The sequence below is a fragment of the Pelobates fuscus genome, chromosome 3 (assembly GCF_036172605.1).
Source record: "Pelobates fuscus isolate aPelFus1 chromosome 3, aPelFus1.pri, whole genome shotgun sequence".
In the NCBI taxonomy this organism is placed as follows: Eukaryota; Metazoa; Chordata; class Amphibia; order Anura; family Pelobatidae; genus Pelobates; species Pelobates fuscus.
The window spans coordinates 421,722,683-421,836,958 of record NC_086319.1 but is presented as its reverse complement, the minus strand read 5'-3'; the positions used below and the strand labels follow the sequence as shown (position 1 = coordinate 421,836,958).

At 43.6% G+C, this 114,276-nt stretch overlaps 1 protein-coding gene across 4 annotated transcripts; it reads left to right on the top strand.

The window, feature by feature from the left end:
* Nucleotides 1-3,956: 3,956 nt before the first annotated feature.
* Nucleotides 3,957-99,629, top strand: TFR2 (transferrin receptor 2). Of its 4 annotated transcripts, none has more exons than XM_063449795.1 (19): nucleotides 3,957-4,124; nucleotides 18,921-18,969; nucleotides 27,832-28,012; nucleotides 39,660-39,852; nucleotides 40,563-40,703; nucleotides 44,020-44,128; nucleotides 45,999-46,121; nucleotides 46,249-46,329; nucleotides 60,345-60,484; nucleotides 62,023-62,198; nucleotides 62,285-62,404; nucleotides 62,771-62,853; nucleotides 76,412-76,475; nucleotides 77,550-77,617; nucleotides 82,665-82,741; nucleotides 84,005-84,089; nucleotides 96,931-97,158; nucleotides 97,300-97,440; nucleotides 98,378-99,629. In XM_063449795.1, the coding sequence occupies exons 2-19, from the start codon at nucleotides 18,937-18,939 to the stop codon at nucleotides 98,609-98,611; spliced, it is 2,277 nt and encodes a 758-aa protein (XP_063305865.1). In that variant the 5' UTR covers nucleotides 3,957-4,124; nucleotides 18,921-18,936; the 3' UTR covers nucleotides 98,612-99,629. The 4 variants fall into 4 exon arrangements, with proteins under 4 accessions (XP_063305865.1, XP_063305866.1, XP_063305864.1 ...); XM_063449796.1 differs by lacking the exon at nucleotides 3,957-4,124 and adding an exon at nucleotides 9,489-9,519; XM_063449794.1 differs by lacking the exon at nucleotides 3,957-4,124 and adding an exon at nucleotides 9,618-9,660.
* The last annotated feature ends 14,647 nt before the right edge of the window (nucleotides 99,630-114,276 follow it).

The following is a 114,276-nucleotide window of genomic DNA, read 5'->3' as shown; positions in this document are numbered from 1 at the left end:
TCTCTGTCTGCTATCCACCCTGGACCTGTGACCAGGCTCCAGGGTCCAGTGGATGATCTCTCTTCCTTCTGCAGAGCAAAGCAGGATCAGGAACAAGAGCTCTTACAAGAGCTCAGTAGCAAAGGGAGTATGCAGAGCATAGCAATCCCTGAAGTGATTATAGCTGTTCCCTACAAACATTAGTCGAGGCTGCGAGTTAGAGGGACAAGTCATTCTGTTTATTGGCACCCAAAGGGCTTTCTTTTATGCAGGTTTCCCTTAGATAGGACCACCCACAGGGTGTTATAAAACAACCAATCATACACGTATATTACAGACAACACTCCCAGCAATTACATACAAAATCCTCCCCTATGCCTGTGATATAAATATGGTACACAATGGTTTAACATAATTATCACAAGCAGGAAAAATACAGTTTTTACACATACACTGTAACTTTAAAACCATACATCCAATCTTATATCATACATATTATTAATCAGCACAATTTAACCCCTTAAGGACCGCTGACGGTTCAGGACCGTCAGCGGCAAAACGTGCGTTTGGACCGCTGACGGTCCTGAACCGTCATAACGGTTTTGGGCAACTTACCTGATCGCCGTCGGTCCCACGGCGGCGATCAGCTCTCCTCCCGGTCCAGGGGGACTGCCTGTCTGCCCGGGCAGTCCCCCCTCGGCAGATCAGGACCCCACGGCCATGTGATCACTCGATCACATGACCGCAATAGGGGTCTTTGTATCTGCCTGCAGGGGGACTGTCTGTGCTGACAGGCAGTCTCCCTGCAAGTGAAAAATCATTAAATAAAGTAAAAAAAAAAAAACAATCAGTGTAAAAAATAATAATATGTGTATATATATATATGCTATATATACATGTATTATATCTATATATACCTATATATAATATATGTATATATATCATATATATAATGTCACACTAAGTGTATTTTTATATTTATATATACGTATATTAATATAAAAATACACTTATATTTAAATTACACACGAATATATACAATATATATAATAACTATATATATGGTATATATATATTATTATAAAATACAAATAATATGTTAATAAAAATAAATAACAAAAAATAAAAATAATTTTTAATAATTAAAAAAAAATTATATATATATATTCAATTTTATTCTAACAGTATTTTGATATTGATATATATATATTTATATCAAAATACACTTAGAATGTAATGATATATATATCTATGTATAAATAAATAAATAAAAATAATACGAAATATACATATGTCCACATACAAAATTACATTAATAATTTCATAAATATACACGTAGACGTCAAATATATAAATATGTATATATATTAAAATTCTACGTGCATATTTATGTAATATTTTTACCTAATTAAGTAATTTTAATGATTGCAATTTGAGGGACCTGCCTGCCAACCCAGGCCAAAAGTCCAGATAATTTAATTTGCTAGCACTGTGCTTAACCCTGTAACTTTCTATGACACCCTAAATCCTGTACATGGGGGTACTGTTTTACTCGGGAGACTTCGCTGAACACAAATATTAGTGTTTCAAAACAGTAAAACATATCACAGCGATGATATTGTCAGTGAAAGTGAAGTTTTTTGCATTTTTCACACACAAACAGCTCTTTCACTGAGGATATTATTGCTGTGATATATTTTACTGTTCTGATACACTAATATTTGTGTTCAGCGAAGTCTCCTGAGTATAACAGTACCCCACATGTAGAGGTTTTATAGTGTTTGTGAAAGTTACAGGGTCAAATATAAGGCTTGATTTTACTTTTTTTTTTTTTATTGAAATTTGTCAGATTGGTTAGGTTGCCTTTGAGAGCGTATGGTAGCCAAGGAATGAGAATTAGCCCCATGATGGCATACCATTTGCAAAAGAAGACAACCCAAGGTATTGCAAATGGGGTATGTTCAGCCTTTTTTAGTAGCCACTTAGTCACAAACACCGGCCAAAGTTAGCGTTTTTTGCATTTTTAACACACAAACAAATATAAATGCTAACTTTGGCCAGTGTTTGTGACTAGGTGGCTACTAAAAAAGACTGGACATACCCCATTTTAAATACCCTGGGTTGTCTACTTTAAAAAATATGTACATGTTAGGTGTGTTTCGGGGATTTATGACAGATAACGGTGTAACAATGTCACTATTGATACATTTAAAATATATATATATTGAAACAGCAATTTCCTACTTGTATTTATAGGCCTATAACTTGCAAAAAAAAGCAATAAAGCATGTAAACACTGGGTGTTTTTAAACTCGGGACAAAATTTTGAATCTATTTAGCAGTTTTTTTCATTAGCTTTTGTAGATAAGTAAAAGATTTTTCAAGTAAAAGTCCAAAAACATGTTTTGTTTTTTTTTCACCATATTTTATTATTTTTTTTAAATACAATATATGACATAATATAAATACTGGTATGTAAAGAAAGCCCTTCTTGTCGTGAAAAAAACAATATATAACTTGTATGGGAACCGTAAATGAGAGAGCGGAAAATTACAGCTAAACACAAACACCACAAAAGTGTTAAAACTGCTCTGGTCCTTAACGTACAAACATCGCAAAAACAGGCCGGTCCTGAAGGGGTTAAACATAAACATAACTAAAAATCACACAAATCCCTCCAGTGGATAAAAAGTTAGACGGAAGTCCTTTATGACCGACCGCAAGCACATTTTCCTGCCCAAAACAGTTCCATGGATTTGGCTACACATACCGCTGACCTTGTTCGAATAAACAAAGATGGCCGCCGCCACCACGTGTTCGTTTGCACAAACAGCGGCCACCCAGCGCTCGGCAATTAACCTGCAGTAGCCTCACAGCCTGGGAGATAAATTGCCTGCACACTTCCACTTCTGGGTGGCTGTCTGTGTGGTACTTGGTTCAGTAAGCCCCATTTACTGAACCAAGTGGGAGAAAGCCAGGAACATAGTGTATTAAAGGTTTGGGGACACCGTCTTAAAGGGGCATTGTTCAACAAAGTCACAATATGTCCCCAGACGGTTCTTAAAGGGCCATACACACCCAATAAAAGTCCATAAGTTTTCAGGGGCACAATCTCCCAGGGGCCATAGTCATGAGGAAGGAGGCTGGCAAATAGGCTTCTCCACAACCCAGGGAAGCAGGGCAATTTGTCATTTAAAGGGCCAGTTACAAATGGCAGTTTTTAACACTTACTGCTGTTGCTATCTCCGAAAACCTGCCGGTAAGCACTGGCCTGCATGTGGGCTCAGTAGGGTTGCCACCTGACCTGTATTTTACTGCCATAGCTGGTATTTGAGGCCGCATGCCAGTAAATGCCAGTATTTTTCTCAGTATAAACTGAGATTAGATGCAATACCGGCGCTGGCCAGCAGGTGGCGCTGTGTGTGTGGAGAGAGGCAGGGATAGGAAGCTACATCATCTCCCTCCCTGCCTCTCTCTACTAGCTGATCCGTGGGGGAGCAGCTACACAGCACAGAGAGTCTGGGAGACATGGAGACACTAGTGGGTACTGGGGGACACCACTAGTGTGTATATATATATATAGGAAGAGACAAATAAACCACAATAGTGTACACCGTAATATGGAGTGCAAAACACAGTAAAAAAGATAACATGCATAAGAGCAAAATGCGATTTGCTCAATACAAAACGCCTAGGTGGTATTATCCCCACCAAGGATATAGCCCAAAAGCTTCAGCAGCAGCAGTAACATGTCCAAAGAAAAAGTACTTTAATGTTAAAAAAACAATGTGGCGAAGTGACCTCGCCACTGGTTTTTGGAGGGGCTGTTTGCCAGCTTCCTACCCTGTGACTATGGCCCTGTAGTGAACTGGGGGTTAAAGATATCTGTTTCTGCCTCTTGGACTTCTAACTGGAACAGATTTGAACTTTCGAAGTGGCACTTCGGCTACAGTTGAAGTGTCGAAGTGGCCTCCATTCGACATTTGAACACTTGACGGCGGCCATCTTATTTGGTCGAACGTGTTCAGCTGTGTTTTGTCGTCGAGTTCATGGAACTCAAATCGGACACGCGACGGCACGAACACCGCTGAACAGTTACCTTCCAGGGAACTTCGACTATTTAAACGGGACTCGAAAGGCGTTCGGTGAGTCGAAGCCCAGCAACAAGGGACACACATTGACTATGCTCATTCACCATTACGTTCAGTAATTCGAACAGTACTTCGACGGTTTGAAATAGACCGGCTGCAGAGCCTAATTCTCTGGAACTGTTTTGGGCTTGAAACCATGCGTGCGGTCAGTCAAAAAGAGACTTCAAGGAATTTCCTGAACCCCTGCTCTGATCTGGGTGATTTTTGGATGTTCATTGTGATGTGACTTTTATGGGGATATGTTTTGGGGTACTTATTAGACTTTGTAAAAATATGTTTTTTCTGCCTGGAGATAAATAAGTTAATGCATTATCTGCCTTAATTATCTCCCAGGTAGAGGGGAGGGATTGTAAGTGTGTTATGGGAGTGTCGTACAGTTAATTACTGTTCTTATGGGTTTATTCCCTTTGTGTCCCTGTGCTCAACAAGGTCCACCTGGGTGTCACCCTTGTTGGGAAACTTGTATAAAAGACCAGTGTGCCTCCATTAAAATTGAGTTCCTGTTTTACCCTCAACATAGAGTTTCATCTCATGGGTGGGGGAAAAGTCTGTATCTTCCCTGGGGATTGCTATATCACTATACTCCCCTGGGATTATAATCACTAGCTCTTTTAAGAGCTGTTCCTGCTTCGCTCTCTGGAGAAGGAGAGGTTCACCCACTGGAAGCTGGATCCTGGTCTTGGGTCCAGGGTGGGTGGAGGACAGCGAGTTCCCAGTCAAGCTGTAACGCTGGACGTGGGGACTGCAGTGTTGATGGTGTCAGGTGGAGTGCTTGGAGTCCTAGTGGAGCACTAGGAGCATCGACTGACGGAGGTACCCAGTCGGTATATAGCGCCATCATATTCCGTAGCGCTGTAGTAGATAAAAAAATATGAAAATACACTTAACGCATTTTACCTAAAACATAGGCTGTTTCAAAAGTGTTAAAAGTGTGTGTCAAAAGTGTGGGTGGAGATTGTGTCTTTGGGGTGGAGAGAGGTTCTACGTAGTGTCTGTGGGGTGGACAGAGGTTCTCTGTAGTGTATGCAGGTGGAGACAGGTTCTATGTAGTATCTGTGGGTAGGAGACAGTTCATATGTAGTATCTGTGGTTCTGTGTTGTGTCTGTGGGGTGGAAAGAGGTTCTATGTAGCATCTGTGGGGTGGAGAGAGGTTATCTGTAGTGTATGTAGGTGGAGACAGGTTCTACGTAGTATCTGTGGGGTGGAGAGATATTTATGTAGTATCTGTGGCATGGAGAGAGGTTCTATGTTGTGTCTGTGGGGTGGCGACAGGTTCTATGTAGTGTCTGTGGGGTGGAGAGAGGTTCTATGTAATATCTGTGGGATGGAGACAGGTTCTATGTAGTATCTGTGGGTTGGAGAGAGATTCTATGTAGCATCTGTGGGGTGGAGAGAGGTTATCTGTAGTGTATGTAGGTGGAGACAGGTTCTATGTAGTATCTGTGGAGTGGAAAGAGGTTCGATGTAGCATCTGTGGGGTGGAGAGAGGTTATCTGTAGTATCTGTGGGTTGGAGAGAGATTCTATGTAGTATCTGTGGGGTGCAGAGAGGTTCTATACCGAAACAGGTGTTGAAAAATTGATGGTACTGAATCAGCAATATTGTCAGCTAGCACAAGTGATGTTATATATTGTTTGTATGTAAAAAAAAACAAAGAATGAATGTCTGAAAAATAGGCTAGCTTATTCAAAAAACAAACAGTCATTTGATAAGCAAATAGATGCTATAAATTCTCAATAATCAGTAGAGCGCACCCCGTGGTGACGAATTTCAGGATGGGCTTGTTTCTTATTGGGGATTCACGTGGGATTTAGGCTGAGGCTGTGCTCAGGACTGTCCCGTCCCTCCGGAGGCCCTGGCATACAAGAATTTTGTGCAGGTTTATATTGAAGGACATGCCCACCATTACACCACATCCCCAATGTTGCTGCGTACAAGCAATATGACAACATCCAGCTATGGTGGCTCCTAAGCTCCAACTACTGTGTGTTATGCCCCCAGCGTCATCACACGCCGACGTGATGACGTTAACATGCTTCAACAAACTTCATACTCATCATGTATATACAAAAGGGATCCAGCAAACATCAATAAATGTTATAGACAATGCATACTCGTCACTTTTAAACAAATGGGAACTACCCAACACATAAAAATGACAGATTATTATTAAGGTGATATATTGACCATGAATGAAGATAAAATACCACATTCTGAATATGTCCACATGAAAAATTAGCAAAAAAGTGTAGCAAAGATCTGTTACACATAGATTAAATCAAATGGAAAGTAGACCAAAGTTATACTGTAATGCACTGAAAACAATGTGTAAGTAAAGTCATTGTCTTACTAATAGATACACAGTACTACAAGGAGGGCAGGTAAATCTTTCTGGAGATGAACTCATAAAAAAGCCAAACTGAAATATAATGGGAAAAATGTTTTAAAAAATTACAATAAAATCACGGGCAAAAGTATTAATAAAGAATTATAATTAATAAATAAGATGTGAACATTATTGGCATTAAAATGTGTGAAGGGTGAAAAAAATGGTTCCATAGGGGAATAAAAAAAATAAACAAAAAATGAATGATACCCTGTTCGTTGTAAAATAATGGTTACTTAACAGTGATGCTGGGGTGTATGTGGGGGAACCTTGATATTGTCCCGGCGGTGCAACACAAGTGGTCAAAAGTATGAAGAAGGTGGCAAAACCAAGTGAGAGGCTTGCACCAAAGATGATCAAGGTGTCACTGTATATGGGAGGAAAAAATACGTGACTAAATAAGATATTCAGGTCATATAAGAAAACATCAAAGTATTAAAGTTTGAGGGATCTATGTACCTTCCCTGCATGCCCCCACCGATGCACTAGCTAAGGGACCAACATTTACTTCCAGTATAAGTATTGTGGTTAGAGGAAGTGTTTAAGGTCATAATCCTCTTTCAGCCCCATTAAAGGTAAAGTCTCCAAGGTGTTGATCCACTTGTACTCCTTTTGTAACAGAAGCCTTTATACCTTAAAGTGGGGACTCTATGACCTGGCACCTTAACAGATTCATACTGTGTCCATAGAGTCTAAAGTGTCTTGGTACCGGTGCCTCTCTGCAGTGCTGCCCTTATCCCCCTCTTGTGTTCTGCGGTACGTTCCTTAACAGGTCTAATAGTCCTCCCATCATTGACCATACCACGGGGACACTTCAATATGTGTACCAGGTAGTTCACATTATTACACTGTAAGCGCATGTTGACCAGGGCTCCCTGTTTGTCTGCTGGCTTAATCACAATTGTTTTGTCATTTTTCAGAATTTTAATGATAGCCCAATCTTCCATAGAAAAGATTGTAAATAGAAAAGTATATATCTGTCTTAATTTACATACATCTCTCTTGACAGAGCATGCAGTCAGGGGAAGAGCCAGCCATCAGGGAAGTATTCACCACTATGGGGAAGAGCCAGCAGTCAGAGGCAGAGCCAGCCAGTAGTCAGGGGCAGAGCCAACCAGCAGTCTGGGAAATATCCAGCACTCATGGGAAAAGCCAGCCATCACTGGAGGGAGACAGCTCATTGGAGTATGAGCATGCAGTCAGGGGAAGAGTCAGAAGTCAGGGAAGTACCCACCACTCAGGGAAAGAGCCAGCAGTAAGGGGAAAGAGCCAGCAGTAAGGGGAAAGAGCCAGCAGTAAGGGGAAAGAGCCAGCAGTAAGGGGAAAGAGCCAGAAATAAAGGGAAGGAGCCAGCAGTAAGGGGAAGGAGCCAGCAGTAAGGGGAAGGAGCCAGCAGTAAGCGGAAGGAGCCAGCTGTAAGAGGAAGGAGCCAGCAGTAAGAGGAAGGAGCCAGCAGTAAGAGGAAGGAGCCAGCAGTAAGGGGAAGGAGCCAGCAGTAAGGGGAAGGAGCCAGCAGTAAGGGGAAGGAGCCAGCAGTAAGGGGAAGGAGCCAGCAGTAAGGGGAAAGAGCCAGTAGTAAGGGGAAGGAGCCAGCAGTAAGGGGAAGGAGCCAGCAGTAAGGGGAAAGAGCCAGCAGTAAGGGGAAGGAGCCAGCAGTAAGGGGAAAGAGCCAGTAGTAAGAGGAAGGAGCCAGCAGTAAGGGGAAGGAGCCAGCAGTAAGAGGAAGGAGCCAGCAGTAAGGGGAAGGAGCCAGCAGTAAGAGGAAGGAGCCAGCAGTAAGGGGAAGGAGCCAGCAGTAAGGGGAAGGAGCCAGCAGTAAGGGGAAATAGCCAGCAGTAAGGGGAAATAGCCAGCAGTAAGGGGAAGGAGCCAGCAGTAAGGGGAAATAGCCAGTAGTAAGCAGTAAAGGGAAGGAGCCAGCAGTAAGGGGAAGGAGCCAGCAGTAAGGGGAAGGAGCCAGCAGTAAGGGGAAGGAGCCAGCAGTAAGGGGAAATAGCCAGCAGTAAGGGGAAGGAGCCAGCAGTAAGGGGAAATAGCCAGCAGTAAGGGGAAGGAGCCAGCAGTAAGGGGAAGGAGCCAGCAGTAAGAGGAAGGAGCCAGCAGTAAGGGGAAGGAGCCAGCAGTAAGGGGAAGGAGCCAGCAGTAAGGGGAAGGAGCCAGCAGTAAGGGGAAATAGCCAGCAGTAAGGGGAAGGAGCCAGCAGTAAGGGGAAATAGCCAGTAGTAAGCAGTAAAGGGAAGGAGCCAGCAGTAAGGGGAAGGAGCCAGCAGTAAGGGGAAGGAGCCAGCAGTAAGAGGAAGGAGCCAGCAGTAAAGGGAAGGAGCCAGCAGTAAGAGGAAGGAGCCAGCAGTAAGAGGAAGGAGCCAGCAGTAAGAGGAAGGAGCCAGCAGTAAGAGGAAGGAGCCAGCAGTAAGAGGAAGGAGCCAGCAGTAAGAGGAAGGAGCCAGCAGTAAGGGGAAGGAGCCAGCAGTAAGGGGAAGGAGCCAGCAGTAAGAGGAAGGAGCCAGCAGTAAGAGGAAGGAGCCAGCAGTAAGGGGAAAGAGCCAGCAGTAAGAGGAAGGAGCCAGCAGTAAGGGGAAGGAGCCAGCAGTAAGAGGAAGGAGCCAGCAGTAAGAGGAAGGAGCCAGCAGTAAGGGGAAAGAGCCAGTAGTAAGAGGAAGGAGCCAGCAGTAAGGGAAAGGAGCCAGCAGTAAGAGGAAGGAGCCAGCAGTAAGGGGAAGGAGCCAGCAGTAAAGGGAAGGAGCCAGCAGTAAGGGGAAGGAGCCAGCAGTAAGGGGAAAGAGCCAGCAGTAAGGGGAAAGAGCCAGCAGTAAGGGGAAAGAGCCAGTAGTAAGCAGTAAAGGGAAGGAGCCAGCAGTAAAGGGAAGGAGCCAGCAGTAAGGGGAAGGAGCCAGCAGTAAAGGGAAAGAGTCAGAGACTTTGTATCAAATTATGAAAGTTACTGGAAACGGCATGCAAAATGTCATGAAACTGACCAGAATCAGCTGTAATTGGCTGTCAGGGTGTGTGTCATTGTGTTTACACTGTCTCTCTACACTGTGCTTGTGTAATTGTCTCTGCAAAGCTGGACTTTGATTTATTTGAATACTGTTCCAGCTATTTTCAGTATTTTATTTTACATTTGAAGGCTAGTGCGCAGCAAGGTGAGTTTCTGTGTATTGGTGTGGATGTGTGTTTACGTGTGTGACCTGATGTATATTTGCAAGCATTCTTTTACCAGAGATTGTGAATCTGGGGAGTGACTTTCTTCCCCGTAAGTGAGCGTCAAAGCTTCTATAAAACAGACATTACAGGCATGTTAGTTACCGGTGAATGTCCCAGTTTTATTGCCCACTCTACATGCAAACAGACAGAGACATGTAGACGCACAAATACACTATATGGACAAAAGTATGTGGACACAACCTAATCATCACCCGTATCTAGGATCATTTGACTTCCCATTCGAGAACTGTGGGCATTAATATGGAGTTACCCCCATGCCAGCCCTGTGAAATCTCCATTCCTCTGGAAAGAAGTTTCACAAGATTTCGGATTGAATCTGTGAAACTTTGTGGTCATTCAGCCTAAAGAGCATTTGTGAGGTCAGGCCCTTAAGTTGGATGAAAGGTCTGACTCACAATCTGCGTTCCGATTCATCCCAAAGGAGTTCGATGGGGTTGAAGTCAGAGCTCTGTTCCCCAAACTTGACACAAAGTTGAAAGCACCAAGTGTCTAAGTGTATCCTGAAACATTAAGATAACCCTTTACTGAAACCAAGAGGCCCAGCAAAACCCTAAAAAACAGACCATTATCCCTCCTACACCCTACGTTACACTAGTTACATTTCAGTAGGTAGCATTCTTCCATCAGACTGCCAGGGAGTGAAGCATGATTTATCATTGTAGATAACACAGTGGCAGTACGTTTTACAACACTCCAGCCTAAGCTTGACATTGCACATGTTGATATGCGGTTTGTGAACGGCTGCTTGGCCATGGAAGCCCACCTCATGAAGTTCCCGCCACACAGTTCTAATGCAGATGTTGCTTCCAGCGCAGAGTAAAAAAAAGGGAATTGGGGGCACATCCGGAACATACATTTTGCAGGAATGGTGTTGGCGTAGAGACTACAATTCATACATAGAGACTAAGGGAACAGCACACATAAAAATACAGTTTCAGATTTTACAAGGCTACTTATAATCACCTATCTCAGCAAACAAATATGGTAGTTCAGTTCCACCATATGGCCGTATTGTGTTAAGCCCACCACTACTGGCCCTCATATATCACCTCTTGTGCCAGGGGTTAGTTACACACATGGCACATGTGACTTTGACAGCCCAGAACAGTTCCAAAATGTATGTCTATCGTCAGCCCTCTCTGCCTCCCCACTCCCTCCTTCCACTCATGTGCTGTGAGATAGCAAAATGGTCCAATCACAGGCTTCTCCATGCGCAGTCAGTGATTGGACCATGCCAGGGCTGCTGTGATCTCAGATGGAGGAGGGAGATCAGCGCCAGGTGCTTCAACCGGCACTTGATTTCAGGTCAATTATAAAAACCTTTTTTCACTGTTTAAGGCTTATCATGGCTAATGGAAAATAATGGTTTTCTAGGACAGCTAGTCTGTCTGATTATTGTTTGGGGTTTTAAGGTTTGTGTTCTCCATAGTATCACTTGATCAAGGGGGTATTTATTCCACCAGATTTTGTTTGCCAGAGATAACTTAAGAAGAGAAATGAGTTGGGTGATTTTTCTAAATCTGCTATTTTGTCCAGAATTCATATTAGTTTTCATATTAGCACAATTCTCTGATCAGTTGTCCAAACTTTGAAGTATTGACGTGTATCCTGCCGTGACACACACTTACACTCATATCTCTTTATATTCCTCATTATGAAAGATAAAACCTGTGTATAATATTTATGGCTATCTGTATATGTGCCCATGTTATTAGTATGGCCATCTCCACAGCCACCCATTGATGCAATAATGTAGTCACCGTACACTGCGTGTTGGGAGGAGATAAGAGAACGGATATATTCCAGGAATCGGCAGCGTATCACTGTCTGTGTGTAGCCTCTCCCATCCAGTCTGTCTGTCAGTCACACCGTTATCTACCAACATATGGTACCACATGTGTACTCACTATCACTATACAGTGTGGCAAACACGGCCTCTGTCGTGAAGGGAGCACTTTTCAATGTGTATTTTAAGGATTTCTTTGACGACGTGTGAAATGGCAGATTGCAGATTATGAGTCTCTGGTATAAAATTTACATTATCTCTCTCCTTGGAAGGTTTTCAGTCTCCCTTCCAGGCGGCTAAGTGTTTTATGTACAATTTGCAAATTATGGAGCAAATTATGTGAGCTGCTAAAACTGCTGGTTTGGAGAGAATGACGTGACCTAAAATCGTCAGCTCTCGTACGGTTTACATTGCGCAGTTTAGCGAACAAACCCTTGGCCTGCAGCCAACACTTTATCAATATCTACTTGACCTACTGTCAGTAGCGTTTTTGATCTTAAAGTAATATATCAATGTTAAAATCCAAAACACGTTTTTGCGCATGGTTAAGCATGCAATAAATTAATCCACAGATTAAACACAGGGCAAGTGGTAACACAGATTAAATACATCTCAAATGAAAGCACGGATTAAACATACATTGAGTGACACCACAAATTAAACACACGTTAAATTATACCACAGATTAATTACGTTAGGCTATACCCAGCACCGGACTGGCCCACTGGGATACTGCAAAATTTCCAGGGGGGTCTAATAAGACACATGGAGGGGCTAATAAGACACATGGAGGGGCTGAGGGAGCTAATGAGACACATGGAGGTCTGGGGGGATGGATTGAGACACATGGATGTCTGGGGGGGGGGATGGATTTAGAAGCATGGAGGGGTGGCGGGGGTAATGATACACATGTAGAGCTGCAGGGGAGGAAAAAAAAGACACGGAGGGATCTGGGGAGAAAGAGACAGAGGGGCCCGGAAAGGGGAACAGGAGACACAAAGAGGGGCTGGGATGGGGAGAATTAGACACACAGAAGTGCTGCAGCCTGGGAAAGAGACTAACAGAAGGGCTGGGGAAGGAGAGAAAGAGACAAAGGGACTGGGGCTAAGAGACACATGAAAGGGGCTTGGGGGAGAAAGACACAAACAAAATGCATCTTCACTTGTGTCTCCTGCTCTTCCTGTAATTTAGAGTCGACCGGTGAGAGATACTTTGTATTAAAGGGACACTATAGTCACCAGAACTTCTACAGTTTAAAGTAGTGGCTCTGAAATCTATAGCCTGTCCCTGTATGCTGAGCACTGTAAATGCTACCTTTTCAGAGAAAATGCAGTGTTGGTTAATTAGCTATTGTTTGCAAATAAGCATAGGCCTACCCAGGTGTTAAACATTCCTAGTGGGTGGTGCTTTTAGAGTTATATAAGGGTTGTTGTCATTAGCTTGGCTAATATAGCTTGGTTGCTACATCTAAGTGCTGCTTCAAAGTGTGTTGTGACGGACAGCCTGGCACCCTGACCGGGTGCCTCTGCCAATCGATGCTCCTAGTGCTCACCGAGGACTCCAAGCACTCCACTAGACACCATCAGCACCGTAGACCCCACAAACCGCCGCAACTAGGTTGGGTTCTCACCATCCTCCACCAACCCTGCACCGAAGACCAGGATCCAGCTTCCAGTGGGTGAACCTCTCCTACTCCAGAGAGTATAGCAGGAACAGCTCCTAGTTGTATGGCTAGTGATTATAATCCAAGGGAGTATAATGAGTATAGCAATCCCCAGAGTGCATATAGCTGTTCCCTCCACACATGAGACAAGGCTCTATGTTGAGGGTGAAGAGGAACTGATTTTATTGGTGCCACACTTGGCCTTTTATGACAATCCCCATGCAAGGGGTACTCCCACCTGGACCTGATGGAAGACTGAATTACAAAGTCACAGGCCAACAGTGTTAAAATACATGACACTCCCATACATAAACAGATAATCCCTCCTCTGGGCCTGGGAAAGAATTGGATCAGGAACTGTACTAATCTAATCCAATTATCTCCAAGTACAGAAAAAAAACACTTTTCCCCAAACATTCCCAAAGTACCCCAAAAACACACAAAACCTCACAGGGGTTCAGGAATTTCCTAGAAGTCAAGATGGCCGCCACCTCCTGGTTGTCCATAGGAATTCTGGCCACCCAGACGAACAATTAGAACACTGCTGTGAGAACCGTGCCAAGTTGTTAATAGGTATTAACAAGCTCCAGGGTGGTCTACTTTTTAAAGTTTTTTTGCCAGGTCTATTGCAGGGGCCATAGTCCTGGGGCAAGAGGCTGGCGAGCAGGCCCCTACAAGAATCAGTGGCGAGGTTATGTTTGCCACATGTGTGATTGGAGATATTCTGGAGGTAATCTGAGGTATATAGGAGGACAAAAAAAAAAGTTAAGATTTGTTTGATTTCAATTATTTACCTCATTAAAATGGCAGACTTAGTTCAGTGTAATAGTTGTTATGCATTTGTTTCACGTTCCACTTTTTGAAGATTTGGATGCGATCTAATCTGTAGACAGTTCTCTATATTGCACAGTCTGTTGTTCTAAATAATTCATTTTCAGCACTTTCAGACAGGCTCAGGCACCAACTGTAGTGGTGTTGTGGAGACAGACTCAGGCACCAAGTGTAGTGGTATTGTGGAGACAGGCTTGGAGACTATGGTGAGGCCTAATAGAAAGCAGTGGTTGTTGGGGGATTGTATCATAAGAGGTGTGGAGATGGACAATGGTGGTCTCCCGGAGCTACTGCTCACAGAGACAGGAGACGTATTTGTAATATTGTTAAGCGAGCAAAGCAGGAAGGGGAATTTGATGTACTTGTCCATCTAGGGACAAATGACTTGGCTTGCAATGAGGTTTCAGAGGTAAAGGAAGTTTTTTGTGTTTTTGCCAATGATATACGGCAGGTTGATTCCACACTGTCATTCTCTGAAGTTCTGCCTGTGCATAACACAGATGAGAAAGGTTTGCATCTTTCTCAAAAGGGAACAATTGTTCTCAGTGAGCAGTTCAGAGGTTTTGCTGGGATGTATTTAAACTAGGAGGGGTGAGGGGGTGGGGGGGGGGGGGGGAGGGCAAAAGGGTGATAAAACAACAATCCAGTTGCTCGCTGGGGTGGTCTCGGTTCGGGAACCGAACAAAATAATGAACCAAACTGGAATGAAAAAAATGAAGGAAAGGGACCTCAGTTAGGAAAAAGGACAAATGAGTAATTTGTTACATGTGAGTTTACAGAGGAAGAGGTTCTAGTTCAACTGTCAAAAGTAAAGACAAATAAGTCAATGGGACCTGATGGAATACAACCAAAGTTATTAAAAGAGCTTAGTGGTGTACTAGCAAAACCATTAACATATTTATTTAACCAATCATTGTTAACAGGAGTAGTCCCAGAAGATTGGAAGTTGTCGAATGTTGTGCCCATTCACAAGAAAGGTAATAGGGAGGAGTCGGGCAACTATAGGCCAGTAAGCCTTACTTCAGTAGTGGGGAAAGTGATGGAAACCATGTGAAAGGATAGGATTGTTGAACATCTACAAACACATGGATTTCAAGATCAGAGACAACATGGGTTTACTTCAGGGAGATCATGACAAACTAATCTTATTGATTTTTTTGATTGGGTAACTAAAATTATAGATCAGGGTGGTGCAGTAGACATTGCTTACCTAGATTTCAGTAAGGCTTTTGACACTGTTGCACATGGAAGGCTTATCAATAAACTGCAATCTTTAAGTTTGGATTCCAATATTGTTGAATAGGTAAGGCAGTGGCTGAGTGACAGCAGGCAACAGAGGGTTGTAGTCAATGGAGTATATTCGAAGCTTGGGCTTGTCACCAGTGGGGTACCTCAGGGACCTGTACTTGGACCCATTCTCTTTAATATTTTTATTAGTGATATTGCAGAAGGTCTTGATGGTAAGGTATGTCTTTTTGCGGATGATACTAAGATATGTAACAGGGTTGATGTTCCAGGAGGGATAAGCCAAATGGCAAATGATTTAGGTAAACTAGAAAAATGGTCAGAGTTGTGGCAGCTGACATTTAATGTGGATCAGTGCAAGATAATGCATCTTGGATGTAAAAACACAAGCAGGGCCGGACTATATATATATTGCTTTTTCTAATATAAAATATTGGTCCTTTCAGAGTAAAACGTTTAATTAGACAGTAAGCCTACTCACATGCAGACACAGACAATCTCTATGACACACACAAGCTCATTGATACACAACCTCATAGACAAACAATCTCACTGATATACATAAGCTCATTGACATAAAAGCACAAGTTCACTCACTAGCAGGCACACACACACACACATGCAAGCAAGCCCACTCACTAGCAGACACACACACACACACACACACACACACACATGCAAGCAAGCCCACTCACTAGCAGACACACACACACACACACACACACACACACATGCAAGCAAGCCCACTCACTAGCAGGCACACACACACACATGCAAGCAAGCCCACTCACTAGCAGGCGCACACACACACACACACACACACACAGCTTATTGTAGTGGTTCTGGTGTCTATAGCCTGTCCCTGAAGGTTTTTCAATGTAAACACTGACTTTTCAGAGAAAAGGCAGTGTTTACATTGCTTCCTAGTGACAGACACTCAGACGGTCACTAGAGGTGCTTCCTGTGTCAGTGCGGATTGGCTGAGATCATCAAGCTTGATGATCTCAGTCATAGAGGCAGGACCAGTCGTGGGGAGACCAGCACGATGTGGGGGGAAAAAAAAGGTGAGTAAAAACACTATTTTTAAAAACACACACAGACACACACACATACCATGACAGACACACACATACCATGACAGACACACACACACCATGACACAGACAGACACATACCATGAGAGACACACACACACACACACACCATGACACAGACAGACCGTGACACAGACAGAAACACACACCATGACACAGAAAGACACACACACCATGACACAGACACACACACACATACACTCACACTGAGACACATAATTGCTACCTGTGTGCAGACAGCTGTCTGTGCTGGCGGCCACAGGGGGAGCTCTTCTGGCAGCCGCAGGGGGAGCTGGCTCTGATGGTGGCCGCAGGGGGAGCTGGCTGTGCTGTCTCTGCTCCCCAGTGCGCAGCTTAATGAGACCAGGGCAGGAATATTATGTCATCTTACGGCCCCGGACTTTTTAGTTATACCATGCATTAAACACACATTCAGTTATACCATGTATTAAACACACATTCAGTTATACCATGCATTTAGTTATACCATGCATGTCCATGGAGGATTTCGGTGGTGGGGGTCAGTGAAGGGTTTCAGTGGAGGGTGTCCGTGGGATATTTTGGTGGTGGGTGTCAGTGAAGGGTGTCCGTGGGTGATTTCGGTGTTGGGGGTTAGTGAAGGGTGTCTGTGGAAGGTTTTAATGGAGGGTGTCCGTGGATGATTTCGGTGGTGGGGGTCAGTGAAGGGTTTCAGTGGAGGGTGTCTGTGGGGGATTTTAGTGGTGGGTGCCTGTGGAAGGTTTTACTGGAGGGTGTCAGTGGAGGGTGTCCGTGGAGGATTTCGATGGTGGGGGTTAGTGAAGGGTTTCAGTGGAGGGTGTCCGTGGGGGATTTTGGTGGTGGGTGTCAGTGAAGGGTGTCCGTGGGTGATTTCGGTGTTGGGGGTTAGTGAAGGGTGTCTGTGGAAGGTTTTAATGGAGGGTGTCCGTGGTGGATTTCGGTGGTGGGGGTCAGTGAAGGGTTTCAGTGGAGGGTGTCCGTGGGGGATTTTGGTGGTGGGTGTCAGTGAAGGGTGTCCGTGGGTGATTTCGGTGTTGGGGGTTAGTGAAGGGTGTCTGTGGAAGGTTTTAATGGAGGGTGTCCGTGGAGGATTTCGGTGGTGGGGGTCAGTGAAGGGTTTCAGTGGAGGGTGTCTGTGGGGGATTTTGGTGGTGGGTGTCAGTGAAGGGTTTCTGTGGGTGATTTCGGTGTTGGGGGTTAGTGATGGGTGTCTGTGGAAGGTTTTAATGGAGGGTGTCCGTGGGGGATTTTGGTGGTGGGTGTCAGTGAAGGGTTTCTGTGGGTGATTTCGGTGTTGGGGGTTAGTGAAGGGTGTCTGTGGAAGGTTTTAATGGAGGGTGTCCGTGGAGGATTTCGGTGGTGGGGGTCAGTGAAGGGTTTCAGTGGAGGGTGTCCGTGGTGGATTTCGGTGGTGGGGGTCAGTGAAGGGTTTCAGTGGAGGGTGTCCGTGGAGGATTTTAGTGGTGGGTGCCTGTGGAAGGTTTCAGTGGAGGGTGTCCGTGGGGGATTTTGGTGGTGGGTGTCAGTGAAGGGTGTCTGTGGGTGATTTCGGTGTTGGGGGTTAGTGAAGGGTGTCTGTGGAAGGTTTTAATGGAGGGTGTCCGTGGTGGATTTCGGTGGTGGGGGTCAGTGAAGGGTTTCAGTGGAGGGTGTCCGTGGGGGATTTTAGTGGTGGGTGCCTGTGGAAGGTTTCAGTAGTAGGTGCATACATGTCTGCCTAACAAGTTGAACGTTTAACTACTGTATATTAATCTGGGTTATAACATTTAAAACTGTGACATTTCAGTTAAATAATGACATAACATTAGTATATTAACAATATATTTCATGGACAGTGACGTGTATCCGTATAGATAGTACACAGAATCACTATATATTTTAGGGGAATGTTATTCAGTCAATATACACCGTCCCTGCTCCACTAGACCTCCCGCCCCAGTCTTCACACCTCATCACGAAGGCAAATCATTTAAAATATGAGCTTCTTTCCGTCACTCTCCCTCCGCACAGCTTATTAAAGGAACAGTATAGGGTCAGGAACACAAACATGGAAATGGCTTGCCCCCCCCCCCCCAAGTTAATAAAAATCAATGCATCTCTATGAGGAAAATTCAGCATCTCCATGCAGAGCGTGGGGACGCAGAACGGCAGTGCTGCCTACTATGCAGCACTGAGGCTGGAATCACCTCAGGTGTCCGTAGAGGCAATGTAAACACTGCATTTTCTCTGAGCTGTAGTTGTTCTGGTGAATATAGTGTCCCTTTAACCTTTTTTACTTCCTCCTCCTGCCCCGTCTAACAATTAAACATCATTTACCCTTCATTTTACCGTACTGCCCCTAGGACGTTGGCTGGATTGAGCAGGGCCCAACATGTCTAATTGTTTGTTAGTACAGCATTTCAGAATTTTCCTGTAAATACCAATAATAAGTATTTCTGATAGCCAGTATCACTATGCATTGCCGAGCAGTTCTGGGCTGTACAGTAGGGTGCTGTAATGGGTGTGCCGGGGTGGGGGTTAGTAACTGGATTAATAGATAATTCATGCCTCTCTCTGCAGATTGCCAGAACGAGCCATGGATAAAGTCAGAGGATTATTCAGAGATGTGGTGAGTTTAATAAGTCCTACATTTCTACTAAGTATTCTAATACAACTCGACTCTTCATCCTTCCCAAGTCCATTATCTACTCCTTTACTCAGTACATAACAACTATAGGCAACCTCCTGCACAGGTGTAATGGACTACATCTCCCATAATACTCGTACAACCATAACGCTGGGGAAGTATCTAGGGATATGTAGTCCACATCATTAGAAATGTCGAAGACTGCCTAACCCTGATATAATATATCTCTCCCAACCTCCCTCTATATACAAACTAGATACTGTTTCCCTCCCTCCCTCTATATACAAACTAGATACTGTATCCCTCCCTCCCTCTATATACAAACTAGATACTGTATCCCTCCCTCTATATACAAACTAGATACTGTATCCCTCCCTCCCTCCCTCTATATACAAACTAGATACTGTATCCCTCCCTCTATATACAAACTAGATACTGTATCCCTCCCTCCCTCTATATACAAACTAGATACTGTATCCCTCCCTCCCTCTATATACAAACTAGATACTGTATCCCTCCCACCCTCTATATACAAACTAGATACTGTATCCCTCCCTCCCTCCCTCTATATACAAACTAGATACTGTATCCCTCCCTCTATATACAAACTAGATACTGTATCCCTCCCTCCCTCTATATACAAACTAGATACTGTATCCCTCCCTCCCTCTATATACAAACTAGATACTGTATCCCTCCCACCCTCTATATACAAACTAGATACTGTATCCCTCCCTCTATATACAAACTAGATACTGTATCCCTCCCTCTATATACAAACTAGATACTGTATCCCTCCCTCTATATCCAAACTAGACACTGTATCCCTCCCTCTATATACAAACTAGATACTGTATCCCTCCCTCTATATCCAAACTAGATACTGTATCTCTCCCTCCCTCTATATACAAACTAGATACTGTATCCCTCCCTCTATATACAAACTAGATACTGTATCCCTCCCTCTATATACAAACTAGATACTGTATCCCTCCCTCTATATACAAACTAGATACTGTATCCCTCCCTCTATATACAAACTAGATACTGTATCCCTCCCTCTATATACAAACTAGACACTGTATCCCTCCCTCTATATACAAACTAGATACTGTATCCCTCCCTCCCTCTATATACAAACTAGATACTGTATCCCTCCCTCCCTCTATATACAAACTAGATACTGTATCCCTCCCTCTATATACAAACTAGATACTGTATCCCTCCCTCCCTCTACATACAAACTAGATACTGTATCCCTCCCTCCCTCTATATACAAACTAGATACTGTATCCCTCCCTCTATATACAAACTAGATACTGTATCCCTCCCTCTATATACAAACTAGATACTGTATCCCTCCCTCCCTCCCTCTATATACAAACTAGATACTGTATCCCTCCCTCTATATACAAACTAGATACTGTATCCCTCCCTCCCTCTATATACAAACTAGATACTGTATCCCTCCCTCCCTCTATATACAAACTAGATACTGTATCCCTCCCACCCTCTATATACAAACTAGATACTGTATCCCTCCCACCCTCTATATACAAACTAGATACTGTATCCCTCCCTCTATATACAAACTAGATACTGTATCCCTCCCTCTATATACAAACTAGATACTGTATCCCTCCCTCTATATCCAAACTAGACACTGTATCCCTCCCTCTATATACAAACTAGATACTGTATCCCTCCCTCTATATCCAAACTAGATACTGTATCTCTCCCTCCCTCTATATACAAACTAGATACTGTATCCCTCCCTCTATATACAAACTAGATACTGTATCCCTCCCTCTATATACAAACTAGATACTGTATCCCTCCCTCTATATACAAACTAGATACTGTATCCCTCCCTCTATATACAAACTAGATACTGTATCCCTCCCTCCCTCTATATACAAACTAGATACTGTATCCCTCCCTCTATATCCAAACTAGACACTGTATCCCTCCCTCTATATACAAACTAGATACTGTATCCCTCCCTCCCTCTATATACAAACTAGATACTGTATCCCTCCCTCCCTCTATATACAAACTAGATACTGTATCCCTCCCTCTATATACAAACTAGATACTGTATCCCTCCCTCTATATACAAACTAGATACTGTATCCCTCCCTCCCTCCCTCCCTCTATATACAAACTAGATACTGCATCCCTCCCTCTATATACAAACTAGATACTGTATCCCTTCCTCTATATACAAACTAGATACTGTATTCCTCCCACCCTCTATATACAAACTGAGGAGTACGTCTGACTATATTTATACTATATTATATATGATTTATTGTATATTTGGAACTGTGTACGTCTGACTATATTATATAGGATTTATTGTATATTTGGAACTGTGTACGTCTGACTATATTTATACTATATTATATAGGATTTATTGTATATTTGGAACTGTGTACGTCTGACTATATTTATACTATATTATATAGGATTTATTGTATATTTGGGGCGGAGTACGTCTGACTATATTTATACTATATTATATATGATTTATTGTATATTTGGAACTGTGTACGTCTGACTATATTTATACTATATTATATAGGATTTATTGTATATTTGGAACTGTGTACGTCTGACTATATTTATACTATATTATATAGGATTTATTGTATATTTGGGGCGGTGTACGTCTGACTATATTTATACTATATTATATATGATTTATTGTATATTTGGGGCTGTGTACGTCTGACTATATTTATAGTATATTATATAGGATTTATTGTATATTTGGAACTGTGTACGTCTGACTATATTTATACTATATTATATAGGATTTATTGTATATTTGGAACTGTGTACGTCTGACTATATTTATACTATATTATATAGGATTTATTGTATATTTGGAACTGTGTACGTCTGACTATATTTATACTATATTATATAGGATTTATTGTATATTTGGGGCGGTGTACGTCTGACTATATTTATACTATATTATATAGGATTTATTGTATATTTGGGGCGGTGTACGTCTGACTATATTTATACTATATTATATAGGATTTATTGTATATTTGGGGCGGTGTACGTCTGACTATATTTATACTATATTATATAGGATTTATTGTATATTTGGGGCGGAGTACGTCTGACTATATTTATACTATATTATATATGATTTATTGTATATTTGGAACTGTGTACGTCTGACTATATTTATACTATATTATATAGGATTTATTGTATATTTGGAACTGTGTACGTCTGACTATATTTATACTATCTTATATAGGATTTATTGTATATTTGGGACTGTGTACGTCTGACTATATTATATATGATTCATTGTATATTTGGGACTGTGTATGTCTGACTATAGTTATACTATATTATATAGGATTTATTTTATATTTGGAACTGTGTACGTATGACTATATTATATAGGATTTTTTGTATATTTGGGACTGTGTACGCCTGACTATATTTATACTATATTATATAGGATTGTGTGAAGTGTTCTTGCCTCCACCAGTAGTCTACAACTGGAGTGGGCGGAGTAACTGTTATTATTTATTTATATAGCACATTTAATTGCAACGTTGTTGCCCAAAGTGCTTCACAGTTACATTAAAACATACAGTTATAAAAACATTAGCAGGTGTAAAAGGCTTTGTCTATGACATCACTTGCTGCTGCAGCCTGGCACAGGTCAGAGTATTTTTGCGGTTGCCCTCTTCAAACGGTCATATTTTAAAAACTATGAATCCTACAGTGAAGAGCTTTATATTGTGAGAATCACAAGACCCAGACCTACATTTTGATGTATAGTATGTCTCTGAGATATTAACAATGAAGGCACAGTCGCAGCTTAGAAATTGCCCTTCAAATTTGAGCTTTGCAGAGTGGAGTTTCAATGAATGTCAATGGACTGCGTGAGTTGCAAACAAATGGTCATATTGTGAAAACTATCAGGACTATGGCCGCAACTATTTATTCTCTCACTCATGAAGTTTTGGTCACAGCGGCAGCACCTTTCATACAAAAGTAGGTCTCGGGAGTGCCCCCTATCCTCTCTCTGTTCATATTATATTTGGAATCCAGACCAGATTCCTTAGGGGCTAAGCACCCCGACCAGGCCCCCCCAGCTTCAGAGTCTCCTTTAGAGATGGCCCCAGGTGTGTATATATAGGAGGAGTTTATCAATAGTCAGTTCACTTTTATTATTTTTTCCAGCTAGCACAGTCATTTGCAATAGTGAGTATACCCATTTTAGCACAAACACATTAACTATTTAGTTGTAACACTGTTTGTTTTTAATTGCTTTCATCACTTATGTTTGTATACTCACTCTGCTCTTACCAGTATTTAATTTAACACCTTTATTTTTAACACTATTACTATTTATTTGCCCCCCACATTTTAGTGTAGGACCCACCAATAATGGGGTACTTTGAAAGTAGTGGTGGGCTTAACAACATAAGGCCATTTGGTGGAACCAAATCCCCATATTTATCCTTAGATAGGCATTTTAGTAGCCTTCTTTGTTCTCTTTGTAGTCTGAGTGCGCCGCAACTATTTATTCTCTCATTCATTAATTAATTAACAGAACATCTCTCCTGCCTGCAGAATTAGCCATATGCAAATCTACCGGAATATGCAAATTAGCAATCCTTCCTTTTCCGGTAGTGCATACAGCAGTTGCTAGATCCTTGCAACCAACAGGTGGCGCTGTACAGGCTCCACAGCCAAATCCACCTAGAACACACTAACATTTAACCCCAAACAACCACATCACACACACACACAATGGACACAGGGTGACTTAAACATAGGAATAGTCCAGGGTCCTACATAAAATGCCTGTAATGATTTTACCTGGAGGTGGGAGTCCAAAGTGGTGAGTTAAGGCACACCCTTGCTGTTTAGCACGAACTGAGGAGACTCTAGGAAGATATCTCCAAGGTTGTGAAACAATGCACTGGGGCTTTGAAGGAAAAGTACTCCTGGATACACAGAACAGACAAGGGAATTCCAATAGAGTAGTCAGGTACGGTTCCAATGGTCGGGGCAGGCGGAAATGAGGCAAATACGGTAAACAGTTCTGAAGGTCAAAGCAGGAGTCAGATGAACTAAACAGTTTCCAAGACAGGAACAAAACAGTCTGGCCAGGATGAAGGGGCAAGGCAGGGCTTATAAAGGTAGTTAACAAGCTACTTAATCAGGAACCACGAGCAGGTACAAAGTAGTCCAGGCTTAGAGATGCAGATACCATGGCATTAGAAATGAACTAGAATAAACCTGAGAAGTGGCAATTAGGTAAGTTCACTGACTGGGATGTAGAAGACCCAGGTTCAATCCCAGCAGAAGAGATGCACATGCCTGGCAGTCTACTTGGTGTGGCGAAACCTCGCCGCTGGTTTTTGGAGGGGCCTGTTTGCCAGCCTCCTGCCCTGCGACTATGGCCCTGGGATGTATTACCCTTTAAGGAACTGGGTTGGGGCTTATGGACTTATATTATACTGTTACTGACCCTTTAAGAACTGTATTTGGACATAATGGATTTTTATAATGCTGTTTCCTTTAATTACTTTGGAGCAGTGTTGCAACTTTAAATTGGCACTTTGGATACAGCCGAAGTGGCCGCCATTCTACAAATGAACACGTGGCGGCGGCCATCTTTGTTAATTCGAACGAGGACAGCAGTATGTGTAGCCAAATCCATGGAACTGAAATCGGCTACACATTTCAACGAACACCGCTGACCCTTACCTTCTCCTGCACTGAGTGTTCAGCCACAGAGACACATGAACGCACGTTCGAATGGGACTTAGTCATTTTTTCAGTGTGAAATTGACCGACCGCACAGCCCAAATCTATGGACCTGTTTTGGGCAGGAAAATGTGCTTGCGGTCAGTCATGAAGGACTTCCAGCTAACTTTTAAACCCCTGGATGGAATTGATTGAATTTTGGATATGTTTGTAAGTAAAGTGTGCTGAGTTCGAATATGTAATGTATGAATATTGGATGTATAGTTTTAGAGTTATGAAAGTTGGGTAAAAAGTATGTTTTAAACTATACGGATAATTGTGTTACCGCTCAGGCTAAGGGGATGGAATCTGTGGGATTGGCTAATGTATAATTGTCATGGGAGAATTGCATAAAAGCAGTGTGTGTCATTAAAGTTCTTCTTCATCCTCAATCTAGAGTCCTGTCTCTTATTGGGGGAATTGCTATATCACTACAAGGGATTGCTATGCTCCGCATGCTCCCTTGGATAATCACTTCTAAGCTCTTTTAAGAGCTTGTTCCTGTCTTGCTCTCGGAAGGAGTCTACGGTGGTTATGGTGTCGGCTGGAGTGCTTGGAGCCCTCTGTAAGCGCTAGGAGCATCCTTCAACGGAGGTACCCAGTCGGGGTGCCAGGTGGTCCGTTACACTTGGTACGGTGTGAACCGTGACAATGTCCTTATGAAACCCCAGGATACGGTGACTACCATCACACTGAGCAGAGCCGGTCTTAGGGCTGTGTGGCCGCACATGGCACGATGGAGCAGGGGGTGAGCTCACACATGGCCGGCCGGCCGGCCGGGATTAAAAAATAAAAGAAAATTTGTGTAGCTTATTGTGCAGTGGGGGTGGAGCTAAAAGTGCCAGGTAACTGCTGCAGGGGAAGCAGGAAGGAGTCCCTGCTTCCCCAACAAACAGACTGCAGGAGCTGCACTGCTTCCACTCCTCCATAATGAACAGAGGTAACTATGTGTGATTGTCAGTATGTGTGTGTGTGTTTATCTACCTGTAACTGTGTATGTGACTATCTGCTTCCGACTATGTGCATGTGGTGGATTTGACAGTGTGTATATATAACTGCGTGCACATAACCTGCAAAAATATACACCTGCATTCACACATAGGTTTAAATGCATATTTTTATCTGAATTAAATACCCATCACACACAGCCAATAAACCCAGCACAAATATCACACACTGTTAATACACCCATTTCAAATATCAACATAAACATTACATCATACATGGATGAGGGTAGTGCGAGGCGCTGTGAAGATTTTTCGCACAGGGCGCCTAAAGGCCTAAGGTCAGCCCTGACACTGAGTGCATGTAGAGCTGCACTATAGCTTGCCGTACATGTGATGTCAGCTGTACTGAGCGCATGTAGAGCTGCACTATAGCTTGCCGTACATGTGATGTCAGCTGTACGGAGCGCATGTAGAGCTGCACTATAGCTTGCCGTACATGTGATATCAGCCTTACGGAGCGCATGTAGAGCTGCACTATAGCTTGCCGTACATGTGATATCAGCCGTACGGAGCGCATGTAGAGCTGCACTAGAGCTTGCCGTACATGTGATATCAGCCGTACGGAGCGCATGTAGAGCTGCACTAGAGCTTGCCGTACATGTGATATCAGCCGTACGGAGCGCATGTAGAGCTGCACTATAGCTTGCCGTACATGTGATATCAGCCTTACGGAGCGCATGTAGAGCTGCACTATAGCTTGCCGTACATGTGATATCAGCCGTACGGAGCGCATGTAGAGCTGCACTATAGCTTGCCGTACATGTGATATCAGCCGTACGGAGCGCATGTAGAGCTGCACTAGAGCTTGCCGTACATGTGATATCAGCCGTACGGAGCGCATGTAGAGCTGCACTATAGCTTGCCGTACATGTGATATCAGCCGTACGGAGCGCATGTAGAGCTGCACTATAGCTTGCCGTACATGTGATATCAGCCGTACGGAGCGCATGTAGAGCTGCACTATAGCTTGCCGTACATGTGATATCAGCCGTACGGAGCGCATGTAGAGCTGCACTATAGCTTGCCGTACATGTGATATCAGCCGTACGGAGCGCATGTAGAGCTGCACTATAGCTTGCCGTACATGTGATATCAGCCGTACGGAGCGCATGTAGAGCTGCACTATAGCTTGCCGTACATGTGATATCAGCCGTACGGAGCGCATGTAGAGCTGCACTATAGCTTGCCGTACATGTGATATCAGCCGTACGGAGCGCATGTAGAGCTGCACTATAGCTTACCGTACATGTGATATCAGCCGTACGGAGCGCATGTAGAGCTGCACTATAGCTTGCCGTACATGTGATATCAGCCGTACGGAGCGCATGTAGAGCTGCACTATAGCTTGCCGTACATGTGATATCAGCCGTACGGAGCGCATGTAGAGCTGCACAATGTGCTTTACTCAGAACATCTTAATGATCATTTCTCCCTGTCTTCCCACTGGAACCTTTTTGTCCTATGACTCGGGATAGTGTTATTATCAGAGCTGTGCTAAAGAAATTAAAAAGAAACTGTCACTTCTCTGGAATTAACAAAATGGAATAAACAATGAAAATCAGCTTGTGTTAACGTTTTACATGAATTGCTCTGCTTTCTTTTAAATATATATGAATGATTTATCAAATGACATCACAATCCAGAATAAAACATTGTGAGTAAAGATGTGATATAGAAATATTTTGTATGTCTCCTCCTATCTGTATGCTCTCTGCCTGCTGACTGACAGGTGGAAAGGGTGGAGTTAATGACAATGATTGACAGGGAGCTAAGATGGAGGAGTCCAGTTACAGGACAAAGATGATATTACCCCTATTTATCCTGTAACTGGGCTCATCCATCTTAGCTCCCTGTCAATCATTATATATTTTTTTATTTTTCCCTCCTCACAAATATGTATTTGTGAAAAGGGGTAAGTAAACATGATATGAAAGATCCTGAGAAGTGGCAGTATCCCTTTAAATTCTGTGGATTAAAGATGTACTTTTAGAATATTGGTGTGGCTATTGCTTTAAGTGACATACTTGTATCACACCTCCAGGTGACCTCCACAAATTCGTTCTCCATCTATCATGGAGTGGAGGACCAGGAAAGCGCAGAGCTTCAGCTGGAGGACAAGCACGACGAGCCACAAGCATTGCACCCACAGAGAGGTTCCTGTCTATCTTCAATCACTCCGCTCTATCAAAAAATCCTGCTCGCCATCATTGTGGCAGTTGCTGGTAAGTGTATATAATCCAGTCAACGTCTGTCTACATCACAGGATGTTCCCAACCTTCCTCAGTATCAGATTAATTGTAAAAGAGATAACTACATAGTTTGAGTTGTGAGAAATCTTGAAAATGGTTTTGATAAAGCTGAGAAGATTGATAGATGTTGTAGCTTTCCACTGAGAGTCCCATTGATGTTATAGTCACAGTTATTAAAGCGGCACTGTCATGCCGAACTTACCTTTCCTCAATCTCTTCCTCTTCTCCCCCTCTCTCGGGATCTGTTATTCTTTTCTTCCTGTCTTCTTTAGTTTTCTTTAAAATCATAAGACAAAGTAGGGACTCTTTGCCTTATGGAGGATTCCTCCGCTTGACCAGCTCTGACCAGCGTAGGAGCAAAGTGTGCTTCATTTCCGCTGGTCAGAGCAATTTTCCCATGATCCCTAGCGTTCCTCCCTGTTCCCACAATGCTTCCTGTCAGTATTGCCGAACGTCCTGTCACTTAGACAGAACGCCGGCAAAACTGCCGAATTGCATCCTAACAGAATGAGAAGAGTTTCTCCATTGGTGTTAGGATGCAATTCGGTACTTTGATCGTATCGGAATTTCATTCAAATGAATGAAACTCCGATCCTATTCATTGCCAAGGCTGCATCTTGCAGCCGCTTAGTAGATAACTCCCTAATTCCCACGATATCAGGGAGCTATCTACTAAAAGGCTGAAAGACCTGAATTGGTCTTTCAGCCAACTTTACTAATACTAAGTAAAGATGACTTAGTATTAGTAAATAATATGCCCCTACTTGCTATATCGCGAGTAGGGGCATGTCTAGTAAACCTGTGGCTGCTCACTGTAAAAAAAAAAAAACAACTAATAAACACTTCCCCCCCCCCCCCCCCCCCCCCCCCCCCGCGCGGGGGTTAAAGATGGGGGGGACCTACTGTCCCCCCTGGCCCCCACCCCTGCGCGGTGGGTGGGCGCCCTAATAAAACAATAAGGGGGGGGACCTACTGTCCTCCCCCCCCTGGCCCCCACCCCTGCGTGGTGGGTGGGGGCCCTAATAAAACAATAAGGGGGGGGACCTACTGTCCTCCCCCCCCGGCCCCCACCCCTGAGCGGTGGGTGGGGGCCCTAATAAAACGATAAGGGGGGGCCTATTGTCCTTTCCCCCCCCCTGCCCCCCCCCTGCGCGGTGGGTGGGGGCCCTAATAAAACAATGAGGGGGGGGGACCTACTGTCCTCCCCCCCCCGGCCCCCACCCCTGAGCGGTGGGTGGGGGCCCTAATAAAACAATAAGGGGGGGGACCTATTGTCCTCCCCCCCCTGGCCCCCACCCCTGCGCAGTGGGTGGGGGCCCTAATAAAACAATAAGGGGGGGGGACCTACTGTCCTCCCCCCCTGGCCCCCACCCCTGAGCGTTGGGTGGGGGCCCTAATAAAACAATAAGGGGGGGGGACCTACTGTCCTCCCCCCGGCCCCCACCCCTGAGCGGTGGGTGGGGGCCCTAATAAAACAATAAGGGGGGGGACCTACTGTCCTCCCCCCGGCCCCCACCCCTGCGCGGTGGGTGGGGGCCCTAAATGAACCCCCCCCCCCATCAAGGTGACTAGGGGTCCCAAGCCCCTAGTCACCTCCCCCCACCCAAAAATTCTATCCCCTACCTACCCCCCTCACCCTAAAAATAGTGAGGGGGGAATAAAAGGCCAAATAAAAATCCATCATACCCGTCGCACTTAAAAAAAAAAAAAAAAAAAAAAAAACGAGCGCAAAAAAAAATTAATCCATCTTCACCCATGGAGGGCACGCCGCGTACTGAGCTCCGCAGGGCGGGTCAAGGCTTACAAAGCCTTGCCCCGCCCTGCAATTAGGCTTAGAACACAATGATTGGTTGGTTTAAGCCAATCAGAGTGCTCTGTGTCATTTTACACAGCGTGGGAAAATTCAAAAGAACTTTCCCACGCTTGTAAAATGACACAGAGCACTGTGATTGGATGGATTTCAAACCATTCAATCACAGTGCTCTGTGTCATTTTACACAGCGTGGGAAAATTCAAAAGAACTTTCCCACGCTTGTAAAATGACACAGAGCACTGTGATTGGATGGATTTCAAACCATTCAATCACAGTGCTCTGTGTCATTTTACACAGCGTGGGAAAATTCAAAAGAACTTTCCCACGCTTGTAAAATGACACAGAGCACTGTGATTGGATGGATTTCAAACCATTCAATCACAGTGCTCTGTGTCATTTTACACAGCGTGGGAAAGTTCTTTGGAATTTTCCCACGCTTGTAAAATGACACAGAGCTCTGCTCCCTGACGCTTCTATAGTTACATATTACAAGGAGGGAGCTGCATGCCGGTAGCTCCCTCCTTGTAATAAACTGAACGAACAAACGAACACTGATACTCAGTGTTAGTTTGTTCTTCTGATTTTTTCTATTCATTCATTCGTCTGTCTGATGAATGAATGAATAGATGAAATTCCCGTTCGCATGTCCAGGTGTTTCACTGGGCATGTGCGGGAATCTCACAGTCTGTGTAGTGTGGGTAGATGACGTGTCCCACAGGGACTTCACCTACCCACACAAAGATGGCGGCGCCCTGAATATAGATCGGGGCAGAAGATAAAGAATTAAAAAGAGGTAATCTGGGGGGCTTAGGGGCATTTGGGGGTGACTAGGGGGTCGATTGGATGTAGTGGGGGCGGGAGGGGGGTTAAAAAAAAAAACGGGATTCGGCATGACAGTGCCGCTTTAAGCACATTGCTGACTGTGACACACCAGCCCGTCACTTGTTAAACTTTTTAGATTTTGTTTTATCCTCAATCGCTCGGTTACCGAACAAAGTCCCGTTTTCCCTTTTTTTTTGCAGTGCATATATAAAAAATACAAATAGGCCTGCCACGCCCCAACAGCTAAGGCAAGCACATCTACAATAGCAGTAAAATAGACATGTGGCATTGTGAGAGTACATCACTGGTGTTATGTTTTGGTATATTCAGGTTAGTCATATATGTCTGCATCCAGACCACCACCTGGTGGTACCCTGAATAAACCAGTCTATTCCCAGCAGTATGTCTTGGCTAATGTCTGGGGGTAAAATCTATATCACATCTGGTGGCAGCGGTGGGATAGTTCTTTTCTCCAAGAGTGGATACACAGCTGGAGATAGCTGCGAGTCGACAGATGGAGAGCAGCTACAACTAGCTAAAGAGGTCCACACTGAAAGACTTGCCAGAAAGTCAGGGACAAAGCATCAATAATCAACCCAAGAAAGTCCTGATAGCAGAGCTCATGGAGCTGCACAGAGCCAACCCTACCTCCGAGACAGCTTTCCCGAATTTGGAAGAGACCGAACAGATGCGGGACGTTCGGCTTCGTTTAGCGTTGTTCGGGCCGAACCCCCTTGCCGAAGTGATCCTAAAAGTATTGGCCGATGCAGAGGCTCAAGCCAAGTGGCATTACCAGCTACGACTAGCTGAAATCCAGCATTTGGGAAAACCTGTAGCTGAGAGCATGTCCCCACAGCCAGAACGGAAAAAGATAGCCTTCACAACATTTTAAAGTGTCCAGGAGACTGACGATGAAATCGATGGGTACCTCGACTATTTTGAGCAGCAGTGTGCCCTACATAAAATACCAGAAGATGACTGGGTCCCAATTCTTGCTGGGAAACTCTCAGGAACAGCTGCTAAAGCTTTTTGGGCTATACCGGATGGAGAGATTTATAACTATGACAGAGTAAAAGAAGCCCTACTAACATGCTATGCAGTCACCCCTGAGGCCTACCACAGAAGGTTCAGGGAATTGAGAAAAAAACAAACCTACTGTCTCCACCGGGCTGCCTCGCACTGGGTATCCGGATGTCAAGCTGTGTTGATCGAGGATATATTACAACTCATACTGTTTAAACAATTTTATAATGTGATTAACCCTGACCTCCTAGAATGGATGTGAGACAGACGACGCCTCACCCTGCCTGAAGCTGCTTGATTGGTTGACTAGTATACGGACACCAGGAAAACCGAACAACCCCTGCAAGATTCATGCCCTGAACAGAAGCTGTTTCTACTGGACCACCGACATAACCATGGAATACCTACCGTGGACCACCAAGACACCAGGCTCCACCAATCAAGACCAGGCCCCGATGTGTCAAGTGCCAGCAAGTGTGGCACGTAAGGAGCAACTGTCCCCTAGAACCTTCGCGACCATCCTGGAACTGTCCTAGCCCTTCTGCACCCAGGGCTGCAGCTCACTGCCTGGAGACCGAAAGATCATAATCCTGGAATACTTCTCCCAATATACCGGAGGGGTCCTGTTTTTTTTTTACATGAGGCGTGTAACGGACCGTTTCAGCATATGAGGGGTTAAAATCCGTTTAGGCGATAATCCCCTTTTCTCAGAAAGGCACAGCTACTGCAGAACATCAGAACTCACGAACTGGATATAGTTGAATAAGGTAGCACTCCAGCTGGAACCTCACAAATAGCTGCTAGCAGATGAATAGGAAAAGCAGACATCAGCTTACACTCCTAGCAGTCAAATCTCCAACAGCATACAGTGAATCCCCCCAAGAACGAGACAAGGCTCCGTGTTGAAGGTCAAGCAGTGGTCTGAGGTGCTGGGCACCCAGCCTGGTTTTTATTACATGAGTACACATACAGGCCACACCCAGGGGGAGGCATAAAATAACCAATAACATAGATGTTACCTCCCACACATCCCCTCTCCTTAGTGTGACACTTAATCCCATTATGTGTACAGTTCAAAATATACTTTTACACAACTTTCATAACTTTAAAACCATACATCACATTCACATAAAAATACATATCCACAATCAATCCATTCAGGGGAACAACATATTAAAAAATGGCATGAATCAGACCAGGGGTTCAAAAGTTAATAAAATTATCTTTTATTCCCCCTGGCTCAAACAGTAAAAGTAAAACATCCCCACAATGCATCCTGGCTTCCTCCCTTCTGCCCTGGAGATAATTGGAGAAGAAATCTAATTATCCAGGACTAGAGGCAGACTCCATTAACCACATGGTTGCAAAACAACATAAAACTCTTTAAAATACATAAAGTCATATTTTATACATTAAACACAGACATTTAACATATCCCCAGATAGCTCAGGTCTGCATGCACATTATTAGGTGAATGGCACGCAGACCACACAAATAAAGTTTAATTGCCATGGAGCCAAAGTCTTTCCCATAGTCTTTCATTATATGAATAGGCTCCATGGCATAGCTATCTGGGGGGTATCACTGCTCACACAGGGCAAGTACCGAATGGCCCCACTGTATTTAAAGGGCCAGAATGAGTGACATACACTCTGTTAGGGCCGAATACTGTTTGTAAAGGGCCCAATCTCCCAGGGCCATAGTCCAAAGGCAGCAGGTGGGCAACCAGGCTCCTCCAATACAATGTGGCGAGATTGGTTTCGTCACATCTCTCCCCCTTTCCAAAAAGACTAACAGGGTACCTGACCTCCTGCCGGTCAGTGCCCTTGTTAGTCCAGCAACCCACCCATAAAGCAAAAAAAACAGTACAGCCCACCCACAATAAATAGTTACTACACCTGGGTAGAGGAGAAGTTTGTCCATGTCCAGGTGCCTCACCACGGCTGTGTAGGGGACTGGTAGGCTGCCTTGGTGGGTTGCTGAGTGGGCAGAGACCAGCGGTACTCTGTCCTGGTGCCAGCACTACCACCGGAGTAGTCTGGTTGGAGCCTGGTTGCTGGAGACGGACTGTCTCCCCCTTAGTTGCATAGCTTTGCTGCTGAGTGGGGAGACCGGTTGTCTCCCCCTTGGATACACAGCTCTGTCGTGGTGGGGTAGGACCGACCGTCCCTACCCCCTGTGTGGTGAGTGCAGAGACCACGGTCCCATCTGCACCGGTGGGGGGTTTACAGTCTCCCCCTGGTATATTAAGCTGCCGCTGGGGAGAGGGGGTAACAGGCTCCTCTCCCACTAGAACACTCTGCCGCTGGGGAAAGGAGACTGGGCTCTCTATTCCCTGCACATTACGGATCCGCCGCTGGGGAGAGGTGGTAGCAAGCTCCTCTCCCATACATACTTTCCACCTTTGTGGAGGGAGACCGACTGTCTCTCCTCCCAATACAGTGTCCTGCTGCTGGGGAAAGGAGACTGGGCTCTCTATTCCCTGCTGGACACTCTGCCGCTGGGGAAAGGAGACTGGGCTCTCTATTCCCTGCATATCAATGATCCGCCGCTGGGGAGAGGTGGTAGCAAGCTCCTCTCCCATACATACTTCCATCATCTGTGGAGGGAGACCGACTGTCTCTTCTCCCAATACAGTGTCCTGCTGCTGGGGAAAGGAGACTGGGCTCTCTATTCCCTGCTGGACACTCTGCCGCTGGGGAAAGGAGACTGTGCTCTCTATTCCCAAAAAATCACGCTGCTGCTGGGGGGTAGGACCAACTACCTCTGCCCCCTGTAACTCAGCCTGCCGCTGGGGAGGGAGGACGCTGCTCTCCTCTCCCTGCACTTCACACTGCCTTCCCGGCATATCACTCTGCTGCTGGGGGGTAGGACCAACTACCTCTGCCCCCTGTAACTCAGCCTGCCGCTGGGGAGGGAGGACGCTGCTCTCCTCTCCCTGCACTTCACACTGCCTTCCCGGCATATCACTCTGCTGCTGGGGGGTAGGACCAACTACCTCTGCCCCCTGTAACTCAGCCTGCCGCTGGGGAATGGAGACTGGGCTCCCAATTCCCTGCAGGACCGGTGGAGAGACCTCGGTCCCATCTCTACCGGCCACCTGGGGTTCTTCCCAGTAAATCTCTACAATATCTTCCCAGCGGAAGGGGTCTGGATCTGGGTCTGTCACCTTATTGTCCTGCTGAGCCTTCCCAATGAAGTGGAAGAGATCTTGGTAGTTTTGCTCCAGTTCCCACTCCAGGGTTGCTAGGTGAGCCAGGTCTTGCTCTACCTCATGGGGGTCATCCCACTCATGCCTAGCCTCCCTCTCATAGAAAATGTCCTGCAGTCTGGTTTGCGCAGGGCTCCCGAAGCCAGGCTCTGCAAAGGACTCCCATAACAAGCCAGGACCATCAAACTCCTCTCCCTCTGGCTTGTCATGTTCGGCTGTCCAGGGTATATACTGTGCCATATACCACCAGAGCGCCTGGTAGGCATCCTCCAGCCATAGCTCCTGCCATACCCGGTGCTCTAGTTCCTTCACCCATTCCTCCAGGGGCTGCTCTCCCAGGAAGGGCATCCGCAGGGTCACTTGCTTCTGCAACCGCTGCTCTTCACTGGGGAGACTCTCACCCCGCTGGTATTGTACATTATCCAGGGCCTGGTACCAGATGCCTTTCCTTATTGCATCCCGGTCATCCATGTCACCCTTATTGTACTCCACTGCTGGTTCCATCCTGGTGCTGTCAGGGTCGCTGTACTCAGACATGCGTTGTCCTCAAATTGTAAATCCAAAGAAATGGTGTTCTGTAGCTGTCCTTCTGGCTGTAGGAACGATCCCGCCGCTTGCCACCAATTGTAACGGACCGTTTCAGCATATGAGGGGTTAAAATCCGTTTAGGCGATAATCCCCTTTTCTCAGAAAGGCACAGCTACTGCAGAACATCAGAACTCACGAACTGGATATAGTTGAATAAGGTAGCACTCCAGCTGGAACCTCACAAATAGCTGCTAGCAGATGAATAGGAAAAGCAGACATCAGCTTACACTCCTAGCAGTCAAATCTCCAACAGCATACAGTGAATCCCCCCAAGAACGAGACAAGGCTCCGTGTTGAAGGTCAAGCAGTGGTCTGAGGTGCTGGGCACCCAGCCTGGTTTTTATTACATGAGTACACATACAGGCCACACCCAGGGGGAGGCATAAAATAACCAATAACATAGATGTTACCTCCCACACATCCCCTCTCCTTAGTGTGACACTTAATCCCATTATGTGTACAGTTCAAAATATACTTTTACACAACTTTCATAACTTTAAAACCATACATCACATTCACATAAAAATACATATCCACAATCAATCCATTCAGGGGAACAACATATTAAAAAATGGCATGAATCAGACCAGGGGTTCAAAAGTTAATAAAATTATCTTTTATTCCCCCTGGCTCAAACAGTAAAAGTAAAACATCCCCACAATGCATCCTGGCTTCCTCCCTTCTGCCCTGGAGATAATTGGAGAAGAAATCTAATTATCCAGGACTAGAGGCAGACTCCATTAACCACATGGTTGCAAAACAACATAAAACTCTTTAAAATACATAAAGTCATATTTTATACATTAAACACAGACATTTAACATATCCCCAGATAGCTCAGGTCTGCATGCACATTATTAGGTGAATGGCACGCAGACCACACAAATAAAGTTTAATTGCCATGGAGCCAAAGTCTTTCCCATAGTCTTTCATTATATGAATAGGCTCCATGGCATAGCTATCTGGGGGGTATCACTGCTCACACAGGGCAAGTACCGAATGGCCCCACTGTATTTAAAGGGCCAGAATGAGTGACATACACTCTGTTAGGGCCGAATACTGTTTGTAAAGGGCCCAATCTCCCAGGGCCATAGTCCAAAGGCAGCAGGTGGGCAACCAGGCTCCTCCAATACAATGTGGCGAGATTGGTTTCGTCACAAGGCGGATCCAGGCCAAGGAGCTACCATGGAGAACCGACAGCAACATCAGCAACTAGTTCTAATGAACGGTCAGACGTCTCACAGGCTTCGAGATACAGGAGCTACCTTGACGTTGATGCAGCGACAACATACTGGAAAACCCTTGGCTGTTTGGGTAGCCAGCAGAGCTATCTACAGGCTCCCCACCAACCAAGTTCATCTTGACTGGGGAGCTGGATCTAGCATAATAAACGTGGGGATGATGAAGGACTTACCGGCTGAGGTCCTGCTTGGCAGTGATTTAGGACCTCTTACCTCAGCTCATGTTGCCAGGAACCCTGCAGAAGCTCATCCAGTCACTGCCCGGACTGCAGAGACTGTCTCACGTCCTGAGGAGCTCCAGGTAAGAGACGATTCCCTGACCACGACAGTAGAAATGGCCAAGTTGTCTTGGGATAGCTCAGAGGAGTTCAGGAGGAAAGTGTGAGAGGACCCCATGCTGCAGAAGTATAGAACCCGGGCAGACACAGAACAGAGGAGGCTAGAAAGGGAAATATTTACCTGGGATCAGAACAGGCTATATCGAGTAACAGAGACCCATAGTAAAGGGACAGCCTCATCACAGAAACCAGCTTGTAGTCCCCAGAATATACAAGCTGGAGCTTCTGCAGATCTGGCGTACCCCGGACCTCTTATAGCGTGACCCAGAACTTTTTCTGGCCGGGGATCTCCCAAGACGTCCAACAGTACTGCCAGACATGTGATGTTTGCCAATAGGTAGGAAAAAACTGAGACCGCCCCAAAGCTCAGCTACAAGCTTTGCCGATCATTGAGGAGACATTCAGCCGGGTAGCGGTAGATATTATAGGACCCCTAGCGAAGCCTAGTCCCTCCGGTAAGAAGTATATCCTTACTCTAGTGGACTATGCCTCCCGTTATCCGGAAGCGGTCGCACTGACCAATATCCACGCTGAGACAGTAGCAGATGCCCTGGTACGAATCACCGATCAGCTGTGTAAAGTATGTGGGATAAAACCCATCCCCTTTCCACCCCAGACAAACTGTCTCTGTGACCGGTTCAATGGGACGCTCAAGCAAATGTTGCAAACATTTTTCACCGCTTGCCGAGACTGGGAACGATTCCTACCGCACCTCTTATTTGCTTATCGGGAGGTAATGCAGAAATCCACTGGGTTTTCTCCCTTTGAACTATTATATGGGAGAAGAGTACGAGGTCCCCTCGACCTCATCAGAGAATATTGGGAAGGGGAGACCAAATGGGAGGGGACTCAAATCATGCCCTATGTGCTGGAACTCTGGGACTGCATGGAACAGTTGGCTAAGATGGTAAAAGAGAACCTTCAAGCATCCCAGTGGCAACAGAAAGTATGGTATGATAGGGGTACCAGACAGCATAGTTTACGTCTTGGACAACAGATCTTGGTTTTAAAACCGGTTCGACACGATAAATTACAGGCAGCATGGCAGGGTCCCTACAAGGTGCTCGAGCAAATCTGCAATGTAGTAGAGTAGCCAGCTGTGCAGACGAGAAGGTAAAATGCTATTGTAGTTTGGATGTCCATACCCCCTTGTTCATCTGAATGACTGGTGTGCGATCCCTGTGACAGACCCTCTGTCCCTGATTTTTGCAACTGAGAAAAACTGTTAGTTTAAACCATTCATCTAAAATGAATGGACCTGTTATTATGCTAAGAGCCGTTCGTATCATAAATTTTCTGTCGAATGACCGACCACCCAGAACACGAGTGTGGCCCCCATTAACCTCCTTGACCCGATTAACACCTCTAAAACCACAAACACCTCAACGTTCTAATTGATCAACAGGGTGGTCGGCGTTCGTCTGTATGAACACGTGGCGGTGGCCATTTTGTTTAGCCGAACACGCTCAGCGGTGTTTGGTTGTCGAACGCGTGGAACTATTTCCGGCTACACTTTCCACGAACACCGCTGAAACTTCTACTTTCCATGCGTTCGACTAAAACCATATGAACGGAGTACTATTTCTGGAGCCTAAACTCACGAACAGGGCGTATCTAATGACAGTAGGCACGAACGGATCGCAAATTTATTTGAAGGGAAAGATAGAGCGATCGCACAGCCTGAATCTGTGGAACTGCTTTGGGTCGGTCAAATAAGACTTTCAGCTAACTTCTGAACCACTGGACCAATTCATCTGATTTTGGATATGTTTGTTCCCTGATTATGCTGGTTCAGAAAATGTAACTTTTATTGGAATTGCATGTATAGTTTTGAAGTTACAAAAAGGATATTTTTTTGCTTGGAGATAATTGAGTTGATACAGCAATTAACTCAATTATCTCCCAAGCAAAGGGGAGGAATTTACAGTAATGAATGGGAGTGTGTAACTGTGTGATTGTACGCTATTGGTTGTATTTTCAGTGCCCAACAAGGTCCACGTGGGTGGTAACCTTGTGGGGAAAACTTGTATAAAAGAAAGGCTTGTGTGCTCATTAAAACAGTTCTACTTCACCCTCAATCTAGAGTCTTGTCTCTTATTGGGGGAAACTGCTCTACAGCTATAACACTAGCTCTTTTAAGAGCTTCTCAACTTGGATGACTGCTGGATGCTGAGAATACCCCTCGCTCATCGGGAGAAGGACACCCTCTAGCTCACCGGGGTAACCGCTACAATCCCCCTTTTTATACCTCTATAATCACTGAAGTCAGCGCTGATGGAGATCCTAAGAGGGGGGGAAAGAACATCCTTAGCGGCGAGACTCGTATCCTTAGCCGAGATGTGAGCTTTGTCTGGGTTTGCCCAAAACATTCATCAGTTACTGGGGTGTCAGGAAAAATCCAAACCAAAAAAAAACAGTTTGTCTAATGATGTCAGTTTGTTATCTGTGGGGGTGATACCATACAATAATACTATATATACATCCAATACAAAGCCTGTCCTGTTACAATAACACCACATATACATCCAATACAAAGCCCGGCATGTTAGGTAAATTCCTTTTTATTTTTACATGTTTTGCACAGCCTTCATCCTTGGCATTCTGGTCACATATGGATCCTGCACCAGATGTAGGAAAAATGGACCGGAACCCGTAGCTGACGATTACAATTCTGAATATCAACAAGACGACTACAACAACATCCTGCACTGGACAGACCTAAGGAGCCTGTTCAACGACAACTATAAGGAAGACGAACAGATGGAGGATACGTTAAGGTGACAAATAAAGACACAATGACACAGACAGAGGTCACTATGAGTCTTTCCCTCCCCCTGCACACAGTGACACAGGGGGCGCTCTGAGTCTGTCTGTCCCTCCCCCTGCAGGGTGACACAGACAGGGAGAGCAATGGGTCTGTCCCTCCCCCTGCAGGATGACACAGTGACACAAACAAGGAGAGCTATGATCTGTCCTTTCCCCGCAGAGTGACACAGACAGGCGCTATGAGTCTTCCCCCCCCCCCCGCAGAGTGACACAGACAGGGGGCGCTATGAGTCTTCTCCCCCCCCCCCCCCCCCCGCAGGGTGACACAGACAGGGAGAGCAAAGGGTCTGTCCCTCCCCCTGCAGGGTGACACAGTGACACAGACAGGGGGCGCTATGAATCTGTCCCGCCCCCTGCAGGGTGACACAGTGACACAGACAGGAGGCACTATGAGTCTGGCCCTCTCCCTGCAAGGTAACACAGTGACACGGACGGGGGGCACTATGAGTCTGTCCCTCCCCCTGCAAGGTAACACAGTGACACGGACGGGGGGCGCTATGAGTCTGTCCCTCCCCCTGCAAGGTAACACAGTGACACGGACGGGGGGCGCTATGAATCTGTCCCTCCCCCTGCAAGATGACACAGTGACACAAACAGGGGATGCTGTGAATCTGTCAATTGATATGGTAATATTGATAAACTAATATCATTTATTCCATAGGAAAGTGAGTAAAGCGTCTCATCCTGCTGGGTCAAATGAAAATAAAGAACTTGCTGATTATATTCTACAAAGCTTTAAGAGTTATGGACTGGATCACACGTGGCTAGACACGCACTTTGTGGAACTGCACTATCCAAACAGGTAGAACATTGCTCCCCTTTTCCCTTCCCTGTGGATCTGTTCCTATTTCTTGGCATTTTTCAGCCAATTTCCTTCAGTCCTGCATTCCACGTTTACAATTTAGATTGTTCACCTACTGTCATCTCTGCGTTGCCTGCACTCCTTTTCATACCATGCCCCCTTCCTACTCATGACCCCTCCTCCCATTTTATGCCCCCTTCTTATTCCCCCCTTCCTACTCAATGCCCCCTCCCAATCATTACCCTCTCCTCCCATTCCATGCCCCCCTCCTCCCAATCATTGCCCCCTTCTTCCCATTCCATGCATCTAATCTCCCTACTCCTTGATTTTTTTTTACATTTCTACTCCTTTCTTTTTTCTGTCAATCCTTTTAATTTTTCCTTCTAATCTACCTATTTCATTTCCCACATTCTCCTTTATCTTTCCTTTCTTCCTAAACAGTCCTTTCCTTCTTCCCTTTAATTAATATCCCTTCCTTCCATGTTGGATTTCCCATTTCCCCTTCCATGCATTTATCTTCGCCTGTCATTTGATTTCCTGCATTTAAACCACCCTTACCTCCGCTAATACCTTCCTTCAGCCACTCAGGAACCACTTAGAATAGCGAGAGATCCATTTCCCCCCCAGTAACTGGACGAGACACAGCTCTAGGAGTACAACACAATTGTATTGAGTAACACACGGCTTTTATGCATAGCCCAATGCAAGGGGTCTTCGACACACACAAATAGGGGTCGTATCCCAGGATGCTCTACACCAGGGAGCTTAAGCATGGGAACGGGGGGGGGGGGGGGGGGTCGATATCCCTTTGTCTCCCAAATATGGAAAGCCTGCCACTTAGGCGAGGGGTCTCCCACACAGGATGACAGGGGGTTCTTCATCCCAGAAGCCTTTGTGCCTGGGAGCCAAGGTGCAGGAAAAGAGACCATCCCTTTGTCTCTCAGGCACAGGAAAGCCAGCCTAAATAGCCAGTGCTCGCGAGGTTCCTGTGCTGAAACCTGCAAGGGAAGAGTCTCCTTTTAGGGTACAAATTCTCCCCCTGGTTGGCGTTCATCTACACAAAATAGCGGCCACCCACGGGAGCACTCGTTAATTACTTCCCTTGCGGTTTCACACTTATGTTGCCACTGCAAACGTTGCGGTTTCGCACTTATGTCTGTCTGCTCTCTTTTTCCTCAAAGCTTCTGGAAAGACTTGTCTTTACCCGTATGTCACACTTCCTCAATTCCAACTCTCTCTTTGACTGCTCTTATCAAAGTTACTAACGACCTAATCGCAGCTAAATCAAAAGGCCACTACTCCATACTAATTCTTCTTGATCTCTCTGCTACTTTTGACACCGTTGACCATGTTCTCCTTCTTCAAACTCCATGACTCTGTCCTCTCGTGGTTTTCCTCTTATGTCTCCCAACGCTCATTCAGTGTCTCCTTTTCTAATAATACCTCCTCCCCTCGTCCTGTCTCGGTCCCATTCTATTTTCTCTTTATACTGCCTCTCTTATCAGCTCATTTGGACTCCATTACCACATGTACACTGATGACACCCAGATATATCTCTCCTGCCGTCCTGCAACGTGTCACTGCTTGCCTTTCTTCCATCTCTGACTGAATGTTTTCCCGCTTTCTGAAACTCAATCTCTCGAAAACTGAGCTCCTTGTCTTTCCTCCTCCTAATACTGATCCTCCTCTTTTGCTCTCCCTTCAAGTTAGTGGTATCCACATAAGTCCATCCTTTCAAGCATGCTGTCTTGGCGTCATACTTGGTTCTGGGCCTCACCTTTGAGCCTCACATCCGGTATGTTGCCAAATCCTGTAGATTCTATCTTAAAATCATAGCCCGTATCCACCCCTTTCTTACACAAGATGCTACTAAGGAGCTTGTCCATGTTCTAGTAATTTCCTGCATGGATTATTGTAACCCTCTCCTAATTGGTCTTCCCAAAAGCCGTATTGCCCCACAGTCTGTAGGAATGCTGCCACCAGACTGATTTTCCTCTCTAGTCGGTCCTCTCACAGTCCTTACATTGGCTTCCTGTATCCTATAAGAGTCAATTCAAAGTGTAAACCCATACCTATAAAGCACTGAACAATTCTAGCCCCTCTTATATCTCTTCACAGATCCATAGGTATGCCCCTTCTCGGTCTCTCCACTCTGCCCGTGACCTTCTCCTGTCCGCTGCTCGCACCCGTACTGCCAACTCACGCTTGCAGCACTTCACTTCTCCCTTCCTATGGAATAGTCTGCCTACCGCCATCAGACTCTCCCCTAGTCTTCAATCAATTAAGAAGTGCCTCTTTAGGAAAGCTTACGGCCTCCCAGAGTAACCTCTACCTCACATTCCTGTCTCTTACTCTCTCCTTCACTCCCAGCTTATTTGATTGCTATTTTCTGTCCTAATGTGTTTTATACCCCACCTTCTATAGACTGTAAGCTTGTTTGAGCAGGGTCCTCTTCAACCTATCGTTTCTGTAAGTTTTTCTTGTAATTGTCATAATTATAGTTAGATTTCCCCCCCCCCCCCCCCTTTCATAATATTGTAGAGCGCACCATATTTTCCCTCTATGGTTTTAAACAGGTATGATCACCATCGAGTGATTTCTATCTTAGAGTCAAGCTTGACCTGCTCGACAAACTGTTCTTGAGGCTATAAAATGACACATGTTTAAATTTCAACTTGTATCTCCTAGATGTCATTTTATTGAATAGTTAATCAAGGTTAGATTTTAAACATAATTAGGCTGGATTCCTTTGAGTCTAAAAAATGCTGTGTACATCCAGAAATAGCCTTCAGTGTATGCACCAGTCCCTGGAATCTATAAGGTGTCTGTAGTGCCAATCTGCTTCTGTATTGAACAGTCCCGATAGATGCCATTTTTAAAATATTGTGGTGGAGACAATTATGCCAGAAATCCCTGGCCAGAATAGCAAGGACTTTGAAATGAGTGTCCCCTAGATGATTAATGTACTTTACTGCAGAGATATTTCCATGCTCAGTAGTATGGAGCTCTGGGAGCATTTCGGGGGTGGCCCTGTCACCAGGTCACATGATGTTTTAACCTGTGTTGTTCAATATTGCCAACAATGTTTTCTTTGCTGCTGAGGGAATTAAAGAAAGAGTGCAGCAATAATACAAGCCTTCATGTCTTAATAAAATTTGAAGCAAACGGTCTTTGTCAAAAATGTAATTTCGCCTTACTACAGATGTACAGAGCATCACGCCCGTTAGCCCTGCCGATCATTTCTCCTTCCCCGTACTTGATTCCAGCAAGTTCTTCATACATTTCACTAATTCTGACTCCCTCTGTCTGCTTCCAGTAATGTCGCTAATTCTGTGACAATCATTGACCAAAATAAAACCGTGGAGGAATTTCGAACTGAGGATCCTGATGTCTATTGTCCATACAGCGCAACGGGGAAAGTAGTGGTCAGTATCTGCCTCACTGTACATCCCGAAAGCCAAATCAGCAATCACAATGTGTGTAGACAGATACATAAACAGACAGACTAACAGATGAAGAACGAAAGCACATTGGCTTTCTAGAACGAGATTCAAAAAGCACCAACATCAAAAGAAGATATAAAGATGTATTAACTTTACTAATGTTTTATAATAAAACCCAACGCATACTGACTTCATATAACAGAATCCAACACTGACTGACTTTATATAATGAGAACCCAACGCATATTGACTTTATATAACAGAACCCAACGCATACTGACTTTATATACTGTAACAGAATCCAAGGCATAAATAACAGTATACAGATTTAATATAATAAGAATCCAATGCATATTGACTTTACATAATGAGAATGTGGCGGACCGCCTGGCACCCCGACTGGGTGCCTCCGCCAATTGATGCTGCTTAGTAATCCTTGAGTACCATAAGCACCGGACACCATAACCACCGTAGTCCCCACTTCCAGCATTACAGCTTGGTTGGGGTCTCGCTGTCCTCCACCCACCCATTTTCCAGTGGGTATACCTTTCCTTGTCCAGAGAGTAGAGCAGGGTGCTCGTACAAGAGCAAGTGATTTTAACGCAGGGGAGTATAGTGATATAGCAATCAGCAAAGTAGATACAACATCCCGTCATAGCCCCGATCAAAAGTTTCCCAGATCGGTTCAGGGGTTCGGGATTTCCATGGAGGTCATAATTTGAGAGTTCCATGAAATCAGGCTGTACGGTCGGTCTCTTTCAGGAGTTCACAGTACAGTCAAAGTACCTAATGTAGCGGTTCGTGGGTACGCTCAGTCTATGTCGCTCATTCGGGAGCTCCCACCGAACGTCGCTCTTCTCCTACAAAGCCAGAACATATGTAGAGATGGAAGTCCCAGCAGTGTTCGCGCAGTCAGTGTCCGATTATAGTTCCATGCACTCGATGACCAAACACCGCTATATGTGGTCGCAGCTAAAGATGGCCGCCGCCATGTGTTTGCACATACAAACGACGACCACCCAGCCGATCACCCATTAAGTTGCGTTTTAGAGGTGTTAATAGGGGTAATGAGCTGCACACTCCACTTACGAGTGGTCCAACAGTAACCGAACAGAATAAGTACAATCCAGTAAGCCCCATATCCCAAACCATATAAGTCTAAAGGCACGAACAAAGCCTTTCCACAGTCCAGAACCAAGGTCTAATACATGGGCCATAGTCCTGGGGCAAGAGGCTTTATATAACAGAATCCAACGAATACTGACTTTACATGATGAGAACCCAATGCATGCTGACTTTATATAACAGAATCCATCACGTGCCGACGTTCTATAATGAGAACCCCATGCATTCTGACTTTATATAACAGAACCCAACACATGCAAACGTTATGTAATGAGAACCCAACGCATAGTGACTTTATTTAATGAGAACCCAACGCATACTGACTTTATATAATGAGAACCCAACACATATTGACTTTTTATAATAGAAACCAATGCATACTGGCTTTATATAACAGAATCCAACGCATACTGACTCTATATAAACAGAGCCTAAAGCATACTGACTTTATATACTGAGAACCCAACACATACTGACTGTAAATAATGAGAACCCAACACATACTGACTTTATATAACAGAATCCAACGCATAGTGACTTTATGTAACAGAACCAAATGATTATAGACTTTATATAATAGAACACAATGATTTTAGACTCTATATAGTTAAAACTGAATAGTTGAGAATCTAGCATGTATAGGGGACTGATACGGAGTGAGGGGAGGGCTAGAATACCATAATCAGGACACATGTCCTTGACAATATCTGTCTCTCTCTGTCCCCAGTCAGGCTTGGTGTATGCAAATTATGGCCGTGACAAGGATTTTGCACATCTGACGTCCCAGAGTGTAAATACGACTGGCCAGCTGGTCATCGTACGGACCGGATTTATCAGCTTTGCGGAAAAGGTGAGACTTTGTGACATGTCAGCACTGGTTTTACTTATTTTGAATCCTTTTACAGGATTCAACCTGGAGCCATAAGAGTATTGAATTGATTATCGATGGGTTTTTTACACAATATGTTTGTCTCCAGGTGTATAATGCACAGTCTGCAGGAGCCCTGGGAGTCTTAATATATCCAGACACAGACGAAGATATAGCTGTATACGGACATGTGAGTACCCCCTGCACTACCACAGTACTTCATACCGTCACCGAGTATCACCTACTAACTCTGCACTACCAGACACCTGCAGAGTATCACCTACTAACCCCTACACTACCAGACACATGCAGAGTATCACCTACTAACCCCTCCATTACCAGACACCTGCAGAGTATCACCTACTAACCCCTCCATTACCAGACACCTGAAGAGTATCTCCCGATTAACCCCCTACATTACCAGATATCTGCAGAATATCCCCTATTAACCCCAACATTGCCAGACACCTGCAGAGTATCTCCCTATTAACCCAAACATTACCAGACACCTGCAGAGCATCACCTACTAACACCTGCATTACCAGAGCTGTGGAGAGAATCCACTTACCCCACACTATAAATTACACCATTCTCTCCCAAACTAATATTGTGTTATATTTATCTCCTGTGTGATAACGTTGTCACTAACTCAAATATTACTTAAATCGCTCAGTTTTGTTCTACAAAACTCAGTTTAATTTCCTTGCCATTTGTAACGGAACCTTCCGTTAATGGACGCTTCCTATCTTGCTCCGAGGACCACAAGCACCGCACTGGACACCACAACCACTGCATACTCCACAACCGCCGTAGCTTAACTGGAGCCTCGACGTCTTCCGTCCACCCTGGATCAGCTTCTGTCCTCCAGGACCGTGTGGGGAAAACCTTTCCTCCAGGAGAGCGTATCCGGAACAAGCTCTTAAAAGACCTGAGTGATTCAAGCTCAGGGAAGTATGCAGAGCATAGCAATCCCCAGTGTGATATAGCAGCTCCCTCAAATAACGAGACAAGGCTACGTATTGAGGGTCAAACAGGATCTGTTTTACTTGGCACCAAAGGGCCTTCTTTTATGCAGGTTTTCCCTACATAGGACCACCCACAGGGTTTTACAGAACAACCAATAACACACGTACATTACAGAAAACACTCCCAGCAATTCTACACAAAATCCTCCACTCTGCCTGTGATATAATTATGGTACACAATGGGTTAACATAATTATCACAAGCAGGAAAAATACAGTTTTTATACATGTACTATAACTTTAAAAATATACGTCCAATCTTCATAAAAATTACATATTCAGAATCAGCACACTTTAAGCATAAACATTCTCAAAAATCCATCCAGACAAATCCATCCAGTAGATAAAGTTAGGTGGGAGTCCTTCATGACCGACCGCAAGCACATTTTCCTGCCCAAAACGGTTCCATAGATTTGGGCTGTGCAGTCGGTCTATTTTACACAGAAAAATTACTAAGTCCCATTCGAATCCACGAACAGGGCCGTTCATGCATTTAGCTTAGTATAGCAATGAGTTCAAACTGCCGAACGGGACTTAGTCTCTGCAGCTGAAAACGAAGTGTAGGAGAAGGTAAGGGTCAGCGGTGTTCGTTGAAATGTGTAGCCGACTTCAGTTCCATGGACTTGGCTACACATAGCGCTGACCTCGTTCGAATATACAAAGATGGCCGCCATCACGTGTTCGTTTGTCGAATGGCAGCCACTTTGGCTGCATCCAAAATGCCAATTTAAAGCTGCAGAACTGCTCCAATACAATTTATAGGGGCAGCAAGAGTCTTTTAAATTCCAATCTGCTAAAATAGTCTTTAACAGGCAATATCTTCCAGGGGCCATAGTCTTAAAGGGGCATTGTTCACCAAAGTCACAATGTCACAAACCCACAGACGGTTCTTAAAGGGCCATACACAGTCCAATAAAAGTCCATAAGCCCAAATGCTGGTTTAAGAGGGTACAATCTCCCAGGGGCCATAGTCGCAGGGGAGGAGGCAGGCAAGCAGGCCTCTCCAGGACAAAGTGGCGAAGGGCACTTTGTCACACCATTCTCATTCACTGTGTGAGGAGGATCCACTGTGAGGATATTTATGGGGTGATAAATATTAAAAATAATCATAAAAATTATCAATTTAATTTAATAAATTTTATTATATAAAATTTATATCTTGGCACTGTTTCCCTGATTAATGATTTTAAAGCTGAGAATTACCCACTGTTTTAATTCTCATAGATCCTAGAGTAAGTTTCATTAGAAAACTCAGGCTGGAACTGCCGCAGAGACGTACTAGGAATGGCAGATGGATTACTGTAGGATCTGGTAGACTTGGAGTTGTGGATAAAAGGCATATTGCACAGTCTGTTGCTCCACATAATTCATTTTCAGCACTTTCAGAGTGTAATGGTGTTATGTAGACATTCTCAGTCACCAAGTGTGGTGGTGTTGTGGAGACAGGCTCAGGCACTGAGGGGAGTGGTGTTGTGGAGACAGGCTCAGGCACTGAGGGGAGTGGTGTTGTGGAGACAGGCTCAGGCACTGAGGGGAGTGGTGTTGTGGAGACAGGCTCAGGCACTGAGGGGAGTGGTGTTGTGGAGACAGGCTCAGGCACTGAGGGGAGTGGTGTTGTGGAGACAGGCTCAGGCACTGAGGGGAGTGGTGTTGTGGAGACAGGCTCAGGCACTGAGGGGAGTGGTGTTGTGGAGACAGGCTCAGGCACTGAGGGGAGTGGTGTTGTGGAGACAGGCTCAGGCACTGAGGGGAGTGGTGTTGTGGAGACAGGCTCAGGCACTGAGGGGAGTGGTGTTGTGGAGACAGGCTCAGGCACTGAGGGGAGTGGTGTTGTGGAGACAGGCTTGAAGACTATGGTGAGGCCTAATAGAAAGCATTTGGACAATGGTGGTCTTGTGAGATGTCTTCCCGGAGCTACTGCTCACAGAGACAGGAGACGTATTTGTAATATTGTTAAGCGAGCAAAGCAGGAAGGGGAATTGGATGTACTTGTCCATCTAGGGACAAATGACTTGGCTTGCAATGAGGTTTCAGAGGTTAAGGAAGTTTTTAGTGTTTTTGCCAATATACGGCAGGTTGGTGGGGGGGAGGGGGGAGGAGGTTTAGCGCTATATGTGGAAGATAGCATAAAAGTTAGTGAGGCGAACATAGAGTCCGTTTGGGTTACGTTAGAATTTGGTAATCACACAGTAACTCGTGTAGGTGTGATTTTATAGGCCCCCAGGACAAATAGAAGAGTTAGATAATCTACTAGTTGAGGAAATGACAATGAAGGGGGAAGTTATCATCATGGGTGACTTTAATCTTCCTGATGTGACTTGGAAAACCAAAATAGCTGCTTGTGCCAGGAGCACACATATTCTAAACTCCCTACTAGGATTGTCTCTAAAACAAGTTGTTGAGGAGCCAACTCGTAAAGAGGATGTAACGGACACCTTCCGTTAATGGACGCTTCCTAGCTTGCGCCGAGGACCGCAAGCACCGCACCGGACACCGGACACAACTGCCGTAGCTTAACTGGAGCCGCGCCGTCTTCGGTCCACACTGGAATCAGCTTCTGTCCTCCAGGAATGTGTGGGGAAGACCTCTCCTCCAGGAGAGCGTATCAGGAACAAGAGCTAAGTGATTTAAGCTCAGGGGAGTATGCAGAGCATAGCAATCCCCAGTGTGATTATAGCAGCATCCTCCAATAACGAGACAAAGCTACGTTTTGAGGGATCGAGAAGAACTGTCTAAAACTTTATTTTACTTGGGACTAGCCCATATGGTCATTACATTAACACTGCTGTGAAAAATCAATAATGCGGCATAAACATAAAAGCTATAGGCACTGTGATTTATAAAGGTTTCTCCCGGGAGCTCCCCAGGTATATCAGGTTTTGAGTCCCGCTGTGAAAATAGAGGAAGGGAACATGGTATTACGGTGGGTTAAACTTAGGTTTATCTGGGCGCAAGGTGTGGGCACCGAGGGTGCACTGCTGGGGTACCGTGGTACCTGTACTCAGTCCTGGGGTCATCCGATGCCATGCTGGGGTACTCTGCATCCCTGCCCCAAGATTCCCGCTACGGAACCATGGTGCCTTCCTGGGTAGCGGCCCGCATACATGTGTAAGTTGCGAGGCAGGATTCTAGGGCCGGCCCGGTCTGGTTGTGGCAGGTTAGTCGCTGCGGTTACTGCCGTTTTCATGCTGGGATGCTTGGTTATGTTTCGATGAGCAGCGTAGGAGCGTCGTGAGCGGGGTCGTGTGGTCCGCCATTTTCGGGCCCTCTTCACCTTGGGTAGCTTGGGTCTGCCAGTGGATCGCGGAGGTGCCTGGTAAGGTAGGTGTTCATTCTTATCTTGTGCCTGAGCCTGTTGTTGCCTGGATTCCAGTTTTTCCCAGAAGGCTGTGAACAGGTTATTCAGTTTAGCTTCGAAGTCCCAGCTTGTGTGAGAGCACGTGGCGTCCGCCATTTTTGGCTTCTCTCCGGCTGGATGACACCCATTTGTTGCCTGTTCATGTTGCTTGTGGAGCAGAGTTGCCTCCCTGGAGTGGACCGGGATAACCCCCACCAGTCCCTGGGGGGGGGGGGAGAGGTATACTGTCGCTGTGTTTGTGCTGCTGTCGTCGGGACGAGAAGAGCGGCCGCCTCTCCCCATCTCCGCCGTTCTCAGGCTCCCAAAGTCGGAATCGCTCAAATCGAGTATGAGGAGGTACACCAGCTCTCCCCCGTTTTAGGTAGAGCAGTTTGGTGTGTGTTCAAGCTGTGTGATTTGATTTGAGTCGGGAAATCTGCCGAGATGAGCGGGAGCCCTGCAGACACACAACCGTTCGTCTTGCAGGTCAGGCTCCGCCCCACAATGGCATATTTTTAAAGGTGTGGGGGAGACAAGATTTAACAGAAAATATCTCACGTGCCTGCAGAATTAGCAATATGCAAATCTACCCGAATATGCAAATGAACCAGTCGTGCTATTCAGGTAGTGCATTTTGCTGTTGCTACCAACAGAGGGCACTAGACAAGCTCCATAGCCAAATCCACCTAGTTGGTAGCAAACCTCAGCAGTACAGGAGAGCAGGCAATACATTTTACAGTACACACATACACTATAAACAATTACATTACACACACCCTGCACCTATAATGGGTACAGGGTGACTAAAACTTAAAGAGAAATAAAGGAACCTACATAAACAGTCTGTCTGAAGGTATAATAGGGGCTTTAAAGTCAAATACATCAAAGAGTCATAGTCACAGGGGAGGAGGCTGGCAAGCAGGCCTCTCCAGGACCAAGTGGCGAAGGGCACTTCGTCACAGAGGCCATACTAGATTTAGTGTTAACAAATGGAGATTTGGTATCAGATATTACTGTAGGTGAAAGTTTAGGATCCAGTGATCATCAGTCAGTGTGGTTTAATATAAGAACAGTGACTGAGTCACACCACACAAAAACAAAAGTTTTAGACTTTAAAATAACAGACTTTTCTAAAATTAGAATATTTGTAAAGGAGTCATTATCAGACTGGAACAATTTAAATGGAGTCCAAGAGAAATGGGATTATTTAAAAGTTGCACTGCTGAAGGCAACAGAAAATTGCATTAGGCTTGTCCGTAAAAGCAAAACATTCAAGAAACCACTGTGGTACTCAGCAGAAAATACAAAATAGTGAAAATACAAAAAGTTAGTATTTAGTAATTATAAAAAAAACCAGAGTGAGGAAGACAGAATGATCTATAAGATTAGGCAGAAAGGGGCTAAGCAAGTTATAAGAGCTTCCAAATCACACACAGAAGAGAAAATAGCACAGTCAGTAAAAAAGGGGGACAAAACATTTTTAGATACATAAATGAGAAAAGGAAAGTAAAACAAGGATTAGTTAGATTAAAAACAAAAGAAGGAAAGTATGTAGAAGAGGATAAAGGTCTAGCTGACTGCCTCAATGAATATTTTTGTTCAGTATTTACAGATGAAAATGAGTTTACAGAGGAAGAGGTACTATTTAACTGTCAAAAGTAAAGACAAATAAGTCAATGGGACCTGATGGAATACACCCAAAGTTATTAAAAGAGATTAGTCGTGTACTAGCAAAACCATTAACAGATTTATTTAACCAATCATTGTTAACAGGAGTATTCCCAGAAGATTGGAAGTTAGCGAATGTTGTGCCCATTCACAAGAAAGGTAATAGGGAGGAGTCGGGCAACTATAGGCCAGTAAGCCTTACTTCAGTAGTGGGGAAAGTGATGGAAACCATGTTAAAGGATAGGATTGTTGAACATCTAAAAACACATGGATTTTAAGGGGACATAGTCTTAAATTAGGCAAAGGTTTAAAAATAATATCAGGAAGAATTACTTTACTGAGAGGGTAGTGGATGCATGGAATAGGCTTCCAGCTGAAGTGGTAGAGGTTAACACAGTAATGGAGTTTAAGCATGCGTGGGATAGGCATAAGGCTATCCTAACTATAAGATAAGGCCAGGGACTAATGAAAGTATTTAGAAAATTGGGCAAACTAGATGGGCAGAATGGTTCTTATGTGCCGTCACATTCTAGGTTTCTATGTTTCTATAATTTTATCTCACACATTAATCACAAATTAGTTATAAAAATTTATTGTGACAAAAAATAATAATAATAATTTGTAACATGCATGATAATATCAGTGAATATTTAGGTATAATATAAGTATACAATATGGCAGTGGTTTAACACAATTACAGACCGCTAAGCAGCAACAGTTATATCAACATGTATGCAGTTTTCAACAAGATTTACGACAGGACACTTTACTTTGAAGTCAATTTAACACAGAACACAGCAGCATAGGGTAAAGCAATAAAAACTTTGGCTGACAGTCAAATCACACTGAATTAACTCATACACTGCTAGCTACAATCCTCATAGGCAAGATATCCTATTATTGCAATGACAAATACAATATTTCTCATACTAGATCATTTGACCATTCCTATGTCCATCCAATAAGTAGAATTCTAATCAGATTTTACGTTTGCCGAATTTTAACTTTCCTAATTAAGATTCACTATTTCTAAATTACGTAAGCTGCACAATTGCCTGGTATTCTATTTTTAAAGTTAAAGTAATATAGAGTTCATTGGTCCACCTGCAGGAATGGAATTCTGAATTTTATATAGTATTAATGAATCATGACTCCTTAATGTTTGTAATCACCAGCTTTTATCCAAGTATATTCTGCCTTTTAGTAAAATCAATTAATTTAATAAAACTAAATAAACCAGCATAATTACCAGTTATGTTGTTGAATTTCTATCTCAGGCTTGGAGATGTATCCTAGGAATTTTGGATGCAAGTATGATTTATAGAGAATTGTATGAAAATAGAAAAGTTTTCAAAGTTCTGAAGTTGTGTTAGTTGGAAAAGATACAAAGAATTAGCCGTGTCCAGCTTTGGCTTCAGATGTCAGATCTTAGATTCTCAAAGAGAATGTGTCTAAAGAGTATGAGTGAGTCTGAGTCTGAGTTTTGAGAGTCTGAGTGTAAGAGTCTCAGTGTTTGAGAGTCTGAGTTTTGAGTCTCTTAGTGTTTGAGAGTACCCCTCTTTCCTTTGTCCTTAATTTTTAAAGGAGAAGTTCTCTATACGTTACTAGTTGATAGGACCAATAGAGAACTGTGGGCATGTCTTCCCTACAGACTATCATCTTGATTTTGGTCAGTAGATGGCGCAATTACATTACAGATAATTCTTGTCACGGGGTCCATTTACCTTCTTTGTATAATGGGTTTACTGAATTTCGTGAGGCGTTTGACGTAAACTTGGTTATCTTTTATGGTTACCTATTCGTCAAAGACATGTCACTTCAAAGCATTTTCTTTGGGTTTTTCCAGTCTGGCTTTGCTGTCATAAAATTAGAATTTGACATCTGTAGCCTTAATTTCACCCTTCCTTACAATAGAACTTTGTAAGATTCCGTTAGTTTTTAAAAAGTAAAATTAATTACTTAGTGTTTTCTGTGTGAATATATATATATATTATATATATATATATATATGGGAAGGCATTGCGGGAGGGGATGATCAGGCCTTTATAAACTCAAACCTACCTCCATATTGGGCTGACGTTGACTGGTGCACGTCTGGTTCTGGTTTCTCCAGTAAAAAATTCCCACGTGGCTCCTCCAGGCCTAGTGACAGCTAGGATACCGTCCAGGCGGCCCAACAGGCCCTCTCACCATGCTTCACCAAGCAACTACAGGAACACGTTAGCCCCAAGCCTCGCCGAACTTCAGGGCCACTCGTACCAACTTCCGGGTCGGCTAGCAGGCCCCCGGCAACAGTGAATACACGAACGCGGTTAAACTACCGAACGGGGGACGCATACACACGAACGCTATTACATGCTAACACATAAACTAACTCTAAACGTACCAATAGGCATGAACGCTCATTAGGCACGAAAGTGGAAATTCGAACCTTACCTCAGTTACCTGACACACACTTTCCTCCTCGGTACAAATACAAGCTTCCATTCGACTAAAACAGAGGTACTACTCAATACAAATATACACCAACACCGCCATCTACTGTCCAAAAAAGCTAACTACATGTAAATCATAACTGAGGATTTAATGCAGTGGTAATTATTATTGTTTTACTGGCAAACAATGGATGCAATACGGCGGGGGGGGGGGGGGAATTTAAGGATTCTGTTAACCCCTTAAGGACCAAACTTCTGGAATAAAAGGGAATCATGACATGTCACACATGTCATGTGTCCTTAAGGGGTTAAAGGACTACTACAGGCACCCAGACCACATCAGCTCAATGAAGTGGTCTGGGTGCCAGGTCCATCTAGGGTTAACCCTGCAGCTGTAAACATAGAGTTTCAGAGAAATTAGGGTTAATCCAGCCACTAAAGGCGCTTCCACGCTTCTCACTGTGCTTTTTACAGTGAGAAGATGCCAGCGTCCATAGGAAAGCATTGAGAATGCTTTCCTATAGAATAACCGAATGCGCGCGCGGCTCTTGCCGCGCATGTGCATTCGGCGGAAGAGGGATGAGAGTCCCCAGCGCCGACGGAGCCCGGAGCTGGAGAAAGGCAAGTCTTTAATCCCTTCCTCCCCCTAGAGCCCGGCGGGAGGGGGGCACCTATTAACACTATAGTGCAGGAATACAAGTTTGTTTTCCTGGCACTATAGTGGTCCTTTAAGGTTACATTGTTTTAAAGAAATAAATGAAATACACTTTGATTATCTTTTGGTATAGTCATATAGTAAAGTATGTAAGTTTGGTATAAAGTTAAACTGAATAAGGTCAAACATTCACACCAATACTCTCTCAAATCCCATCCTGTCACATTGCTATTTCTGGCATACACAGTATGTTGTCATGGGCAGATTAACTGTTGTTTTAGTTATTTGTTACATAAGGGTTGTTGGTGTTGGTTACTTCCAATACATTCGTAGCAGGTTTACAACACTGCCAGAATTATCAGCACACTTTACGTTCCAAGTAAACACTCTCATCTTAGCTTCTCATTTAACTTCGCTTTTATTACCTTAAATTTCTGTCTTCTCTAACATCACTACTCCCTTATCCGCCTCCGTGCTATCTAAATTCATATTAGGCCAACACGGGCCTATGTATAAGGCAATTACCTGCCAACAATACAGTCTTATTACAGGTTTACATTTCACATACAATATAAAGTTTATCATTATTATAATTTTAAATATGACAAGCAGTATTGGGTTTTATCTTGTGTGTTAAATATATACATGACACCGGATTCATTCTAGTAATTTAATCTAAATCTGCCTTTTTACAACAGGATTACCCCAGTCAGCTACTTTTATTAACCCCAAATTGTGTCGCAAACGTATTTGCGTTGTCACTACACAGACTACACTTTTACAATAGACAAGGTACTCCCTCCTGCTTTGATAAAGTGTTTCAATCAAGACCTTAGGAGGTCACCCATAGTTCACTGTCATAAAGTCCAATATCACTCTACACTATCACACCAATCAGGTACGCAAAACCCTTTAGTCTCGGGACGTCAAGAGGCGTGACTCTTTATACGCGACCCACGCATGGTCTACCCTACGTAGACATTCTACCATTTTTATCAATTCATGTTTTCACGCTCACTTACATTCTTTCTCTACGTTTTCAGTCTATAGGGAATCGACTTCACTCACGTGAGCTGCTATACGGGTATAGAAGTACCCCACTTGTTCTCCCTAGAGACATTAACTCGACCACCTCCTCACTAACAATCAGGAGTCTTGTCAGGAGACTCACATGGTCAGCAGGGACACAACACTATCACTTTTATCATGAATACGTACTGCGGAACCATAACACAGCAACTGATGCCCTCTCTCGTTCTAACCGCAACAGCACATTCAGGGTTTGCAGCCATTTTTGGCGACAAATTGTTCAGAGAGAAATGGCCTATAGAAACAACTCTGCCATCATTTAACAGTACTTCTGCCCTGTTCTAAATATACCCAATAGTGGCAGCTCTAGTGTGGGGCCACCGGTGGAAAGGAAAGACCATAAAATGCCTCACTGATAACACAGCAGAGTGCAATATCATTAACAAAGGCAGGTCCTCTTCCCTGACAATAGTCTAGTTAGGAGGCTCACATGGTTAGCAGCAACACAACATTTCCACCTGATCCACATACCGGGCAAGCACAACACAGCAGTCGATGCCCTTTCTCATTGCAATCTACATGTTTTCTTTCAAGAACATTCTACAGCTAAGAAAATCCCAAACAGATCACCGCTATTCCAGGAATTTTTTATATGATTCCTATGCAAAATCTGCACACATGAGACGAGACTCTATGTTGAGGGTGAAGAGGAACTGATTTTAATGGTGCCACAGTTGGCCTTATATGACAATCCCCATGCAACGGGTACGCCCACAGGGACCTCATGGTAGAATGATTTTCAACGTCACAGACCAATAACAATAAGGTTACAAGGCACGATACTCCCACACACAGCACACATCCCCTCCCCTCTGCCTGCGAGATAATTGAGTCAGATACTGTATTAACTAAATTATCTCCAGGCAGAAAAAAACACATATGATTATAAAACCCCCAAAACACATAATATCCCGATAAATGTTACATCCCCTGATAGCCCTGATCTGGGCTGGGTGACCAACATATCCAAAAATCACCCAGATCAGTTTAGGAATTCTAATGAAGTCACATTGTGACCGACTGCACTCATGGTCCCTTGCCCAAAACAGTTCAGAGAATCAGGCTGTGTGGTCGGTCTATTTCGGGAATTTAAAATAAAGTCCAAAATACTGAACGTAGCCATTCGTGAGTAAAGTCAGTGTATGGCTCTTGTTCGTGAGTTTATTGTGAGGAGATCAATCTCGCCACATTGCATTGGAGGAGTCTGGTTGCCCGCCTGTTGCCTCTGGACTATGACCCCATGTTAAAAAGCTTGATTTTCCCCTGCAAAGACACGAAAGCCGGGTCATTCGGTGCTTGCCCTGTTTGAGCGGTGATACCCCAGATAGCTATGCCATGGAGCCCATTTGTATAATGAAAGACTATGGGAAAAACTTTGACTCCATTGTATTTAAACTGTATGTGTGTGATCAGAGCTCCATTCAGTAATAATGTGTGCTCAGATCTGAGCTATCTGGGGGTATGTACCTGTTTTATGCAATGGCTGCACAGTTATATATTTTTATGTATTTTTATGTATTTTGTCTTTTGCTGCCATGTGTTCAATGGAGTTTTGCCTCTGTCCTTGGAGATAATTGGATTACTTCCCAATTATCTCCAGGATAGAATACTCTGTGGAACTGGTTTTGGGCAGAAAAGCCATGCTTCATTTGGTCACAAAGGACTACGATCTCTTTTGAACCAATGGACCAATTTGGATGATTTAGAAATATGCAGATTCTGAAAATGTAAGTTTTATGTGAATGTGATGCATACTTTTAAAGTTATGAATAATGTGGAAAAACTGTATTTCTCTGCCTGTTCTAATTACATTACCCATTGTGTAAGGTAATTGTATCACAGGCAGAGGGGAGGATTTTGTGTGGGAGTGTCTGAGTGTATTGTACATGTTTATTGGTTGTTTTCCAAAACCCTGTGGGTGGTATTAATGTGTATATAAGAACAATAAACCCACAGCTCTGGCTGACCACTGCTTGACCCTCAACACTGAGCTCTGTCTCGTCTTTGGGGGGGATTTACTGTATGCTGTTAGAGACTGATTGCCAGGAGTGTAAGCTGATTTTCTGTTTTTCCTGTTCGTCTGCTAGCAGCTATTAGTGAGGTTCCAGTTCGGGAGTTGGAGTGCTATTTTGTATCCAGTTTGGGAGTTTGGTGTTCTGCAGTAGCTGTGCCTGTATCTCTGGAAGGGGAAGATCTACTAAACGGTGGTTTAACCCCTTTATGCCTGGGGGTGCCGTTACATTTATTCTTACCGAACGTCGTTCAAATAGCTGAACATCCGTGGAAGGTAAATAGTTAGCGGTGTTCGTGCCGTCGAGTGTTCAATTTGAGTTCCATGCACTCGACGACCAAACACCGCTCATTGTGTTTGCGGCTTAAGATGGTCACCGTCACGTGTTCGAATGCCGCTTCGGGAGTTCGAAGTGTTGCCATATAAGTCACAAAAGGCACGAACAGTGGTTTTAACCAAGGTTTATCACAGGGGCCATAGTCACAGGGTATGAGGCTGGCAAACAGGCCCATCCAAAAGCCAGTGGCAAGGTTACTTTTGCCTCACCCTGTTTTGTGTGGGAGTGTCCTGGTCCTAAAAGCCAATGTAATTAAAGTGTGTACTTTTTCATAGTCCCCTCTCAGGTTCAGTGGGGAATGCCCCTGGAATATGTTAGAGTAAACCCCTTGCAGGGTTGCTACACTCATTATACTCCCTGGGATTATAATCACTAGCTCTTATATGAGCTGTTCCTGCTATACTCTCTTGAGTAGGAGAGGTTCACCCACTGGAAGCTGGATCCTGGTCTTGGGTCCAGTGTGGGTGGAGGACGTTGAGACCCCAAACAAACTGCGGCAGTACGGTGCTGATTGTGTCTAGTTGAGCACTAGGAGCATTGATTGGCGGAGGCACCCGGTCGAGGTGCCAGGCGGTCCGTCACACATGGTAATAATCCCTCCCCTGTGCCTGAGAGATAATTGAGTCAGGAACTGTACTAAACTCAATTATCTCCTGGCACAGAAAATATACATTTTAACAACCTCCCAAAAGTACCCTCAAAACACATGAAAACCCCACTGGGGGACCAACATATCCAAACATCACCCTGATCAGTTCAGGGGTTTGGAATTTCATAATTTGACTGACGGCACATGAGGCTCCTGCCCAAAAGACTTCCATGAAATCAGGCTGTGCAGTCGTCTCTTTCAGGAGTACAAAATACATTACAACTACGAATGGAGATGTTTGTGTGTATGCTGGCTCTGTGTCCCTCATTCGGGAGTGTGTTCCCACTGAACTCCGCTTTTCTCACACGAACGCCACCGAGGGAAGTCCCAGCAGTGTTCGCGCTTTTGAGTGTCCGATTTGGGTTTTATACACTCGACGACCAAACACCACTATACGCGTTCGCGAGAACAAGATGGCCGCCACCTCATGTTCATCCATATGAATGGCGGCCACCCAGCTGACCGTTTAGAATGTTGCGGTTAGAGCTTGTTAACGAGGTCAATAGGGTTAACAACACACTCCACTTCCAGGTGGCCTCTTTGTTCGGTAGTCAGCACACGAACACAGCAAACATAATCCGTTCGGTAGATCCCATACACCGAATCAGACAAGTGAAAAGGCAAGAATAAAGCCTTTCCACAGTCCTGAACCAAGGTCTTACACCTGGGCCATAAGCCTGGGGCAAAAGGCTGGCTAGCAGGCCCCTCCAGAAGCCCTTTGCCAAGTTCTGTTTGCCTCAGTGAGTGTCTCAAATTAGAGTATGTCTGTCAGTCAAATCAGTGAGATTGTGTGTCTGTCAGTGAGTGTGCTTAAAATGATTGAGATTGTGTATAAATGATAGGTGTCCCAGAAAACATGGCGGATATGGTATCCTTATATATAAAAGCAATACACATTAACCCTTTCATTAACAGAGCTCTACTTTCACTCTATTATAGTTGGACCCTAACCCATATGACTTGTTAACCTCTGTCTTTCTGGATTTCTTTTTTCTCACAGGTTCATCGTGGAACTGGAGACCCAAGCACCCCTGGATTCCCATCCTTCAATCATACCCAGTTCCCCAACTTCGAGTCCTCAGGGCTTCCAAAAATTCTAGCTCAGCCTATTAGTACGGCCACTGCACGGAAGCTACTTGGGTATGTTAACCATGGGATAATGACTAGCAGCCACGTGGCATAGACTGGCCTGCATACACTGGTGGCTAACATCAGTGAGCACTAATGATGTAATAGACAATGATTTACTAAGCTTCTGTGTGATGGTGAGATACTCTGCTGTATCTGACTGTGTAATGGTGAGATGCTCTGCTGTATCTGGCTGTGTAATGGTGTGTATATATATATATATATATATATATATATATATGAGAATAAAAGAAATGTGTAATAGTATGTGATCTCGCTAGTATTTGTTTAATAAGCAAAAGGCATATTAAACTATACTGCAATTCAATTATATAAAGCCATTAAAAAGAAAGTTTGTTAGGAAGTAGTGGCGACGAGGCCTGCCTTACAGTGTGTGTGTGTGTGTGTGTGTGTGTAGGGGGGGAGGGGGTACTCTGTAGCGGAGTAGTAGTATTCTCCACGGAAGCAGGTAAAATTTAAGTATAACGCAGGTAGCGTAGTTAAAATCCTTTTCTCCCAAGAACTAGACGACACATAGCTTGGAGGTCAATTGAGGTTTTTAATCACAGGTCACAGTATTTATGCGGTTACAAATGTAAGGGGTTTCCCAAGTCACACTGCAGGGGTTGTCCAGTAGGGGACTGAGCTTACAGGCTGATTTCCCATCATACACTGCTGTACTAGAGAGATAATCACCCAAGAATGTATTGCTAATGGGATTATCTCCTAGTACAGCAAACTACAGTTTTTACATTAAAATCCATAACTGACACAATATTCCTGATATGCAGCTAACAGACCTCTTGTCACATAGCTGGGACCTGAGCGCATTATTGAGGGAACCACCGCTCAGATCCCAGCACAAATAACCGAACGCCGTTCATATTACATGATCAGAACCACCAGGCTTGAAATAGTTGTACTGACTGAGGGAATGAAATTCCCGAAAGAACAAAACTCCCGAACGGCTTGGAAGTCCAGCGGGGCTTGTGCCGCCGAGTAGCAGATTTTAGTTCCAGGCACTCGACGGCTAAACCCCGCTGGGTCACCGAGAACAATGATGGCCGCTGCCATGTGTTCGGTACACGAACGGCAGCCAGCCGCAGCATACATTAATTGGGCACTGATACAATGTTGCAAAGTACCTCATTGGAGACACACAACCTGCTGGGGTGGTCTCCCATTCGGTACTTTGCTTGTTCCACGAACAGTGTGGAGATTCACTGTTCATGGATAGCCAAGCTGAATGCTAGCGGTATTCGTGTGTTGTAACACACGAATGCTTTACACATGGATCTGTAATAGGGGAAACCGACAATACAGGCAATAGCAATGGATATACAATTACATTCAGTAAGTGGCTAGGTTTGCCACATACTCCTTGCACCATAATCACTGCATTGTACTGTTATGTTATTTGGAGTGTTCCTTTAACATTTAGTCTTTGCCACAGGGTTTCTAAGTGATTTTCCTCCTTTTGGAACGTCCTACTGGGGCGTTACCAATTGATTTGTAGCAGTTATGGTAACCCTGCTGTCTCCTTTTTGCAGTAAAATCGCAGGTTTAAAGGCCCCCCAAGATTGGATCCATCCATCATTCTCTGGAAATGGTCTGGGGCCCATCCTAGAAAACCCTCAGCACAGAGTGAGCCTTGAAGTGGGCAATGTGCGGCAGAGTGTGGAGCTGCTTAACGTTTTTGGAAGTATCACTGGGCGTATTGAGCCAGGTAAGAGTGACCGATATCTCCCAAACTCATATTATCCCCGAAAGTAAAGAACAGATTGTGATTAGCATCCTCCTTCATTCTTACAGAGCACTATATTGTGGTGGGAGCTCAGCGAGATTCCTGGGGTCCAGGCGCTGCCAAGTCAGCAGTGGGTACTGCCATCCTAACTGAACTGGCACGGACAATGGCATATATGGTGCGGGGAGGTGAGTACTTTAGATGCCAGTGAGAGCTGTGTGGGGGGTAAGTACAGGAATGGCAGAGAGAGCTGTGTGTGGGGTCAATAGAGGAATAGCAGAGAGCTCTGCAGGGCAGGATGGAGGTGTAGTGACAGAGCTGTGTGTGGGATCAGTACAGGAATAGCAGAGAGAGCTGCAGGGCAGGATGGAGGTGTAGTGACAGAGCTGTGTGTGGGGTCAGTACAGGAATAGCAGAGAGAGCTGCAGGGCAGGATGGAGGTGCAGTGACAGAGCTGTGTGTGGGGTCAGTACAGGAATAGCAGAGAGAGCTGCTTTGAAGGCTGGACACAGCTGTGGTAGGTGAGAGAGTGATGTGTAATTACTGTATTTCAGGTTTCCAGCCTCAGAGAAGCGTCCTGTTTGTAAGCTGGGATGCAGGAGATTTCGGGAGTGTTGGCGCCACCGAATGGTTAGAGGTAACACAGTCCCTTTGTCCCATTAATATTACAGTAACACAGTGCACAGTAACATATTAAATGGTAATTGTATCCCATGACTGCCTTTGTTTCGTTCAACTTTAATTGTCACAATAATAATAAAAAAAAAAACAGACCATAATGGAACTCCCGTACACAGACTCAGTACCCCCAGTTGCAGTAGCTTGACTAGGGTCTCCAAGGAATTCTTCTAACTTACCAGGCTGCAGCTCCAAGGAGTTCTTCTAACTTCCAATCAGGTGTCGCCCACTCTACCTTTTCTTTCCCAGGCAGGAATCCACACCTTGGCCATCACTGTGACGGCCGTTACACAGGACTTGTGGCTCTCAGGCCTAGCTTTCTTCTCCTGAGCTACAGGAACTAAGCATCCAGGCAACAGGTGTGAAGACTGTTACTTGGATTCCTGAACGGATCAAAGCAGGCTACACAGTCCTAAAAGAACTGACAAGCAAAGCTTTAGTTTTACACAGGACTAGCCCATATCTGCATTACATTAAACTTACTGTGACAGCCTCCATATAATACAAATAACCAAATCATATGAGGTAACATACAGGATCGCATAACAACACGCTAACATATTTCTTAAGGGGGTTGGGAAAACAACTAAAAAGAAATCTCTCTCCTACCTGCAGATAATATGCAAATCTACCTGAATATGCAAATTACTAAGTCTTGCTATTCAGGTAGTGCACATAACAGTTGCTACCAACAGGTGGCGCTGTAAAGGCTGCACAGCCAAATCCACCTAGTTGGTAGAAAGCATCAGTAGTACAGGAGAGCACCCAAAACATTTAATAATAAACAACACATTATACACACCCTGAACCTATAATGGGAACAGGGTGACTAAAACATAAGAATAGTCCAGGGATCTACATACAGTGTCCATCTTATGCTCCTGGGTTGATGGTGACTACCATCACACAGATGTTGGTAAATTTGTTCCCTACATGGTGGATCAATGCTCATTCGAGTTTATTATTAACCCTATAGTTAAAAATATCAGTTTGAAAAGTCTGCTCTTCAGCTTAGCTCTGCTAATTTTGTGGAAATATCAAGTTAAAACATACCAGGAAAGGTTAAAGAATCTTAACATGTATAGCTTGGAGAAAAGTCGAGACAGGGGTGATATGATAGAAACATTTAAATACATAAAGGGAATTGTGACAAACTGCCATTTGCCACTGGGCATTGGAGAGGACGGATTGCTAGCCTCCTGCCCTGTGACTATGGCCCTGGGATATATTGCCCTTCTAGGAACTGATTTGGGCATACTTGATTCTTATATTGCTGTTTCTGGCCCTTTAATTCCCAGAGAAAGGGTTTGTACTTTTAAACTGGCACTTTGGATGCAGTCGAAGTGCCGAAGTGGTCGAAGTGGCCACCATTCGAATACCGAACACGTGGTGGCGGCCATTTTAACTTATTCCAACGCGGTCAGCGGTGTGTGCAGCCAAATCTATGGAACTGTTTTCGGCTACACAATTGCACGAACACCGCGACACTGCAGCTGGAGACTAAGTCCCATTCGAAGATTTGAACGCTCGTTCGAATGGGACTTAGTCATTTTCTCGGTGTAAAATAGACCGACCACACAGCCCAAATCTATGGAACTGTTTTGGGCATGAAAATGTGCTTGCGGTCGGTCAAAAGTGACTCATATCTATCTCCCGAACGGCTGAAAGGATTCGAATAATTTTTGGGTATGTTTGTATTTGGAATGTGCTGATTAATAATATGTATTAATATTGGATGTATAGTTTTAGAGTTATGAAAGTTGGGTAAAAAGTATGTTTTAAACTGTACGGATAAATGGGTTACCTCTCAGGCTAAGGGGAGGAGATGTGTGGGATGTAACCATTGTTTGATTGGCTAATGTATAATTGTCTGTGGGCGTCTCCTTTGCATGGAAGAATTGCATTGTCATTAAACCTCAGTTCTTCTTCACCCTCAACACGTAGTCTTGTCTCATGATTGGAGGGGACAGCTATAGTCACACTGGGGATTGCTATGCTCTGCATACTCCCTGGAGCCTTAATCACTTAGCTCTTTTAAGAGCTGTTCCTGTTACGCTCTCCTTGGAGGAGAGGTCTTTTCCACACGGTCCTGGAGGACAGAAGCTGATCCAGGGTGGAAGGAAGACGGCGAGACTCCAGTTAAGCTACGGCGGTTGTGGAGTCTGCGGTGGTTGTGGTGTCTGCGGTTCGAGCCCTCAGGAAGCGCTAGGAGCAGTCGGGGTGCCCGTCGATCCCTTACAGGAATCAACACAGTAAAGGAGGAGACTATATTTAAAAGAAGAAAAACTACCACAACAAGAGGACATAGTCTTAAATTAGAGGGGCAAAGGTTTAAAAATAATATCAGGAAGTATTACTTTACTGAGTGGATGCATGGAATAGCCTTCCAGCTGAAGTGGTAGAGGTTAACACAGTAAAAAAGTTTAAGCATGCATGGGATTGGCATAAGATAAGGCCAGGGACTAATGAAGTTACATCCCCTGATACCTCCAGATCTGGGTGACCAACATATCCAAAAATCACCCAGATCGGTTCAGGTGTTCGAGATTTTCATGGAGGTCACATTTTGACCGACCGCACACGAGGCTCCTGCCCAAAAGAGTTCCATGAAATCAGGCTGTGCGGTCGGTCTCTTTCAGGAATACTCAATACAGTCAAATGCCAAATGTAGGGGTTCGTGGATAGGCTCAGTCTATGTTCCTCATTCGGGGCTTGCTCCCACCAAACGCTGCTCTTCACATACGAATCCAGCCGAACATATTTAGAGATGGAAGTCCCAATGGTGTTTGCGCCGTCGAGTGTCCGATTATAGTTCAATGCACTCGATCAACACCGCTGTATGTGTTCTCGGCTAAAGATGGCTTCCGCCACGTGTTTGTATACAGAACGGCGACCACCCAGCCGACCACTTAGAACGCTTGCGGTTTTAGAAGTGTTAAGGAGGTGATAGAGGTTGTGGCACACTCCACATACGGGTGGTCTAGTCGTTCGGTAGTTTGTTCGATAGGAGAATGAAATAAAAATAAAATGAAGGAGAATGCAATGTCCCACACCCAAAGGGGAATGAAATAAATGGATTACAATCCAGGGACAGGGAGATCCGTCACAAGGAATTTAGGCTTTCTGATGACTTAAAGGTAGGCAAGCAATGTAATAGAGCAGCAGGAAATGCTAGCAGAATGCTTGGTTGTAGAGGGAGAGGTATTAGCAGTAGAAATAGGGAAGTGCTCATGCCATTGTACAGAACACTGGTGAGACCTCACATGGAGTATTGTACTCAGTACTGGAGACCGTATCTTCAGAAGGATATTGATACTTTAGAGAGAGTTCAGAGAAGGGCTATGTGACGAGACCAATCACGCCACATTGCATTGGAGGAGCCTGGTTGCCTGCCTGTTGCCTCTGGACTATGGCCCCATGTTAAAAAGCTTTATTTTCCCCTGCAAAGACACGAAAGCCGGGTCATTCGGTGCTTGCCCTGTTTGAGCGGTGATACCCCAGATAGCTATGCCATGGAGCCCATTCGTATAATGAAAGACTCCATGGTAATTGAACTGTATGTGTGTGATCTGAGCGCCATTCATTAATAATGTGTGCTAATAATGTGTGCTCAGATCTGAGCTATCTGGGGATATGTTGAATGTACCTGTTTTATGCAATGGCTGCACAGTTATATATTTTTATGTATTTTATTGTCTTTTGCTGCCATGTGTGCAATGGAGTTTTGCTTCTGTCCTTGGAGATAATTGGATTACTTCCCATTTATCTCCAGGATAGAAGACTCTCCAGGCAGAAAAGCCATGCTTCATTTGGTCACAAAGGACTATGATCTATCTTTTGAACCACTGGACCAATTTGTATGATTTTGACATATGTTTGTATTTGGAGTATGCAGATTCTGAAAATGTGAATGTGATGCATACTTTTAAGGTTATGAATAATGTGGAAAAACTGTATTTCTCTGCCTGTTCTAATTACATTAACCATTGTGTAAGGTAATTGTATCACAGGCAGAGGGGAGGATTTTATTTGGGAGTGTCTGAGTGTATTGTATGTGTTTATTGGGTGTTTTCCAAAACCCTGTGGGTGGTACTAATGTGTATATAAGAACAATAAACCCACAGCTCTGTCTGTTCACTGCTTGACCCTCAACACGGAGCTTTGTCTCGTTCTTGGGGGTATTTACTGTATGCTGTTCCAGTTTGACTGCTAGGAGTGTAAACCTATTTGTATGGTTTTTCCTATTCGGCTATTTACAGCATTTGTATGGTTCCGGTTCAGCAGTTTACGGCATTCTTATGATTCTCCGGTTCGGTGGATTGGTGTCTACAGTAGCTGTGCCTGTGTCTCTGGAAGGGAATATCTACTAAACGTCTGTTAACCCCTTTTATGCCTGGGGGTGCCGTTACAGGCTACTAAACTGGTTCATGGATTGCAGGATAAAACTTACCAGGAAAGGTTAAAGGATCTTAACATGTATAGTTTGGAGGAAAGACGAGACAGGGGGTATATGATAGAAATACATAAAGGGAATCAACACAGTAAAGGAGTAGACCATATTTAAAAGAAGAAAAACTACCACAACAAGAGGACATAGTCTTAAATTAGAGGGGCAAAGGTTTAAAAATAATATCAGGAAGTATTACTTTACTGAGAGGGTAGTGGATGCATGGAATAGCCTTCCAGCTGAAGTGGTAGAGGTTAACACAGTAATAGAGTTTAAGCATGCGTGGAATAGGCATAAGGCTATCCTAACTATGAGATAAGGCCAGGGACTAATGAAAGTATTTAGAAAACTGGGCAGACTAGATGGGCCGAAGGGTTCTTATCTGCCGTCAAATTCTATGTTTTTATGAGTCCTTATTCAACTTACATAAGTGAACAGAATATTGAGAAAACAATATATGAAGACAGAGGAAAAGGACACCAAATGAATATGCTGAGAAAAGGCCAGTCAGAGAGTGAGATAAATCTGTGTCGGACAGGATGAGGAAAAGACAGAAACAAAGTAATGAGACAGTGGCGGACTGAGCACTCGGGCACTTCAGTCATGGACCGAGGCTCTTGGGGGCCCGCCTGCCTGCAGTATTGTAATGGCTCAGCTGAGGAGCTCAACAAGCTGCCCAGCCAACCTGAACTCAGTGAGGGCCCGCACAACCTTCTGCGGACCTCTGTTATTAAAAAAGTCGCCCCCCCCCTGGTCGGCCGCTGCAGAGAGCTTGTAGCACACTGAGACACAGCCCAGGGGCCTTATCAAAGACCCTCCAGGCTGCCTTTCACTGTGCCTGTCTAGTACAGCATGTGGGCTCCAGGAGCAGAGCCCCTGCCGTGAGATGAGCACAGCACGCAGACTGCCTGTAACTGAGCAGCCCCATGCGGAGCTGCTCTATCAGTGTTACAGGCAGCCTGACCCCACTGCAGTTCCATGGCCCGCCAGAGAGGGAGCTCTTCGGGAAACTTGCATGGCGAGGATGAGGTGGTACTGCCTGCACCCAAGCAAACAATGGCGTACATACCAAGGTCGCGGTTGCGACCGGGCCCGGCCCACCAGAGGCCCCGTCCGCTATGCGACCCGGTATGCATGCCAGTGTGGCCAGCCTCTTCTCCAGGCTGGCCCTGGTGTCACCGGGCGGGCTGGCGGGGGAGCACTCTCCCCTGAGCGCTCTGTGCCCAGCTCCCTCGCGTGCCCGCACTGATGCCGGAGCCGGCATATGACATCATCTTCCGGCTCCAGCATCAGAGCGGTGCGCGCGAGGGAGCTGGGCAGAGAGCGCTCAGGGGAGAGTGCTCCCTCACGCGCCAGCCCTCCAGTCAGACAGTCCAGTGACCGGCCACCCAGCAGCAACCCTGGACCCCAGGGAATCCCCTCAGTTCTCCCAGGATAACGTACCTGGGTCCTGGCACACTCCCAGAGTGAGCAGCTTAATAACTTACCTGGGTTCTGGCACATTCCTAGAGTGAGCAGCATAGTAACTTACCTGGGTCCTGGCACATTCCTAGAGTGAGCAGCTTAATAACTTACCTGGGTCCTGGCACATTCCTAGAGTGAGCAGTATAGTAACGTACCTGGGTCCTGGCACACTCCCAGAGTGAGCAGCTTAATAACTTACCTGGGTCCTGGCACACTCCCAGAGTGAGCAGCTTAATAACTTACCTGGGTCCCGGCACACTCCCAGAGTGAGCAGCTTAATAACTTACATGGGTCCCGGCACACTTCCAGAGTGAGCAGCTTAATAACTTACCTGGGTCCCGGCACACTCCCAGAGTGAGCAGCTTAATAACTTACCTGGGTCCCGGCACACTCCCAGAGTGAGCAGCTTAATAACTTACCTGGGTCTCGGCACATTCCCAGAGTGAGCAGCTTAATAACTTACCTGGGTCTCGGCACATTCCCAGAGTGAGCAGCTTAATAACTTACCTGGGTCCCGGCACACTCCCAGAGTGAGCAGCTTAATAACTTACCTGGGTCCCGGAAAACTCCCAGAGTGAGCAGCTTAATAACTTACCTGGGTCCTGGCAAACTCCCAGAGTGAGCCGCTTAATAACTTACCTGGGTCCTGGCACACTCCCAGAGTAAGCAGCTTAATAACTTACCCGGTGTGAAGAAATGACCCTTGTATTCGGTATTTCTGCATGTTTCCCTTCTATTTCCAGTCGGCAGATGAAACTGCCGAACAAAGACCACCCCCTGGCTCATTTAACTTAAAAAACTGCATCAATTAAACCCCCTACGTGTGCGGCCAGCGTTCGTACTGCCGAACGCCGCGTGGCTGAGAAAACCGCGGCCATATTTTTTCATAAGAACAAAGGCAGCGGGACTTGGTCGTCGAGTGTCTGGAACTAAAATCGTACAATCGACTTCCCGAACACCGGTCTCAAACACACGGATGCTGGAACTATATGAACCGATTAGCAAGAAGAGCGCTATTCGGTACGGTTGTGCATACGAATGAGGGGAACAATCGCTGCTTGGAGCCAGGGGAATCCATTTGGTACTTTTATTAGTTTTTCTCCCTTTTCTAAAGTGACCGTCAAAACCACCCAAACTTGTGGAACTGTTTTGGGCAGCCCACCCACGGTGAACCGGTCACAAAGGACTTCCATGGTTTTTGAGAACCCCTGAACCGATCTGGGTGGAATTTGAATATGTTGGCCATCCAGATCGGGGCTATCAGGGGACATATTATTTGTGGGGATACTCCATGTATAAAGGGGTGTTCCAGATATTGGGGAAAACAGTGATTCTTCTGCCTGGAGATAATCAAGTTATTACTTTATCAGACTTGATTATCTCCAGGGCTAGGGGAGGTAATTATGTGTTTGTACTGGGTGTGCTTTATGTTTTTATTGTACGGGATTGGTTACATGTTGTCCCTCCCTGTGGGATGTCTCCTTGCATGGGGACTTGCATAAAAGGCTGTGTGTGTGAATTAAAGCCAGTTCATCTTGTATCCTGATTCTTGACTTCGGCTGTAATTTGGAATTCGTATGCTTTACTAAGGGAATAATCTTGTGAAGCTATTGCCATTTCGTATGGATTTAGTTTATTGCAACTACCGAACGGAGAGCTATATATACTAGGCTCTGGCGGTTCGGGAGGAAACTACCGAAGGAGGTTTAAATACACTTGGTTTCCTTACACCTGGGTCCTGGCACACTCCCAGAGTGAGCAGCTTAATAACTTACCTGGGTCCCGGCACACTCCCAGAGTGAGCAGCTTAATAACTTACCTGGGTCCTGGCACACTCCCAGAGTGAGCAGCTTAATAACTTACCTGGGTCCTGGCACACTCCCAGAGTGAGCAGCTTAATAACTTACCTGGGTCTTGGCACCAGGGTCCCTGGGGGGCCCGGCAGCCCGGGCCGCACGTGTAGCAGCGGAACTGCCGCCGGTGCAGTTGCAGGGGGGCCCGCACGCTGATGGGGCCTATCGGGTGGCCCACGCACTTAGGGCTACCCGATGGGCCCTATATCTTCAGGGGCCCGGTCAGCGCTGCGGCCGTGTAATCAGCCCCAGCCACCCTCCTGCAAAGAAACGTAAGAAACAGGAGGGTGGCTGAAAAATGAGCTCTGTGTGTGTGTATGTCTGTATGCATGTATGTCTGTATGAATGTATGTATGTATCAATGTATGCCAGTATGTCTGTATGTATGTCATTATGTCTGTATGTATGTCATTATGAATGTATGTCTGTATGTTATTATGTATGTATATATGTATATCTGTATGTCTGCATGTCATTATGAACGTATGTATGTGTGAATGGATGTCAGTGTCTGTATGCATGTATGTCTGTCTGTATGAATTTATGTATGCCAGTATGAATGAATGTATGTCAGTGTGTATGTATGTCGGTGTATGTACAGGGAGTGCAGAATTATTAGGCAAGTTGTATTTTTGAGGATTAATTTTATTATTGAACAACAACCATGTTCTCAATGAACCCAAAAAACTCATTAATATCAAAGCTGAATATTTTTGGAAGTAGTTTTTAGTTTGTTTTTAGTTATAGCTATTTTAGGGGGATATCTGTGTGTGCAGGTGACTATTACTGTGCATAATTATTAGGCAACTTAACAAAAAACAAATATATACCCATTTCAATTATTTATTTTTACCAGTGAAACCAATATAACATCTCAACATTCACAAATATACATTTCTGACATTCAAAAACATAACAAAAACAAATCAGTGACCAATATAGCCACCTTTCTTTGCAAGGACACTCAAAAGCCTGCCATCCATGGATTCTGTCAGTGTTTTGATCTGTTCACCATCAACATTGCGTGCAGCAGCAACCACAGCCTCCCAGACACTGTTCAGAGAGGTGTACTGTTTTCCCTCCTTGTAAATCTCACATTTGATGATGGACCACAGGTTCTCAATGGGGTTCAGATCAGGTGAACAAGGAGGCCATGTCATTAGATTTTCTTCTTTTATACCCTTTCTTGCCAGCCACGCTGTGGAGTACTTGGACGCGTGTGATGGAGCATTGTCCTGCATGAAAATCATGTTTTTCTTGAAGGATGCAGACTTCTTCCTGTACCACTGCTTGAAGAAGGTGTCTTCCAGAAACTGGGAGTTGAGCTTGACTCCATCCTCAACCCGAAAAGGCCCCACAAGCTCATCTTTGATGATACCAGCCCAAACCAGTACTCCACCTCCACCTTGCTGGCGTCTGAGTCGGACTGGAGCTCTCTGCCCTTTACCAATCCATCCATCTGGCCCATCAAGACTCACTCTCATTTCATCAGTCCATAAAACCTTAGAAAAATCAGTCTTGAGATATTTCTTGGCCCAGTCTTGACGTTTCAGCTTGTGTGTCTTGTTCAGTGGTGGTCGTCTTTCAGCCTTTCTTACCTTGGCCATGTCTCTGAGTATTGCACACCTTGTGCTTTCAGGCACTCCAGTGATGTTGCAGCTCTGAAATATGGCCAAACTGGTGGCAAGTGGCATCTTGGCAGCTGCACTCTTGACTTTTCTCAGTTCATGGGCAGTTATTTTGCGCCTTGGTTTCTCCACATGCTTCTTGCGACCCTGTTGACTATTTTGAATGAAACGCTTGATTGTTCGATGATCATGCTTCAGAAGCTTTGCAATTTTAAGAGTGCTGCATCCCTCTGCAAGATATCTCACTATTTTTTACTTTTCTGAGCCTGTCAAGTTCTTCTTTTGACCCATTTTGCCAAAGGAAAGGAAGTTGCCTAATAATTATGCACACCTGATATAGGGTGTTTGTCATTAGACCACACCCCTTCTCATTACAGAGATGCACATCACCTAATATGCTTAATTGGTAGTAGGCTTTCCAGCCTATACAACTTGGAGTAAGACAACATGCATAAAGAGGATGATGTGGTCAAAATACTAATTTGCCTAATAATTCTGCACACAATGTATGTATGTATGTCATCATGCATGTGTGTCTGTATCTATGTTAGTATGTAACACACACAAAAAATAGGTGGAGCAAGTAGTGGCAAAATAGAGATATACTTCCCTCTCTTCTTACTGCATCACTGTAAAGATAGAGAGGTACAAAATAGTGCAGATATCTCTATACATAATATCAAATATAATCTTTCTCAAACACACTCACAAGGACAGAGCCATATGCTGGACCTGGCTCTGGTATGTATCTCCTTAGGATCTCTTTAGGGTGATCCAAAACCCCTTTGGTGGTGTTTGTAAGATGATTGGTACTCCTTTCCCAAGGATAGGCAGCAGAGATAGGGTTAATTCCAAAGGTACATTTATTGAATAAAATACTGGATAAAAAGAATACAGATACAATTTCCTAATGTCCAAAGTGTTGCCAAAACGCGTTTCGCCGATATGTGGCTTCCTAAGTTGGCGTGGATAATGTTTTTGTATACTTAGGTGTCTTAAATACTCAGTTTTCGTTTCGATTTCCACGGTCTTTTTTTGGTGGAACGCATTCATGCGTTTCACCTCCTACTAACGGGTTCTTCGCGTCATATCCGGGTTGTCCGCGTCATATCCGGTTTCGTCCGGTCCATCAGATACGTCTTCAATGGAACGCAATGCGTTCCAGTGTAGTTCACAGCGGATATTAAAGTCCCAAATGATCCATCATAGAATGTATAGGGATTTGTCAGAACAAACTTTTCAAAGTGCAATTATGCCTATGTTGTTAATGCTTGAAATAAAGATACTGTATACTTTATAAAATGTGTATAAAACTATTCTAATCTCTGACAACCGATTAAATTATAAGTAGTTATTATAAATGATGCCCTTTTACCTATTTCAAAGGGATACTATATTCCCTAGAGGTATTCATTATATTTTAACAAGTCTAAATCCCATATAAGAGCTGATCAACCTAAAAACAGGGAGACGATATAGAAACAGAGAGAAAATATAAAAACACTGGTAACTTAAAATATTAATTGTTGGAAAATGGAACCACTAAAACCATAAGAGAGCAAGGTGCATGCTGCTTGTCTAAAAGGTACTGTATACTTAAAAAAATGGTTTAAAAAATGTGATATAAAATTACAAATAATTCCATGCTTCAATCTAACTTGACTTAATAATAAAATCTTATAGTTTATTATAAATAATTATGCTAGGAAATGGCATAGCTCAAAATCCTGATTTAAACCATTGGGAATCAATGTTTTAAGATTATAAATACATTTCATTTCTTCTTCTCCTATCTTTTTATTAAAATCCCCTCCTCTCCAATCTTTCTGTATATTCTGATATTCTAATATGCAAACATCTTGTGGTTCTTCTTACATAAATAACCCGGAAGTAGGAGGTGAAACGCATGAATGCGTTCCACCAAAAAAAGACAGCGGAAATCGAAACAAAAACTGAGTATTTAAGACACCTAAGTATACAAGAACATTATCCACGCCAACTGAGGAAGCCACATATCGGCGAAACGCTTTTTTGCAACACTTTGGACATTAGGAAATTTTATCTGTATTCTTTTTATCCAGTATTTTATTTAATAAATGTACCTTTGGAATTAACCCTATCTCTGCTGCCTATCCTTGGGAAAGAAGTACCAATCATCTTACAAACACCACCAAAGAGGTTTTGGATCACCCTAAGGAGATCCTAAGGAGATCCATACCAGAGCCAGGTCCAGTATATGGCTCTGTCCTTGTGAGTGTGTTTGAGAAAGATTATATTTGATATATTATGTATAGAGATATCTGCACTATTTTGTACCTCTCTATCTTTACAGTGATACAGTAAGAAGAGAGGGAAGTATATCTCTATTTTGCCACTACTTGCTCCACCTATTTTTTTGTGTGTTTTATATGATTTAAGGTGAAGGTGTAGAGGATACCTCACAGGTGTTAAGAGCTAGTATCATTTCTGTAGACATACCATTTTCTTGTATGTTAATATGTGTCTGTCTGTCACTATGTATGCCTGTGTGTCTGTATATGTGTGTATATCTCCGTATGTGTGTGTCAGTATGTATGCCTATATGCGTCTGTCTGTTTCAGTATGTGTGTCTGTTAATATGTATCTGTGTCATTTTGTATCAGTGTGTGTGTGTGTGTGTGTGTGTATTCCTGTGGGCGGGATTGGAGGTGGGCCCCAGCGGGCCCAGACCCTGAGCTGAGTTAGGGGGCCCAAAATTTCTGGTGGCGGCCCTGCCTGGCACACTCCCAGAGTGAGCAGCTTAATAACTTACCAGGGTCCCGGCACACTCCCAGAGCACAAATAAACACAAAGTATTGTGGTATATAACAGTTAATATGCAGGGTAGAATAGTTAATCTGTGATGTATTGCGGCTATAATAGGACACATTCAGAATATTGTTGGATATTATAGTAATTATATGGGGTATTGCATGTTATAATAGTTATTATGCTGGATATAAGTGTAATACATCATATTATTGGATATAATAATTAATATGCAGAGTATTGTGGTATTTAATATGCAGGGTACTGTAAGATATAGTAAGTAGGGTATTGTGGGATATAATATGCAGGGTATTGTGAAATATAATATGCAGGATATTGTGGGATATAATATTCAGGATATTGTGGGATATAATATTCAGGATATTGTGGGATATAATATGCAGGATATTGTGAGATATAATATGCAGGATATTGTGAGATATAATATGCAGGGTATTGTGGTATATAATATGCAGGATATGGTGGGATATAATATGCAGGGTATGGTGGGATATAATATGCAGGGTATTGTGGGATATAATATGCAGGGTATTGTGGGATATAATATGCAGGGTATGGTGGGATATAATATGCAGGGTATGGTGGGATATAATATGCAGGGTATGGTGGGATATAATATGCAGGGTATGGTGGGATATAATATGCAGGGTATGGTGGGATATAATATGCAGGGTATGGTGGGATATAATATGCAGGGTATGGTGGGATATAATATGCAGGGTATGGTGGGATATAATATGCAGGGTATTGTGGGATATAATATGCAGGGTATTGTGGGATATAATATGCAGGGTATGGTGGGATATAATATGCAGGGTATGGTGGGATATAATATGCAGGGTATGGTGGGATATAATATGCAGAGGTATTGTGGGATATAATATGCAGAGGTATTGTGGGATATAATATGCAGAGGTATTGTGGGATATAATATGCAGGGTATTGTGGGATATAATATGCAGGGTATTGTGGGATATAATATGCAGGGTATTGTGGGATATAATAAGTAGGGTGCTGACATGTTGATTTGAAGAGAAATGTGAATATTTTAAATAAAATGCATTTTCCTTGTTTTGTGGTTCTTACTAGGGCTTTTAGGTGGTTTTTATTTTCTTCTTTCACAAAAATGTGGAAATACTTTTTCAAACAGTTCTGTTTGTATATCTGACTGTCTGATCTCTATATCTTTAATTTAATATTTATGAACATATTTATTCTGCACATACCATGTATATAACAGAAATAAACTATCTGTGGCCGTTACGAGCTCGTGACAGAGCCGTCATATAGTTCAGTTTCTTTATTGTTTTGTTTCAGGGTTACCTTAGCATGCTGCATCTGAAGGCTGCGGCCTATATCTGCCTGGACACGCCTGTGTTGGGTAATAATTAATATTATACTAGAGTAAAATATTTTACTACTCACTAACCTTTCTAATACAATTAACCAATCCAACACACACTAACTAGGCTAGCACCCATTAACCAGCTTACTACAACTTACCAATCACTAGAACACTAACTAGACTAGCACCCACTAACCAGACTACTACAATTAACCATTTTAACCAGTCCACTTCAACTAACCGATCCAGTGAACACTAACTAGGCTAGCACCCATTAACCAGCTTACTACAACTTGCCAATCACTAGAACACTAACTAGACTAGCACCCACTAACCAGACTGCTACAATTAACCAATTTAACCAGTCCACTTCAACTAACCAATCCAGTGCACACTAACTAGGCTATTAACCCTATTAACCAGCCTACTACAACTTACCAATCACTAGCACCCACTAGTCACTAACCTTTTTAATACAGTTAACCAATCCACTGCCCACAAACTAGGCTAGCACCTTAGCAACCATTAGCCAGTCTAATACAACTAACCAATCTAACACACACTAACTAGACTAAACTCACTAATCAGTCCACTTCAACTAACCAATCTAACGCACACTAACTAGGCTAGCCCCCATTAATCAGCTTACTAAAACTTACCAATTACTAGAACACTAACTAGACTAGCACCCACTAACCAGAATACCACAATTAGCAAATTTAACCAGTCCACTTCAACTAACCAATCCAGTGCACAGTAACTAAGCTAGCACCTTAACACCCATTAACCAGCTTACTACAACTTACCAATCACTAGAACATTAACTAGGCTAGCACCACTAACCAGAATACTACAATTCACCAATTTAACCAGTCCACGTCAACTAACCAACTTAATGCACACTAACTATGCTAGCACCTTAGCCCCTAATTAACCGGTCTTCTACAACTTCCCAATCACTAACTAGACTAGCACCCACTAACTAGTCCACTTCGTCTAACCAATCTTATACCACCCTAGCTAAGCACACCTGTCCAACAAACTCATCCCAGTCCAGAGACGTTAACTATGGCTACATATTCCACATTTAATAAAATGTTTCTATTTCAGGAGATGAAAAGTTTAGAGTTAAATCCAGCCCCATGTTCAAAAGTTTAATGGAATTTGTGATAAAACAGGTGAGTGAAGAAAGAGGCAGCAACCTCTATTTCTTATCCACAAATCGCCGTCAGGTTGGATTAGAGATTGCTTGGCTGTTTTGTAAAATAGCGGTAACAGGGTTTGAGTGTTTGTACTAGAATTCAGAAAGAATTTAATGAAATGAACTCAACAGTGTTAGCCTCAGGGTAAATATACCCAGACCCTCTCAGTGTTAGCCTCCAGGTAAATATGCCCAGACCCTCTCAGTGTTAGCCTCCAGATAAATATACCCGGAACCTCTCAGTGTTAGCCTCCAGGTAAATATACCCGGAACCTCTCAGTGTTAGCCTCCAGGTAAATATACCCGGAACCTCTCAGTGTTAGCTTCCAGGTAAATATATCCAGACACTCTCAGCGTTAGCCTCCAGGTAAATATACCCAGGCCCTCTCAGTGTTAGTGTTAGCCTTTAGGTAAATATACCCGGACACTCTCAGTGTTAGCCTCTAGGTAAATATACCCGGACACTCTCAGTGTTAGCCTCTAGGTACATATTACCGGACCCTCTCAGTGTTAGCCTCCAGGTAAATACTTAGATATCCAACAGGGTTGATGTTCCACGAGGGATAAGCCAAATGGCAAATAATTTAGGTGAACTAGAAAAAAAAAATGGTCCGAGCTGTGGCAACTGACATTTAATGTAGATAAGTGCAAGATAATGCATCTTGGGCGTAAAAACCCAAGGGCAGAGTACAGAATATTTGATAGAGTCCTAACCTCAACATCTGAGCAAAGGGATGTGGCAGCCATCTTGATGAAAAGAGGGGTTCCGCAGGGGGGGATGCTGTAAAGCTGAGAAGGAACAGCTCTTACAAGAGTTGGTGATTTAGCACTCCAAGCAGAAGGGAGACAGTTGTTGTAGCTTTCTCCCACAAACATGATGAGGCTCTATCCGGTGGGACAACTGGTTTTAATGGGGCCACACACAGCCTTTTATGTCAATCCCCATGCAAGGGGCACTCCCCTCTGGACCTGAGAGTAGACTACTGTAAAAACAGACCCACAACTACATTTGTTCTCAGGTCTAGGACACTCCCATACAAAAGATAATCTCTCCCCTGCGCCTGGGAGATAATTGAGTCATGAATTGTATGAACTCAATTATCTCCAGGTACAGAGAACATACATTTTAGCAGTAAATGAAAGTACCCCCAAAACCAATGGTTACACCCCCTGATACTCCCAGATCTGGGTGACCAACATATCCAAAAATCACCCAGATCGGTTCAGGTGTTCGAGATTTTCATGGAGGTCACATTTTGACCGACCGCACACGTGGCTCCTGCCCTAAAGAGTTCCATGAAATCAGGCTGTGTGGTCGGTCTCTTTCAGGAATACTCAATACAGTCAAATGCCAAATGTAGGGGTTCGTGGATAGGCTCAGTCTATGTTCCTCATTCGGGGCTTGCTCCCACCAAACGCTGCTCTTCACATACGAATCCAGCCGAACATATTTAGAGATGGAAGTCCCAACGGTGTTCCCGCCGTCGAGTGTCCGATTATAGTTCAATGCACTCGATCAACACCGCTGTATGTGTTCTCGGCTAAAGATGGCTTCCGCCACGTGTTTGTATACAGAACGGCGACCATCCAGCCGACCACTTAGAACGCTTGCGGTTTTAGAAGTGTTAAGGAGGTGATAGAGGTTGTGGCATACTCCACATACGGGTGGTCTAGTCGTTCGGTAGTTTGCTCGATAAGAGAATGAAATAAAAATAAAATGAAGGAGAATGCAATGTCCCACACCCAAAGGGGAATTAAATAAATGGATTACAATCTAGGGACAGGGTGATCAGTCACAAGGAATTTAGGGGTAATTATTTAATTATTTCAGATGACTTAAAGGTAGGCAGACAATGTAAAAGAGAAGCATAAAATGCTAGCAGAATGCTTGGTTGTAGAGGGAGAGGTATTAGCAGTAGAAAGAGGGAAGTGCTCATGCCATTGTACAGAACACTGGTGAGACCTCACTTAGAGTATTGTACGCAGTACTGGAGACCCTATCTCCAGAAGGATATTGAGAGAGTTCAGAGAAGGGCTACTAAACTGGTTTATGGATTGCAGGATAAAACTTACCAGGAAAGGTAAAAGCATCTTAACATGTACAGCTTGGAGGAAAGATGAGACAGGGGGATATGATAGAAACATTTAAATACATAAAGGGAATCAACACAGTAAAGGAGGAGACTATATTTAAAAGAAGAAAAACTACAACAAGAGGACTGTGATGGTAGTAATCTGTATCACCGTCCAATATTCCCTTTTTCCCAATAGTAGAATATTCCCAATAATCCACAGGAATAAATATCGCTGGTATCGCCAAATAATCCCAGCATTAAGCTTTGGCTCATGTGTGAACAAGACTGATTTACTGGAAGCAACAGGCATTCAATTTATACAATAGCAGACTCCTCCTCTGGGCCAGGCTAGATAATTGAGTTTCAGCAACATACTACACTCAATTATCTGCTGGCCAGAAATATAAAATTTTTTAACATTTTTAGAAAAGTACTTTCTGCATAACATACAAATATAACAAATAAGGGGGCGTGGTCGACGGCGGAGCTACATGGCAGCACATTGCCTTAGCTCCTGAGCAACACGGAAGAAAATCGCGAAAAACTGAGGTATTATACCGCAATGGAGAACCACAAAAAAGTCCAATCTACCTCCCAACATGCAGGGAAGACCCCTGCAGGAAAAACGGGCACTGTAACCCGTTTATTTAGAGAATATTCCGACCGCGTGTCGGAGCTCGGCGAAAGCAATATGGCGCAGACGGCGGTAAACACTGATTCAGACCCGCCGAGTCCCACAGGGGCGGAAGCCTCACACACCTCGATGGATATCGATATTAAAGAAATACTGCAAAACCTGCCGTCCAGAGCTGACCTGGCACAGATGCTGGGAAAATTAGAAACCACCTTTCAACACAAAATGGAGGGCCTCAGTTTAGAAGTAAAACAGGTAGGCCGCACAGTGCAAGACCAAGAAGATGAAAGGGGGTCCCACCAAACCCTAATGCATTCCCTCTCAGCTAAAGTTCAAGCCCAAGAGAGGCACCTATCTATGCTACAACGCTCCCTAGACGACATCGATAACAGGGACAGAAAAAATAAACTTCGTATAAGGGGACTGCCTGAAGCTGAAGGGGAAAATCTATACAACATCTTGGCCACATTATTTAACCTGGTACTCGACCGTAAACCAGACTCCCCTGTAGTCCTAGATAGAGCACATCGCTCCCTGAGACCCAAAACGGCTACAGGTGATGCACCAAGAGATATTTTCTGCCGTGTTCACTATTATGCTCTAAAAGAAGATATTCTGAAGCACCTCAGGGATACCTCTGCTCCCATGTTGTTTCAGGGACACGAAATACAGATCTTCCAGGATCTCTCCTGGGAGTCACATATCCAAATCTCACGTTCGGTAGTTTCCGTGTCGCATCGTGTGGAAGTTTGACCGGCTCGCCATGTGGTGGTATCCGATTTAGAGTTCCATGAAATCAGCAGCAAGAGCCGATCTCCGTTCGCGCCTAATTACACGAAAACTACCATACGAATGTTGCAGCTTGTTATATGAAAATGCTCCCCTTGTTCGGTAGATTCAAACTCCCGAATGCCGGTTTGATTTGTTGAATGGAAAGTAGTCAGCCGGGACTTCCATAATGACCAGACGTTCATGTGGTTGCCATGCCGAAAACAGTTCCAGGCAATTCATGCGTAAGTCCCACTGACCGCATTCGGGAGATTTAAGATGGCCGCCATCCTTTGTTCTCGCCACGTGTTCGTATGCCACGAAGAAGCACTCAATTAAGTTGCGGTTTTCTCAACATTCCAAATTCTGATTACTACCCAGGGTGGTCTCCGTTCGTTAGAACGAATACATTTCTCGAACACATAGTTAAAACGAAATGACTACAAGCATTTAAACAGCAGGGAGAGGATATAACCGAATGCACACAGGTGAGTATATGGAAATCCTTAACAAGGACATAGTCTTAAATTAGAGGGGCAAAGGTTTAAAAATAATTTCAGGAAGTATTACTTTACTGAGAGGGTAGTGGATGCATGGAATAGCCTTCCAGCTGAAGTGGTAGTAAAGGAGTTTAAGCATGCGTGGGATAGGCATAAGGCTATCCTAGCTATAAGGATAATAAATACAATGTTAAACAAAAATCTGCAAACCAGTCAAGCCATAAGACTTGCTTTTCCCACAGAAATCCCATAACTGCAGCGATGTTACAACCGCAAAGGATTCTGGGTGGGCATATGCAAATTAGTTTAACAAAAGAATCACATTTTTGCCTCATTCCATTTTAAACATGGATTCCTTTTAATCTGTGTTTGCTGTATACAACAGCTTGAAACACAATATAGGAAAACAGACTTCAGGTGGAAGGGGTTTTCAATCACAATTATTCCCCACCATAACCTATTTGGATTTTGCTTCCCGAGCTATAAGATAAGGCTAGGGACTAATTAAAGTATTTAGAAAATTGGGAAGACTAGATGGGCTGAATGGCTCTTATCTGCCGTCACATTCTATGTTTCTATGTTTAACATACCCCCACCCTCTCAGTGATAACGCTCCTGGTAAATATACCCAGACCCTCTCAGCGTTAGCCTCCAGGTAAATATACCTGGACCGTCTCAGTGTTAGCCTCCAGGTAAATATATCTGGTTCCTCTCAGTGTTAGCCTGCAGCTAAATATACCTGGACCCTCTCAGCGTTAGCCTCCAGGTAAATATACCCAGTCTAATCCAACTATGAAGAAGATAGAAATATCCTAATATACAGAATTATGGGATGGTAAACATGCCTGGGAAATCACCGGAATAACCCCAGACACTTAAGAGCGTCATTTTGTTTTGTCTACCCCATGACCCTTCCCCTTGATGTCCTCTTCATTCTTGTGGGAGGAAGGGAAGGCCCCTGGGAGCCATGTTATCAGGTGTGAAGGAGACATTATTGCAAACTTTGAATCTCAGTCCAGTAACGGTTCATTCTCCCACCGCTCACAGGTTGATAACCCAAGACGAAGCCAACAAAGTATCTTCGATTACATGAGTTCCCAAGACAAAGACTGGCAAAAACAAGGGTGAGTGAAAGCAGCTGGCATCCTGGGATTACAAGTACTCCCTATAACCTCTCCTAGTACGCTCTATAATCCATCCTAGTACTCTCTATAATCCATCCTAGTACTCTCTATAATCCATCCTAGTACTCACTATAACCTCTCCTAGTACGCTCTATAATCCATCCTAGTACTCTCTATAATCCATCCTAGTACTCTCTATAATCCATCCTAGTACTCACTATAACCTCTCCTAGTACGCTCTATAATCCATCCTAGTACTCACTATAACCTTTCCTAGTACTCACTGTAACTTCTAGTAGTACTTTGTAAAACCTCTCCTAGTACTCTCTAAAAAAAAAAACTCCTGTACTTACTATAAACTCTCCCACTACTCACTATAACCTTTCCTAGTACTCACTATAATCTCTCCTAGTACTCGCTATAACTTTTTCTAGTACTCACTTAGTACTCCCTAAAAACCTTAATACTTGTGCACAAGGTCCAACAAAGCTTCTCTATAAGAACCGTTGAACAGAAAAGAATGACATGGCGCGATCAGGCAGAAGGTGCTAATGTATTGCAGTTATGATAGCTGCTCTCTTGGTCACACCGTTACCATTTGACCAAACAATGCTCTCAGTTTCATGATAAAGAAGGCACAGGCTAGTTAAATGAACACTATAGTCACCAAAACAACTTTTGCTTAATGAAGCAGTTTTAGTGTATAGATCATGCCCTTGCAGTCTCACTGCTCAATTCTTTGCCATTTATAAGTTAAATCTCTTTATTTATACAGCTCTAGCCACACCTCCCTGCATGTGACTTACACAGCCTTCCGAAACACCTCCTGTAAGACAGATCTGGTGTTTAAACTTCTTTATTGCACAGTGTATTTAATTTAGCATTTCTAATCTTCTGCTCTGTTATTGGCCTGTTAGAGCCTGCAGGAGCCTTGTGTGTTTGATTTAAAGTTCAGTTAACAAAGCAGGAGATGAACACTTCTAAAATAAAACCTGAATTACATTTTTGTTTCATGCAGACTGTGTGAGTCATAGCCAAGGGAGGTGTGGCTAGGGCTGCATAAACAGAAACAAAAATGATTTATCTCTTCAATGGCAGAGAATTGAACAGTGAGACTGTTTTATACACCAAAAACTGCTTCATTAAGCTAAAGTTGTTATGGTGCCTATAGTATCCCCTTCATATAAATAATACAGATTACACTGCCGTCTATTGTGTTTATGTCCGGGTGCCATCTAATTTCTCTGTGGTCTGTGTCCACAGGATGTTACCTCTCACAGTAGATACTGGGGCGTTTGCCTTTACTGCGTTTGGGGGAGTCCCTGCTCTGGAGTTTTCATTTGTAGAGGTGAGAGATGATGCAAATTAAAAAATAAGAAAAAGAAAGTACCCCCTTGCGGGGATAAGATAAGTGTGTCCAGAACGTATCTCAATAGGGGGTAACCCTTGTATTATATACAGTAAGACAGTAAAGGTAGTGTATACCTAAGACCCAAGGTCTAGGTAACACAAGTGAGATACAGATCTCAGAAGTCTGCTAAAATAAATAATCTTTAATTAGGTATACTTAACCATGAACAAATACAACAACATAAATGTGAATACTTAAAGTAAAAAATCACCCAAAACGGTGCAAGAGGAGATCAAAAGGGGCTCAGGGAGTGATTGATGAGATATCAACTTAGGCAAAAGTGCTCTAGATGTATACTCATTACTGGGGAATATGAATGGGAGGTACCAATGTACACTTAACTACCCTGCTGATTCGTAAACAGAAACAAACCCTTAAAACTGGAAAGGGAAGTAACCGCTAATATGATACTCCAACTGTGGAGTGCAGCATAAAACCGCAGAAGTGTCTATTCTTGTGGAGGTATAGGTACAATGAGCTCCTAACAATATAACACTTCACGGTGTTGCAACAGGTGATGTTGCATACTTGCTTAGTGGCCACAAGTGGATCCTGTAGCCATCACAAGGTAACCCTAGAGGGTACTGCAACAAAAGTTGTTACGGAAATATACATATAGCCACACCTGAAAAGCTAGATGCAAGACAGTAACATAAAGTACTAGGTAGATAGTATAGATATGGGATACTTAGATGTTCCCCTATAGAATATAAACAAACTCAACACTACTTAGACCTACCCCCAGTGCTGTATGCACTGACTGGTAGATGTTGTAGATTGGGATACTTGAATGTTCCCCTGTTAAATGCAAACTGACTCAATGTTGCTTGGAACTAGCCACAGTGCTGTATGAATATCAACAGGCTCAACACTACTTAGAACTAACCCCAGTGCTGTATGCACTGACTGGTAGAAAGTGTAGATTGGGATACTTGAATGTTCCCCTGTTAAATATAAACGGACTCAATGATACTTGGAACTAGCCACAGTGCTGTATGCACTGCTTGATCAAAGCAAGGCTAATAGCAAGGCTAATAAAGTCGTATTGCACACTTAGTTTATCTTAGCTGGAATCCAACAAATAGTAGTAATTATAGTACAAATCCCTTATTCCCTCCAAAAAATCTCCAAACAGGCCCCAGCTCCTCTTGTCTTAATACAATACCCCTAACATAGTGCAGTGAAAAATAGTGAGAAAACCGTGATTATAAAATCATCTAAATTCTCTGCATGTCTGCCTAACGCGTTTCGGCGCTGTACAAAGCGCCTTTCTCAAAGGCTGTCATTGAGCAAATGCTCGAGAGTGTTTTTTAAGTATGAATCAGAGCCGAAATTCGTCCAATCAGCAACGACATGGGCGGAGTTAAAGTTCAATCCGCCCCCCTCTCATGATAGCTGTCAGAGACATCAGTCTTACAGCCTCCGGCCACTCAGGGCGGGTCCAGGGCGGGACTCAATGCCGGAGCTATGGTTTAGATACACCCACCAGTGGTGATGTGTGTTCGAGCTGTCCGTCTTAAGTGCTCTGACCAATCAGAGCAGACGGGGGCGGGACTAAGTGCCGAAGCCGAAATCCAGTGTATAGTGCTGACAGGATCATCGGCTAAAACGCCTTATGGGAATAACAGCAGTGGACTAGTCAAAAAACATCAATGGGGGTAATCCAATGGTGGACTTGTAGTACATAATGGTAACGTCCTGTGTAGGTATTTATAGAACTGACTGGGAACTTATTGACTATTGCCCAGCCGAAGTGACGTTCTATTTTAGTACAGTTAGGACAGACTGGGAATTCAATAAATATTACCCAGCCGAGGATAAAAACCTTACTGTATCCATATAGCCTCATAACTGGAGAGGATCCTATGGATACCTACGTACTATATATTAGTTGCTGACTGGTAGAACTTGAATTTGGCCGCTAGTAGTATAGTTCATGATGATGGCCTGATAAAGATGTGATATGTACAGAAGAATGTGTACCATAGCAAACCGTAAGTATAACAAAATGTGAAGGATAAATGACTATAGAGAAAAAAAAAAAAAAAAAAAAAAAAAAGGAAAAAGTTCCTCATTATAAAATAAAGGGGGTGAAGGTGAAACCTTCATTGAGGCCATTAGGGGACATGGTGTTTAATGTCTGAATCCAGAAACATTCTCTCCTCCTTAGGATGAGATCCAGGTCTCCCCCTCTTTTGCCCACATGGACTTTTTCTATCCCTGCGAATTTGAAGCCTCTAGAAGTATCCCCCTGGTGTGTTCTAGCATGTCTTGCTACAGGGGTGTCCCTGTCTGATGAGACTGAATGAACATGTTCCATCATGCGCCTCTTGAAGGGACGTATTGTTTTCCCTACGTATTTTTTACCACATTTGCAGGTAAGGAGATAAACCAGTCCAGTTGAGTTACAATTGAAAAATTGTTTTATCAATGTCTTATGTGCACCAGAGGAGTCAGTTATGGATTTAGAGTCTCTATCTATGTAGCTACAGGCTACACAGTGTCCACATTGGTAGGTACCATAGACATTAAGCCAATTTTTCTTATGTTTGTTGTGTTTGGACAGGTGGCTTGGAACTAGCAAGTCCTTTAGATTCCTACCCCTCTTAGCTGTTATGGAGACGTGTGATGGAATCACATCTTTAAGATGTCTGTCTTGTGTGAGTAATGGCCAGAATCTAGCCATAATTTTTTTAGATATATCCCAGCCAGCGTCGAAATTCGCCACACAGCGGATTACTTTCGGGGGTGCAGGTTTAGGGGTGTTGTCTAGCAGTACTTCACGGTCACTAAGAAGTGCCCGTTGATAAGCCTGTTTAAGGCACCTGTTAGGGTAGCCCTTGGCTTTGAATCTTGTTCTTTGTAGTGCTGCTTTTTCTATGAAGTCTTTCTCAGTGGAGCAATTCCTTTTTAGTCGAAGGTATTGTCCCACTGGGATACCCCTTTTCAGAGGGTTAGGATGGTAACTATGCCAATTGAGCATATTGTTAGTTGATGTCGGTTTGCGGTAGAGAGAGGTTTGTATCCTTAGATCGCTCGTGATGGTGAAAGTGCAATCAAGAAAGTTCAATGAGGATGTCCCAATTTCCATAGTTAAACGTAGATTAAGATCGTTTTCGTTCAGCACCCCCACAAATTCGATAAAGAGCTCCTTTGTACCGGTCCAGATGACCATAATATCGTCTATATAACGTTTCCAGACGTGGACATAGTCCATATAGCATTTCATACGTTCGGAATAAACGATATGTTTTTCCCACCAGCCAAGGTGCAGGTTCGCATATGAGGGGGCACAAGATGTCCCCATCGCAGTCCCCTGCACCTGGTGGTAAAATTTATTGTCAAAGAGAAAAAAATTGTGGGTCAAGATGAACTTAAGGAGGTCGAGGACAAACGTGGTGTGACGTGAGTGATTGGGGCCCCTTGTTTCGAGAAAAGAGCCTGTATGCTGTATTCCTCCCAGATGTGGTATTGAGGAGTACAGTGCCTCCACATCGAGGCTACATAACATGGCTCCCTGGGGTACTTCAATAGATGCAATACATCTTAGGGTGTCTTTGGTGTCCCTAAGGTAGGACGGTAATTCCTCCACATACGGACGAAGGATTTTGTCTACATATTTACTGCCTATGCATGTAAGGTTATTGGTGCCTGACACAATAGGTCTGGCTGTAAGTGGTTCATACCCCTTATGTATTTTAGGGAGGCAGTAGAATGTCGATATTACTGGATTTTTCACATAAATGCTTGCATGTTCATCCTTTGTAAGTATTCCGTCATCAAATGCTCTGTCTAGTAAGGCTTTGTACTCAGACAGAAATTTGGTAGTAGGATTGGATGGTAGAACTCTATATGTACTTTCATCATTCAGGATTCTTTCAGCCAGCTGAATATAGTGGGGTCTATTGAGAATGACAATGTTACCCCCCTTGTCTGCTGGTTTGATAATGACATGTTCGTTGTCTCTCAGATCAGTCATGGCTTTCCATTCTTTTTTACTAAGGTTGTTTCTGGGTTTGATCTTTAGGGTATCTATATCTAGATTTCTGATCAAATTGGTGGTTGATTCAACGAACATGTCAATATTTTTATAATCCCGGATATTTGGAGTGAATTTACTCTTAGGATGCAGATCAGTGTATGGTTGGGGGGACACATTGTCATTAGACTCAAGGAGGGATACTAAATCCAAAAGGCATTGGTATTCCCTATTGTCAAAGCCTAAGTCTTTGGCCTTTTTCTCATTTTTTATCTGGAAGAATTTGTGAAGGGCAAGTTTCCTCCCAAATAAGTTTATGTCCTTAATCCATTCGAATTTGCAGAATGGTGGAGTTGGAACGAAAGATAAGCCCTTCATAATAACTTGCTCCTGTGTGATCGTGAGAGGAGTATCTGAGATGTTAATGATTCTAGTGTCCCCTTCTAGTAACGTCTGCGCGCTCTCCCCCTGTTGCGTGTTTGCCTGTATTGCGTTTGCTGTTCCCCCTCCCGGGGGAGTTGTCCTAAAAAAGAAACTCCTTTTTTAAGAATCCCTTTTCCTCTTTGAGTACTTTGTCTAGTCTGGGGTGCTGATGTTACTTCACTGTCTGTATCTGAGGTTTCGTATTCTGACGTTGTGCAATAGTCTGAGTCGACTCTTGAGATTTTCTTAAAGTGTCTGTAGACTCTCCCTGATCTGTAATCATCGTTATCTCTAACAAACTTCTTATGTTTGCGTAGTTTGATAACGCTTTGATATTTGTTGAGATTTTCTTGTAACCTCTGTTCTTGAGTTTGGAAAGAGGGGTCACTAGTGCATTTTTGTATTTCCTCTACCGCAGTATTCACTTTCTCGTCAATCGTTTTTAGCCTCTCTGATTCAAATTTTACTAGGATCTCCATATATTTAATTGAACACACATTGGATGCATCTTCCCATTCTTTTAATAGGGCCGGGTCTTCCATTTGTGTGTTCGGTGTAGTTTGTATTCTCAAACCCCTTGGAATCATTGATTTAGCCAGATAATTCTTTAAGGATGTAATTTCCCACCCCACTCTGATCTGTTGTTTGCAAAGATTACTCAGGGTCCTGAATTTATAATTTATATTGTCGTGCTCCGGTAGTAGGGTTTGGTGGCTGTCTGAGAAAACAGTTTCAGCACCGATACACCATGAATTGGCTTCTTTTAATTGGGATAGAAAGTTAGCCATGTTAAGTTAGGCAAAATTCACCTTCACAATTAGAGTTATACTGACACACTTGTGGGTATTGAAACCTCTATAAAGTAGATAACTTAAGAAAAAGAAAGTACCCCCTTGCGGGGATAAGATAAGTGTGTCCAGAACGTATCTCAATAGGGGGTAACCCTTGTATTATATACAGTAAGACAGTAAAGGTAGTGTATACCTAAGACCCAAGGTCTAGGTAACACAAGTGAGATACAGATCTCAGAAGTCTGCTAAAATAAATAATCTTTAATTAGGTATACTTAACCATGAACAAATACAACAACATAAATGTGAATACTTAAAGTAAAAAATCACCCAAAACGGTGCAAGAGGAGATCAAAAGGGGCTCAGGGAGTGATTGATGAGATATCAACTTAGGCAAAAGTGCTCTAGATGTATACTCATTACTGGGGAATATGAATGGGAGGTACCAATGTACACTTAACTACCCTGCTGATTCGTAAACAGAAACAAACCCTTAAAACTGGAAAGGGAAGTAACCGCTAATATGATACTCCAACTGTGGAGTGCAGCATAAAACCGCAGAAGTGTCTATTCTTGTGGAGGTATAGGTACAATGAGCTCCTAACAATATAACACTTCACGGTGTTGCAACAGGTGATGTTGCATACTTGCTTAGTGGCCACAAGTGGATCCTGTAGCCATCACAAGGTAACCCTAGAGGGTACTGCAACAAAAGTTGTTACGGAAATATACATATAGCCACACCTGAAAAGCTAGATGCAAGACAGTAACATAAAGTACTAGGTAGATAGTATAGATATGGGATACTTAGATGTACCCCTATAGAATATAAACAAACTCAACACTACTTAGACCTACCCCCAGTGCTGTATGCACTGACTGGTAGATGTTGTAGATTGGGATACTTGAATGTTCCCCTGTTAAATGCAAACTGACTCAATGTTGCTTGGAACTAGCCACAGTGCTGTATGAATATCAACAGGCTCAACACTACTTAGAACTAACCCCAGTGCTGTATGCACTGACTGGTAGAAAGTGTAGATTGGGATACTTGAATGTTCCCCTGTTAAATATAAACGGACTCAATGATACTTGGAACTAGCCACAGTGCTGTATGCACTGCTTGATCAAAGCAAGGCTAATAGCAAGGCTAATAAAGTCGTATTGCACACTTAGTTTATCTTAGCTGGAATCCAACAAATAGTAGTAATTATAGTACAAATCCCTTATTCCCTCCAAAAAATCTCCAAACAGGCCCCAGCTCCTCTTGTCTTAATACAATACCCCTAACATAGTGCAGTGAAAAATAGTGAGAAAACCGTGATTATAAAATCATCTAAATTCTCTGCATGTCTGCCTAACGCGTTTCGGCGCTGTACAAAGCGCCTTTCTCAAAGGCTGTCATTGAGCAAATGCTCGAGAGTGTTTTTTAAGTATGAATCAGAGCCGAAATTCGTCCAATCAGCAACGACATGGGCGGAGTTAAAGTTCATAACGATGATTACAGATCAGGGAGAGTCTACAGACACTTTAAGAAAATCTCAAGAGTCGACTCAGACTATTGCACAACGTCAGAATACGAAACCTCAGATACAGACAGTGAAGTAACATCAGCACCCCAGACTAGACAAAGTACTCAAAGAGGAAAAGGGATTCTTAAAAAAGGAGTTTCTTTTTTAGGACAACTCCCCCGGGAGGGGGAACAGCAAACGCAATACAGGCAAACACGCAACAGGGGGAGAGCGCGCAGACGTTACTAGAAGGGGACACTAGAATCATTAACATCTCAGATACTCCTCTCACGATCACACAGGAGCAAGTTATTATGAAGGGCTTATCTTTCGTTCCAACTCCACCATTCTGCAAATTCGAATGGATTAAGGACATAAACTTATTTGGGAGGAAACTTGCCCTTCACAAATTCTTCCAGATAAAAAATGAGAAAAAGGCCAAAGACTTAGGCTTTGACAATAGGGAATACCAATGCCTTTTGGATTTAGTATCCCTCCTTGAGTCTAATGACAATGTGTCCCCCCAACCATACACTGATCTGCATCCTAAGAGTAAATTCACTCCAAATATCCGGGATTATAAAAATATTGACATGTTCGTTGAATCAACCACCAATTTGATCAGAAATCTAGATATAGATACCCTAAAGATCAAACCCAGAAACAACCTTAGTAAAAAAGAATGGAAAGCCATGACTGATCTGAGAGACAACGAACATGTCATTATCAAACCAGCAGACAAGGGGGGTAACATTGTCATTCTCAATAGACCCCACTATATTCAGCTGGCTGAAAGAATCCTGAATGATGAAAGTACATATAGAGTTCTACCATCCAATCCTACTACCAAATTTCTGTCTGAGTACAAAGCCTTACTAGACAGAGCATTTGATGACGGAATACTTACAAAGGATGAACATGCAAGCATTTATGTGAAAAATCCAGTAATATCGACATTCTACTGCCTCCCTAAAATACATAAGGGGTATGAACCACTTACAGCCAGACCTATTGTGTCAGGCACCAATAACCTTACATGCATAGGCAGTAAATATGTAGACAAAATCCTTCGTCCGTATGTGGAGGAATTACCGTCCTACCTTAGGGACACCAAAGACACCCTAAGATGTATTGCATCTATTGAAGTACCCCAGGGAGCCATGTTATGTAGCCTCGATGTGGAGGCACTGTACTCCTCAATACCACATCTGGGAGGAATACAGCATACAGGCTCTTTTCTCGAAACAAGGGGCCCCAATCACTCACGTCACACCACGTTTGTCCTCGACCTCCTTAAGTTCATCTTGACCCACAATTTTTTTCTCTTTGACAATAAATTTTACCACCAGGTGCAGGGGACTGCGATGGGGACATCTTGTGCCCCCTCATATGCGAACCTGCACCTTGGCTGGTGGGAAAAACATATCGTTTATTCCGAACGTATGAAATGCTATATGGACTATGTCCACGTCTGGAAACGTTATATAGACGATATTATGGTCATCTGGACCGGTACAAAGGAGCTCTTTATCGAATTTGTGGGGGTGCTGAACGAAAACGATCTTAATCTACGTTTAACTATGGAAATTGGGACATCCTCATTGAACTTTCTTGATTGCACTTTCACCATCACGAGCGATCTAAGGATACAAACCTCTCTCTACCGCAAACCGACATCAACTAACAATATGCTCAATTGGCATAGTTACCATCCTAACCCTCTGAAAAGGGGTATCCCAGTGGGACAATACCTTCGACTAAAAAGGAATTGCTCCACTGAGAAAGACTTCATAGAAAAAGCAGCACTACTAAGAACAAGATTCAAAGCCAAGGGCTACCCTAACAGGTGCCTTAAACAGGCTTATCAACGGGCACTTCTTAGTGACCGTGAAGTACTGCTAGACAACACCCCTAAACCTGCACCCCCGAAAGTAATCCGCTGTGTGGCGAATTTCGACGCTGGCTGGGATATATCTAAAAAAATTATGGCTAGATTCTGGCCATTACTCACACAAGACAGACATCTTAAAGATGTGATTCCATCACACGTCTCCATAACAGCTAAGAGGGGTAGGAATCTAAAGGACTTGCTAGTTCCAAGCCACCTGTCCAAACACAACAAACATAAGAAAAATTGGCTTAATGTCTATGGTACCTACCAATGTGGACACTGTGTAGCCTGTAGCTACATAGATAGAGACTCTAAATCCATAACTGACTCCTCTGGTGCACATAAGACATTGATAAAACAATTTTTCAATTGTAACTCAACTGGACTGGTTTATCTCCTTACCTGCAAATGTGGTAAAAAATACGTAGGGAAAACAATACGTCCCTTCAAGAGGCGCATGATGGAACATGTTCACTCAGTCTCATCAGACAGGGACACCCCTGTAGCAAGACATGCTAGAACACACCAGGGGGATACTTCTAGAGGCTTCAAATTCGCAGGGATAGAAAAAGTCCATGTGGGCAAAAGAGGGGGAGACCTGGATCTCATCCTAAGGAGGAGAGAATGTTTCTGGATTCAGACATTAAACACCATGTCCCCTAATGGCCTCAATGAAGGTTTCACCTTCACCCCCTTTATTTTATAATGAGGAACTTTTTCCTTTTTTTTTTTTTTTTTTTTTTTTCTCTATAGTCATTTATCCTTCACATTTTGTTATACTTGCGGTTTGCTATGGTACACATTCTTCTGTACATATCACATCTTTATCAGGCCATCATCATGAACTATACTACTAGCGGCCAAATTCAAGTTCTACCAGTCAGCAACTAATATATAGTACGTAGGTATCCATAGGATCCTCTCCAGTTATGAGGCTATATGGATACAGTAAGGTTTTTATCCTCGGCTGGGTAATATTTATTGAATTCCCAGTCTGTCCTAACTGTACTAAAATAGAACGTCACTTCGGCTGGGCAATAGTCAATAAGTTCCCAGTCAGTTCTATAAATACCTACACAGGACGTTACCATTATGTACTACAAGTCCACCATTGGATTACCCCCATTGATGTTTTTTGACTAGTCCACTGCTGTTATTCCCATAAGGCGTTTTAGCCGATGATCCTGTCAGCACTATACACTGGATTTCGGCTTCGGCACTTAGTCCCGCCCCCGTCTGCTCTGATTGGTCAGAGCACTTAAGACGGACAGCTCGAACACACATCACCACTGGTGGGTGTATCTAAACCATAGCTCCGGCATTGAGTCCCGCCCTGGACCCGCCCTGAGTGGCCGGAGGCTGTAAGACTGATGTCTCTGACAGCTATCATGAGAGGGGGGCGGATTGAACTTTAACTCCGCCCATGTCGTTGCTGATTGGACGAATTTCGGCTCTGATTCATACTTAAAAAACACTCTCGAGCATTTGCTCAATGACAGCCTTTGAGAAAGGCGCTTTGTACAGCGCCGAAACGCGTTAGGCAGACATGCAGAGAATTTAGATGATTTTATAATCACGGTTTTCTCACTATTTTTCACTGCACTATGTTAGGGGTATTGTATTAAGACAAGAGGAGCTGGGGCCTGTTTGGAGATTTTTTGGAGGGAATAAGGGATTTGTACTATAATTACTACTATTTGTTGGATTCCAGCTAAGATAAACTAAGTGTGCAATACGACTTTATTAGCCTTGCTATTAGCCTTGCTTTGATCAAGCAGTGCATACAGCACTGTGGCTAGTTCCAAGTATCATTGAGTCCGTTTATATTTAACAGGGGAACATTCAAGTATCCCAATCTACACTTTCTACCAGTCAGTGCATACAGCACTGGGGTTAGTTCTAAGTAGTGTTGAGCCTGTTGATATTCATACAGCACTGTGGCTAGTTCCAAGCAACATTGAGTCAGTTTGCATTTAACAGGGGAACATTCAAGTATCCCAATCTACAACATCTACCAGTCAGTGCATACAGCACTGGGGGTAGGTCTAAGTAGTGTTGAGTTTGTTTATATTCTATAGGGGAACATCTAAGTATCCCATATCTATACTATCTACCTAGTACTTTATGTTACTGTCTTGCATCTAGCTTTTCAGGTGTGGCTATATGTATATTTCCGTAACAACTTTTGTTGCAGTACCCTCTAGGGTTACCTTGTGATGGCTACAGGATCCACTTGTGGCCACTAAGCAAGTATGCAACATCACCTGTTGCAACACCGTGAAGTGTTATATTGTTAGGAGCTCATTGTACCTATACCTCCACAAGAATAGACACTTCTGCGGTTTTATGCTGCACTCCACAGTTGGAGTATCATATTAGCGGTTACTTCCCTTTCCAGTTTTAAGGGTTTGTTTCTGTTTACGAATCAGCAGGGTAGTTAAGTGTACATTGGTACCTCCCATTCATATTCCCCAGTAATGAGTATACATCTAGAGCACTTTTGCCTAAGTTGATATCTCATCAATCACTCCCTGAGCCCCTTTTGATCTCCTCTTGCACCGTTTTGGGTGATTTTTTACTTTAAGTATTCACATTTATGTTGTTGTATTTGTTCATGGTTAAGTATACCTAATTAAAGATTATTTATTTTAGCAGACTTCTGAGATCTGTATCTCACTTGTGTTACCTAGACCTTGGGTCTTAGGTATACACTACCTTTACTAAATTAAAAAATAAGCAGAATCAACCAGAGAGATACCTAGGGTAACAGACAGTTCCAGGGGAGCAGATACCCCATGCCATACTTTATCCCATGTCATACCAAGGGTAACAGACAGTTCCAGGGGGGCAGATTCTCCCATACCATACTATACCCACATGTCAAACTTGGGTAACAGGCAGTTCCCAGGGCACAGCTACCCCCATGCCATACTATACCCTATGTCGTACCTGGGTAACAGACAGTTCCCGGAAGGGCAAATCCCCCCATGCCACACTATACCCACATTTCATACGTAGGGTAAAAGACAGTTACCGGGGGCAGATAATCCATGCAATACTATACCCCTATGTCATACCTAGGGTAACAGACAGTTCCCGGGGGGCAGATACCCCCATACTATACTATACCCCATGTCATACTTAGGGTAACATACAGTTCACAGGGCACAGATACCCCAATGCCATACCTAGGGTAACAGACAGTTCATGAGGGGCAGAAACCCCCATACTATACTATACCCCCATGTCATACCTAGGGTAACAGACAGTTCCCGATGGGGGCAGCTTACTATACCCCATGTCATACCTAGGGTAACAGACAGTTCCCAAGGGACAGATACTCCCATATCATACTATACTCCATGTAATACCTAGGGTAACAGATAGTTCCCGGGGACAGATACCCCCATGCCATACTATACCCCATGTCATACCTAGGGTAGCACACAGTTCCTGGTGGCAGATACCCCCATGCCATACTATACTCCATGTCATACCTAGGGTAACAGACAGTTCCCGATGGGGGCAGCTTACTATACCCCATGTAATACCTAGGGTAACAGACAGTTCCCAAGGGACAGATACTCCCATATCATACTATACTCCATGTAATACCTAGGGTAACAGATAGTTCCCGGGGACAGATACCCCCATGCCATACTATACCCCATGTCATACCTAGAGTAGCACACAGTTCCTGGTGGCAGATACCCCCATGCCATACTTTACCCCATGCCATACCTAGGGTACTGTCTGTTATCATCATAAGTACATGTGTTGTAGTACCAAATAAATCACAATGCCACATTTATTGGCATGTAATCCAGTTCATAATCATTGGACAGCTCAATGAGTTGTTTACAAATATTTTTAAAGTTGAAGAGTTTTCAATTCCCATTTCTCTGACGCTGACAGAAAGCATTAGGAGGTCGAATCCCAGCCTGTAATATCCAGAAATAACTCAATTAAATTTGTGCCCCAACGTCTTACACCAGGCAACAAACTTACATTTACACATGGCAATAGTAGTCCCAAACATTAGCAGTTCCTCAACCCTGACGGTCAATACAGAGACAATATCCAAAATGTTTATCAATCACCCTCTTGCTCTTCGCTGCTCTCATGTAGATGAAACGGTGTCTGGTATCCAAACCATGTTCTTAAATTGTCTCTATTTCCTCAGGGTTTAAATCCCTACAAGTACCTGGACACTAAGAAGGACACTTACGATGCTTTGAATACAGTGGTGGACGGAAGGTTGCCTGCTGTAGCCTTCAGTGTATTGGAAGTGGCCGGACTCTCGCTGATTAAACTCCTTCATGACAAAATCTTACCGTTGGATTATATTGAATACAGCAACATGTTGCTCCAACATGTCATGGAGCTGAATCAGTACAGCAAGAAGCTGAAGGTTAGGGGGCCATACAACAGATCTAAGTGAAATAAAGGGTGGTTGTGGGTGACCGAGTAAAGACAAGAGAAAAGTTAAACAACAAAATGGGTTCCAAGAACCAAACAACAGGTATAAACATCTCCCCTCTTTTATTTACAGGCCAAGGGGCTATCTTTCGACTGGCTTGCTTCTGCCCGAGGGGATTATACTCGAGCAACGCAAAGCCTTAAAAATGCAGTTAGCGAATCAGACCTGCACAACGAGAAAACAATTCAATCATTCAACATACGGATTATGAGGGTAAGCGTTAGCAGGCTCCTGTCCATCTACTGTCACTTCCTGAGTGTATAAATTCACATGTTCACTTCCTGGCTATATAACTTGACTTCCTTCACTTCCTAACTAATTTAATTCCCTAACTAAAACATTCCACTTCCTGGCCTTATAATTTCACTTCCTAACTAAAACATTTCACTTCCAGGTCATATAATTTCACTTTCTAACTATCAAATTCAAAGTCCTGGTAATATCCCACTTCTTTACAATATAATTCCACTTCCTAACCATATAGTTCAATTTTACCACCACACCATTTGACTTCCTACATATATAATTTCACTTCCTAATTAAAACATCCCACTTCCTGGCCATTTCACTTCTTAACTAAAACATTCCACTTCCTGGCCATATACACTCCCTAATTACACAATTATAAACATTCCTCTTCCTCTTCCTGACCATAACATTTCACTTCATAATTAAAGCATGCCACTTCCTGGTTGTATAATTACATTTCCTAACCACAGCATTCCACTTCTTGGCGATATAACACTAACAAACTACAAAATTTTAGTTCCTAGTTATAAAATGTCACTTCCTAAATATAGGGTTCCATTTCCTGGCTATATAATTCAATTTCTCTGCCATACCATTTGACTTTCTCGACAGGTAATTTAACTTTCTAACGAAAACATTCCACGTCCTGGCCATATAATTACATGTCCTAACCAGAGCATTCCACTTCGTGGCTAAATAATACCACTTCCCAACTACAATTGAAGTTCCTAGTTATATAGTTCCAGTTCCTAACCATAGACACATAATTGCAATTTCTCACTACAACGTTCCACTGCCTGTGTATTTAACCCAATTCTACAAACAGCATGCATTGTTCTGCTTAAGAACAGTTTAACTAGCCATCTCTACATGTCTGATCATTGTATTGTTTTCTGTCCAGGTGGAATTCTACTTTCTCTCCCAATATGTCTCTGCCATTAACACCCCATACCGTCACATCCTTATTGGCCGAGGACAGCACACTATTCAGGCCTTGTTAGAGTCCTTCAAAAAGGAGTCCCAAGGCATTGACGTGGAAGACATACACAAGAAGCTTGCTCTCATCACCTGGACACTGAAAGGGGCAGCAAATGCTCTGAGCGGGGAAGTTTGGGAAATCCAGGAGAGTTTTTAGGACTCCAGCAAGTCATGTGACTGATAATGAACACACCTTATATAGTGCATTGTGTTAATAGGATAACTATTGTGTGCGATAATCTAATACACCCGGTCAATATCTTTAAACAATGAAGCATTTATCTATATTGCACCAGCGCTAACACTGCATCCTACTACAAATACACAATGCGCATATTGATGGACTAGCTACGGGAGCTGTGTGTTCACTATCGGTCCCAAGACTTGCTTAACATCCAACCTGGGAAATATATAAATTGATGTCTGTATGGTTTAATGCAGAACAGGCTTCGTTATTAATGGCTTTATCCACGCTCTCTGTCTGTTACTAGAAAAGAATCTGTATTTTTTATGTTAATTTATCAGTGACAGTGATCACTATAAATGTCATTTTGTTAATGTTTTTTTAATAACTTTGAGTCTGATTTACGGATTGAAAAGTGGAATTATTAAGTAAATCTTATCAGCAACAGCGGCTGCTAATTACTGTGAAAGCATGGATAATCGGACAGCTATACAGAGTTGGGTTCTGGTGATCAGAGTACAAAGTGATTGTAAGCACCATGCCAAGAGAATTGACGGCAATTTATGTGCCAATCATAAATGTTATCAGTATAGCGTGTCCATTGCAACACTTCAATCGGATCAGCCGTGGCGCAGTGTAATTTGAATACATTTTTTGCCTGATTCTTTTAAAGCGCAATCTGCAGCTTGTACTTAATTTTTTGCGCTATTGGCATAGCAGGATCCATATAACCAAATAAACTCATCTCATCTTATAGTTTGCTAGCCTTACTAATGATGCAGGCCTTTCAGTAAAGGTCTCCTATAACGTGGTCTACAAATACCCAACACTGCTTCTAGCAAAATGCGCAATTCATATACAGACACGAGTCAGTTGCTGGTAGAATACGGTTTATCACTGACAGTGCTCAGTAGAACTGTTTACATGTTGTGTCGATTTTCTGCCTATTGTAAAATTATTTTTACAATAAAAAGTTTGTCATTTTATGAAATATTTGTTGTAAACTATTCATTTTGGGCTTGTATGGGCTATGATGTATGTGTATAACGCCACACTTTGTGTGATGCTTGTGTATAACGTCATGCATTGTATGATATATGTGTATAACCACACGTTGTATGATATATGCGTATAACATCATGCATGATGTACGTGTATAACGCCACACGTTGTATGATGTACGTGTATAACGTCATGCATTGTATGATATATGCGTATAACGCCACACGTTGTAAGATATAGGCGTATAACACCATACGTTGTATGATATAGGCGTATAACGTCATGCATGATGTACGTGTATAACGCCACACGTTGTATGATGTATGTGTACAACGCCACACGTTGTATGATGTATGTGTACAACGCCACACGTTGTATGATGTATGTGTACAACGCCACACGTTGTATGATGTACGTGTATTACGCCAGACGTTGTAGGATGTACGTGTATTACGCCACACGTTGTATGATGTACGTGTATTACGCCACACGTTGTATGATGTACGTGTATAACGCCACACGTTGTATGATGTATGTGTATAACGCCACACGTTGTATGATGTATGTGTATAACGCCACACGTTGTATGATGTATGTGTACAACGCCACACGTTGTATGATTATAGATGAAACCTTAAGGGACCAGAAAACAGGGAGGACAAAACCCTACCCTATTACCGTCTCTTAGGTAAGGGATGGTCACCTAGACTGGGTAGAAAGGGGGTAACCCTAGGGTAATGAAACAAAACAAAGAAAATAAATCCAAAGGTGGTCTAACTAAGAGACAACCATGAGGACAATTACCCAGTCCAATTCCAATAGTAAATGTTAACAGGAAAGAAAATAATAAATAACTTTATTAAGGTATATAATACAATGTATACATAAATACCAATCTAAATAGATAGAGTCAGTTAAGAGGAATAACCCACCATTAAAAATAGAGATAGGTGGCTAAATAATAGCCTACTGTATATAATCCTTCTAAAAAGAAAAGAAAAATAATAATGACTCAATGATGCTTGGGCTAAGGGTATAGAAACACTCATATGGGTGGAGAGGCTAGGTGGAGAGTAGTGGGTAATGGAATGTATGGATCATAATCTCACATTCATATAGCCCCACATATAGTAAACTCCTCCACAAGTAGTCACCCTTAGTGTTCCAACCCTATACTCCTGGGAAACACCTTCAAGGGTGTTCCAATCCAGACTTATCTATAATAGAAAAATACACCAAACTTAAAATAAAATAAAAACTAATGGTAACCAGTCTAAATAGAGAGAGACAGAGAGGAAAGAGGAGAGGCCAGGCACGAAATGGAAGTGGCTAATTAATAGCCTACTAAGAGAGCTACCTTTCTAAAATAGAAAGGAGATTAACTAAATAGTGCTCTGGCTAAGGGTGTACAAGCAATAAGAGAGGAGGGGAAAAATAAAGGAGAGAGGTAAATGCATAAGCATATATAAACGTTTAGGTAAGGTATCAAAAAACCAACCATATAATATAAACCTCTCCCCCCACTTATAGACTCCCAGCAAACAAACACTCTCTATGCTAAACCCTATACTCCTAAAGAAACACCTTCGAGGGTGTTCTAATCTCAGCTCAAACTAACATTAGAAAAGGTTCCAAGAGTTTGAATAAGTGTCAAATCATCTGTGCAGAGTGCTCACTTAAAATAAAATAAAAACTAATGGTAACCAGTCTAAATAGAGAGAGACAGAGAGGAAAGAGGAGAGGCCAGGCACGAAATGGAAGTGGCTAATTAATAGCCTACTAAGGGAGCTACCTTTCTAAAATAGAAAGGAGATTAACTAAATAGTGCTCTGGCTAAGGGTGTACAAGCAATAAGAGAGGAGGGGAGAAATAAAGGAGAGAGGTAAATGCATAAGCATATATAAACGTTTAGGTAAGGTATCAAAAAACCAACCATATAATATAAACCTCTCCCCCCACTTGTAGACTCCCAGCAAACAAACACTCTCTATGCTAAACCCTATACTCCTAAGGAAACACCTTCAAGGGTGTTCTAATCTCAGCTCAAACTAACATTAGAAAAGGTTCCAAGAGTTTAAATAAGTGACAAATCATCTGTGCAGAGTGCTCAAATCGTGAGTGAAAAAGTGGCTAAAACCCAACGCGCGTTTCAGCGTGTTCCACACGCCGTCATCAGGGGTAACGCTAATGCAGCTAGCCCAGCAGTCTGTTTTATACCCTGTATCAGTAAGTCCACCAATCAACGATCGTCCCACTAATGAGGCAAACGGGGCGTGTCTAGAAGCTCCGTTACATGACTCATTCGGCGATCAGGTGGAACTGAAAGCATAATAGCATTAACCGTTTGTCAGGGTACCTGAGGCCTCTACCTCTAAGGGAGGTAGAGACTTGGTGGTTTATCCGTCCAGGCGAGCTGTTTCCTCCGTTCCTCGCGGTTCATCCAGCCACTTAAACACCGGCCGCGAGGAATCCACGTCCTTTTCTAGCAGGACGCTCAATACGTGACGTCATGACGCTATCACGAGCGACCTGTCACTCAAGTGTCCGATATCCAATCGGCACTTGTCAGAGGCGTGCTTACCATCCGGAGCCAGGGTATTTAAGCTTACTTCTCTCTTCAGCTCATTGCCCTGTCGTGGTTCTAGCTTGTCTAGTCACTCAGTGCTCTGGTATTCTAGTTTGCTCTATTTGGTTTTGACTCGGCTTGTTGTACTTCCCTGCTTCTCTGTTCTCCCTTGACCCGGCTTGTCTCTCGCTTATCTGTCTTCTCGTTCCCTCGACCTCGGCTTGTCTCTGACTATTCTCTTTTACTCTCGGTACGTTAGTCCGGCCATTCTAAGGCCCGGTATACGTACCTTTCCACTCTTTGTACTCTGCGTGTTGGATCCCTGTCCCGATCCTGACATTACGACAGGGCCAATGGATCCTGCAGGTACAAACAGTCAGCTTGGTTCTTCTGATCCCAGGTTTGACGCCATGGAACATAGGATGGATCAGATGGCTTTAGCACTACAGGCACTTTTGTCTCGTGCTAGTAACCCACCTGAGGAGACACGTACTCCTTCTATTTCTCCTGCAGTCTCAGGTCTAGAGGTAGCCACTGTAGGTGCTTCTTCCCGTATTACCCCACCAGTACGTTATGGCGGGTCACCGGAGAAGTGCCGTGGTTTTCTGAACCAGATTAGCATCCATTTCGAATTACAACCCCGCTCTTATCCTACAGATAGAGCGAAGGTTGGATTTGTTATTACTTTACTCATTGAGAAAGCTCTGAGATGGGCCAATCCTTTATGGGAGAATGATAATCCACTAGTCTATAATTATAATGCCTTTGTAGCTGCGTTTAGAAGAACTTTTGACCCTCCTGGTAGAAAGGTCAATGCAGCTAGATTACTGTTGCGCCTTAGACAGGACAATCGAACACTTGTGGACTATGCACTAGAGTTCAGGTCCTTGGCGGCAGAAGTTAAGTGGAACGAACAGGCTTATATAGATGTGTTTCTGAATGGGTTATCAGATGTAATTCTTGACGAGGTCGCTACTAGAGAACTCCCTGAGAATTTGGAGGATTTAATTTCTTTTATATCTCGTATTGATGAACGCATAAGAGAGAGGCAGAACACTCGAGATAGGACCCGTAGACCCTCCTTTAAACTAGCGCCTACCTTTCAAAATTCTGAGTTCGAGGACTTACGTATTTCTGAACCTATGCAGATAGGCAGTACTCATCTCACAGAGAGAGAGAGACAGTACAGAAGAAGGGAGGGTTTATGTATGTATTGTGGAGTCAGAGGACATTTACGCCTAAATTGTCCTAATCGTTCGGGAAACGCTCGCACCTAAGTTTCTCTAGAGGACAGGCCTTGGGTGTTTCTACTTTGTCCTCTATTCACAACTACAAAGAGTTCAGGCTTCTGTTACCCGTTTCTTTGAGGTGGGAGAAGGGAGTAGTAAAGACTATGGCACTAATCGATTCTGGAGCTGCTGAGAGCTTTATAGATCAGGGTTTTGTTGCCAAGCATGCTATCCCATCCCAGTTAAAAGAGACACCACTGGCTGTTGAGGCCATCGATGGTAGACCGTTACTTGAGCCTGTTATTTTCCATGAGACCATACCGATTAACTTAACTGTTGGCATCCTACATAAAGAGGATATATCCTTAATGCTCATTTCTTCTCCGTCTATTCCCATAGTCCTGGGGTACTCCTGGTTGAGGAGACACAACCCTATTATTAATTGGGAGTCTGGGGAGATAGTTTCGTGGGGAAAGAATTGTCAAGAAAAATGCTTGCGGAAGGTCTTACCTCTCGGATTAACTAACACATCGACTACCTCTGACAATCCTACAGAGACACAAATTCCGTCTCAGTATCTAGATTTAAAGGCAGTATTTGACAAAAAGAAAGCCGATACCTTACCCCCACACAGGTCCTTTGATTGCAAAATTAACCTACTCCCTGGTACCATGCCTCCCAGAGGTCATGTATACCCATTATCTACTAAAGAGAACTCAGTTCTAGAGGAGTATATTCACGAGAATTTAGACAAGGGATTCATCAGGAGGTCCTCCTCCCCTGCCGGGGCTGGATTTTTTTTTGTTAAAAAGAAAGATGGTTCTTTGAGACCTTGTATTGATTATCGAGGCTTGAATAAGATAACCATTAAAAATGCCTACCCGATTCCCTTGATCACCGAACTCTTCGATCGTTTGAAGGGCTCTACAATTTTCACCAAGTTAGACCTCAGAGGGGCATATAACTTGGTGAGAATCCAGCAGGGACATGAGTGGATGACGGCATTCAATACTCGATATGGCCACTATGAATATACTGTTATGCCTTTTGGGTTATGCAATGCGCCAGCTGTATTCCAGGATCTGATAAATGAGGTTCTTAGGGAATTTCAGCAAGATTGCGTCATTGTATACCTAGATGATATACTCATTCATTCTAGTGAGATTGAGACTCATCACAAGCAAGTCAGGAGGGTTTTGCACAAGCTTCTCCAGCATGGCTTGTACTGCAAGTTGGAGAAATGTAGCTTTGATCAAACCCAGGTAACCTTTCTCGGCTATGTGATCTCTGGGGAGGGATTTAAGATGGATCCGGATAAGCTCCAATCCATTCTAGAGTGGCCTTTACCCAAAGGTCTTAAAGCCGTACAGAGATTTATTGGTTTTTCTAATTATTATAGGCGCTTTATTAAGGGCTATTCTTCCATTATCGCACCTATCACCAATATGACCAAACAGGGGGCTGATACTAAGAATTGGACTACTGAAGCTCTCCTTGCGTTCAAAACCCTCAAGGAGCTTTTCGCTTCCGCTCCAATTTTAGTTCACCCCGACACTTCTCTGCCTTTTCTACTTGAGGTAGACGCATCAGAGACTGGTTTAGGTGCTGTTCTATCTCAAAGGTTGGGGGTTGATAAACCATTACATCCATGTGGATTTTTCTCTAAAAAATTGACCGGTACTGAAAGCAGATATGACATTGGTGACAGAGAATTACTAGCGGTTATCAAGGCTTTGAAAGAGTGGAGACATTTATTGGAAGGTACATTACATCCTGTTACCATTCTAACTGACCACAAAAATTTGTCTTATATCGGAGAGGCTAAGCGGTTGTCCTCCAGGCAGGCTCGTTGGTCGTTGTTTCTTACCCATTTCAATTACGTTCTGACTTACAGACCTGGGTCAAAGAATTCTAAAGCCGATGCGCTATCTCGCCAATATGAGCCCTCTGCTTCAGTTGAACCACTTATGTCCTCCATTGTACCCAAATGCAATATTATTGCTAATACCAGTCTCAAAATTCATTCTCCGCTACTTGACCAGATCTTGAAGTCACAACATCTAGCTCCCGGAAACACTCCTGAGGGAAGAAACTTTGTTCCTCCTGAACTTCAACTGGAGCTCTTACAATGTTTTCACGAAAGTAAAATAGCTGGTCATCCTGGTATTCGCAAGACATACTCTTTGATATCCAAGGATTTCTGGTGGTCTTCACTGCGAAAAGATATTGAGGAGTTCGTCGCTGCTTGTGAAACTTGTGCCAAGACTAAACTACCTCATGCATCTCCATGTGGCCTGTTACACCCCTTGGACATTCCTGAGAAACCTTGGTCCTGTTTGTCCATAGACTTTATCGTTGATTTGCCTGCTTCCAAGAGACAGACTGTTATTCTCACGGTGGTGGATAGATTTACTAAGATGGCCCATTTCGTGCCATTACCTAAACTTCCGACTTCTCCTGAATTGGCGGAGATTTTTGCAAGAGAGGTTTTTCGCCTACATGGGATTCCTTCGGAGATTGTCTCTGATAGAGGCTCTCAATTTGTCTCACGTTTCTGGAGATCCTTTTGTTCTCAAATGGGCATCAAATTGAACTTCTCCTCGGCCTATCACCCTCAGTCTAACGGAGCTGCTGAACGTACCAATCAAAAGATCGAACAGTATCTACGTTGCTTTGTTTCCGAACACCAGGACGATTGGGTCGGTCTGATTCCTTGGGCGGAGTTCGCACACAATAACCTTGTTTGCGATTCAACTCGCTCCAGCCCTTTCTTCATGAACTATGGCTTTCATCCTTCGATTTTTCCTTCGGTTTCCTCTTCTCAGGGGATACCGTCGGTTGATGATCATGTCGCCAACCTGAAGAAATTATGGGATCAGACTCGGCAAATTCTGTTACATAGTTCCTCGTTGTTCAAGAAACACGCTGACAAGCATAGAAGAGCGGCTCCTGTTTTTGTTCCTGGGGATAGGGTATGGTTAAGTACTAAGAACATTCGACTAAAAGTTCCATCTATGAAATTTGCTCCTCGCTACATAGGTCCTTACAGGGTTCTCACTCGTATCAATCCGGTTGCGTATCGCCTTGCTCTGCCACCTGCCTTACGCATTCCTAACTCTTTTCATGTCTCCTTGTTGAAACCTCTTATTTGCAACAAATTCTCCTCTAAGGTCTCCTCGCCTCGTCCTGTTCAGGTGGAGGGTCGGGAGGAGTACGAGGTCAGCTCCATCGTTGATTCCAGAATTTCAAGGGGAAAATTGCAATATCTGGTCAACTGGAGGGGATATGGTCCTGAGGAGAGGAGTTGGGTACCTCAGGAGGACGTTCATGCTTCTCGCCTTCGCAGAGCATTTCACCTCCGCTTCCCATCTCGCCCCGGTTCCTTCCGCCCGGTGGGCGTATCTGAGAGGGGGGGTACTGTCAGGGTACCTGAGGCCTCTACCTCTAAGGGAGGTAGAGACTTGGTGGTTTATCCGTCCAGGCGAGCTGTTTCCTCCGTTCCTCGCGGTTCATCCAGCCACTTAAACACCGGCCGCGAGGAATCCACGTCCTTTTCTAGCAGGACGCTCAATACGTGACGTCATGACGCTATCACGAGCGACCTGCCACTCAAGTGTCCGATATCCAATCGGCACTTGTCAGAGGCGTGCTTACCATCCGGAGCCAGGGTATTTAAGCTTACTTCTCTCTTCAGCTCATTGCCCTGTCGTGGTTCTAGCTTGTCTAGTCACTCAGTGCTCTGGTATTCTAGTTTGCTCTATTTGGTTTTGACTCGGCTTGTTGTACTTCCCTGCTTCTCTGTTCTCCCTTGACCCGGCTTGTCTCTCGCTTATCTGTCTTCTCGTTCCCTCGACCTCGGCTTGTCTCTGACTATTCTCTTTTACTCTCGGTACGTTAGTCCGGCCATTCTAAGGCCCGGTATACGTACCTTTCCACTCTTTGTACTCTGCGTGTTGGATCCCTGTCCCGATCCTGACACCGTTTGGGTGCCCAATTGAGGTCCAGGATTAACCCATAGAGTGTGCAATTATACACACCAACATAGAGAATGTGAAGTACACTATGTATCTGCAAGAATAACACTGAGGAAAAGATAGCAAATGAAGCTATATATCCAACTAATTATATAGTGTTATGCTTATACTAGTGTAAATAGCAACCTGTACCTACGTCAGTTTCAGATAGTGTATATACACTGTATATGATTGTGAATAACCTGATTACACAAGTTATGCCAGTATTGGTGTAACAAGTTGTACATATATCAATTACACATGGCATGGATAGTGTATATAATAGTAACAAAACAGGTTAAACACAGTGTGCCAGAAAAACGTACATAGCAGGCTGTGCATGTATAGAGTAGTAGGCAAACAAATTATGCCTGTATAATGTGCATAGCTAACTGTACATGTACCAATTACAAATGGCATACTCAGTATATATAATTGTGGGGCAGGTTTAAACAGGTCAATGCTCCTTCAGAAAAGGGTATAAAAAAGAGAATTTTAAGATATCGGTGTTAAAGTGATATATACATATGTGAATAAACTTAACTCGAAATATCATTGTTAATCAGTTTGTCAAATAAATGGGGAATAGGAGAAGCCTTCATTTAACCCTGATGGTGACAGGGTTTTTAATTGGTAAATCCAAAAGGCTTCTCTCTGTCTCAATTTCAAATCCCAGTTCCCTTTTCGTGGCGGTTGTGGAACATGTTCAAGGCCCATGAACCGAATACCAGCAGAGGAGTGGTTATGGTGTAAATGCAGATGTCTTGACACGGGTGTCTCTAGGTGTCTCCTGACAGAGTTCACGTGCTCACGTATCCTAAACTTAAAGTGACGGAAGGTCTTGCCTACATATTTTAAACCACAGGAGCAAATTAGCAAATACACTACTCCTGTGGTTAGGCAATTAAAGAAGGAGCGAGGTTTGAAATGTCTCATGCCACTACTATCAATGGTTAATTTAGAGTGTCTCTTGATAAAGGGGCAAGCACTGCAACGGCCGCATTGAAATGTGCCTAATGGTAGATACTTCTGGAAATACCCAGAGGGTGCTGTAGTCTGGAGGTGACTGGGTGCTAGCATATCCCTTAAATTTCTCCCCCTCCGTGCTGTAGAAGGGGAGGGGGGCAATACATCCTTTAGGTGTTTGTCAGAGTAAAGGATAGGCCAAAATTTTTGAAAGGTTTTTAGCATAACATCCCATCCTGTGTCAAATGTGCCGATACAACGTATTTTTGTGTCTTCGGTCTTAGTAATCCTATCAGTAATCAGGATTTCACGTTCTGAGTGGATTGCCCTGAAATAGGCCCTCTTGAGGACTCTATTGGGGTATCCTTGTTTTTAAACATGTGGCGCAATTCATTAGCTTTTGTTTTAAACTCCTCCAAAGTTGAACAATTGCGACGAAGTCTCAAGTATTGTCCAATTGGAATTCCTGATTTAAGTGACACCGGGTGATAACTCGTCCAACACAAAAGATTGTTGGTGGCTGTCTTCTTTCTATATAGTGTGGTTTCAATTCTACCTTCTTTGGAAATCAATAAGGTTAAGTCTAGAAAGCAGAGGTTTTGGACCCCAACTTCACTAGTAAAGTGCAGTTTGAAATCATTGACGTTCAGCAGATGTACAAACTCATGGAATCTGTCTACTGTATCTAACCATATTAGAAACACGTCGTCAATGTATCTCTTCCAATAGAAAATCTGATCAAAGTACGTTTTGAGCCTAGGGTCTACCCTAATGAACTCTGTCAGGAGACACCTAGAGACACCCGTGTCAAGACATCTGCATTTACACCATAACCACTCCTCTGCTGATATTCGGTTCATGGGCCTTGAACATGTTCCACAACCGCCACGAAAAGGGAACTGGGATTTGAAATTGAGACAGAGAGAAGCCTTTTGGATTTACCAATTAAAAACCCTGTCACCATCAGGGTTAAATGAAGGCTTCTCCTATTCCCCATTTATTTGACAAACTGATTAACAATGATATTTCGAGTTAAGTTTATTCACATATGTATATATCACTTTAACACCGATATCTTAAAATTCTCTTTTTTATACCCTTTTCTGAAGGAGCATTGACCTGTTTAAACCTGCCCCACAATTATATATACTGAGTATGCCATTTGTAATTGGTACATGTACAGTTAGCTATGCACATTATACAGGCATAATTTGTTTGCCTACTACTCTATACATGCACAGCCTGCTATGTACGTTTTTCTGGCACACTGAGTTTAACCTGTTTTGTTACTATTATATACACTATCCATGCCATGTGTAATTGATATATGTACAACTTGTTACACCAATACTGGCATAACTTGTGTAATCAGGTTATTCACAATCATATACAGTGTATATACTATCTGAAACTGACGTAGGTACAGGTTGTATATAATTAGTTGGATATATAGCTTCATTTGCTATCTTTTCCTCAGTGTTATTCTTGCAGATACATAGTGTACTTCACATTCTCTATGTTGGTGTGTATAATTGCACACTCTATGGGTTAATCCTGGACCTCAATTGGGCACCCAAACGGTTAATGCTATTATGCTTTCAGTTCCACCTGATCGCCGAATGAGTCATGTAACGGAGCTTCTAGACACGCCCCGTTTGCCTCATTAGTGGGACGATCGTTGATTGGTGGACTTACTGATACAGGGTATAAAACAGACTGCTGGGCTAGCTGCATTAGCGTTACCCCTGATGACGGCGTGTGGAACACGCTGAAACGCGCGTCGGGTTTTAGCCACTTTTTCACTCACGATTTGAGCACTCTGCACAGATGATTTGTCACTTATTTAAACTCTTGGAACCTTTTCTAATGTTAGTTTGAGCTGAGATTAGAACACCCTCGAAGGTGTTTCTTTAGGAGTATAGGGTTTAGCATAGAGAGTGTTTGTTTGCTGGGAGTCTATAAGTGGGGGGAGAGGTTTATATTATATGGTTGGTTTTTTGATACCTTACCTAAACGTTTATATATGCTTATGCATTTACCTCTCTCCTTTATTTTTCCCCTCCTCTCTTATTGCTTGTACACCCTTAGCCAGAGCACTATTTAGTTAATCTCCTTTCTATTTTAGAAAGGTAGCTCTCTTAGTAGGCTATTAATTAGCCACTTCCATTTCGTGCCTGGCCTCTCCTCTTTCCTCTCTGTCTCTCTCTATTTAGACTGGTTACCATTAGTTTTTATTTTATTTTAAGTTTGGTGTATTTTTCTATTATAGATAAGTCTGGATTGGAACACCCTTGAAGGTGTTTCCCAGGAGTATAGGGTTGGAACACTAAGGGTGACTACTTGTGGAGGAGTTTACTATATGTGGGGCTATATGAATGTGAGATTATGATCCACACATTCCATTACCCACTACTCTCCACCTAGCCTCTCCACCCATATGAGTGTTTCTATACCCTTAGCCCAAGCATCATTGAGTCATTATTATTTTTCTTTTCTTTTTAGAAGGATTATATACAGTAGGCTATTATTTAGCCACCTATCTCTATTTTTGATGGTGGGTTATTCCTCTTAACTGACTCTATCTATTTAGATTGGTATTTATGTATACATTGTATTATATACCTTAATAAAGTTATTTATTATTTTCTTTCCTGTTAACATTTACTATTGGAATTGGACTGGGTAATTGTCCTCACACGTTGTATTATGTACGTGTATTACGCCACACGTTGTATGATGTATGTGTATAACGCCACACGTTGTATGATGTACGTGTATTACGCCACACGTTGTATGATGTATGTTTTTTATTGCTATCACACATGTAGATTATAACATATGGGCACCTTTGTCTACATGTAATGTCGTTCATTAACGCTGTAAAAAGAGTTCCAGTCCTTCAAGGTCAGTTGATGACATTTTTAATTCGGTTGATATACTTGTCAAACCACATAGCAGATGTACCTTCTTAAAGGGACACTATAAGCACCAAAACAACTTTAGCTTAGTGAAGTTGTTTTGCTGCATAGATCATGCAGGACTGTTGCATTATTGGCTACCCAGGCGCAGACGCATTTTGCCACCCTCCCAACATGTATCTTTCCCTTTATATCTCTGGTACCCCTCCTTGATTTGGTGCAATTGTAGAAACTGCAGTGGAGAGGAAGGGAGACTGTTGTCCCCAAGGGGGCGAATGAAGAAGTGGTGAGAGAAGACTCACCACTGAAGAAAAAGTAAGTAAACGTAATGTTTTTTATGTTGGGCGGCACCTGACATCATTCTAGAGTGATGAAAAAAAAAACAAATGTTAAAACCAAATATCAGCTTTTAATGTTGATGTGCACCTTAAATCTATGTATGTTATATTACAATTTGTGTATGTATGTGTATATATAGGTGGGTGTATATATATGACTGACACAAAGTCTGACACGCATTCAGTAGCAGATTCCTCTCGCCCCACCACTTGCCCTCTCAATCCTGTCCCATCTCACCTCATCAGATCGCTCTCCCCTTGTCTTGTGCCTACCCTAACACACATCTTTAACTGCTCTCTCTCTTCTGGCACTGTGGCTGCTGACCTTAAACATGCCACTGTAGTACCTAATACTGATCCTCCTCTCTCGCTCTCCCTTCAAGTTAGTGATATCCACGTAAGTCCATCCTTGCAAGCGCGCTGTCTTGGCGTCATACATGACTCTGGCCTCACCTTTGAGCCTCACATCCAGTTTGTTGCCAAATCCTGTAGGTTCCAACTTAAAACATAGCCCGCATCCACCCCTTTCTTACACAAGATGCTACCAAGGAGCTTGTTTGTGCTCTAGTAATTTCTTGCATGGATTACTGTAACCCTCTCCTGAATGGTCTCCCCAAAAGCCGTATTGCCCCGCAACAGTCTGTAATGAATGCCGCCGCTAGACTAGTTTTCCTCTCTAGTCGGTCCTCTCACACCTCACCCCTCTGCCAGTCCTTACATTGGCTCCCTGTATCCTATAGGAGTCAATTCAAAGTGCTAACCCATACATTTAAAGCACTGAACAACTCTAGCCCCTCTTATATCTCTTCACTGATCCATAGGTATGCCCCTCCTCGTTCCATCCACTCTGCCCGTGACCACCTCCTGACCACTGCTCGCACCCGTACGGCCAACTCGCGCCTGCCTACCGCCCTCAGACTCTCCCCTAGCCTTCAATCATTTAAGAAAGGCTTTAAAACCCATCTCTTCAGGAAAGCTTATGGTCTCCAAGAGTAACCTCTACCTTACATACCTGTCTCTTGCTCTCTCCTATAGGGCAGTGCTTTACTCTCTCCTCCAGCTCTGCTTCACTGCCACCCTATTTGATTGATATTTCCTGTCCTAACATGTCTTATACCTCACCTCCTATAGACTGTAAGCTTGTTTGAGCAGGGTCCTCTTCAACCTATTGCTTCTGTAAGTTTTCTTGTAATTGTCCTATTTATAGTTACATCCCCCCTCTCATAATATTGTAAAGCGCTATGGAATCTGTTGGCGCTATATAAATGGCAATAATAATAATAATATAAGCACTGGGTCTATAGGACTGGAATCCGGACCATCATTAAGTCTCTCCCATGCACAGAGTGTTGGCCGCCTTGATAAGAATCATGTGGTAAGATATTAGGAGATAGGGAGTAGGAAGTCTGGTGACTAAGGGTGAGATATTGGGGGATTGAAAGTAAGAGGTCTGGAGACTGAGGGTTAGATATTGGGAGATTGATAGTCAGAGGTCTGGAGACTGAGGGTTAGATATTGGGAGATTGATAGTCAGAGGTCTGGAGACTGAGGGTTAGATATGGGGGATTGAGAGTAATAGGTCTGGAGACTGAGGGTAAGATATGGGGGATTGAGAGCAAGAGGTCTGGAGACTGAGGGTAAGATATGGGGGATTGAGAGTAAGAGGTCTGGAGACTGAGGGTTAGATATTGGGAGATTGATAGTCAGAGGTCTGGAGACTGAGGGTTAGATATTGGGAGATTGATAGTCAGAGATCTGGAGACTGAGGGTTAGATATTGGGAGATTGATAGTCAGAGCCTGGAGACTGAGGGTTAGATATTGGGAGATTGATAGTCAGAGGTCTGGAGACTGAGGGTTAGATATTGGGAGATTGATAGTTAGAGATCTGGAGACTGAGGATTAGATATTGGGGGATTGATAGTCAGAGGTCTGGAGACTGAGGGTAAGATATTGGGGGATTGAGAGTAAGAGGTCTGGAGACTGAGGGTTAGATATTGGGAGATTGATAGTCAGAGGTTTGGAGACTGAGGGTTAGATATTGGGAGATTGATAGTCAGAGGTCTGGAGACTGAGGGTTAGCTATTGGGAGATTGATAGTCAGATCTGGAGACTGAGGGTTAGATATTAGGGGATTGATAGTAAGAGGTCTGGAGACTGAGGGTTAGATATTGGGAGATTGATAGTCAGAGATCTGGAGACTGAGGGTTAGATATTAGGGGATTGATAGTAAGAGGTCTGGAGACTGAGGGTTAGATATTGGGAGATTGATAGTCAGAGGTCTGGAGACTGAGGGTTAGATATTGGGAGTATGATAGTAAGAGGTTTGGAGACTGAGGGTAAGATATTGAATTGGAATAAGAGGTCTGGAGACTGAGGGGAAGATATTGGGAGTATGATAGTAAGAGGTTTGGAGACTGAGGGTAAGATATCGAATTGGAATAAGAGGTCTGGAGACTGAGGGTAAGGTATTGGGGGATTAGGAGTAAGAGGTCTTGAGACTGAGGGTAAGATATTGGGGGTTTGATAGTAAGAGGTCTTGAGACTGAGGGTAAGATATTGAGGGATTAGGAGTAAGAGGTCTGGAGACTGAGGGTAAGATATCAAA

Coding starts and splice junctions, on each gene's coding strand:
- TFR2 (XM_063449793.1), top strand. Junction 44,129..45,998: donor GCGCAACGGGGAAAGTAGTG/GTCAGTATCTGC, acceptor CTCTGTCCCCAG/TCAGGCTTGGTGTATGCAAA. Junction 62,854..76,411: donor GCGCCACCGAATGGTTAGAG/GTAACACAGTCC, acceptor GTTTTGTTTCAG/GGTTACCTTAGCATGCTGCA.